The sequence below is a fragment of the Phodopus roborovskii genome, unplaced genomic scaffold (genome assembly GCF_943737965.1).
Source record: "Phodopus roborovskii unplaced genomic scaffold, PHOROB, whole genome shotgun sequence".
Taxonomy (NCBI): domain Eukaryota; kingdom Metazoa; phylum Chordata; class Mammalia; order Rodentia; family Cricetidae; genus Phodopus; species Phodopus roborovskii.
In genome coordinates this window covers 41,440,169-41,584,347 of record NW_026125281.1, presented here as the reverse complement: position 1 = coordinate 41,584,347, position 144,179 = coordinate 41,440,169, and the positions used below count along the sequence as shown (strand labels likewise).

Below are 144,179 nucleotides of genomic sequence, written 5' to 3'. Positions count from 1 at the left end.
CACACACACACACACACACACACACACACACACACACACGCTCCAGCGAGCCTTCCACCCTTGGCGGTCACCAGTGCCGAGCAGTAGATCAAATGACAGACAGGAGCCTGGACCAGATCCACAGCTCATCCTGTGTGTGTGAAATTGGCTGTTGGGATCGGGAGGTCAACCAGCAGGACTGGCTTCTCTCTCCAGTCTTCACAACCATGAGATGAGATGACCAGAAAAAAACTGAGTAATTAACAGAAGTCACTGCATTGTCTTGCAGATCATGGAGACAACTTCCCATTTGATGGCCCAGGAAACACTCTGGGTCATGCCTTTGCGCCTGGGCCAGGCCTAGGAGGAGATGCTCACTTTGACAAGGACGAATACTGGACTGACGGTACTGGTACAGGTAGAGCAGTCTCATGACTTTTTAGAAACCCCAGGCATACACCAACTTTTATTTTGATCATTGCTTTAATTATAATTAGAGACACCTTAAGTGCCAACTACTGTGGTGTATGCTGTAAAGTTTTATCTCATTTAATATCTTCCTTTTTAAGAATTGTGTGTGTGGTATAAGTGGGAACCCACAAGGTATGAGAGAAATGACTCTCACAAGTTGTCCTTCGATCACCATACATGTGCTGTGGTGCACACGCACGCGCGCGCGCGCGCACACACACACACACACACACACACACACACACACACACTAAAAATAAATAAGATAAGACAATGAAAAGTTTGGCCACCAAACTGGTCACAAACCTAAAGGGTAAACTGAGGGCGCTTAGACCACCTAGCTGCACCTTCCTGGCCCAAAGCTAACAAGAGCTAAAAGACAAACTCCTGATAACAATGAAGTTCGCTACCTCAGAGTTTGAGGCTGCACAGAACAGCTTCTAACTGACCACAAAACTAAAAGCAACAGTAATCATATGCAGCAGATTAATTATTTACTCTTGGTAACCCAAGGAGGTAGACACAGACCCCACACCCAAGGCACCCAAGAATGTACTTGTCAAGCCTTCTCCTCAAAAGCTTCAACACACAGGGATTTGAAGGGACTGGATCTTTTCCCAGTTCCCCCAACATTGTTTTCCAGCAGAGTATTTTTCTTTCCCTGAATTGTAATTTCCTTAATAAACTGCTCTGAGTGTGTGTGTGTGTGTGTGTGTGTGTGTGTGTGTGTGTGTGTGTGTGAGAGAGAGAGAGAGAGAGAGAGAGAGAGAGAGAGAGAGAATGTGTGTCTCCTTCCTGTGTGTTCATGAAATCCGATCTGCAGATTCCTCTTCCTATCACCTGCTGTTTCCATTACTTTCCCGACATTATTGACTCTATCCTTCTGGGACCAAAAGCCAAAATAAACCCTTTCTTCCTTAAGTTGCTTTTGGACATGATGTTTCACCACAGCAACAGAAACGTCAGTGACACATTCTCCTTCTAGCCCACCTCGCGCCTGAAGGAGAAACAAGTAATAAGGAAGGCTGTTTTTGTATGGCGTGATATAGCACAGGGCTTTTACAGTCCTTTTGATACTTACGTACACCCTTCCCTAGCTGTAGGAGTGAGCTTCCTGCATGCTGCCACCCATGAGTTTGGCCACTCTCTGGGTCTGGGTCACTCTTCTGTTCCTGGTGCCGTGATGTACCCTACCTATGAAAAGGGGAACCCGGAAGACTTCAGACTCACAGAGGATGACATTGAAGGCATTCAGATGTTATATGGTAAGATTAGGGCTTTCAAGACGAGAGTGTCAGGCTTGACAGAAAGAACTAGGAAGTGGAGAGTGGCCTGGAGATGCACGGTGGGGCTTAACCCTGAAAACCCACGGAGTAGGACAGTGGAGGGGGGGGGCCTAGCCTCAACACGTCAAATACATATAAAGGCCTTCTGAGGTGAAGCAACAGCCTTACATCCATGAAGATGATGTTCTATACTATGCATATGAAGAGATACTCGTTTTATTTTTAATTTCTACACAAATATGTGAGTGTGCATGTGCATGCCTGCATGTGTAAGCTCACAAAATACAAGACATATGTAGAATTCAGAGAACTTGCTCTCCTTCTGGTATGGGGATCCCAAGGACTGACCTTGTTCATCAGGCTAGGCATGCAGCCTTTATTTTCTGAAGCCACCCTCCACAGTTCATATTTCACCCTCTCAAGCTTCGGAAGTCCACTGTGGGATGGAAATGTTAGCATCCTTATCTGCGCACCTCAGTGCACTAAGAGAGCGAGCCATCGCCCCAAGCATCATTCATAACTGCCCCCTCCCAAGGAGTTGCCCTACATGGTCAAAAGTGACCTGGGCTCCCCTGTTTGCATAAGCTTGTAGGGAAAGTGATCGTCGTCCACAGACGCTAACAGCTATGGAAACCACTGCCCGTGAAACCTCTGACTGCTGTGGATCCCAGTCTCTCCTGGGATCAAATTCCAAAATCAAATTATCAAACCGCAAAAGTCAGTATTTGCTTGATGATGCTCATTAGAATTAGTGTTTGGGGGACAGATGGGAGGTGTGGCAAAAGCCCATGTCTCTGGATAAAGATGAGGAAGGAAGGTCAAGGAGAGGTGACTTGTGCTGAGGGCTGTGGCTTCCAGGTGCCAAATCAGCTTCTCCTGACTGCAGCTGTTGCCATGTGTTTCTACACCTTCACCTTCTTAACGCAACATGGACCCAGGAATGCAGAACTGCATAAGCTACTTCACACATAAATGAAGAATGAGAATACACTGCACAGTCTTTAAATGATCCAAAGAGAGACCTGCACTCAGGGAAAGTTATTTCTACAGGAAAAGAAATGGATGCAAGCATCTGCCGATCCTAGAATTCACCGTAGGTCAACATTTCCCAAAATGCGTTCCTAGGACAGCAGGTCGCAAAGGAAGCTATTACAGCAGAGTAACGTTGGTAGTAGTACCTGCCATCCTAAAGAGTGCTGAGCACGCATTGTAGTACTTTTTGCGATAAGTGCTGTCTGTGCTGTTCTTGCCGTCCTGACCTTGCTGTGTGGACCAGGTTGGCGTTGCATATGCAGTGATCCCACACCTTCTGCTTCTCTGTTGCTGGAATTAGACGCATGTGCCCCACACACCTCTCCCAGCTAAGACACAGAGAGGGCTGTGGGGGTTTGGCTTGGTTTGGTTTGGTGCTGGGAATTGAACCTGGGACATTGCCTGTGACTGCAGATGTAGAATTTCCCTGTGTGATTTATGACACATCTTAATGGTCTTATTTTCTTCCTTAACAGGAAAGAGGAATGATTTGTGGAAGATATAGACACTTCAGAGAGACTATCTGTGCATTCGTTGGGTTCTGTATTGCATCACCCAATCAGAATGAGCAAGCACCCTTCCTGAACTGCATGTGACATTTGCTTTATTCTTGCACGCACTGTGGGTGGGTTTTGCATATCCCCCTGAGGATCACCTATCCCGGGTGACACCAAGTTGACAGACACCAATAAATGTTACGGGCACACATAATCCCATTCTGTTCCATGGTGAAATTACTCACCCTTGAGAAGACTTTTCAGGGACAAAGGAAGACGAATTAAAGATGAGGTCAAAAACTCATTCAGCCATATTATTTGAGGTTCTTCAGGTACATCTTCACCAAATGGAGCAGGCAGACATGACCCCTCTTGTTAGTCATTGGTCTAGCCCCAAGTTATGATGCTCCCTTATCCTGGTGGCTCACTCCGAGTCCGCTGTGAAGGCAAGTTCTTCCCACAGAAAGCCCGAGCTCTTGAGGCATGTAGTAACAGCCTCAGGCTTACTGTGAGCTCTAAGTTCCTGCCCCCATACCCCTCCTGGTGCAGCTGCATCCTGGGTTCCCTCTGCATGGCCCTCTAACAATCCAAATGTCAGTATCACCTTCTTTTTTTCCAGCTACAACCCATGAGAAGAGCAAGTGTTGGTAAGGGAGGATGGCTGGGGCTTGTTGATTGCTTCCCTAGCTCTAGATTCAGTGAGAGACTGGGTCGTAAGATGTAAGTGGAGAGTGACAGAGTGAGACATTGAATATCCTCCTCTGGCCTCTGTGGATGCACACCAATGTATACGCCACACACACACACACGCACATGCACGCACGCACACATACACTCACACACTCACACACACGGACACTGAATATCCTCCTCTGGCCTCTGTGGATGCACACCAATGCATACGCCACACACACACACACACACACACGGACACACACGGACACTGAATATCCTCCTCTGGCCTCTGTGGATGCACACCAATGCATACGCCACACACACACACGCACGCACGCACGCACACACACACACTCACACACACACAGACACTGAATACCCTCCTCTGGCCTCTGTGGATGCACACCAATGCATACGCCACACACACACACGTGCGTGCGCACGCACACACACATGCACGCACACACGCACACACACACTCACACACACACACACACAGACACTGAATACCCTCCTCTGGCCTCTGTGGATGCACACCAATGCATACACCACACACACACACACACACGCACACACGCACGCACTCACACACACACACACACACACGGACACTGAATACCCTCCTCTGGCCTCTGTGGATGCACACCAATGCATACGCCACACACACACACACACACACACACACACACACACACACTGTGGGGGGATCAGATAATAATAATGGGTATATCTGCTGCCTTTGAATCCTTCACTTAACCTTTTCTCTAGCCCTGTGTGTGACCTTAAGACCCTTGTAGAGCTAGGCTTCTGCTGAAACTTGGTTTCCTGCTGTCCTGTGCTTTATTTCATGCCTTAGGACTACTTAACAAGCTTCTCTGGGAAGCAGTGCCTGCGGGATCAGGACGCCACTGCCAAAGACATGGCCGTTCCCTCCTCCTTCCTCCTCCTAATGAATGCACAGCCCCCACCCCCCGTGGAATAGAAAACAGAAATATATTTAGTTTTGCTGATATAGATGCCCCCATCATATACTCTAAAGAGGTACATTCTTCTTTTCAATTTCCCTTAGAGACATTTTTTCATTGCTCTACAACTAAGAAATACCAGCATAGCCATTAGAAATGCATTATAGAGGCGAAGCCATAATCCTCACTAAAGTATATACAGACCGCAGATCAAAGACACTGAAACAGAACGCATCTGTAGCAGTGAATGGGAAGTTACAAGCTGGTGAACTCAAGACCATATGATTTGCCATGAGCAAATGCAGTCATGCACCAAGCATCCTTTTTGCTGGCTTAACACGCGTTCTATCTTGAGCAAGAGGAGGCCGCTTTTCTCTTGCAGCTGGCATGGCTGCCTGTTCTCTCCTTATCCAGTCTTTCCTCCACATGTCCTAATGCCAGGGATGCTAAACTGTCCCAGCTGGGAGGGGAATGCTGGACTGGAGGGACCTACAAGACACTCCTTCCTGGAAACACTGCAGGTGTGAAATCTGGCTCTGGGGCTCTGAGAAGGCCACCACTGTGTCCCTGAAGTTGCCTGTGTACTGCCCTCCCCGTCATGTAGGTGAAGGCTCCTCTTCAAATTTTTCATGACATGGCTCATGTCTTCCAATGGGTTGGTCTTTTGCTCTTTGGTTTGCAAACCCTGCAGCTTGACTGGTTTTCCTGGTGCTTGCAGTATATTTCATCCCTTGTTTCAATACTAATGATAAAGGCACCCTTGACTGAGCATAGAGAATCTTACTTCAGTGAAAATGGCACAAAGACCACTTGTAAATAGAGCATCCCTTAATAAATGGAGACCTGGATTCTGTTTTAATTGTGATTAAAGGGACATCACATGACAGCTTCTGTGTTAACTGTAAGTACACAGTTTAGTACTATTGGATATATTTACATTGTTAACTTAAAAAATATCTTTTGAGACAGGGTTTCTGTATATCAGGCTAGCCTGGAGCTCTCTATGTAGCCAAGACTGACTTATAAGCTCTGCTCCTCCTGCACGCAGTGAGGGACAGGTGTATGCCACCATGCCTGATCATACGGCGCTGGTGCCAGAACCCAGGGATGTCTGCCTGCTAGGCAAACATCCTGGTAACTGAGCCACATTCCCAGCAGTAACAAGCTTCCTGGCCTCGGCACTGTTGACATTTCCTAAAGATTTAAATATGTTTATTTTATGTGTGGTTTGCCTGCATGGATCTAAAGTGCATGCAGTGTCCCCAGAGGTTTGGAAAGGACATCAGGTCCCATAAAACTGAACTGAGGCTATAGTCAGTTATGAGCCACCGGGTGGGTACTAAGAACTGAACCCCAGTCTCCTGTGAGGGCAACAATTCTCTCAACCTCTGAGCCGCCCCTCCAGTCCCTCTGTGGGCATCTTTGACTATGTGTTGTGGTTTGTTTAGCAATAATCTCCACCCTCCCACTACATGTCACTAGAGCCCTGTGTCAGCTGAGGCAGTCAGGAATGCGCTGGCATTGCCAATGTCTCCCAACGGGAGAAGTAACCCCCATTTAAGAACCACTGATTCTTAAATCACTAAAAGAAACCACCAAAAACCACTAAAGAAATCTGATTCTTATCGCCTTATATGTTGTGTCCCCTGCATCTCTTTTCCTCAAGGGCTGTGCTGGCTAGTCTATGACAACTTGACACAATTAAGAAAATGCCTCCATCAGGAGGGAGGGCCTAGACCCCTACTCCAAATGACCTGACAGATTTTATTGATCCTACGTGGAAAGCATCACCCTCCCTGTGGACTGGGGGGGGGGGGTGGAGGAGGGCGTGGGAGGAAGAAAGGGAGGGAAGAAAAGAGAGGGAACTGGGATCGATATGTAAAATAAGAAAAAATTTAAAAAAAGAAAATGCCTCCATAAGATCCAGCTGTAGGCATATTCTTAATCAGTGGTTGGTGGGCAGGGCCATCCCTGGGCTGGAGGTCCTGGGTTCTATTAGAAAGCAGGCTGAGCAAGCCATGAGGAACAAACCACAGTAAGCAGTTCCCTCCATGGCCTCTGCATCAGCCCCTGCCTCCGGGCTCCTGCCTCGCTGCTTTAATGATGAACTGTTACACAGAACTACAAGTGAAATAAACCCTTTCCTCCTCAATTGCTTTTGGTCATGGTGTTTCATCACAGCAAGGACAAGGACCATCCCATGGGAAAGGAACATCAGGATACAACTAATGTAACATTGGCCATTTTTTGAAACTCATTTGAGAAAGATGTCCCATTTAGGGAATAAAGTAACCTGTATTCCAATGCCAAGATATTGTGTTTATATGTATTGTTTTTTGTAACTTGTGTGTGTGTGTGTGTGTGTGTGTGTGTGTGTGTGTGTGTGTGTGTGTGTATGCGCATGCACAGTCTTGTCCTCTTTCTCCTCATCCTCCGCTGCTGGCACTACTTCTGCAAGTAAGCAGACTGTGATTTAAGAAGATTTCTGAGAATCTGGTGCTATCCTGCATCCCCTGAAGTACTCCAGGGGCCCGATGCCCTCTCTGATCTCCACAGGAACTGCATGTGTGCACATACCCCCACACAGAGACAGACACAGGAGGCGATGACTAATAAACTGCATCTTTTAAAAAACAGAAAATAACCCCTCCCTCAGTAGATGGCTTCCCAGCTCACTCGTGAATGCTGATCAGAGCACTAGACACACACAGCACAGAGGAGACCTAGGGTGACTGTCCAGGTGGCTTGCTGTTTCTGGCCTCGCTGCACTTTTTGGAAGTTGCCCATCCACACTTCCTGTCTACCCTAGTATCGTTATTTTCCTTCTCAGGTCTTGATGAGGTTGAAGATTAAACTATCACAACTATTATTCTCTCTTCCTAGTTAGATATATTAGGTACTAGACTTAAGTTTTCCAGCTTAGGACAACTCTATTGTAAACTCCGTTATGCCTTCACCCTAGGACTAGATATGTAGGTGTTTTGTTCTCGATTTTCCTTTTCTTAGAGCACACTTGTTATTCACAGTTTTGTATATAGTTTTGTATCAAGCCTAAATCTTTTCTTTAGACTAAAAGGGGAATTGTAGTGAGATATTCACTTTGTCTCCTTCTGTGGCACTGACCACGCCCATTGGGGGGTGGAGCCAGGGGCGGAAGTGACCTGTGGAAGGAGGTCTGAGGAGGAGCCGGGGACCTCTCTTGCTGGTGGGGGGTCGTGGAGAGGAGAGCATCCGGTGGAACTTGCTGGTGTTCATCTGTCTAGGTTGTAAATTACTTCTCCCTGAATAAACATCTATTCGGCCTATTTGTTTTTACTGATCCTTATTTAACCGCAATAGACTTCCCTGCCCAAAGCCACCTTGCTGAGTTCCATTTGGACACCCTAAGATACGACAGTGTCTCTCCAAAAATTCCCTTTGGGCTACTCGAGGACATGATTTCTCCTATAAAAAAAGACCACATTGGACAGGGTTCTCTGGAGCAGGAGAACCGATTAAGCCTGGGTAGTCGAACAGTGGCCGTCTGCACTCCTGGGCCTCTGAAGCTGGATGACTGTGCTGGCCCAGTTCAATGCTGGAGGCTTGATGGATTGCTAAAGAGTCATCACTGTCTAGTCTAAGCTGGAAGGCAAAAGAGAGTATGCTTTCAGCGGGGGGGGGGGGCGCGGGGGGCATGCTCACTCAGGGGGAGTGGCCCTTTACTCAGAACTGTTGTGTCCAAGCTGCCCACTGGAAGATGCCACCATTTAAGGTGGGTCTTCCCATTTAGTTAAAGCTCTCTAGAGATGGCCAGAGGTGTGTGTCCCTTCAGGATTGTCACTGACATCTTCATCTCCTCATTAGCTTCGTGTTCCATTCTTGTCTTGAAACCTTCCCAAAGATACAGAACAAGGACCGATCAAGTGATTGATGTGATGCATAGAGGGTCCATCGCTTGCTCTGTGCCCAGTGTGACGCTGACCACCACTGCCCCATGGTGCTGTTATTAATGCAAAAGGAGCACATGGACCAGAAAGAAAACAATCGTGCTTAACTACTGTTTGAATACTGCCGGGCTCTACTCTCTAAGGAAGCCCTGGAAATCTCCAGTCTTCTCTGCTATTGGAGCACCCTGTTTAGTTTTGTTACTTGTTTTATGTTATTGTTTGAGACAAGGTCTTGCTATGTATTCCAGACTCATCTCAAACTCATTAGGCAGCCCACGCTGGCTTCAAACTCATCGTCCTCCTGCCTCCTTGCTGAAGTTTCAGATTTGCACCATCATGGCCTGCTTGCCTCCCCCACGGTCCCCACCACCACCACCGCCACCATGGCCACCACCACCACCACCACGGCCCCCACCGTCGTTGCTAGGGGTTAACCCAGGGCCTGAAGCATGCTAGACAAGCAGAGTACCACAGAGCTGCAACCCCAGCCTCTGGCCTTTGTTATAGTTCCCTCATTTTATAAAATAAAACTTATGGTCCCTCCACTTCCAAACTTTGATGACCAATTATTAATGATTAACATGGTCTGGCAGTTAGAAAAACCTGTCACCAAGTGTGACCCCCCCCCAGGACCTTTCTGGTAGAAGGAAAGAACTGACTGAAAACTGTTCTTTGACCACCACAGGCATACCATGTCATGTGTGCATGGGAGCGTGCACACACACGTGCACGCACATGCACGCACACACTTTGGGGAGATTTGGAGCCAGATGCCTCAGAAAGGAGAAAGGCAGAGTGAGCGGAGAGTCCTGGCCATCAGGCTTGGCACAAGAGTCGCTACTTCTGCACCATCTCGCCAGCCTCCCCTAGATCTCCGGCATGTCTAACCGCATCTTGGCATCTGTGTTAGAACACCAGAGCTGACACCAGAAGTGTCCAGTTTTCTGTCATTGGATAAAAATGACCCTCAAGAGTAGCTCCTGAGAACAGCCATGCATTGTGTCCCAAGATGGTGAGGCTTGGGAGCTCAGGCACGTGGGTGGTCCTGCTGGTCAGGAAAGCAGATGGCTTGCTTTGGAAGGTTCCTGAGCCTCACTCACGTGTCTGCTCTGCCAGTGGGAAATTGCAAACGCTGGGCTCAACCACAGCACCTGTGTGTGGCATCTCTGACACGCAAGCACTCTTTAAAGTATTTATTTATTTGCTTGTTTGCTTATTTATTTATTTAATATGTATGAACAGGTGCCCTGCAATGAGTTCCTGATATCTATGGACGCAGGGAGGATCAGATTACCTGGAATTGGAGTTAGAAATGATTGTGAGCCAGCATGTGAGTCCTAGGAATTGAACCTAGGTCCTCTGCAAGAGCAACTTGTGCTCTAACCACTAAACCGTCTCTCCAGCCCCAGCATCTAGGATTTAATTTTAATCTCTCTTTGGATGAGCCTTTGCCTTCACACATCACCACCCCCGCTGTACTCTGATGGTAAAAGAAACAGCAGATATGTCCAGAATTAAAGGGAGGTGGTCCACACTCACATTTGAAGCAGGAAAGGCCAAGGAATTCACAGTGATGCTTTGAACAGCCACAAGGGGTCACCCTCCCACAGATGAAAACCTGCCATTTAAACCAAGAGAGCAATTCTAACTCAAAGCATACTGGCTACAGCAGACTTGCTGGGCAAATCCCCACCTGCTGCATTTGTAGCATCATTTGCCATCGTGATCCAGCTGTCAATGCCAGAAAAAGACAGGGCCTTGGTGTTGATGACAATGGCCTGCTAGGTCCCCAGGCCACAACCCTGAAGAAGGGAGAGAGTAAGCGTGGTTTTGTCGTTGGTACATTTCTTATTTTTCTGCAACTGCAGAAGGCTGTCATGAGACATGATCCCTGGCTGCGGATTTGCTGATCATTCGGAGTGTGTGAAACAGCAACTCCTCTGGGTCCCAGCAAGCGCGGGGAAGAAGGAGACCACACTCTGGCCTGGCCTCCATCTAAGGGTCAGCAGTAATCTGCTGGCGCCTTCTGAAACTTCAGTTGGTGAGAAAGAGACCGGGAGTTAGGAGCTGGTATGGTAGGAGTATTCTCTCAGCAGAACTGATGCTGCCTACAGCCTTCAGGAGTTCAGCTGTGCCTCCTCTACTGAGCCATCCTGGCCCGGTTAACAATTCCCTCATAGAAGGAGGCCGAGAGGCTCGTGGGATGCTCACCTGAGTTTCCAGCCGCCCCTACCCACCAGCTGTGTGCAATTCTGCTCCCAGGGAGGAGCTGAAATATGTCAGAGAGGCAGCGCAGTGGGTCTCCCTCAGTGTGGGGGTCATCTGCTGGGTGCAGATCTCCCGCCAGAGCTGCTGTTAGGCCACCCATGTTCCTGTGCCTGTTCACGCTCTCTCTCGTGGCTCTGTGAGGTTTCCCCAGGGTGAACTCAGCCTGTTGGCCCTCCAGAGAAGAAGTAGACATTGTTCACATCTCCCACTGTAGCTTGATGGTAAAGTATTTACCTATAGTATGAGGCCGTGGGTTTGACTCCCAGCATGAAAAGGGGCTAATAATTATTACCTAATGTGTTAAATGCTAAAGGAACAGCACACCTAGGCATGTGGCTTACTAACAGACTGCCTACCACACTCAAGTCACCGAGTTTGACCTTCCCACAAGAGAAAAGTCGTGTCTGTTCGAGACAGGGTCTCACTGTATAGCCTTGGCTGGCCTCCAACTGACTCTGTAGATAAGGGTGGTCTCAAATTCAGATGTCTGCCTGCCTCTACCTTCCAAGTGCTGGGATTAAAGGCTTAAGCCATCACACTTGATTTGTAATAGTCTTTTAAAATCTGTTGTCCTTTGAGGAGTCACCATCACAAGGATTACTCAGTTTCAATTTGGTAAAGAAGGAAGATTCACCATCCCAGGCATTGATGGCAGAGAACACCAAGTTTGGGGTGTGGTGTGTTTCTGCCCTGCATTGACACAGCATCTCACGTGGCCCAGGCTGGCCTGGGACTCACTATGAAATCAGGACCTTGAGTCCCTGGTCCTCTTCCCCCCCTCCAGGGTTCTAGTGACTAGCATGCACCTGGTCGATGAGGTGTTGGAGAGGGGACCCAGGGTCTGTCCACATTAAACAAACATTCCCCCAACTGAGTTACTTTCCCAGTTCTCTCCCAGTTTGATTTGTAACCTAATAAAGAAGGGAAGTTTCTTAGAAAATGTACCAGAGGATGCCCAGAATCAGACCAGAAAACAGGTTCAGAATGTGAGGTCCCAAGGGGGACCTGAGCAGAACCGAGCTAGGCTGCCGGGCAGACATCCAGATTGGCATCCTGTTGGGACAACTGTGGGGACAACACTGTCCTGTAGGGAATTCTTCCAAACTGTCCACACAGAGTCCCACACAGCCGAATTTTATGTCTGGGTTAAGATTACACGTGAACTTGGGAAATGATTCAGGGTGTAAAGGCCATGCCTTGTAACCCTGACAGGCTGAGTCCCAGCCCTGGAATCCACGTAAGAAGCCAGACTCGGGGTACATGTCTATAATCCCAGGCTGAGACTTGAGGGGTAAATGGGAGGAATGTTAGTCAAGTATGGGAAGGTGTCCTCTCCTCCACATGCCTGCCCACACTCACATACATAATATACACAATATAATAAACACACACAAAATAATAATTTTTTAAAAAGAGATCACATTTGTCTCTTCCTTATCCTCTTGAGACAGTTGGAACTACACATAGCACTAAACCCTAAGTACTGTGTTTTTACACACACACACACACACACACACACACACACACACACACACAGTAAGATATTAATACGTTGAGGGTGAGCCAGAGGAAAACTGGCTGCCACCAGTCTGGGGCCCTGGATTTTTTAAAGCAGAAAAAGTTTGGGCTAAAGTGAGAATGTGGCAGTTAAGAATACACATAGTTCTTGTACACAGGCAAGTTGGATCCTGAGCACTCACACTAGGAGCTCACAGTTGCCTGTAACTCCAGCTCCAGGGGATCTAAGTCTTCTGGTATCAATGGATTTCTACACACACACACACACACACACACACACACACACACACATTCTCTCTCTCAGAGAAACACTCATGCACATCATTAAAAATAATCCTTTTTTTTAAAAAAGAACAGTAAGTCTTAAAATAGAATGACTGTGACAAAATGCTATAATAAAAGTCATTTAACTTAGTCTTTCTTTCCAGAATTTTCCACTTAATATATTTAAACCACATTTAACCACAAGAAAGCAAAACCACAGAGTAGTGTTTTTCCACTACTTTCCCTTTCAGAGGGTCAGGAGCATCCAGCCCCTCTCCCATATCCACAGAGGGAGGCAGGGTACTGCCTTCTACCAAACTCACTCAAGGTCAGACTCGTTTAGACCTTCCCAGTTCTGTAGTTAGAGCTGCATTGACCTGGGGGGGGGATGTCCAGAGAGGCAGCTCAGCAAGAAAAGATGCTTACCGCCAAGCCTGACTGCCTGAGTTCAATCCCTGGACTGATGCAGTGTAGAAGAAAACAAACTTCAAAAGTTTTCTGACCTCTGCGAGCACGCACACACACACACACACACACACACACACACACACACACACACACACACACACACCAAATTTTAAGTAGATAGTAAGTTAAGGGAGAATGATTTTAATGTTTGTTTGTATGTTTCACTTATGTGTATCTTATGTGTATGCCACGTGTATGCAGGTGTCCATGGAGTCACAGCGGTTGGGGACAGGAGAAGTTCTACTCCCTCGATGATGGAGGAAACGTATCCATTCTTACCGACCAGCTTTCTCTCTGTGCCCTTAGGAAGACTTTCAGAGTGTCTGTGATGCTCTCGGGATTCTCTCTCTGTGCCCTTGGGTAGACTTTCAGAGTGTCTGTGATGCTCTCGGGATTCTCTCTCTGTGCCCTTGGGAAGACTTTCAGAGTGTCTGTGATGCTCTCGGGATTCTCTCTCTGTGCCCTTGGGAAGACTTTCAGAGTGTCTGTGATGCTTGCTCTCGGGATTCTCTCTCTGTGCCCTTGGGAAGACTTTCAGAGTGTCTGTGATGCTCGCTCTTGGGATTCCCTGTGTCACATCCTCACCATCTTGCAGCTTTGGGTTGTTCTTTTGGGTACCATCTTTCAGCTTCCTGATCGCCCCCACCTCGATCTCATTCTCTCTCTCTCTCTCTCTCTCTCTCTCTCTCTCTCTCTCTCTCTCTCTCTCTCTCTCTCTCTCTCTCTCTCTCTTCCTTTGTCAACATTTTCAGCACTATATAAGCATTATAAGCCAAAGAAGTCTCTTTGTGACCCAGGTTTGTGATAGAACTATCAATTATAAAACAGCGACGGACCTTTGTCTATTTGCTTTTCAATCTCTAGCTGTCCCTGTTCTTTCCTTGATTATTTCGTAATCTAGTCTAACCCCTAGGGAATAATGACAACCTCAGTATTCTGAGATTTAAGAGACGACCCAAGAGTAAAGAAGCCAAGCTCTGAGGTGCCTCCAACACCAGTGGCTCCTGCCCTTTGGTAGAGCTCCTTCTCCTGCCCCAGGCTGAGAAAACAAGCACAAGGAGATGGATGGTAAACAAGGCTGTGACCACCCCTAGCCACATGCAGCCTCAGGACTTCTCAGTTCCCCTAGCCACAGCTGAACAGTATGAAGGACACCACAGAGGTCAAAGACATGACCAGCCCACACAGGGTAAACACTGGAAAGCAATCACAAAGTTGGTGACATTTGCTCTTGGGAAAGAGAGGTAGAGCCTGATGGCAGCTGGAAGGTGAAGGGCAGTCCCTTCTCAGGAGTGGTTGTGGTCAGGCTTGAAGGAACCATTACCGAGCATGCCCCCATACTGGGCCTGCTTCTCAGTCAGCCTTCAGACACCGCCTCCTCTAGCTTCTTAGGCAGGAAGTATCTGTGTGGGTCCACAACTCAATCTGTGCCATCACCTAGTTAGTGAAGGAGTTTCTCATCACGAAGCTAGGGTGGCCCATGGCACAGCCCAGGTTGACCAGCTGGCCCTCAGTCAGTAGAATGAGGCGACACCCATTCTTCAGCCAGTAGTGGTTCACCTGCGTCTCGATGTTCACCTTCTCCACAACATTCTCATTGAGCTACTTCACATCGAAGTTATATACAATAACATTGTCCTTCTGTTCAAAGTGTTGGCCAAGGATGATATCAATGCAGCCTGTGGTCCTGACAAAGATGTTTCCCTTCCTACTGGGCTTGTCCCAGGTGGTCACCCATAACCCTCCATGGCAGCTTGAAGTGCATTGATGGGTTCAGTCTCAGTGGTGATGATTCAGGTCCCGAAACCCCTCAGGGGCTGGGCACAGCCATTGCCCATTTCACCATAGCCTGCCAACACCACCAAATTATCACATTTTTGGCCTAATCGATGCCATCTGTGGGAGACTCCCAGCAGCCACAGAAGTTGTCAAAGTTGTTCTTGGTGCCAGAATCATTGACACTGATGGCTTGATGAGAGGCACCTTCAGTATCCCATTGGCCATCATCTCGTAGAGGTTTGTGGACCCCAGTGATGCTCACCTCAGAGGCTCCTTGGATATCTGACAGAGTCTGTGGGTGTTTGGTGTGGATGAGGTTAGTAGGGTCACACCATCCTCCAGAATCATGCTGAGGGTGCGCCTTTGGAATGGAACATCTGCTCAACATCTGCTCACTGCACCACAGGTGCTTGTCATACACTGGGATGCCAGCCTTGACAATGGCAGCACTGGTCCTAAGGAGAGAAGATGTTGCAGCTGGACCCCTGCACCTCAGCACCCAGGGCCACCAGAGTCTCAATGAGGACAGCGGTCTCCACAGTCATGTGCAGGCAGCCAGCAAATCAAGTACACTTCAGTGGCTTGGAGACAAGTGCATCTCCTAAATGCACATCAAACCTAGTGTCTTATTCTTAGCAACACCCATGGCCTTTCACCCACAGGCAGCCGGTCCAGTGTACTTTCTGTTGGCAAGGCAACTGGAGGTATTCTGGACTCCATGCTCTAAAGGGAACTCTGGGAAGCCCAAGTCCAGTGATGCCACCTTCAGCCACTGCTCATGTCCATTGCCTATCCCGTGACTACACCCCGGTTCCTCCACCCTCTTACTAATTAATACCCTCCCTCTCCAGCACTATGGAGCAGGGCACAAACGCTCACTCCATTTCAGTACGTAATCAAAACTTTCCATTTCACTTCCTTTCTGTGAAGAGCTAGGAAATGAAATGCAAATGTCTTCCCTCCTCTTGGAAGACTTTTTCCTCCCTTCCCTGGAGCAAAGAGGAACGTGTTTTTCAGGTTATGAATCTGAGGAACCCCGTAAATCATGGGGTGAAAGTGCAAGATGGGGAAATGCTTGCCCAGACTAGAGGCACTTTGCAGGTGTTGGGGACAAGATCTGAGAGTCTAGAAAGGGGTGGGAGCCAGACTCTGCTGCCCGCATTTCTCTGGCAATCAGTAAGACTTCAGACAGAGGTACTTGGTCATCTAAGCTGCAGGGCCCCGGGCACCATGTGTATACTAAATAGGTCATGGAAACTGACTGCTATGAGCTGCCGAACTGGCCGGATGGTGCAGATTCGAGCATTGGGAAGATGGGCAGTCACACTGGGTGGGGAGATGACTAAGAATGTGATAAGGGCAGAATCCTGGTGCAGGCAGAGCTTGTGACTGGGGTGGGGCTTCAGAGCTGTCAAAATGTTTGCAGTCATGTGTCTCCCAGCCCAGTAGATCAGCAAGTGGGAGTCAGAATGGGGTGAATCATGGTAAAGAAAAGTGATGTCTCTGCAAGCAAGCCATGGGGAGCAAGCCCTTACGCAGCACCTGTCCATGGCCTCTGTGGCAGCTCCCGCCTCCAGGTTCCTCCCCGTCTGTGTACATTCGATAATGGACTACTGTGTAGAAGTGTAAGCCAAGTGGACCCTTTCCTCCACAAGCTGCTCTTGGCCATGGTGTTCCATCACAGCAATAGAAACCCTGACTAAGACATGTGGGATTTAGATCTAGTAGGCAGTAAGTGCTAGAGAAAAGACCTGGGCAGGTTACCAGGGCTAGACTCCAGAGCCGTCTTTCCTGCCCCATCTTACTGTAGTCACGCTCAGAACAAAGCTGCTAGGAGGGTGCAAGGCTTTCTTGTCCTTGATTTGTCCTTCAAATGACACAGTGTGCTAATTAATTTTGTCTCTCAACTTGACACCATCCAGAATCACCTGGGAAGACAGTATCATACGTACAGTGCTCTGTACAGATGCAGGCTGGGAAGGCAGTCTCAATGAGAGGCTATCTCGCTCAGGATGGTCTGTGGGAGATGGTCCTGACCCTGTTCATTGATGCGGACTTAAAAGCAGGCAGCGTCCTTCCCCTGGTTTGGCTCCTGCACCACAGAGGGGCCTGTGGGATGATCACAGGAACCTGCGCTTCAGCTCTCTGTGCTCTTGACTGTGGATGTGACAAGCTGCTTCGAGTCCCCACCTTGCCTTCTCTGCAGTGATGGATTGTGACCTAGAGCTGTGGGCCCACTAAGCCTTTCTCCCTTACGGCTGCTTTTGTGCGTGCGCGTATTACATCAGAGCTGCAGAAAGCAAACCCCTCCCAGAGAAGCCATCAGCTATCTGCCACGCTCTCAGGATACATTAGCAGCTCACACTTACAACAGTCTACTAAACATGCTTTTGCATGACCTATGCACAAGTTCTAGGTGCCAAAAAACATAGGCCCAGTGTGCTGCCTTCCAATGACTCGGTGTCAAAGGTCACCAGTTCCTCTAAAATAGTCTTCTGGACCGCCAGTCTCCTTGCTTGATTCAGCTTCCTCAAACAGCCTCTGAGCTTGTTCAGTTCCCTAGACCACAATGATCTTTATAAACACGAAGTGACTGTCACTGACCCTGAGCGCTCTTCAGAGACTGCCTCATCTCTCCTCGCTCATTATAAAGATGTGCAAAGCCGCCGCTGCCCCATCTGGCCTACAGCCTAATTTTATATCACCCTGGAACTAAGAATAGACTTTATTTGAATTTTTAAAGGGTACAAGAAAACAAAGAGGACCACTCATAGCTCACCTTCAGAATCTAAATTATTTATTGACTTATAGAAAAAGTTGCTACAGTTTAGAGGGCGTGAGAGTGTCCCTCTCCCTTTTAGGGCCAGGAGTCCGCTTCAGCCAAAGGGCTGTCCCACTTCGAGATAAGCTTCTAGCAATCCTGAACCCAAAGGGCCCGAATCTTTCCCCACTAGTCATCTGTCATTCACAATCTGACACCAGCAGGGAGAAACTTATTTGCCCGGAAGTGACCTCACACCCTTCTCATGGGTCAGCCCACCTTGCAGGGCAGACAGGAAGTGACCTCACACCCTTCTCACGGGTCAGCCCACCTTGCAGGGCAGACAGGAAGTGACCTCACACCCTTCTGACGGGTCAGCTCACCTTGCAGGGCAGACAGGAAGTGACCTCACACCCTTCTCACGGGTCAGCTCACCTTGCAGGACAGACAGGAAGTGACCTCACACCCTTCTCACGGGTCAGCCCACCTTGCAGGACAGACAGGAAGTGACCTCACACCCTTCTGACGGGTCAGCCCACCTTGCAGGACAGACAGGAAGTGGCCCCCAACTTGGATAGAGAACTCCTGATCAACCACAGGCCACACAAGCATGAGAGCAAACAGAAATCAAGGAACAAACCCACTCAACAAAAACAAACTCAGAAATTGTCACCCAGACCTATAATCATCCCAAACCCAGATGCCTGGATGTCAGAATGAGAATACAATCAACTGAGCCAGGGCAATATATCACCACCAGAGCCCACTTACCCTAATTCAACAAGACCTGAATATTCCACTGAAGCCACAGCACACGAAAAAGACCTTAAAATCAACTTTATGAATATGACAGAGGTCCTTTAAGAAAAAGTGAATAAATCCCTTAAAGAAAGTGAGAAAACCGGGTGTTGGTGGTGCACGCTTTTGATCCCAGCACTCAGGAGGCAGAGGCAGGTGGATCTTCAAGAATTCGAGGCCAGCCTGATCTACAGAGCTATTTCTAGGACAGGCTCCAAAGCAATACAGAGAAACCCTGCCTCAAAAACCAAATCCAAATTAAAAAAAAAAAAAAGTGAGAAAAAACAAACAAAAAATGGGGAAAATAATAAATCCCTTCAAAAAAAGTCAAGGAGAAAAAAAACAGATGAAGATGAAGAAAACCAATAAAACAGTTCAAGATCTGAAAATGGAAATACAATCAATAATGAAAACACAAATTGAGGGAATTCTGGAAATGTAAAATCTAGGTAAGTGAACAGGATCTACAGACACAAACATCACCAACAGAATGCAAGAGTTGGAAGAGACAATCTCAGGCACTGAAGATATAATAAAAGAAATAGATACATTGGTCAAAGAAAATATTAAATATAAAAAATTCCTGACACAAAACATCCAGGAAATCTAGGACATTATTAAAAAGACCAAACCGAAGAATAATAGAAATAGATGAAGGAGAAGAACTCTATCTCAAAGGTCCAGAAAATATTTTCAACAAAATCATAAAAGAAAATTTTCCTAACCTAAAGAAGGAGCTATAATACCTATAATAATACAAGAAGCTTGCAGAACATCAAATACATTGGATCAGAAAAGAAAGGCCCCTTGTCATATAATAACCAAAATATTAAGGATGCAGAACAGAGAAAGAATATTAAAAAGCTGCAAAGGAAAAAGGCCAAGTAACATATAAAGGCAGACCTATCAGAAGTATACCCAGCTTCTCAATGAAAACTCTAAGCCAGAAGGGACTTATCAGATGATCTGCAGACTCTAAGAGAACACAGATGCCAGCCCAGATTACCATACCCAACAAAATATGGAGAAAACAAGATATTCCATGATAAAGTAAAATTCAAACAATATCTATATATAAATCCAGCCCTACAGAGATACTAGAAAGAAAACTCAACTCAAGGAGTTTAACTACACCTATGAAAAGACAAGAAATAAGTAATTTAATTCCAGCAAAATCAAAAGAAGGGAAGTACACATACATACCATTACTACCAACAACAACGACAACAAAATAGTGAGAATTAATCATCATTGGTTATTGATATCTCTCAATATCAATGGACTCAATTCCCCAATAAAAAGTACAGACTAATATAATGGATTCAAAAACAGGATACATCCTTTGCTACATTCAAGAAACACACCTCAACATCAAAGACAGACATTACTCAGAGTAAAGGGTTGGAAAAAGGTTTTCCAAGCAAATGAAACTAAGATGCAAGCTGGGCTAGTCATTCCAGTATTTGACAAAATAGACTTCAAACCAAAATTAATCAAAAGAGATAGGGAAGGACACTACATACTCATCAATGGAAAAGTCCACCAAAATGACATTCAATTCTTAATACATATGCTCCAAGTACAAGGGCACGCACATTTGTAAAAGAAGCATTACTAAAGTTTAAACACATACTAACCCTAACACATTGATAGCAGGAGACTTCAACACCACACTGTCACCAATGGACAAGTTATCCAGCAAACACTAAACTAAGAAATAGTGGAGCTACCAGACATTATAAACCAAATGGCCCTAATAGATACCTATAGAATATTTCACCCAAACACCAAAGATACAAGGAAATTGAAATAACTCACTGCATTCTATCAGACCACCATGGATTGAAGCTGGATTTCAGCAACAGAAACAACACAAAACCAACAAACTCATGGAAACTGAATAACTCTCCACTGAATCGCCACTGAGTCAAGCAAGAAACAAAGAAAAGAATTAAAGACTTCCTAAAATTCAATGAAAATGAATGCACAGCACACACAAATTTATAGGACACAACGAAATCGGTGCTAAGAGGAAACTTCCTAGCACTAGCTGTCTACATAAAGAAGTTGGAGAAATCCCATATTAGCAACTTAATAGCACACCTGAAAGCTCTAGAACAAAAAGAAGCACACCCAGGTGGAATAGAAAACCGGAAATAAACAGAGAGCTGAAATCAATAAAATAGAAACAAGAGAATGATAAAAAGAATCAATGACACAAAGAGCTGGTTCTTTGAATGAAAAAAAAAAAAAAAAAAAAAAACCCTTACTCAAACAAACCAAAAGGCAGAGAGATAATATCCAAATTAACAAAGTCAGAAACAAAAATGGGGACATAACAATAGACTCCAAGGAAATACAGAGACTCAATAGATCATACTTCAAAAACCTGTACTACACAAAACTGAAAAATCTAAATAAAACGGATAATTTTCTTGTTAGATCCCACTTATTAAGTAACATCAAGATCAGATAAACAATTTAAACAGACCTATAGCTGCTGAGGAAATTGAAACAGTCATTAAAAGTCTCCCAGCAGGAAAAAAAGCCACAAGCCAGATAGTTTTAGTGAAGAATTCAAACAGACTTTCAAAGAAGAGCTAATACCAATACTCTAAATTATTCCACAAAATAGAAACAGAAGGAACATTGCCAGATGCTTCTTATGAGGCTACAGTCACCCTGCTACCTAAACCACACAAAAACTCAACAAAGAAAGAGAATTACAGGTGAACATAAATGCAAAAAAATGAAGTTATTCTCAAGCTAAATTCAAGAACACATCAAAAAGATCATCCACTATGATCAAGTGGGCTTCCTACCAGAGATGCAGGGATGGTTTAACATATGAAATCAGTCAATATAATCCATCACATAAATAAACTGAAAGAAAAATGGCCATCTCATTTGATGGTGATGATGAAAAACTTCTGACAAAATCCAACATTCCTTCATGATAAAAGTATTGGAGAGATCAGGTATACAAGGGGGACACCTAAACATAATAAAGGCAATATACAGCAAGCCTATAGCCAACATCAAAACAAATGAATAAAAATGCAATACAGTTCCACTAAAATCAGAAATAAGACAAGGCTGTCCACTTTCTCCATATCTATTCAGTACAGTACTTGAAGTTCTAGTTAGAACAATACTAAAAGAGATCAAGGGGATATAAATTGGGAAGGAAGAAATCAAAGTATCACTATATGCAGAAGATAGGATAGTATACATAAATGACCCCAAAAATTCTAGCAGGGAACTCCTAGAGCTGATAAACGCTTTCATCAAAGTGGGAACTCCTACAGCTGATAAATGCTTTCATCAAAGTGGCAGAATACAAGATTAACTCAAAAATAACCAGTAACCCTCCTATATACAAACGACAAATAGGCTGAGAAAGGGAAACAGCACCCTTCACAATAGCCACAAATAATATAAAACGTCGTGGTGTAGCTCTAACCAAGCAAGTGAAAGACCTTTACCACAAGAACTTCAAGTCTTTGAAGAAAGGTTGAGGAAGATATCAGAAAATGGAAAGATCTCCCATGGTCTTGGATAAGTAGGATCAACGTAGTAAAAATCGACATCTTACCAAAAGCAATCAACAGATTCGATGCAATCCCCATCAAAATTCCAACACAATTCTTTACAGAAATTGAAAAAAAAACAATACTCAACTTTATATGGAAAAATAAAATGCCAGGATAGCTAAAACAAACCTGTACAATAAAACAACTTCTGGGGGTATCACCATCCCTTATTTCATGCTGTACTGCAGAGAAGTAGTAAAAATTCTGCATGGTATTGACATAAAACAAACAGGTTAATCAGAAGAATTGAGTCAAAGACTCAGACATAAATCCACACACCGATAGACATCTCATTTTTTTTTAAAATAAGGAAGCCAAAATTATACAATGAAAAAAAAAAAAAAAACATCATCAACAAATGCTGCTGGTATAACTGGAAGTCATCACATAGAATAATGCTAATAGATCTACATCTATCACCCTACACAAAACTCAAGGCCATGAGGATCAAAGGCTTCACCATAAAACTACACACACTGAACCTGATGGAATAGAAAGTAGGAATAGCCTTGAACACAGAATTGGCACTGAAGACAACTTCCAGAGTAGAATACCAATAGCACAGGCACTAAGATCAACAACTAATGAACTAATGGGACCTAATGAAACAGAGAAGCTTCTGTAAGGCAAAGGACACTGTCAATAGGATAAAAACAGAATGGGAAAGAAAGGATGTTTTTCACCAACCCCACATCTGACAGAGGGCTAATAATATATATATATATAATTTCAAGAAACATCAACAAACCAAACAATTCAATTTTAAAATGGGGTACAGATCTAAACAGAGAATTCTCAATAGAGGAATCTCAACTGGCCAAGAAACACTTAAAGGAGTGTTCAACATCCCTAGTCATCATGGAAATGCAAATCAAAACTACTTTGAGATTCCATCTTAACAACTTTCAGAATTGCTAGAATAAAAAACACAAATAACAGCTCATGCTGGCAAGAATGTGCAGCAAGGGGAACACTCCTCCACTGCTGGCGGGAGTGCAAACTTCTACAACTACTTCGGAAATCACTATGGCAGTTTCTCAGAAAATTGGGACTCGATCTACCTGAAGACCCATCTATACCACTCTTGGGCATATCATATACCCAAAGGACATTCTATCCTACCACTTATGTTCATAGCAGCTTTATTCATAATAGCCAGGAGATGGAAACAACCCAGTTGCCCCTCGGTTGAGGAATGGATAAAGAAACTGTGGTACATTTATACAATGGAGTATTACTCAGATGTTTAAAAAAAATTGACATCATGAAATTTGCAGGCAAATGGATGGACTAGAAAAAAAAATCATCCTGACTGGAGTAACCCAGACCCAGAAATACAAACATGGCATGTATTCACTTATATGTAGATATTAACTGTAAAAACAACAGATAAGCATGCTACAATCCACAGACCCAGAGAGGCTAAGTAACAAGGAAGCTCCAAGGGTGGATGTGTGGATCTCCTGGGAAGGGGAAATAGAATAGATTTCAAGGGTGGGCTGAGGGCAGCTAGCGATGGAAACAGGAGGGATAAAGCAAGGTTGTGGGGTGGAGGCAGAGCATACTGGGAGAGATGATCAGAACTGGGGGCATTTGGAGGTTGGTGTGGAAACCTAGTGCAGTGGTAACTCCATGAAATGTATGAGGTTGACTCTGGTAATGGGGAATAGGGAGCCAGCCAGCTTCCACAACCAGGCAAGGCTTTCCATGATGGGACGGGGACACCAACCCAGCCACAAAACCTTCAACCTACAATTCATCCTGCCTGCAAGATATATTAGGGCAATGGTGGCTCGGAGCTTGTGGAAGTGTCCAACCAATGACTGGTCTAACCTGAGGCCCATGCCACAAGAGGGAGCCCATGCCAGACACTGCTTGGATGGCCAGGAACCAGGGGTTAGAACCAAATATGTGGTGAAGAAGAGGAAAAGGAAAAGGAAGATCAATGAAATGATTCCTAATGATGCTCTGCTATACTCACAGGCTGGAGCCTGGTCCAGTCGTCATTGAGCTTCACCCACCGACTGATGGGAGCAGATGCAGAGACCTATAGCCAAACATTAGGCGGAACTTCCGGAACCACGGAGGGAGACAGGGAGAAAGGACTGTAGGAGCCAGGGGGCTCAAGGACACCACAAGAACACAGCCCACAGAATCAATTAAGCAGGGTTCATAGAGACTCACGGAGACGGAAGCAACAGTCACAGAGCCTGCATGGGTCTGACCTAGGCCATGTATGCTGTCTGTGTGGCTTGCTGTTACATGTATGCTGTCTGTGTGGCTTGCTGTCCTTGTGTGGCCCCTAACAGTGGGAGTGGGGTTGTCTCTGACTCTGGCTCATAATGTATGAGAGAAGAATAAATAAAAATAAAAAAGAATGACAATTTAAAAATAAACAAAATGTCTCTTGGTTAGGGTCCAACAAGTAAGACATTTCAATAACTTTTTTCAAATGACAGATACGTATCTCAAGAAAAGAAATTTAAACTCATCCTTGGCATCATATCAAGTTTAAGGCCAGCCTGGGCCACCCAAAACTCTCAGAAAAGCAAACATGCTACAAACCAAGACTATGAAAGCCAAAGGCTCACTTGTCATCAAATATCCCCACGGAGAAAGTAAACTTTACTGACATTTTTTGTTTCTGCTTTCACTTAGCTCTGAAAAATCCCAACTTCCTGACCAGTTTTCTGGACGTCTTATTACCCAGTGACCTTCTGCTCTTCCATGAGCATTGCAGAACTTTACTGCTCACCAAGGCCGGGGCTGCCGGCAGCATGTCAGCGGCTGGCCGCTCTACCTGTCCCTTTTCAAGGTGATTTTTAAACTGTTTTCTTTATTTAATGTTTTCTCTCTATTGTTATTTGTGTGGATTGGGGTTACAAGACTGCTGGGAATTGAACCCAGGATCTCATGCTTGCTAGACAAATGCTCTACCATCCATCCTTTGTAAAATATTTAGATGTATTGGTTTATCTGATTTTTCTTAAGTCTTGTGGTTACTTTTCTAAAGTTTCCAAGGTCTTCAAATGCTCAAAGCTCTGGTTAAGTACTCACTCAGAAATATATGCAAGTCTTACAAGTGCTTAGTAACGCCAGGGGACAGGCAGGGGCTAAAATGCGTGCTACAGAAATGTGAGGACCTAAGTTAGTATCCCCAGAACCCAAGAAAAAAGTTGGGTTGTGTGCCAGAGACTCCAGCCTTGAGCATTGAGATAGGTGTAGAGACGGCCGGGTCCCTGAAGCTCATTGGCCAACAGCCTCGTCCACTGGCTGAGCGGCAGGTTCTGTGAGAGACCTTAAAAACTAACGGTGGAGGAACACTCAAGGAAAGACACTAGATGTGATTTTTGAAATTCATATGTGGGTGCACACATCTGCACTGACATCCTTACAAATGTACACACCACACACCCACATCCACAAACCAAATGAAAACGCTGATTAATAAGGTAGAAGAGTTGGGAGCACAAAGTTGGGCTCCACGCTGCCTGGGTTCAACCACTGATGGCCAATTGCTATCTATGTACCTATGCCTTGACCGTCCTCATCTATATTGCTACTCCTTAGCAATAAATATATAATACTCTGAAAATATGCCTCTCCAAGGTAAGAGGTATATAGAGTTCATATAATTAAAGGTATAATGAAAATGAAGTTGCTAAAATCTTAGTTTCTACCTGCCACTCCTGATTGGTATAACAAGCCCTTGCTTTTCAAACCGTCACAGAGCTTTGTTCCTTTACACCTGGGGAAACTGTGAAAGCCATGAAAACTAAACCTAGGAAGTGGGTTTAAAGAACACATATTAAGCCCTTAAGGCGTGGCGGCTCATACTTGCAAACCATTCCCAACACTTGGAGGCTAAGGTGGGACAATGGCTGTGATTTCAGGAAGAGCCTCAGACAAGTGAGATCTTACCCCCACAAACAAAACCAAAGGAGCCCGTGTTTACCTGATGCTGGCTGTACCAGCCAGGAGTCCCTGCAACCTAGGAGCCATTATTGCCTTCACCTTCCAGTTGGTGAAATGGAATTTCTAAGAAGTGGCTTACTTAGACTTACAGATCCAGCCAGCAGCAGAGAGAGCATTTATAGGACGGTGTGTGCCATGGGTCTCTGGGGTGCACACTGTCTCCTGAGCTGGCTCTGGGGTTGCTGCTACTATTTGGGGAAGTTTCGTGGGCCGTGAACCACTCTCTCTTTGAGTGAAGCCTCCCATGTTGCTCAGAGCACTGGAGCTCTTACATGTGTGGCGTGTGCTTCACAGATACACGTGAAGAAAGAGACCGGACCCCCTTCCTTTCAACCCTAGCAACAGTGCATAACCACTGGACTTTCCAGCTTCCTTCATCCCGAAGTCAGGTGGCTTTTGGTTTGGAAATTTTTAGCATTTTATTTACTAGTGGCTTGTGTGTGAGTCATACCTCTGTGTGTGTGTGTGTGTGTGTGTGTGTGTGTGTGTGACGTGCCACAGCATACATGTGGCAGTCAGAGAAGAACCCTGTACAGTTGGTTCCCACCTCCCACCTTTGACGTGGGTCCCTGGGACAGATCTCGTCATGAAGCTTGCATGGAAATGCTTTCCCCTCCTCAGCTGTCTTGCTTGGTAAATATTTGTTTGGGATTTGCCTTTTTTTTTTTTTCTGGGGATTGAACCCTGCACAGATACAGGCAGGGTTCCCATTGTACTTCCAAGCCCTAACGTTATATGTCTGGTCTGTACTTTCTAAGAAAACTCAGTTCACTGACATGGGTAAGCTATTGTCTTATTCACAGAAATCCAGCAAGTTGAAAAGTATTATCTCCAAGGGCAGTTTATTATTATTACATTTACAGCCTGTAAGAAAGAGAAAAACAAGATAACACAAAAGAAAGCTGTACTGGCTGGTTTTATGTCAACTTGACACAAGCTAGAGTCATCAGAGAGGAAGGGCCTCAACTGAGGAAATGCCTCCATGAGATCCAGCCCAGCTGTAGGGCATTTTCTCAATTAGTGACTGATAGCGAGGGCCCAGCCCAGGGCGGGTGGTGCCATCCCTGGGCGGGTGGTCCTGCATTCTATAAGGAAGCAGGCAGGCTGAATAAGCCAGTAAACAGCATCCTCCATGGCCATGTAAAAATTCCTGTCCTGACTTCCTTCAGTGATGAACAGAGATGAGGAAGCATTAGCCAAAAAAAAAAAAAAAAAACAAAAAACAGAAAAACAAAACCCCTCTTCTTCCCAAGTTGCTTTGGTCACAGTGTTTCAGCACAGTGATCATAACCCTAAGACAACAGCCAGCTAAATGAAGTGTCTCACTAGGACTCAGTGCAATGCCACCACCAGCAGATCCACACCTCTCTATCATGCTTGGGATGCGGCGAGCACTAGGTCCAAGCCCAGCACATAGAACCATGATGTGGTAGCACATGCCTGTATTCTCAGGCTCAGGAGGTGGCTCAGAAGCAGAAAGATCAGAAATTGAAGAGCCTCCTCAGCTACACTGCAAGGGAGAGGCTAGCATGGACCACTTGAGAGCCGGCAACTGTAGGCGTGAGCTGGCAACCAGCCTACTCAGCACACCGCGCTTCTGAATAAGAACGACGGCACCGTGCTGATGGCACACCTGGCGGATGGCTGTTCCCAAAGTCAGACCCCTGAATTCTCAGGTAGTGTGAGGAGCTGGCCTGCTCCGTTTCCCACACTTCTTCCACACAGATTCCTGCTGGTGTGGGCGCTCACTGTCCTGTCCGAGGGATTGCTAATCAGTCATGGTCCATGGGCTTCTGCTGTGTAAACAGTCGTTCAGGTACAATAATGCAGACTATTTCCTGAAACCTTCCCCAGGGAGGTTCACCCCTGGGCCCTCTACCAACCCACAGCATTGTGAGCTTGTGGGGGGACACCTGGCAGCGAAGACCCCCAAATCCTGGCCTTTAAAGTTGTCTGTCAATAAGGCAAAACGGCACATATTCGCACAGCTCTGCTGGGGCTCTCGGGCTCAGTCCTCTCTTGGTTTGGGATTTTCTTTGGAGAGAGGCCCTGGATGTCTATTACTTACTATACCACTCTGGCTGGCCTTGAATTGGCATCAACCCCGCAAATCAGCCCTGAGAGTACTGGGATCCCAGGCATGTGCCCAAACTTGCTTTTCCTCAAGTGTGCCCCAATTTTTCATAATAAACTCAACTTGTGTCCCTCTCATTAATGCCACAGTTCTTGTCTGTGGCATCGTTGCTGGTGACAATCAGATGATTAGGATGTCTATGAGCCACAACAGAGGAAACTTACAGGGGCTGGAAGTGTAGCTCAGTCGGATAGTGCCTTCCTAGCTTGGACGAAGCCTGAGTTCCAGCACCCCACGGTAATGCATGCCCCAAATCCCAGAACTCACGGAGGAGAGCACATAGGAAGCTTAAGTCCATCCACCGTTGTTACACAGTGAGTCTGAGCCCAGGCTGAGCTGAAGAAGAGGAAACTTTTACAGGAGGGGGAAAACCGTGCCCTCCAACACAGGAGGCAGATCCGAAGGGTCCCTTAGCCTGAAGACACACAGCTCTCCTGACCGCATACCGTCGTGTCCAGGGCTAAGTGTGGGAGTTAAAACAACTGAGAATATAAACAGGTGACTCCTGGAAGAGGAGACACAGACGGCCAAGGGACACAGGCAGAGCATGGCATCGTAGTTAACAGAAGGGAGATGCCGCTAAACAAGATAACACAGTCACCATGGCAAGTGCAAAGGCAGAGGCTGGTCGTGCTCAGCAAGAGGAGGGGATGAATTTTTACAGACACTTTGTTACATGGGTCCAAATCCCTTTTTTGAGATAGGGTCTCATTCTGTAGCCCAGGCTATCCTGTAACTCACTATATAGCCCAGGCTAACCTGAGCTAATGCCAGTCTGCCTGTTTCAGCCTCTCAGGCATGAGCCATCACACCTAGATGAGGAATCAAATGTTAAGGCATATGCTCCCGGAGTGGACTGCCCCTTAGCAATCTCCCCTTCAGCAATATGCCGGAGATGCCAGCTTGAGCACTGACTGATAATAGGCTACAGTGCTGTTAAATTTATATTTGTTGGGCTGGAGGGATAGCTCAGTCGTTAAAGGCTAGGCTCACAGCCATAAATAAATTTATATTTGTAGAAATCAGACAGAGATAACATAAATAGTTGTCAAAAGTAGGAGTTCTAAGTCCATTACATCTACGCTGTGAATGCTGGATAAGCATAACAATGAAAAACATCCATCTGTAAAACACAGAAAATGTCTGTGATATATTTCCCCATAAGAGTTTTAAGGTGTAGGTGTGCACACAGGTGCAGCTGAGGCATAACAGTATAGGGGTGACCAACTGCTTTTGCCGTGGGTTTGAAGCCTGCTCCACGGGATGGCTCAAAATCCACAGCTGAGAAGCTGTCTTTGTTTTGCTAAGTCACATGTTGCCAAGTATTTATGCTTACCCCCACAGAGGAGTGCTGGCCTCAATCTTGGTCAAAGATGCTTCTCTCCACAGTGGTCAGCAGTTAAAGCCAGAGACTAGGAGCTGGTCAAAGTGCTAAAAATAAATGTCTATTGAGTGCTCAGCCCCAAATGGGACATCGATATCCACTCTGCCCTTCCCCGAGGTTCAGAGGTCATCTTGGGAGAGTGGCAGAAAGATGCAAAAGGCAGAAGATTGGGAGGGTTGCTGTGAACTTCTGTCTTTGGGATATGACACGGCCACTAACTGTAGCCTGAGGACAAGTCGGCATTCCAACAGGCAGCACTAACTGAATTCAGTGGGTTATTAACTGAAAAGGGAGAGTATGTGATTAAAGGGGATTAGGAGTGCCTGGGCACATTAGGAGGGAAGAGTCAGGGTCCCTGGGGAATTGGGGTACCTATGATCAAGACGCACCACTTACATGTGTGAAATTGTCAAAGAATAGATAAAACGATACCCTTATTTCTCCTTCTCCTCTTCCTCCTCTTCATCTTCCCCTTCTTCCTCCTTCTTCTCCTCCTTCTTTTCCTTTTTGGTTTTTCTGAGACATGGTTTCTACGTGGCTTTGGAGTCTGTCCTGGAACTCTCTCTGTATACCAGGCTGGCCTTGAACTCACAGAGATCCACCTGCCTCTGCTTCCCAAGTGCTGGGATTAAAGGCGTGTGCCACCATTGCCTGGCAGTACCCTCATTTCTAATATTCTATGTGTATATGCATTTTCCCTCCATATATGCCTGTGTCCCACATGTGTATATTGCCCACAGAGGGTGTCAGATCCCCTAGAACTGGAGTTACAAATGTTTGTAAGCTGCCCTGTGGGTGCTGAGACTTGATCCTGGGTTCTTTGGAAGAGAAACCAGTGCTCTTAACCACTGAGCCATCTCTCCAGCCCAAGATACTCTGTTTTTTAGAATTTGCCAGGCAGTAAGGGTAGGCAATTTCTGTATTGGAAAGGAAGACATGTGTATATGATCCTATATGCACAATCATTTCAAAGAAAATTCTGGGGTTGCGCTGACGCCTTATGCTAACCCACACAAGCATCTGTGGGCTTTAGTGTCAAATCCTGTGAGACTGTACACACAGGAACACAGAGCAGAAAGATCTACAAAGAAAAGCATCTAAGTGCTAACCGTGATGAAGACAAACAAAGCACCTTTTAAATTTTAATTTTACAATGCAGAGTTTTCTCTGTCCTGCCCGCCTGCCTGTTTTCTACTTCCCAGCAGCTGCTTCCCAGATTACCACATAGGCCTATATTAATTTTAAGTATTTGGCTGATAACTCAGACCCATTACTAACTTACTCTTACATTTACATTAGCCCGTTTCTATTCATCTATGTATTGCCACATGGCTGTGGCTTTACTGATCTTGCTTCTTGGATGACTGGCTCGTGTCTCTCCCTCCTCATCTAAGTCCTCAGTTTACCTAATCTTTTCCTGCCTGACTATTGGTCAAACAGTCTTTACTATTAACCAGTCAATGAGAGGAATACATATTCACAGTGTGCAGAAGGATCATCCCACAACACTGCATATTTCTGTATCATACTTAAATTTTTAACAGTAACTTAGTAGTTTTGACTCCCTTGGAATGGAAAAAAAAAAAAACAGAAGTAGGTATAGATGTTTACAGAGGTCAGGAAATGGGGAGCAGTCTTCAGGAACTGCATGCATGAAGGGTCTTTAAGTTTTCCTTAGAACATCAGGCTCACAAAATTGCTCACACGTGTCCATTCCAGTTACACGGAAATCTCAGGCCCCCGGTGCAGCAACTGCTATTTTCACCTTACAGATGAGGCAAGAAAGGGACTGGCGGAGTGCTAGGCACGGCAAAGCGACTGAGAAGCCAGGAGTAGCGCTCTCAGAAGCGAGGTACCTGGTCGTGGTTCTATACAGGGCTCACAAACTCAAACACAGCTTCCAGAAATCAGTGAGGTAGCTCAGAGTGAGTCCATTGACAGCTGCTAAGGGAAGGGAAGTCAGTTTTCCTTAGAGGTGTGGTCCATGAGAGCTGCCCGCGCTCCACGAAAGACATATGTGGAGGGTGGGGAATGGATATGATTGCAATGCACTGTGCATATGTATAACATTCTCAAGGAATAAACATTAAGTACTACATATTCAAAAAGTAAAAGATGCTGGGCAGTGCCGCTGCACACCTTTAATCCCAGCACTCAGGAGACAGAACAGGAGGACCTCTGTGAGTTTGAGGCCAACCTGGTCTACAGAGTGAGTTCCAGGACAGCCAAGGCTACACAATAAAAGTCTGTCTCAGAAACAAAAAAGAAAGAAAGAGAACACTTCCATCCCCAGTACTACATAAGACACACACATGCACACACATGCACACACACTCACACACATAGACACACACACACAGACACACAGAGACGCACACACACAGACACATACACACATATGCGCACTGCGCACACACAATCAGATACACACACACATAGACACACACACTCAAACACACAGACACACACAGACACACACACACATGCACACACAGACACACAGACACATACACTCACACACATACAGTCAGTCACACACATGCACACACACACATACAAACAGACACACACAGTCAGACACACACACACACAGTCAGACACACACACACACACACATGCACACACACTCACACACATAGACACACACAGAGACAGACACACAGAGACGCACACACAGACACATACACACATATGCGCACGTGCGCACACACAATCAGATACACACAAACATAGATACACACACTCAAACACACAGACACACACACACATGCACACACACAGACACATACACTCACACACATACAGTCAGTCACACACATGCACACACACATGCATAGACACACACATGCACACACACTCACACACATAGACACACACAGAGACAGACACACAGAGACGCACACACACAGACACATACACACATATGCGCACTGCGCACACACAATCAGATACACACACACATAGACACACACACTCAAACACACAGACACACACACACATGCACACACAGACACACAGACACATACACTCACACACATACAGTCAGTCACACACATGCACAGACACACACATACAAACAGACACACACAGTCAGACACACACACACACACAGAGCCTTGTGCCAAAGTCCCATTACCATCTGATCTTTTAATATTTCAAAAGAAACTGACATTTGGATTTCTGAATTAATATTCCAACTAGCTTTTCAATATCCTAACAGCTCTACTTATGAGTGGTACAAAGCCAAACGTAGCAAGCATATCACTGGATCCTCGCAGAGTCTGAGTAGAAATACTAACACATGCTTCAAGACCTGAACTAGTTCCCATGCATCCCATTAGCCTTTAGTCAACATGACATTGCACACTCTAAACAAAAGAATTGGTCTCCTAAACAAAAGAATTTTTTGGTTTTGTTATGTTTAGACAGGATCTCATGAAGCCCAGACTGGCTTCGAACTTACTAAGGAGCACAAACTGGCCTCGAACCACTGATCCTTCCATCTCAGCCTTCCGCGTGCTAAGGTTATAGGCACACGACATCATAGCGAGTACTACAGATAAAACTGTGAAAACAGACACGTGGCGTGGGGACGCATCTCAGTTGGTACGATGCCTGCCTAAAAACAGACAAAAGACGGACTTCAAACCAGGAACGGTGGCTCACACTTGCAATCCCAGCTCTTGGGAGGGAAGTGGGAGGGATTCCTCAGCTATGAGGCCAATTCTGAGCCCTAACGCTAAAGGCCACATAAAGAAGAATACACGGGCAGGGTGAGCAGTAAAGGGAAGGGCGCTGAGCGTGCGTGTGCGCGCATGTCTCATGGGGGCAGCTCTGCCTCCACTTCCTTATTCTCTGTTCAGGTGCGCACCGCCTATTTTTCACTGTGGGTTCTATGCTTATTCGGTTGTAAAGCAGGACTTCCTCTCTCTGTGAGCAGAGGATGGCTCACAGGAGACCCCCAGTCTGGCCCGATGTAGAACCAATTTCTCATCTTGACCACTGACTGTGCGGCCTGTAAAGGGTGTGACCAATCACCACCCATGCCGGCTACATGGAGCACTGCTGGCTCTTTATGCTGTGCGTGCTGAACATGTTCCAGCTGGCGTCTGGGAGATAGACATGTGCACACGGTCTGGCAGCCTACTTCCTCACTAACGTTCATGCTCCGTCTCCCCAGGGTATTTGAGAGTATCTTAGTACCCTAATTAAACCTGTTCAATCTATTGTTTTTAAATGTTAGAAATTATACTTTGCCATTTTAGCCAAATGTTAAGTTAAATTCCGTGAATTAATTACAGTCACAGTGTGTTTGACCATCACCAGTAGCGATACTCCCAAAAACTTTCATGGCTCCAACAAAGGCTTTAACATGCAAACCCCATTCCCACCACAAGTCCTTGTCATTTTGTTCTGTACAGTCTAGAAGGAGCTGCCATAGCTGTAGGTTCAGCTTATTAAATATGTAGCAAGCAGAAGTAAAAAACAAATGGCAGGTAGCAGACAGATGCAGCAGAGAGACAAAAACATCATCAAATCGGGCGCTTAAAACAACAAGCAGGGACCAGAGGAGTAGCCCACCTAGTGTGGCGACATCAAACTGGATCCTTACAACCGGCCTGCAGAAATCAGCTGGAGAAGAGACTGCCAAGCTGGAATGCCTTCAACAAGTATCCCACTGCAGGTGGTTTTTAATTCAGTGTGTGTGTGTGTGTGTGTGTGTGTGTGTGTGTGTGTCTGACTGTGTGAGTAGTATGTCTGTGTGTATCTATATCTGTGTGTGTGTCTTGATATGTGTGTGTGTCTGACTCTCTTGTGAGTAGTGTGTGTGTGTGTATCTGTGTGTGTATCTATATCTCTGTGTGAGTGTGTGTATGTCTACCTCTGTGTATCTGTGTCTATCTCTGTGTGTCTGTGTGTGCATGCGTGTGTGTCTCGCATGTGTGTGAAGGGCAGAGAACAACTCTATGGAGTCGGTTCTCAGTTCTCTCCTCCAATGGGATATGGAGACCAAACTCAGGTCAACACGCTTTCGTGGCAAGTGTTTTATAGCCACTGAGCACTCCCCTGGCACCCCACCACAGACATTTTTAGGTCATGAAATAAACAATCGTAACAGCTGTTGGTGATGGTTTGCCTTCTTCCTGCTCTTGAGGACACGCTATTTTAATACCTTCAACTATTGGTTATTTTCCTTTCCTCCTGGCACAGTTAGACTGGCCTGCCCAGGAAAAGGACCTTTGGGGGACACTTGAAGTAAACACACCTGGAGACCACTTCCAGTGAGCTCAAACAGCATGCAAGCATCTCCAATACAATGAAGGCTACAACCATCTAATGCTGGTTGTCTCTGGCCTGTGCACTTCCGACACCTTCCGTGAGAGTGGTTTAACCTGTTTCTTTTTGTGTGTGGCGTATTTCACGTAGATAATACTTTCGAGTTTGTTCTTGTTGAGTGTATATAAGAGTTCCCCTTCTTTTTTACAACTAACTATTCCATGTGTGTGACTAGTACTTTGTATGCATTCACTTGATGGACACTTGGATTTTCTCCACCATTTGGATGTTGCAAGTGATGCTGGGGACACTTGCATTTTAGTCATTTTAAGTCTCTGGTCCTTGATTTTTATTCTTTTGAGTATATATCTAGAAGTGGAATTATTGGGCAACATGGTAATTGTGTACTTAACAACCAAACCAGGTTCCATAGTGAGTACATTATTTCATTCTTTTTAGTTTTGTGTCTTATTTGTTGTTCCCTTAAGACAGGGCCTCACATGGTTACTGGTGAAGAATAAGGCCATGACCACAATTTAATGCCAAATTTGAAGCAAGCTTTAATTGAATATTGGCTAGGTTGTTGGACTCTGCCCAGGTCCATACCCAGGATCCCTGGGGTAGAGGGAGGGGAGCTTAAAAAAGCAAAACCCACACTTCACTGCATCTCCCATCAGGTCCAGTCAGGGGCAAGAGTACATCCTGACATATTCCCCACCTACGCACCTCCTGCCCACATGTGACCAAGAACATCTGGTGTAGTTAAAAGTGAAAACATGCGGCTTGGTATTTCCCATAAACACTAGCCACCAGAATTTCAGGAAGCATTTGTCCTTGGGCAAGGGGCTTTTATGTCAGAGGTATTTTTGTTTCATGGATCTCTGTTACAGTTTTCCTGCCGGCCTTGTCCCACAGCCACATCAGCCCCAAATAACACACAGAGACGCTGTATTGGATATAAAGCTGCTGGCCAGTTACTAGCGTTTCATATTGGCTAGCTCTGCCTTAAATATTAACCCATTTTTATCAATCTAAGTGTTTCCACATGGTCTTATCTTACCAGAGAGAGGGCCCGGACCTCTTCCTCTCAAGTCTTTACATCTTGAATCTGCTACTACATCTCCCAGAATCCTCCTTGTCTCCTAGTCCCACCTATCTTGATTTTCTATTGGCCAACAGGGCTTTATTCATTAACCAATAATAGAAACATATTTACAGAATGACATCTCCCATCAGATCTCTTAGGCATAGCAATGAAAACTGAAAACATAACTTTGGCTCTCACAATGTATGGAGGCTGGATTTAGACTTCTGATTCTCCAGTCCCATCACCTAGGGACTGGGATGTAGGCATGAGCCACCACACCTGGCAATTCCTTATTTTTTAAATGAATAAACCAAGAGTAAATCCAGTTACATAGTTGGACTTTGTCTTCAGATGGTCAATGATGCAGCAGACAACAGACACCAAGTACCTTTGTCGAAAGACTGGGTCAAATGCTGCCTGTGGTGCCTGTGGACATACTAAGCAGACAAGCAACGCGCTCACTAGCCACCAGCCTTACTCACTCAGTACCTATGGCTCCCCTCAGTTCTCAGCCTGCCCCCTACCCTAAACCTCTCCAACCCAGAGGCTTCACTCCCCCCCCCACTTCCCGTCCCCCTCCCTCTGCAGCTCTCCTACTCTGTCTCCTTTCATGGCCTGGTTCAGTCTGGACTCTCCCAGATGCCTGCCTCATGCCTCCTCGCCTCCTCAACCGTACCTGAGTGTGGTCAAGTCCTCCTGTCAATCACCTTGATGCCAAGGACGAGTCCTAGAAAGCACCAGTCACATTCTACTGTCCTTGCTGACTGCTTGGAGGCCTTGTCCTGTGACCATGCTTTGTGATGCTGTTTCACCCCGTTTGTGTGGGAAATGCATCGTCTATCTAGATGTGAGAGCTTCAAGGACACGCTACTCATTCTGTCCTGTGTCCTCTCCCGTGCTTCATGTGGTGCTGCAGGGCCCTAGTTTGCTTTCTGATGGTGACAGAAAGTGACTCAGGAGGACAGAGTTCCCCTGGCTTCCAGCCTATAAAGCAAAGCCCAGGGAACAACTCTGGGCAGGAACCTGGAGGCCAGAGCTAAAGCAGAGCAGTGGATGAACGCTGCTCACTGGCTTTCTCAGCTTCCTTCTTGGTTGTAAGTCTTGTTTTGTCTTTTTGTTGTTGTTTTGTTTTGTTTGGGGGGGGGTGTTTGTTTGTTTGCTTGTTTGTTTTTTGAGGCAGGGTTTCTCTGTGGCTTTGGAGCCTGTCCTAGAACTAGCTCTTGTAGATCAGGCTGGTCTTGAACTCACAGAGATCCACCTGCCTCTGCCTCCGCCTCCAGAGTGCTGGGATTAAAGGCTTGCACCACCTCCACCACCTGGCTGTTTTTTGTTTTTTAACACAGGGCTTCTGTGTGTAATAGTCTGGCTGTCCTGAAACTCACCAGGCTGGCCTGGAACCTTCAGAGTTCCGCCTGCCAGAGCTGGGATTAAAGGTGTTCTCTACCACTATGGGCCTACTCTAACAGCTGAGCCATCGTCAGCCTGCTTCCTTATACAGGCCAGGCCCACCTGCCCAGGCACAACCCACTGTGGGCTGGGCCCTACCATATGAATCACTAATCAAACACCCCCCAACCCCCCCACCACACCCCACCACCACCCCTGACTATAGGCCAGCTGACTAAAGGCCAGTCTGATGGAGATATTTTCTCAGTGACATCCCCTCTTCCCTGGTGAGTCTAGTTTGTGTCGCATTGACAGACAGGAAGAGCTCAGCAAAGAACTGTTTCTACCCAGCTATCTCACTTCCAGTCTGTCTGTACAGCCCCCCTCACCCCCCCCCCACTCCACCAGACCTCTATGGCTAGCTAGTGTCAAGCTCCATCCTCTGACCTTCAGAGAGACTTTATTTGTACTGTAAGGATGGAAAAATTTAGCCTAATTCTCCCTAGACTCTGCCCCCTAGCAGTGAGTAGGCAAAAGGTCAGCACCTGTGAGTGAATGAGAACAGGAAATGAGCCGTGCCATACTACCCAGAAGCCCTAGCGAAAGCAGACTTCCTGGGCAAAGCGCGGGCTTGGATAGTTCAAATTGATTGGTCCACACTGGATGCTGTGAGATGATTGGTTTGTAATGCGCGGGCTTTGCTGTAACCCTATAAAAGCTGTACTGAGGGTTCCCAGTCCTGTACCCCACATGGAGTATGGCTGCAGACCCCAGTGCACTGGAATATAACAGACCTCATGCTTTTGCATCAGGACCATTTCTCGTGAGTGATTTGGGGGGGGCGCCTTTCCTGAGTCGGGGCGTGAGGGTCTATGCCCTCCGCGGGTCTTTCAGGACAAGCAGTCTATCACCACAGGTAGGGGAGGGAAGGGGGGAGGGGGGAGAGGGAGACTGGGCCTAGCACGGCTTTTGAAACCTCAAAGCCCTCTTCCAATAACACACCCCCTCCAGCGAGGACTCCAGTAATTCACCCTTCCCTGACAGCTCATCAACTGGAGACCAAGCATGTAACTATACTGGGGCCTATGAAGGCTATTCCTATTCAGAGCACCACACTGGCTCTCACAGAAATCAGGACTACTTGGCAATTTGTAGCCAATGAAATGGACATAGCTTATGAATTTATTGCAATACAAAAAATTCTGACATTGCAAAAATAAATATACACAGGAGACTAGAGAGATGGCTCAGTGGTTAAGTGCACTGGCTGCTTTTCCAGAGGACCCGAGTTCAATTCCCAGCACCTACATGGCAGCTCACAACAGTCTGTAACTGCAGTTCCAGGGAACCTGACATCTTCACATAAACATAAATGCAGGCAAAACATAAATGCACATAAAAAATTAATGAATCATTAATTTAAAAAGAGAGAAAAACACGAACATGTTTGTAGTGAGATAGTTCTGTGGCACTGACCACGCCCATTGGGGGGTGGAGCCATGGGCAGAGTGACCTGTGGAAGAAGGTCGGAGGGGGCCAGGAAAGGCTCTCTTTCTGGCGTGACTCGGACACGAGAGGATCGGGTGGAATTTCCTGGTGTTCATCTGTCTAGGTTGTAAGTTATTTCTCCCTGAATGAACATTTATTCGGCCTATTTGTTTATCCTGATCCTTATTTACCGAGATACATGTCTACTTTTTCTGATGTGTCTTCATGACACTCTTAGAAATAGAGATTTGAGCTGTGACCTACTGGACCTGCTGCTCCACTGTGCTGGTTGAGCACGGGGCCAGAGTGCAAGTCTAACAACCCCTCCACCTCCAGGGAGCTTCCTGGATCTGTTCTGAGCACCCTGGACCCGCCTATCCATGCAGGACCACCCTGAGTCCCTGCCTGCCTGACCCCCATCTCCGGGCTTCTGCCAGAGTAGAGATCTCCTAAAGAGCTTGGACCATCCATAGGTACAGATATCGAACTCCTGACCCACCTACACCCACCAGAAGAGTAGAGTAGAGAGAGAGGGAGAGGGAGAGAGAGAGACTTTACTTGCACCCACTGGAAGAAGCGATGGAAAAGCGGCAATACAAGAAAACACCTAACAATAGAAAGACAAGCATTAACGCCATCAGAATACAGGGACTCTACACCAACTAGACCTGAACACCCCAAAGCAGATGAAGCAGAAGAGAACGACTTAAAAAATAACTTCATAAAAATGATAGAGTCACTCAAAGACAATATGAGAAAGTTCCTTAAACGAACAGAAGAAAAAATGAACAAAAAATTGAAAGAAATGAACAAATCTCTTAAAGAAAGTAAGGAAAGCCAAGAAAAAACAAACAGTTCAAGACTTGAACTAAAAAAGAGACAATAAAACACAAACTGAGGGAATGCTAGAAATAGAAAAACTGGCAAACTATCCGGAACTACAGATGCAAACATAACCTACAGAATACAAGAGATGGAAGAGAGAATCTCAGGTGCTGAAGATAAACTAGAGGAAATAGATTCATCGACCAAAGAAAATCTTAAATCCAACAAATCCTTAACACAAAACATCCATGAAATATGGGACATCGTGAAAAGGCCAAACCTAAGAATAACAGGCATAGAAGAAGTCGAAGAAGCCCAGCTCAAAGGTTCAGAAATATATTCAACAAAATCATTGAGGAAAACTTTCCCAATCTGAAGAAGGACATGCCCATGAAAGTACAAGAAGCATACCGAACACCAAACAGACTGGACAAAAGGAAAAAGACCCCTCAACACATAATAATCAAAACACCTAACATACAGAAAAAAGAAAGAATATTAAGAGCAACAAAAGAAAAAGCCAGGTAACATATAAAGTCAGACTTATCAAAATTACACCTGACTTCTCCATGGAAACTCTCAAGACCAGAAGGTCCTGGATAGATGTTCTACAAATACTAAGAGTCCACAGATGCCAGCCTAGGCTGCTATACCCAGCAAAACTCTCAATCATTATAGATGGAGACAACAAGATATTCAATGACAACGCCAGATTTTCACAATACGTATCTACAAATCCAGCCATACAAAAAGTTCTGGAAGGAAAATTCCAACCCAAGGAAGTTAACTAAACTCACAAAGACATAAGCAATAGATAATCCCACTTCACCAGAACCCAAAGGATAAAGCAGGGCAAACATATTCATAATACCACTGCCAACAACAAATCTAAAACAAACAAGAATTAACAATCAATGTTCCTTACTTTCCCTCAACATTAACGGTCTTAACTTGCCCATAAAAAGACACAGGCTAACAGAATGGATAGGAAGACACAATCCATCCTTCTGCTACATACAAGAAACACATCTAAGCTTCAAAGACAGACATTACCACAAGGTACAGAGTTGGGAAATTATCTTCCAAACAAATGGACCCAAGAAGCAAGCAGGTGTGGCTATACTAACATCTAACAAGTTAGGCTTCTAACCAAAATCAATCAAAAATATGAAGACAGTTATTTCATATTCATCACAGGAGAAATCCATTAGCACAAAGTCTCAGTTCTGAACATCTATGCCCCAAATACACAGGCACCCACATTCGTAAAAGAAATGCTATTAAAACTCAAAGCTCATATAAAACCTCACACACTTATAGTGGGAGACTTCAACACCCCACTCTCACCACTAGACAAGACTACCAGATAGAAACTTAACAAAGAAAAAAAAGACCTTATCACGGTAAATAAGGATCAGGATAAACAAATAGGCCGAATAGATGTTTATTCAGGGAGAAATAACTTACAACCTAGACAGATGAACACCAGGAAATTCAACCCGATCCTCTCCTGTCCGAGTCACGCCAGAGAGAGAGCGCCTTTCCTGGCCCCCTCCGACCTCCTTCCTCAGGTCACCTCCGCCCATCGCTCCACCCCCCAATGGGCGTGGTCAGTGCCACAGAACTATCTCCCTACAATTCCCCTTTTAGTCTAAAGAAAAGATTTAGGCTTAATACAAAACTATATACAAAACAGTGAATAACAAGTGTGCTCTAAAAAAAGGAAAATCGAGAACAAAATGACCTACATATCTAGTCCTAGGGTGAGGGCATAATGGAGTTTACAATAGAGTTGTCCTAAACTGTAAAACGTAAGTCTAGTACCTAATATATCTAACTAGGAAGAGAGAATAATAGTTGTGATAGTTTAATCTTCAACCTCATCAAGACCTGAGAAGGAAATTAACAATACTAGAGTAAACAGGAAATGCGGATGGACAACTTCCAAAAGGTGCAGCAAGGACAGAAACAGCAAGCCACCTGAACAGTCACCTTAGGTCTCACAGCCACGTTGGTACACCCAGTTTTGGCTAAGGCCAAGAGAACTTGACAGACCACAACAACAGCAGGGAGGTAGAATGGCTGTCTTACCCTGACTTGGCAAGGTCAAGCAGTCTTCTATATTTGTCTCCTACAAGCACATAGGACTGCATGTCCAAATCAGTGGTCAAGGTGGGGGCAATTCTATGCCCAACAGGCCATTAGCTGAGGCGAGATTGAACTCCAGCAGGAGCAACAACAGTGTCCAACATATTTTCGGGAAAGTGCACGGTGCTGTCAGGAGCAACAGTGTCTCATGTCAATGGAGTACTAATATTAAAACATTTAAATGCCATGTTCTGCATGTTTATGAAGTGATTGAAGATTAAGCATCTATATCTGACTAATCTCATAGGTACAGGAAATGTGAGTGAAGATAATCTGTAATACTCGGGAACTTAGCTAAAAAGACTGATTAAAACTTCCCTGAGTAAAGCAGGAACAAATACTTAAACAATATAACTATTACATATACATACATGTAAATCCCTAAAATAGAGGTAGAGTATAAGTGTCAAGACAAGAGGTAGAACTATAAAGGGCAGCAAGATAAATATCCCAAATTGTATCAATATACAAAATGTCTTGAATACAGGAAAAGTATACATACATAGAATATGGTAAAAAATAATGTGCATAAAACATTGTAAGTGGAAAGATTTAACACAATATAACAAAATATAAACTTAATTTTACATAGCTTACCACATAAGAATACACAACAATGTAAGCTGTAAAATACTATCTCAGTCTTACTCAAATTCTCAAGAAAATAGGCTAATCTACCTATATCCCATCTAAACCATACCTTTCCCAACCATTCCCTATTCCTGTCTAAAAGATAAACCCGAGTGTAAGCATCACCCAATCCCAAATAACTAAAACCAACCCAAAGACGATGACTATTATCCCAAAATTCCAAGGGTAGGGAAAGGGGGCGTCGTTATCTTAAGATTACTTCCTACTGAAATGGGACGATGATTGCTCCAATGGATCCTGTAGGAAGAAAATTTTTAGCAACCAAATTTCTCAACAGAACTGGCTGTGACATATGTAGCTAGTCACTGTGTGGCAGAAAATTCTTGACTGTAGTTCTATTTGAAACTCTGGCCAGGGTGTAATAAAAAGGTGCACCATTACAGCTAGCTAGTCATGAGTTGTCTCGAGCAAAACAGTCTCAAACCAGTTTTAGGGTGATGTTTGTAGTTCAGATGCATCAGGTTGAGTCAAGTGGAAACGATGATGTGGGGCCCCATCTTCTTTCCGGAAAGTTGAAAGACTGCTGTTAGGAATTGTTATTTTTCCTTGTGGAAAAGTTACACACCAATATTAAAGTAAAATTTTTAAGTTTTAAGGTATGCATTAGGGAAAGACAACAATAAGCATTAAAAGTATGTGAGAAAATTAGGATTTCAGAGAGAAAATTGCATATAAGATATGAGTCCCCAGATTTTGTTTTCTTCTGCCTTACACCAATTGGCTTCTTGATTTAAGGCAGAAACCATGAATTTAATCTTAACAACATGCTTGAATTTAGAGAAGGAAAGCCAAATCCAACTCCAAAGCCAGCATTGGTTTACAAAAATTGGGACTTCAGGAATACTAGATAGTAGAGAGAAATAGATTTCTATATAGAAATAGTGTACTACAATTAAATATTTTCTTTTTACCATATATCAGATTCTGCTTCCTTAAGTGATTGTTTCTGAAGAGCTGTCTTCTCTTCTGTAGGCACCTACATGTTCAGTGTCTTTTGGCTGTTTGATGATAGGTTTTCTCTGTTTTCCTGTAAAAACAAGAACAGAACACTTCCCCTACCTTTGAGAGGCCTCCGCATACCTCATAGTAATATACAGCAAACCAACAGCCAACATCAAACTGAATGGAGAGAAGCTTAAGGCGATTCCTCTAAAATCAGGAACAAGACAAGGCTGCCCTCTCTCTCCATATCTGTTCAATATTGTACTTGACATTCTAGCTAAAGCAATAAAACAACAAAAGGAGATCAAGGGGATAGAAATTGGAAAGGAAGAAGTCAAACTGTCTCTATTTGCAGATGATATGATAGTTTACATAAGCGACCAGAAAAATTTCACCAGGGAACTCTTACAGCTGATAAACACCTTCAGCAAATTAGCAGGATACAAGATAAACTCAAAAAATCAGTAGCCCTACTATACACAGAAGACAAAGGGGCTGAGAAAGAAATCAGAGAAACATCACCCTTTACAATAGCCACAAGCAACATAAAGTATCTTGGGGTAATGCTTATAAAACAAGTGAAAGACCTATATAGCAAGAACTTTGTGTCTTTAAAGAAAGAGATTAAAGGAGATACCAGAAAGTGAAAAGATCTCCCATGCTCTTACATAGGTAGGATAGACATAGTAAAAATGGCAATCTTGGCAAAAGCAATCTACAGATTCAACGCAATCCTCATCAAAATCCCAGCACAATTCTTTACTGACCTTGAAAGAATAATCTTCAACTTTATATGGAAAAACAAAACACCCTGGAAAACAAAAAACAAAACAAAACAAAAAACCCTGTACAATAAAGGAACTTCAGGAGGCATCACCATCTCTGACTTCAAACTCTACTACAGAGTTATAGTCCTGAAAACAGCTTGGTATTGGTACAAAAATAGACAGATAGACCAATGGAATGGAATCGAAAATCCTGATATTAACGCACGCACCTATGAACACCTGATTTTTGACAAAACAGCTAAGAGTATACAATGGAAGGAGGAAAGCATCTTCAACAAATGGGGCTGGCACAATTGGATGATGGTATGTAGAAGACTGCAGATAGACCCATGTCTATCACCATGCACAAAACTCAAGTCCAAAGGATCAAAGACCTCAGCATAAATGCAGCCACACTGAACCTCTTAGAAGAGAAAGTAGGAGGTACCCTTGAACAACTTGGTACAGGAGACCACTTCCTGAACATAACTCCAGTAGCACAGACACTGAGATCAACAATTAATAAATGGGACCTCCTCAAACTGAGAAGCTTCTGTAAGGCAAAGGAACAGTTGACAAGACCAAACGGCAGCCCACAGACTGGGAAAAGATCTTCACCAATTCTACATCTGACAGAGGGCTGATCTCCAAAATATACAAATAACTCAAGACTATAGTCACCAAAACACTGGTTCTGGGGTACAGAACTGAATAGAGAATTCTCAATAGAGGAAATCAAAAAGGCTGAAAGACACTTAAGAAAGTGCTCAACATCCTTAGCTATCAGGGAAATGCAAATAAAAACAACCCTGAGATACCATCTTACTCCTGCCAAAATAGCTAAAATTAGAAACACCAATGACAACTCATGCTGGAGAGGATGTGCAGGTAGGGGAACACTCCTCCACTGCTGGTGGGAGTGCAAACTTGTACAGCCATTTTGAAGATTAGTATGGCATTTTCTCAGGAAAATAGAAATCAGTCTATCACAGGACCCGACAATCCCACTCTTAGGCATATACCCAAAAGATTCACATCCATGCAACAAAGACATGTGTTTAACTTTTTTCATAGCAGCATTATTTGTAAAGCAAGAACCTGGAAGCCACCTAGATGCCCCTCAACTGAAGAATGGATAAAGAAGTTGTGGCATATTTACACAATGGAATACTGCTCAGCAGGAAAAAAAATAACAACAGAATGTTGAAATTTGCAGGCAAGTGGATGGAACATCCTGAGTGAGGTAACCCAGTCACAAAAAAGATGAACATGGTATGTACTCACTCCCATATGGATTTTAGACATAGAGCAAAGGATCACCAGCCTATAATTCATATGGCCAGAGAAACTAGGACACAAGGAGAAACCTAAGAGATTCATATAAGGTCCCTCACAGAAGGGGAAAGGAACAAGATCTCCTGAGCATATTGGGATTGGGGGGAGGGCAGAGAGTGGAGAAGGAGCTAGGAGAAAGAGAAGGGGAGGAGAGGAAAGCATATGGAACTAGGAAGATTAAATCAGAGAGAAAAATAAGAAAGAGAGAGAGAGATACCAAAAAAAGAGGGAGCCATTATAGGTTTAAAGAGAAAACTGAACCTAGAGAAACGTCCAGAAACCTACAAGATGACCGCAACTAACAATCTGAGCAACAGTGGAAAGGCTACCTTAAATGCCCTTCCCTGATAATGAGATTGATGTCTAACTTATCTACCATCTATTAGCTGATGGAAACAGAAGCAGACACTCACAGCTAAATACTGAGCCGAACTGGAATCCAGATGCAGAGAGGGAGGACAAGACCAGGCTACAGAAACCCACAGAGACAGCTGACCTGAACAAGGAGGAGCTAATGGACCCCAGACTGATAGCTGGGAATCCAGCATTGGACTGACTCAGACCCCCTGAACATGGGTCTTAGCTAGAAGGCCTGGGCAGTCTAAGGGACCTCTGACAGTGGAACCAGGATGTACCCTGGTGCACAAAAGGACTTTGGGAGCACATTCCCACATGGAGGGATACTCCCTTAGCCTAGAGGCAGGAGGGAGGGCCTAGTCCCTACTCCAAATGACTTGACAGATTTTGCTGACCCCTCCTGAAAGGCATCACCCTCCCTGTGGAGTTGGGGGGGGTGGAATGGGAGGGTGGTCAGGGGGAATAGGAGAGAGGAGGGAGGGAGAGAGAGAAGGAGAGGAAACTGGGACCAATATGTAAAATAAGAAAAAGAAAAAAAAGAAAGGAAGGAAGGACAGAAGGAAGGAAGGACGGACGGAAGGAATTGAGATTTTAAGGGAATCTCAACAGGCTAGATTGTGCCATTCATGTCCAGTAAGCTAATGAAAGAGATAACTACTGGTAAAAAGTGTAGAGAACAGATGTGATCAGTGTGGCCACAATGGGAAGAACAGACAGTGTCCCCCAAGACTGTCTTCAGCGTGCTGAATGAGCTGTCGGTCTGTATATTAACCATTCCTGCTGAAGATGTTGCCCATCTGTCATCAACTCATCTGCTAGAGTCCAATACATTACTAGTATTAATATGTTAACCACTGTTACATTCCAAAGGCGCCAGTCTGCCCCCATGCCAGATGGTGACTTCTGATCTTGTGAAGTGTCACAGTGTCACCCTCTAGATAAGTTCTCACCTGAGAAAGGGCTCCGTCTCAAAGGCTTTGCCCTCCCTGGAGTCCAGGGGCCTGCAGACTCGGGACAATGGCTCTATGTTTGTGTTTTCAGCCTTCAAAGGGAAAGGCTAGGTAAACAGACACTCTTGAGTGGTTCACATGCCCATGCAGAGTTAAGGCATCTGAGCCAAAGTCAAGAAGACAGATTCAGAGTCAAAATGGAGATGCCAGACATTGGTCCTCCTTAATGCCATTGTGGGCCTGAGGAGCAAAAGTGGCCTCAAAAGCCCGTGTCACTGGTATGACCCTCCAAACCCAGCTTCTTTTTCTCATTATTTCTTTTTCCCTTCTCTCTGTTCAAGCAGTGCCCACACTGTACTGCTGGCTCATAGTAGACTTGGGGCACAGCTGCTATTCCTTACTCTCCCTTGATGCATGAAGATGCGGATAGTGATTACATCTCAGGAGGCAGTGCTGTCACAGTAGCTTTCTGCACAACCCAGTAGCACTTTAAGAGACTCCCGTTCGAGGCAGTGCTGTCACAGTAGCTTTCTGCACAACACAGTAGCACTTTAAGAGACTCCCGTTCGAGGCAGTGCTGTCACAGTAGCTTTCTGCACAACACAGTAGCACTTTAAGAGACTCCCGCTCCTGGGACACTATTTCCTGGGGAAGTGAGTGGAAGCTGCCTCTGGCCTTGGGTGCAGACATCACCTATGACCTGCTCCAAGTGAGAACATTCCATGCTATGTTTTGTTCCTGTAAGTGTCACTCTATCTGAGCCCCAATAATCTCTTCAACAGAAGACTATTATCAGAGCAGAGCAGAGCAGGGTTACGACACTTTGACTGCAGAAACCTTGGCGAGAGCTGTTACACTCCTGAGGACCAGAGCAGAACTGTAACAACTAGTTCTAGTTGTTACAGCTCTTCCCTGGGAGCAAACTGTTACCCTGGGGAAGCCTTTCCCTGGAGCAGGGCTGTAAGCTGCTACTCTTACTGTGACTGTGGTATTCCTTGGCTCCCGATTGCTAGAATACTTTTCCATCAGGGCTGTAACACTCAGTGTTCTTTGGCTCCTAAGTACCAGAATCCCTCTCCATCTGAGCCATAAGGCTTACCACCCTGACTTCCCTGCTGTGATTGTGAAATCCTCACACTGTGAGCCATAAGTCCTTCCTTCATGAAGTTGCTTCTGTCGATGATTTTGTCACAACAATGAGAAAAGCCGTCCGCCTCTTAGTCTGCGCAGGCTGGACATGGTGGTGCACGCCTACAATCCCATGCCTCTGCTTCCTGACTAAAGGTGTGTGCCACCACCACCCAGCACCATCCTTCTTTTTAAATGTTTGCAGTGGCCTGGGTCTGGTCCACAAGCTCCACCGATGCTGAGCAGGCACCAACCACTAAGCCACAGTCCCAGCCCCCATATTATTTTTCTAAATGTTTCAGTTCCTCATGTGAAAACTCCCGGGACCTAAGCCCCTTGCCACCCTTGCTCAGTAAGCTCCAGGCACGCAGGCTGGCACCCTGTAGTGACCCAGGCAGAAGGCCCTAACCATTTATTCTAAAGTGCCTAACACTTCTCCAGCACATCATGCTTGCTATTTCCAGTGTGTGTGTGTGTGTGTGTGTGTGTGTGTGTGTGTGTGTGTGTGTGTGCGCGCTCATTTCCAGCTGCTCAAACTTCTGTTGAGCAAATACTCACTGCCTATGGCCCACTTGAGAGCACGAGAGATGAGAGACTGAGCAGGAATGAAGTCTCTGGAAGCTTCATTTCCTCTTTTAAATCTTCCACAATAGCTATTGCATCTTTTTCTGTCACCCGAAACATCTGATTCTGAAACCCTGGCTGTGAAAAATGTCCATGCAATGAATAATTAGGACATGTCTTGTGAAACGAGAAGGAAAGCAGGCCCTGACCCAGGAAACCAAGTAAAGCTTCTGAGGGGCAGAGAAACAAGAACTCCAGCAGAACTAAGAGGCTGCCCAAGGCCTGGGACTCTCACCAGAAACTCCTGTCACAGGCCCTCAAACTTAGCACAACTGACTCCATGCCAATCACACTGTAAAACTCAGCACGTAGACAGCACTGCCTGCCAAAACAAAGACAAAGGCCTAATCCATCAAAATCCATCGATCTGGGAAAGCCTCTTCCTGTACTACCCTCCATAGCTCCACTTCCGCTAACTGTTCTTGTTAACTGAAGCGCGTCGATCAAGAACTTGGTCTTGTGCTTAAAAGATGACCCTGAGAAACCGAGGCTACACTGGTCCCAAACACAAAGTGTAGTTGCTGACCAGTTATGCTTTCTGTTGGATTAAACCTGTGTCCAAGTTCTCTGCTAGGAACCCAACGCTCCACGGTGAGAAAGGACGCTGTCCGGGCCTTTATGTAACACCGGTGGACCCGGCTTCACTTTGTTGGCTCGTACGGCTACCCAAGGCACCTCTGGAGCCACTCACTTAGCTCACTTATCAAAAGAGGTGTAAAAGGACATTTGCCACAAACCTGATGGCTCCCCTGGACCTACACGGTGGAAGGAAAGAAATGACTCCCTCACGCTCTCTATCTCTGACCTCCGCGCTTGAACTGTGGCATGTTTGTGTCCACATACACCACACACACATAACTAAACGAAGCACAAGTCTGATGGGAGATGTCATTCTGTAAATATGTTTCTCATACTGGTTAATGAATAAAGCACTGTTGGCCAATAGGAAAGCCAGATAGGCGGGACTAGGAGACGAGGAGGAAAGAGGAAGTAGGAAGGAGGAGTCAACATGGAGAGTCTGGAGAGACTAGAACCACCAGCCGCCACTCACTGGTAAGACCACACGGAAATACATAGAAATGGGTTAATAATTAACACAGAGCTAGCTGATAAGAAACTAGTAACTGGCCAACAGAATTATATCAAATACAGAGTCTCTGTGTGTTATTTGGGGCTGGCGCGGCGGCAGGACAAGACTCGGCGGCAGGCAGAAAAACCTTACTCCTTACACAAGTCAGGGTTTCTCTGTGTGGCCTTGGCTGTCCTGGAACTCACTTTGTACAGCAGGCTGGCCTCGAACTCACAGAGATCCTGTCTCTGCCTCCCGAGTGCTGGGATTAAAGGCATGCAACACTGCCTCCCAGCTAATAAAGTATTTTAAAAGAGAAAACATGGGGAAAGGGTTTCATAGCAACCTTTGGCGATGCAATTTGGGAGCCACTAAAATGGATAGTGCCGAAACAACTCATTGTGACTGTCCCTTGAGGAGCCTGCGCACATCTTGCTCTTTTCCTACGTGCCTCTCCTCCTCTGAACCTCCATAAGATCTCCAGCATCTTATATCTCACTGGCTAAGTCCTGGTTTGGTCTAAGATGAGGCGGTGCAGGCCACGGGGGAGTGGAGGGTACTGGCAACATGAAGCTACCTCTGCATTCCTCACTGACAGAATAATGCAAGGACCTTTAGTTAACTCCACACATGGAGTTGAAGAAACAAGAATCTCTAAGGACAGACTAGATAGTTAGATAGAAAACTGGGCTGGTCCCTTTTGCCTCCTGCAAACAAGAAAGCGGGCAGGAATAGCCAGGGGCTTAACAGCAGAAAGTCCCAGGGGCTTTTCCCACCAACCACCCAAACCTTGGAAGTCTCTTCCTCTCCTAAGACAACTTCATTCTGACTGGGACACACCCTGAAAACGCCCCAGAGTAATCTTCCAGGCAGTAAATTCTCCGCATTCACAGATTCACCACATTTTTCTGTTCCAGTGCCAGAGACCAAATCCAATGGCTAATGTCCATGACAAGGTGACAATCTAAACTCACCTAGAACATGGATCTATGGGCATGCCTGTGGCAGATTATAAATGGTGGTGAGAAGACCTGTAACATTTTCAACATTTATTTTATGCGTGCTTTGTCTGCATGTATGCCTGACGCTCCCTGAGGCACCAGATCCCCTGGGACAGACAGTTGTGCAATGATATGTGGGTGCTGGGGATTGAACCCATGTCCCCTGGAGGAGCAGTCAGTGCCCTTAACCATTGAACAATCTCTCCAGTCCCGGGAAGACAATTCCCTGGGCAGGGATCCTGGATTGTATAATCATATCACATGGAGAATGTGAACGGACTACAAGAATTCACTACATTTGTCTCTCTCCTCTTGTTCTACAGATGCAATGTGACCAGGCATGTCACATTCCTGCTTCTGTGACTTCCTCTGCCAGTGTAGAGTGTAACCTGAGACCATGAGCAGAAGTGAGGAGCCACATTCACAGCCACAGGAATGGGGACCACACTAGGTGAACACTGCAGCTGCCTTTTCAGGGACACTTGAATCATGCAGTTGTCTGTCAGGCTGAAAGTATGGGCTCCAGAGAATGGAAACATCCTCCAGAGGGCCATGCTGGAGCAAGGGAAAGAGGGGAGCCTTGGTGACAGCAAAGGAGGAGCTTGCCTCCCCCAAAGAGATTTCACACAGTTCTGATTACTCAAGGGAGCATATGTCTTTTTCCTGGCTTTTATTTCATCTTTTCTAGAAAGTTCTAATAGTGCTACAGAGAAAGCAGATGGACACCAGGACTCTCCTTTGCTGTGACTTGGCCAAAGTGTAAATAAATCCATCCTCATTTTTAATCCTCTCTCTCTCTCTCTCTCTCTCTCTCTCTCTCTCTCTCTCTCTCTCTCTCTCGTGTGTGTGTGTGTGTGTGTGTGTGTGCGTGTGTGCGCATGCGTGCGTGCGCCTGTCGGTGCAGTCCAGGATCCCAACTCCAGTCTTCATGATTGCACAGAAGTCCCTAACGGTCGAGCCTCTTGAGAGCCCTCACATTTTCCTTTACCCATTTGCTTTCTAGCTTCTTTTAAGTGGTGGATTAGTGGATCTACGAGTCCTGTAACACTACCCATGAGCAGAGATCCATAGTTCCTCCCTCTTTAAGAGGCCATTCCTTTAGAACTTCAGTCCACTTGGAACTTTTTATTTGTCTATTTTTGTGTTTTTGAAACAGGGTCTTGCCAAGTATCCCTGGATGGCCTGGGACTTGCTGTGTGATCCAACTGGCCTCAAACTTGCATCTGTCTTCTTGCAACTGCCTTTATGGCCTGGATTTGCAGTCAGCACCACAATGTGCGGCTCCCAGAATTCTTCCTGACCTCTGTATTAGAGGTGGAAAGTGGAAAGTCCAACTGAGTAGGCTTTTTTTTTTTTTTTTTTTTGGGGGGATTTTTTTTGTTTTGTTTTTAGCTTATTTTTACTTCCCTTTTATTCCTTCTCTCTAAAATCTTATACAATGTCAAACACAAATGATATGCAGTTTTTTTGCTTAATTAACTATATGCACATTGGCTGCCATTTTTACTCTGAGGAAGACTGAACTAAAAGATGAGAGGAGAAGGTGTAACGAAAACTGGAATTTTAGAATGCAGAGGGAAGGAATGGGCGGGTGAGCTTTCTTTGTAAGGCTGACTAATAGTTTATCAAAGCCGTCAGTCAGTCTGCTAAACTGGAAGCTGCCAGGCACTTGGCAAGATCTACAATCTTTTGTTACATCTTTCCACAGCTTTTCCTAATTACTAGCCATCACAGTCTCACAGCCAGGCCATCTGATTCTTTCATCATGCAAATACTAGTTTATCAAAAAGTGCTATTTGCTCATAGCTGTGAGATAGCACCTGCTCCTCTCTCTCTCTCTCTCTCTCTCTCCCTCTCTCTCTCTCTCTCTCTCTAGGCTGGATATCCCTTTGCTTTCTCCTTTTATACCTCCCTGGTGCCGGGATTAAAGGTGTGAGCTCTGTTATCCTTTTAGATTGATTTACTCTTGTGTAGCCCTAGGTGGTCTTGAACTCACAGAGATCTAACTGCCTGTCTTCTGAGTCCTGGGATTAAAGGTGTGTGCCACCACTGCCCGGCTTCTATGGCTGTGGCTAGCTTTGTATTTTGGTTCCCCAGTGGCTTTATTAGATCATAAACAATATATCACAATAGCCTACATTTCTACATTTACTGATTAGAACACTAGACTTTTATGGTTATAAAGCAAATCATAATGTATGTGTGAAGGAAATAAATTTACTAGGTTCCCTTTCCACCTTCTTTATAAATAGAAACTAAGTCACTTTGTATGTACATACAGTGTACATGTGCAAATGTGTGTGCACATGTGTGGAGCCCAGATGTTCAGTATCTTCCTCTGTCCATCTCTACTGTCTAGTTACTTACCTATTTTGAGACAGTGCCCCCCTGAACTGAAACATACTGGTTGTCCAGCCAGTAAGCTGTGGGGAGAGTTATAGGCATCTGTCGCTATGCCCAGTTTTTCCATGAATGTTGAGCATTGAATTTGGATCCTCATGCTTGCACAGTAGACACGTCACTGACTGAGCCATCTTCCCAACCCCAACTCATTTTTAACCCCCTCATTGGGGTCCATCAGTATTTATTTATCTTGCCACTAAACACCATATGTTATATCCATCATATGCCAAACATTAAGTAGTTTGCAAGCCATCTCATGAAGCAAAAGATGCACAGCAAAAGTGGCCGGCTGTGAGGGGGAGGAGCTTAGTCAGCTGGTACTTGGAAAGAAGTCTCCGAGTTCCCAAAGAATAATGCTGACAATGGCTTTGCAATGGGAATGTGTGTCATAGCAAATGAAGAAAAGGTATAGAAGTTACAAGACGTTTTATGATTTATTTTGTTCATTTTGAAGTTTTTTGTTTGTTTAATTGGTTTATTAGGTTGGAATCTGATGTAGTCCAGTTCCCACTCACTTCCCAGTGACAGGATTACAGGACTGTCCTCCACACTTGGCTGGTTTGGTTGAGACCGGGTCTCTCTATATATCCAGCTCAGCCCAGCCTGGAACTCACTATAAAGCTCAGATTGGCCTTGAACTTGCAACAATCCTCCTGCCTCTGTCTCTAAGCGCTGAGATATCAGGCATGTGCTGCTCCTCCAGCTACAGGGACTGTGCAAAGACATAGAGGTAGATGGCACCAGTACTCCTCGGCCACCACAGTAGGAGTAAGTGGTGTCAGTCTGGAGTGGACAGACATGCTGTAGAAAGCACTTTGGATAAGATGTTGGTGGCTTCTGCGTAAGCTTGTGATCCTGGAAATCTTTTGTGATGGTTTCTATCAAGTAATTCCTTAGTATGGGTACTTTCCCTTTGTAACCTCTCAGATTTGTTTATTTATTTATTTATTATTTTTGGCAGGGTTAGCGTGACTCCATTTGAGTCTGACTGTTATAATATGGCTCAAGGGAAGTATGGCTGGAGATGGGGCCATGGCATGCCCTGCAGCCGGTGAGGGACAGACAGCAGGTAGGATATGGACAGAGATCTGCAGACGTGACTTGTGTGGAAGGTTTATTGGGGGAAGGCAAGGGAATAGGGGAAGGGAAGTTAGAGAGAAAAACAAGACTGAGAGACAGAGCTGCCTCCTCAGAGGACAGAGAAAAGGGGTGTTGTTTTCCCCTTAAAGGGCCAGGGTGCGTACTCCACGTGCAAATGGGTGACTCTGTGCCAGGCTCCCAAGGGGTGAGGCCAGGGTTGCCAGGCTACAACCCTGGCAGTCTTCACATTTCTATTATATGAAGATGAGCAAAGACAGAGCTGTAGATGCCCTGTGTCTAGAGAACATTTACTGATTTGGTCAGAGAGCTATCACCAAACAAAGCAGGCGCCTAGCACGGTGATGCAAGCCTATAACTTGGGGGACTGAGGCAGGAGAATTGTCGTGAGCTGGAAGACGTTGTGTGGTGCCTGAAAATGAAGCACATCATCCATATCATGGTATGAGGATCAGGCCAGCAGGCATTCTGGGGGAGCCTCCGTCAAGGTCAGTCCTGGGAAGAATTGTCAAGTAGACAGCTTGTCTTCATATTGTATCTATCCATTCTTGCTGCTGCTAAGCACCTTAGACTGATTACAAAGTAACAAAACTTTGGCTGGAAAGTCCAAGGAAACACCAGCAACTAATCTGGTGTCTGTTCAGGGCCCATGGTCTCAGAGACTGTTTTTTACTGTTTCCTCGTGGTTGTGAGGACAAAGATGGGGGGGAGGGGTGGAGGGATGGGAGGGTGGAAATTCCCTTAGGCCACTTTCATGAGGCACTAATTTCATAGTTGAGAGCTCTGCTCTCCTGACCTAGCCACCTCCTCCAATGCCCCACCCATTTTACCACCACCCTGGACCCTGGATTTCAACATCATGCAATAGAACACTCCTTCCTAGTCCATGTCTGGAAGCACTTATTATTCCCATGGCCAGAACCACCAAATCCTAAACACACAACTGCCTTTTTAAAGCCTATGGTAGATGCCGGTATTTTCAGGTTGGCTGATTGCACCATCCGATGTTTAGTCTTGTTTAAGTGTAAAGCAGAATCGACCAGTTAATCCATGGTCTATGACCGATAAGCTTTGCTGAAGGCCACCAAGTTTTTAGCTTATCTTCAAAGTGCCCTGGGTCAGGCCTGAGAGAGCTGTAACGACCTGGCTGACATTAGAGTTCTGAGTGGAATCAACATACAGTCTTCGGCAGCACTGGCTCCAAGAGCTTAAGAGGGGTTTTTGCCAGAAAAACCACATTACAACAGGCTGTCCTGAGCTAGGCCAGCGGACTCCATGCAGAGAGGGGCCTAGGTTATAGGTGCAAAGTTTCCAACGAGCTGCACCACATTTGGAAAAAAGGAGGCGCAAGTGCAGTATGAAAATCGTGATGCTTACTTTTGAACTTGAGTTTGTCGGCTCTTACGTAGAATCTGACCTTCCTACACTCCTGTGAGGGGCTCCCTCTGCAACCATCCAGACCGCGACTACCTTTCTCGCTACTCGCCTCACGCCCCCCAATCCGCACCCGAAAACTTCTCTACAATCCTGCCTTCCGGACGTGGGCAAAGCGAACCGCCAGCCCGTGGCGGAGGAAGCCACGCCCTCGCCCGCCCCAAGCACCCCGCCCCTTCTCGGCTCGGCCTTATTCAGTTGGAAGAGCCACGCCCCTCCCAGCCTAGGCCACACCCCTCTCCGCCTCCCTTGGCCACGCCCTCTCCCAGGCGCTCCCTTCTCGGAGCCACGCCCCCTCCGATTCGGCCGCTTTCCGGGCCCCGCCTCCTTGGGCCACGCCCCTCCTGACTTTGCGGACCACGCCCCGGCCCCGCCCAGCCCGGCCGGGCCCTCGCCCTATCTGGTCAGTGGGGGGACCGGCGGCGGCGGCGGCGGCGGCGGCTCCTGGGGAGCGGGACGCGGCGGAAGGGGACGGAACGGTCGCGTGCGCGGAGGGCAGCTCTGGGCGCGGTGCGGTGGCTGCGGGCGCTCAGGGGCCCTGGGAACAATGGCGCTGTGCGCGCGGGGCGCGCTGCTGCTGCTGCTGCTGCTGCTGGGCGCGCTGCAGGTGCTGGCGCTGCTAGGGACCGCGGCGCGCGGGGCAGACCCTCAGGGTAAGTCCGCCGGCCTGCGTCTCCACGGCCGGCGGAGACTCCGCGGCGGGCGCAGGGGAACTGAGGTTGGGCCGGGTTTCCCACTTGCCCCGGGGCCACCTGCCCCTCGAGACTCTGGCTCTTCCGGGCGTGGGGGCGGCCGGGCGGGTGACCTGTTGAGGTCCCCCGGGATGGCCCTTCTGCTGAGGACTCAGGTTGGTCCTGAGCCTTTCCCTGGAGTTCTGTGGCTGGTTAGAAAGACCTGTGGATTGAAATATGTCCGCTGCCTGAAGCAGAAGCAAGTCTGATTTTCGAACACCCACACAGCTTCCAGCTCCCGGACGCTACAAGTTGGATTCCAGGGCCAGTGAGGCTGGGTGGGAGCCTTGGGTGTGCGCGCCTCGTTCCCCCGCCCAGGAGAGGCTTTTGCCAGGGCCCAGGCCACTAGGGCCACCTGCGCAGCAACCTTCAGATCTCCGTGTCCGGAGCCCACGACGTCATTAGGTCGTAACAAAATGATGTTGGCAGCCTTCTGTGTAGGGGGTTTTGTTTCCCTTCGGAACCTTGACCTTTAGAACACTTTGAGAACTTTGAGTTTGTTAGAATTCTGTTTTCCCTTATCACCTACTAGAGTCTAATCGCTAGAGAAAGAGACCAAAGACTTTGGTTTTCAGTTCTGTCCATCTGAATGTGTGAATGTGTGTGTGCCTGTGTGTGTCCGTCCATCTGGGTGGCTGTGTGTGGGGGTGTGTGTTCTCATCTGTGGAGAGATAACCAGTCAGTTTACTTACGCAGATGGTTTGGATTGGGCCCAGCACCTGCTTTTGCTGGAATAATCCGGGTGAATTAAGCAAGCTAATTTGTTTGTTGGGCTGAATTTCATTCTGTTTTGTTGAGGCAGGATGTACTAACCTGAAAGCCCAAGCTGGCTTTGAACTCCCTATGTAGCTGAAGATGACTTTGAACTGCCAAACTTGTAACTCTACTTCCCAAATCTAGGGCTTACGCCTTTCATCACCTCAGTCACTAACATTTTATGTTGCACTTTTGACCTGTACCTGTGGCAAGCTAGAGTTGCAGACCTAATCAGAGGTCCCTTAAGGAAAGAGCGAACTGTAAAATTGTGTCGGCGTTCTGTCTTACAGCAAATATGCTAATGCATATGGAACGAAGCCTTCATTTTCCCTAACTGCTTGCTTTGTGTATACAAATAAATCTGTTCACTCTTGTGAGTTGCTGATTAGTCAGGAAAGCCCTTTTGTAGCTTTTGCTCTCATAACGAATTTTTGTTGTTCAACTTTCTCACTCTGTTTTGTTTATGAATGTCTCACTAGAGAGGTGACTTGAAATGCTCTGATGCCCTGTGTCATGAACAGGTAGACCAATGAGTTTAGTTATAGACTGTCACCTTCACCGAAAGGTTTTCTTACGTGAGTGAGCAATCAGCAGGACCAGGCCCCCTGGTCACCCCTGCACTTAAAAGGAATGAGCTAAGCAGGACAGTTTCGGTTAAGACCAGCACAGGCTACAAAGGGAGAGCATATCGCAAAAAAAAAAAACTATAAAACAAACCAAAAACAAAGCAGTTAACTGTCTTAGAAGTCTTTGTATGCAGCATGTAATTAGTGTAAGCATCATTACAATACATGGTGGTGTTTAGCAGTTGTACTGAAACATGGCTAATATTTGCTAGGCACATTTTCTTCACATACCATCTCCATTGTATAGCTGAGAAATCTGAGACTTGCAGGTAAGCTACCCTACCTCCATTAAAACAAGTAATACATGTCTGACTTCAGATCAGAGCCCAGATTCAGCCCGTTCATCATGCAGTCACATGAGCTGATGTCAGTTAGCACTCCACAGTGCTGTCCTGAATACTGTGGAAGACAGAAAATAATGTCACGGAGTTTCTGGTTTTCAAAGAGTATTCTTCCTGGCACGATGGCACACACCTTTAATCCCAGCTCTCAGAGACAAAAGCATGTTGAGCTCTGTGAGTTCCAGGCCAGCTTGGTCTACATAGTGAGTACCAGGAGAGCCAGGGCTATATAGAGCACCCTGTAGGAAAAAAACAAAATACTAGTGATAGTAATTTATCGTGATGCTGCTGCTGCTGGGTGTGGTGGCATACACCTGTAATCCCAGTACTCAGGACCAGGATGGGAAGCTGTTAGCATTTTTCGGATGGCAAGTGACAAGTGCACTTTTAACAACCATAGGGGAATGAAGTAACATATTAACTTACAACTAAGAAACTTGGACATGTCTGTTCAAACATCCAAACACTTCGCTGCCGTGAAAGCTGCCTCAGGAGTGAAAGTGACAGATGCTTCTGCAGCAGTCTGTGTACAGAGGTTGATCTCTGTGACAGAGATGAGCCCAGTGTCTTGGACAGTGGGACAGATCACTGGCTAATAGATTGGACCGTGAAGCAAGAAGAGGGAGGACCCAAAGGATGGCTTGGTTGAGGAAGGAGCAGCTGGTAACATCGGGAAGATGTGCAGAGGAGAGACAGATCTATGCAGGTTTGGGATTAAAATCAGCCCCATCCATGTCCAGACTCACTAAGCAGCTGAGTAGAGCTTTCTCTGGGCCTCAGTCCCTGTCACTGCAGAACAGTGCTCCAGCCATAGAGTGTCCAGGACGATGAGGTGAGGGGAGCCTACCCCCACCACCCCAGTATTGTAGACCTGCCACACACATCTGAGTTGATCTGGACCTATCTGAGTTCCATCTCATACAGGATAATAGCCCCATCCAGAGGAAGGTAATTGCATGAGAAATAGATTTAACAGTTGGTAAATATTTCAAAGTTGTTGTTGCTGGCTTTTCTTTGTGTTCTAAGGGTTTGTTTTGGATTTCTGTGTGGAGTGAGGGAGTGTGTTGGAAATGTTATGACAGAAACATAAATAACACCTTTGTCTCTCTTTACACTGGGAGTTGCATGGAGCAGGGATCAGCCTGACCCCACTAGGGCTGGTCTCCGGGACAGGAACAATAATCGTATTATTACCTGAGCTCCCATCCCTTGTGGATTGTAGTCTTTATACGGATTCCAAAAACATCACCAAAAATTGCTTACCTGGAGCACAGGATCCCCCTGCCCCATCCCCCCTTAATTGTACTAGCTTGAAAGAAGTCCCTACTGAGATTTTCACAAAACAATGGGAGACCTAATGAGTAAAACTAGGGGTGCTGGTGGTAAGAAGACCAGGAAGCATCCCCAAACAAAGAGCCTTTCCAGGATGGTCCATATCACCCAGAACACGGTGGACATGCGTCTGTCAGTCAGCTCCGCAGGCGCCCTGACAAAGCTGTTGTCACCAGAGTGTGTGGTAGACAGTGAGCACTGTGCAGGTGTTTGTTTCGGAAGCTTCCCGTGTGTCCCATGTGAAAAACCTAACCATGCAGCCTCAAAGTCCAGGGTGTTTCATAGCGACAGCGGTACAAGCAGAACTTCCTGTGGCATTGCCTCCCTTCCCCCATACCCCTGCCCTGCTCAGTCCTTGCTCATCTGCAGCTGTGAGTTTCCCTCCCCCTCATCTGCACACAGGCTCCAGGCTTAAAGACTCACAGTGTCCGCTAGACATGGAGTATATGCATGATGGATACACATGAAGCAAGTGGGCCTCTCGTTTTCTTCAAGCTCACAGTGCCTTCCTCAAATGGTAGACTCTCTCCTCTCCCCGCTGCAGCTCAAGAAGTAGACACAGCCTGACATGAGCGTGCACAACGGGCTGCTCTGGCTGCTTGTCAACCTGGTGGCATCTGTAAACCAGGCATCTGCAAGGGATACATTGTGCATTCTTCCTGGGGGCCCTGGCCGTGCTGACTTCCCATGGTGTGCCATTTCTCTGACTTCTCTGTTGGCTTCAGTGTGCACACCCCTTGGAGCCCCAGACCTCAGTGAGGGGCAGAAGCTCATGCTGTGTTCCAAGTTAAATCCTGGGGCGCTTTACTAATGCATCTCTTTATTTCTATAGGCTCTTCAAGGGGGAATGACTCTGTGCCCCTGCTGACCTCCAGTGCTAATATGACAGGTAAGTTAATTCCAGGGTTTCCTTCCATCTAGGCTAGCCTGCTAGCCTCCTAGGACCATGTATTCAAGCTGGCACAGGACCTGCCTGAAGCCCAAGCTCCTCTCCCGTAGCCTGCATAAAGGAGTGCATTAACAGGTGATCATGCTTCGCTTGACTGTTGCTGTTAGTCTAGCAAAGATCTGAACAATGGAGAAAAAAGTATGGGGAGCCGGGTGCCTGTAAATCCCAGCCCTTGAGAGGTGTATGTATGCAGGAAGATGAGGAGTTCAAGGTTGCCCTCAGCCACATGGGGACATCAAGGCAGCCCGGAATGCATGAGAACCCTGTTCTAATTTGCTTTCTGTTGCTGTGATAAAATTCCATGACCAAAAAGAACATGACGAGAAGACAAGAGTCTATTTCATCTTACAGCTCTCGGGTCACACTCCCGTTACTCAGGCAAGAGCTGGAAATCTAAGAACTAAAGCCCAGCCCATGGGGGAATGCTGTTGAGCGGCTTGCTCACCGTGGTTTGCTCACCCTGCTTTCTTATATAGCCCAGGGCCAACTGCCCTGGGGGGCGGGGCACTGCCACAGTGAGCTGCCCTCCACACCCACTAATCAGGAAAGCTCCCTACAGACTTGCCGATGGATGGATCTGCCAGTCTGATTGAGATGTCTTCTCACTTGAGGTCCCCGCCCCCCCATGGCTGCCGCTTGTGTCAAGCTGACAAAAAACTAACGAGCGAGCGCAGTGCATGTCTCAACCACAGCAAACATCTACTGGGATTTCCATCCTGAGGGAAAGCCTGTGGCTTGTGAAGTTTGGAGTCTGCAGGCCCACTAAGCTGTCCCTCTCGGCCGTCCTCCCGGCTCTGAATGGGACTGTTTGAGTCATCAGACCTCAACCTGCCACCTTGTTTCTCAGTGAGGCAATTAGTGAGGCCCTTCACTTACACTCTTAGTTTGGGCCAAGTGAGTCCTTCTTGGGGCTCTGCACTCCTAGCTGGAAGGCATTATTGTTACATCTTAGCATTACCTTCATTTCCAGTGCCGAGTCAGAGACTGGAAAAGGTCACACGCATTCTCTTACCGACATGCTGAGCACTCAGGGCACAGAGACCACATCTCGACTCCCTGAAGTGTTTTATGTTTACGGTTCTCATGGTTACTGCCATTACATGCACTCACATCATTGTGCTCCTTCATGGAGTCGTGTTGTTATTTATCTCCTTGTTTACCATGTCACAGAACGGAGCTTAGGTTTTTCTTGGGTTCACTGGGTGATCAGGCTGGTTTTGAACTTGCGATCCTTCTGCCTCAGCCTTGTGGGTACTGGAGTTAGAGATTTACATCACAGAGTCCTGTGTGGTTCATTTCATACGTTTGTGCTTTACTCTCATTAGCTCTGATTTCCTGCTGGTGTTTGGAGAAAATCAGCTATGCCTCTCCTGATCGCAGTGATGACTGCTGAATTTCAGTGTATGTAGCAAAATTATAGAAAATGTTTCATGGGGGAGAAAAAGGCCAGAAAGATGCCCCCAAGTATACTAGTTTTTATCAACTGAGTGATAAAGTATATCAATAAGTATAGTAGTATTTATCAACTAGGTGATCAATTATTATCAACAAGTATAGTAGTAATTACTACTGGGGAGTTCAGTGTTTTACATATGTTATTAGGCTATTAGGTGGATGTCTTTTCCTGTTCGCTTATTTTAGGGGGAAAGAGTGTGTGTGTGTGTGCGCATGTGTGCACGTGCATGTGCATGTGTGGGGGGGGGGATATTCACCATTGGCCCGTGTGTTGTCGCATGTGTTGTGTGGGGCCCAGTGGTTGACCTCAGGTCTCCATCTGTGTTATGTTTATGTTTATTGTATTTACAGGAGATGCCTTAGCAGTTAAGAGCTTTTGTTGCTCCTATCAAGGGAAAGCCTGAGTTCAGTTCCTAGTACCCACACCTGGTGACTCACACCTGCCTGCACACCAGGTCCAGGGAACACAGTGCCTTTGGCCTCAACAGGCACCTACACACACGCACACACATAACTAATTTTTTTTTTTTTTTTTTTTTTACGTTAAACAGCAGAACTTTAAAAGAGAAAGAGATTGGAGGGAATTATATAGTGATATGGGAAAGAGTTTCCCTAACTGCTATGAAAAGCCAGTTCAGACTTGACCCATTCAGCTCTTCATGCTGTTAATTACATTCAGGTTTGTGTGCTTGCATTTGAAGGTTGCTGGTAATGTGTAATGTCCCTGGGTTTTCCCTCACGGATTGTGGAGGGGAATAATCATACAGTGTGTGCCCACTTACTGAACCAGATGTATGTTTGGATTAGCCACTTGGTGCTATTTCAGGCACAAGGCGTTTAGTAAATAAAACAGATGTGAGTTTGCCCTCGTGGATTTCCATCACAAGACGGGGAGGGAGTGTACGGACGTGATGAACTGCAGGTCGTTTTGGATAAGAAGTCGCCAGGATTAAATCCATGCATAAGTAGGTGGTGTCATAGAGACTGACCACCGGGTCAGGTTCTTTGGTGTGGATAAACCTGTGGGCTGAATCAAGCTGTGATTGGTAGATGGGAGAGAGCCAGCCCTAGCCACACCAGAGAAGAAAACCTTCCAGGCGGGAGAAACAGCTAACATAGGAGCCATTCTGCAGGTTCTGTGAGGCAGGAGTGAGCCTTTCCTCCAAGGGTTACCGGCGTGATGTGGAGGGGTGTCTGCTCCTTAGTTATGTTCTCATAAACGGAACTAGGGAGCAAAACGACGACATATTAGCTGTCAGAACATAGGAGGCCAGAAACCAGGGTTCAGGCACCTCAGTTAACTTTTCAGGGCCTTTTTCCTCATAAAGTGAGGGCTGTGCTCCCTGTAGTGCCTTCCAGGGAGCCTTAACCCACTACAGTCTCTCATACTGGGCATCTAGGATGATGTAACCGCTCTAGCTTTCCTTCCCGCGGCTCTGTCCCCAGTACACTAGAGTTGTAATTAGGAGCCTGAATTGCACCTAGCGCATGTATGGTTTGACCAGGGTTGCTATATACAGCAACACTTTACACTTTTTGCTAAGTGAGTTTCTTTTTCTTCTTATGGCTGATTTACCCCTGTCCCTCCCCCTTTTCTGGTTGTAAAGGTAATTCATAGTTTATGTGGAAATTTTGTAAGATATAGCAGAGAGCTAACATCGTTACTTGAGGTATCTTATTTTGTGTGAGTGTGTCTGTGTCCACTGGTTGTGTGGAGATCAGAGGACACCTTATAGGAGTGAGTCCTCCCCATCCACTCTGTGGGTCCTAGGGGTGGAACTCAGGCTGTCCGGCTTGGCAGCAAGCTCCGTCGCCTGCTGAGCCATCTTGGCAGCCAAATAACAATACTTGAAAATTGTTAAAAGAGTAGATTGTGAAGGCTCACCATAAAATAATGTGTGAGGTGAGGCTTGATTTAACCATTCCTCAATGGGTCAAAGCACGTGGTACACCATAAAAGTATACACCGTTTTAACAGTACTCTATTTTTGGCCGAAATTTAGGAACACAGTATTTGAAAACTGGGAATTCAGACCCTCGTGGCCCTGTGCTTGTAACATAGTTGCTCACTCATGTGGCCATTGTCCCTTTTCTTTCTCTCTCTGTCTTTCGGTTTTGTTTTGTTTCTTTTTATAAGAGAAGCAAAATGGCTTTATCCAGAGCAGAAACATGGCGCTGGTCAGGGTGGGCTAGCCAGTCAGGGCTGCTGGTGGGCTACGTGAACAAGCGTGCTGAGGAGCCCCAGCTATTGTCCGGGGCTTCCTTCGATGGCGTTCAGGGAGCAGAATCGCTCACTAAGGGGGGTCATGGGGGCAGTTTGTTTTGTTTTTTCTTATTGTTGAAGAAAATTTTCATCCAATATATTCAGATCACACACACACACAAACAAAACTCGTACTGGACAATGCATTTTAGGTTGTTTGCTTTGAGTAGTTTCTTTGCTGCTTTCCCAAGAAGGGGAGAGAGGGAAGGAAGGGAGAAGGAAACAACTCAAAGGCTGTGCTGGGTGCTGGGTGCTCGGAGGCCGGCCAGAGGGTTCGGGAACTGGTTTGGTTACTTTAGTATGTGGTTCACGTTGTCTTCCAGAGAAAATACAAAGAGGAAAGAATCATCTTGTTGGTCGCTCTGAGTTTCAGGCTGCACAGGTCTCACAGGCAGGGTCAGTGAGGTGGTGTATATACCCCCTCACACACACACACACACACACACACACACTGGCAGAGCAAGATCTCGGACGGTTCTGTTTCTCCTCTTCCTCCTCTAGTCTCTCCAGGCTCCCGAGCCTCAGAGCCTTTGCTGCAGACTCTTGTGGTACCCAAAGCCCTGTCCCTCCTGCCTCTGCCTTTCCTGCCTGCCGTTCACCTCCTGAGTGCTGAACATGAACCTTCAGGCCTCACTCCTTAGTGAACGTCCCTGATCTTCTGGCATCAGAGGGCCAGGTGCTTCGCCATTCTGTGTCTACATGATGCGTTCTCCCTGTTACGCCAAATACAAAGCCAGTGCCTGAAGGGGCAGTGCCGATTTCAATTACCGCTACACCCCAGGGCCCCGTGCAGGATCCGGCACAGATTTCTGTGGAAGAGTAAGCAAAAACCGAGTGTTCTGCATGGGAGAAGAGTACAGGCTATCCTAGCCCTAGGTGACAGGAGTCATCAAGGCGCAGTCAGAGAGCACAGAGCTCTTGTTTATGGAGTTGCCATGATTAGATTCTGTGTAGAAGCAACCCTGAATCTTGCATCTTCCCAAGATCAGGCTGTGTCCTGCTGCACAGCATTCTGGGTAAGACCTCCACAGATGCCGCTTCTTGGCAGGACATCTCTGCCCTGTGCTGATCTGTAAGAAAGTAGAGAAGGTGAGAGGGAAAGGCTGGTCCTGAGGCTGTCCTGGGGGGACGACTCTCTGTGCTGGAGTATTGCTGAAGTCTCCCTGGAGTTTGAAATTGAGGATAACGCAGCCAGAATCCATTGAGACGGCTGGGCAGTCACATGATCTGATTGGCGTTTCAAAGAGTGAGGCTCGTGATTAGGAACCTGTTGAGTTCCAACGGCTGTGGGCAGCATGCACAGGCGGTGTGCTGATTGACAGGGACAGCCGGTGGGGACAGGGACAGGAGAGGCGGCGGTGCTCTGAGTGACTGCACGTGCTGTATTGTTTGGGTCAGTGATCAGACACACTTAGCCTCCACATTTGGAGATCGTTTGTTTCAAAGGGAGAACTGAAGATTGAACACTGGGAGTTCACAACATAAGAGAGGCCCACCAGGCAGACCTGTGTGAGATAAGAGAAAGAATTGGCCTAAAGGTGGGCGGGGGAGACTTCCCCCTTAGTGTGCTCCATCGTCTGAGAGGCAGAGGCAGTGGTTTTCACCAGTGAGCCACTTAATAAGAAGGGTTCGTGAGGGCCAGCAGCTCCTTGAACCCTGGAAATTATCTGGCTTTTCAACTTTGAACATAAACTCCGTAACTCGCTGCAGTCTGCCCTTACTTTTGTGTCTGCCACATGAATGCAATTGCCGTGGGAGGCCTCCCAATATTTGCCTTTGATGTTGGGGCGCTCCATTGTTGAGTGCATGTGTGTGGAAACTGCTACTTCCTCTGCTGGGCCGAATCTCCCGTCATTGTGTAATGGTCATATTTATTTGTACTGCTTTTGTTTTAACACATATTCTATGAGGTTACGCTCTCTTTTAGATTACATTTTCATGGGATGTAAACTTTCAGTTTACAGGTACCCAAACAGTTGAACTTAGTTTTTTTTTAGATCATTTAGTTTGATAGAGAGTTGGAGTTCTGCTCACATTTAGTCATAGTCTTTCAATTGGGGACTTAATGCATTTACATGCAGGGTCACTATTGATAGGTAGGGTCTGAGTCTAACTATTTTGCCACTGATTTTCTAGTTTTATTTCCTTCTTCTCTTACAATCATGATAGTATGTTCTGGGTCCTTGTTTACTATTTTTGAGTTTTACCTACTAGCCTTGATTGGGGGGGGTGGGGGTTCCCCCATAAAACTTGAAAGAAACAAGCCTTGATTATAATTAATGTTTCAATACTAGTCCCCTGACTTCCTTAGGGCTTGGGCGCAGGAATAGCTGTTTACTGTGGTGATGTAGCATCATTTATTAAAGTGTGCCTGAGGGTCCGAAAGCAGCCTCAAGCTATAGAGATCAGGCAGTGGTGGTACACACCTCTAATTGGGTCTCAAGATGAAGAGGTAGACAGATCTCTGTTAGTTCAAGACCACACTGAGATACATGAAATGTATCCAGTCCTAAAGAGAAACGGCTCACACATCTCAGCGCTTGGGATCACATGCCTTTAACCCCAGGACTCATGGGAGTTTATTGAAGAAAGGAACACGGTCTCAGAGCTGGCTCTCCAGCCACATTGAGGATAGGAAGACACTGAGTCTCCAGATTCTCCAGCCACGATGAGCAGAGCAGAGCAGAGCAGTGTGGGTTTTCAGTCTCAGGTTAAGTGGAGCCAGGATTGCCTTTCAGTATGAGGTAGAGGCGAGAGCTAGTGGCCGGCTGCTTTGCTTCGCTGACCTTCAGCTTGAGGCTCGAGCCCCTGGGCCTTGTATTTATCATGCTCCCGGAGACAGTCACCAGGGCTCTTACTCAGCTGCCATCTTACCAGGAAGAACATTTTTTTAAATCATTATGCAACAAGCTCTCCTTATCTTCCTCCACTGGGGTAGGGGGCTTTCAGTGCTGTATAGCAGCAAAAGCACAGCACCAGCATTTGCACGAGGAGCAGAAATGCAGTCAGTCCAATTTCAGGAGTCTGTCCGTGTCAACCCTGTTAAAGTCCAGTCTCTTCTGTGATGCATGGCAGCCTCTTAACTGTAACCCGGGGTGAAGTCGACATCAAAAAGCAGATCACATGGCACAGGAGAAATGTTACCATGGCAAAAGGGAGGGAAGGGAGCATAGTGAGGAAATACTGGACCGAAGCGAGTCCAAAACCCAGCCGGGCAAACTCCAAACTGCATCTCGTGTCTGATGTCAAAACGCTGCTCAGATCTCCAGCTCCTCAGCTTTGTGGACAGCAACTCCTCTCTCTTGGGCTGGTTCCAGTCCCTGTTAGCAGCTCTCCTCAGCAGGTGTCCCTCAGCTCTCCCATCTCCAACATCTCGGGGCTTCCAAGGCTTCCCTTCGCCACTTCACACGGTGGCCTTCCTGGGCCTCCATTCGGAACACCCCGACACGCGCCTGGCCTCGAGGCTTTCCTTAGTCTCGGAGTGAGGTTCCATAACCCTTTCTTGTTTCCTTGACTCTAAACTCAAAACCGTGTGACCGAAGCTGCCAAGTGCTGCTGCTTGCTGGGGCTGGACCATGGCCCCCTTGTCTAAATACACCTCCCTTGGCTTTCTTTTTTCAGTGCTTTGCTTCAGTGCCGAAGCTGTCCTTGAACTCACTCCGTAAACCAGACTGGTTTCAAACTCTGAAGTCTGCCTGCCTCTGGAGTGCTGGGGTTAAAGATGTGAGCCACCACACCGGGCTCTAAGCTTCTTCCATTCCTTTTCACAAGCTGGAATCTTGGCTGGGCGGGGTCTTCTTCTGAGGTCACTATTCTCTTCATTCCGTTTGGCCTTAGGTTTTTCTTTAAACTTTTTATCTTCGTTCTGTATTTTCCTGCTCAGCTTGTCCTTTCCATTGTAGATCTGCATCAGACTGGCCACTAGTAACCCTGCCACTCAGCCAGTATCGGGCTGCTTGAAAATTGCCTCAGCTAAGGCTATTAATCCAGAACGCTTCACTCTAGCCTCAGGCAGATTTTTAGACAGAACAGAAAGCAGCCACATTATTCCCCAGAATACCACAAGAACAGTGTCTAGGCCCCACACTAATATTATTCTCCTCTAAAACGTCTTGAGCCAGGCCCCCACAGTTCAAGTCATCTTCAGCACCGCCGCCTTCCATGACCACTTAAAAGAATTCAGCCGCTTTTCCAATCCAGAGTCCACATCCTGTAACAAGAGCATGGTCTGTCTGTCACAGCAATACCCCAGTTCCTGGGGCCAACTCTTAGTTAGGGTTCTGTTACTTGAAGAGACACCATGACAGTGCAGTCCTTGTAAAGGAAACGTTTAAGTGGAGTTATTCACAGTTCAGAAGTTTGGCCCATTAATGGTTATGACAGCACAGGCAGACACGGTGCTGGAGACGTAACTGGAGACTTCTGCATCTGGATCCACAGGCAGCAGGAAGAGACAGTGGGCCTCTGGGCCTGACTTGAGCTTCTGAAACCTCAAAGCCCACCCCCAGTGACGCGCATCCTCCTAGATCACGCCTCCTGGTGGCGCCTCTAATGGACTGTGGGGGGAGGGGTGCCAGGGACCCAGCCCAGATTCTCTGCCCCTGACTTTTGAACCCAGCCATTGTGTTTTTAAAATAACTTATTACTTATCCAGCCGTTAGCCGAAAAGCCTGAGACAGTGAGAGACAGTGCAGGAGGCCCGGAGGCTTTTGCTGGCATTGTTAGAGGTCACTAAAACTTGAAAGTTCAGGTAGTTGAAGCTGCTTGTGAGTGTTGTGTTAGTTCCTTTCAGTTGCTGTGATGCAATACCCTGTCAAGTTCGGCTAAGGGGAGAAAGGGTTTATTTTGGCCGACAGTTCCGGTGGGAGGGGGCATGCGCAGCTGCAGGAGCATGAAGCTAGCCCAGCAGTCAGGAAACAAACTGGTCATATTTTATCTGCACACAGGAAGCAGAAAGAGAGAGCAGAAAGTAGGACCAGGCGGTAAACCCTCAGAGCCTGACCTAGTGACAGACTTCCTTGAGCAAGGCTCTGACTCCTAAAGTGCTACACTGTTCCAGTACAAGGGCCTGTGAGGACATTTCTCACTCAGGGTACAACGGCTGTAAGCCTTGGAACCCTGAGGAATGAGCATCAGGATTCATGAGAATGGAGAGTAAAGTGTGAGTAGATTCTGACCCTGCGATTGTGTAGAGCTCAAGGAGGCAGAGCGTCTGGATGGCTGTAAACAGCAGGCAGCATTTCAAGGATTGATAGGTTCCCTTTGGCTCCTGTAGTTCTTAACCAGATACTGTCATTTACTAATGTGCCCCCCACACCTCCCTGGTGAGGAGGGAGGCCTAGCCTCACACTGCTAACCCAGGCGTCCACGGTAGAGCAGCACTTTTGTTTATTAGGAGCAGTTTCTGTCTCATGCTGCCTCATGGGTTCACAGGGAGTAGAGTTAGGGCAGGCAGGGTGCTTGGAGGAGCCTGCAGTAGCTGGCACTCTGTGCCTGTTCTAGCATTGACAACAGGACTGAGTGCCGTGTTCAGGAGTGGAGAAGCCAGGTCTGCTTAGGATACCATTGTCACTTAGACCCTTAAAGCTCATGGGCACTCAGCTTTTAAATGTTCATTCTGTATCGTGTGTGTCCCAAATGACGTAGGACAATGTGCCAGGGACCGGGAGGCACGGAGACTTAACTGGCCTAGGATAACGCCTGCTGGGATGTCTCAACTGAGGAAGGTTGTTAAGAACAAAAATCCATGACAAATATAAAGAGATGAGCGCCCAGAAGAGGAAGAGATGACTTTCAAGAAAAAAATCTTGGAGCTGGAAAGATGGCTCAGCACTTAAGGGTGCTTGTTTTTGCCAAAGCCCCAGGTTCGATTCCCAGCACCTCCTACGTAGTGGCTCACAACCGCTTGTCCTGACCGCTTGCCCTGCATCTTCTCTGGCCACTGTGGACATCATGCATGCACATGGTGCACCTGTGTATGTCCAAGCCAAACACATATTCATATAAGATAAACACATCTTTAAAATTTAAAAAAAAAAAAAAAAAAAAAAAAAAAAAAACCGGAAGATCTTAAAGGAAATGGCCCTTGAAGCCTTTTGGCAGGGTTGGAGGGATGAGAGCCCGGGTGAGAGGAGGAAGCCAGGCAGTGCTCCCAAGGTCCGAGCTGATCCTCCCGTGTTCCCTGTGCTGTGTGAGCAGTGATGGCAGCGGTGGTGACTGGCAAACCATGCTGCCAGGCATGGCCCGTGTATTACTGCTGTGTTTGTGCATTCAGTGTGTGAAGCACAGAGCTGAGGAAGAGGGAGGATGTGCCAGGACTGAGACTCGGTGTGGGTTTCATTATTCAACTGTGTATATTACATTCTGACCACAACACCCCCTGCCCTCCCCTTCCAGTCCTCCCCCACCCCAACCACCCCCTGCTCGCTCTCGTCTCCATCCAGGAAAGGGCAGGTCTCCTATGAGTGTCAGTAAAACGTGGCATATGAACTTGCAGGAAGCACCTCCCCGTGCACGGACACTGGGCACAGTGACCGTATGAGGAGTAGGACCCCAAAGCCCGGAAGAGTCAGGGACAGCCCCTGCTGCTGTTAGGAGTTGCACAAGAGGGCCAGGCCACACAACTGTCACGAATCTGCAGAGGGCCTAGGTCAGTCCCATGCAGGCTCCCCGGCTGTGAGCCCAGGTTAGTTGATCCTGTGAGCGTCCCCACGGGTCCTTGACCCGTCTGGTCCCAACCCTCCTTTCTCCTGCTCCTCATCTTTGGCTGTGGGTCTGTGCTCTGCCTCCATCAGTTGCTGGATGACACCTCTCTGATGACAATTGGGTCAGGCACCAATCTGGTTACAGGAGTCGGCCAGTTCTACTATTGCTAGGAGTCTTAAGCTGGGGTCTTCACCATAGACTCCTGGGAGATTCCCTTGCACCAGGCTTGCCTCCCCCGGCAGTTCCCCTCAGCACTCCCTGTCCATGCGACCCCAATCTGATCGCCATCCCCATCTGCCCTCAGGCCACTCACGAAATGTCTTCTGTCTCCCCTTCCCAGGAGATCTGAGCGTTCCCTCATGAACTCTCCTTGTTACCTAGTCTCTCAGGGTCTGTGGGTTAAAGCATAGTTATCCTGTAGCTACCCTTTATTTTACTGCTAATATCACTTCCGAGTGAATACAGGCCATGCCTGTCTGTCAGTCTGGCTTACCTCACTCAGGATGATTTTTTCCTAGTCCTGTCCATTTGAGGCTCAGTCTGTTTGTAATGTGCCTGGCCTTGGAGACTCACGTGGCTGGCTGATACCTAAGGACTGCCTGTGCTGCCATTCTGGAGCGTGAGAACTGATACAAAGCAGGTACAGTCTTACTTCCTCGTCTACGTTTTTACAAAGATGGCGGCTGTTCTAGGTGTTTCTCAGCACTAGATGAACATGACCTTTCCTTGAAGATTGTCTTTCTGAGAAAGCTGCCTGGTGAGCAGGCTGGATGATGAGGGGAGCCTCATTCTCATTCCTATCTTGGAGCCACGTCAAGCTTTGCTCTCCCCTGTACCGGGTCGGGAAACTGGTGACGTCTCCATAGATCAAGCTCGAACTCTCAAAGGAATCCAGTCTTTTGTACCCTGTTCACACTTTCCATGTTCACTGCCAATCTGTAGGATGTCAGTAGCAACCCTTCTCCAGGGTTACTGTGGATGAACTCTGCTTCCAGAGCAGTTATCTCCTTAAATGTGTTCTCACAGTCACAGCCCACGAGGCGGCTCCAGCCTCAGGCTTCCGGATCCTCAGGGCTCTTTGTTCCCACATTCTAGAAGCTTCAGGTAGGTTGTTAGCTTTGTCTCTGTTCGCTGACTGACTGTCATCTGTCCTGCATCAGCATTATGCCTACCTCTAATTGGCCACGCCACCGTTTGCCTCCTAATCAGTAGTCAGCCAGGAACTCGTTCACGGTGCGTCTAAAATGAATTTTGTTCTTCTCTTTTACAAGAGTTGAGAGTTGTTTTAGGAATACACAACCCCAGGAACACACAAGGGATATAAGCTACACCCCAGCTTTTGGAAGGGAACGTAGCAAAGACTCTGTAGGCACGTGATAGGGACATAGCACACACAGTGCATGCGCCGTAGGTCAAAGAACACGCTGAAGGACTCAGTTCTCACCGTACCCGGTGAGTTTCAGTGATGGAGGCCAGGCCAGCAGCCTTGACAGCAAGCGCCTGTGACCACTGAGCCATGCTGCTGGCTCTGGAAACATGATTTAAATAGTACATGCCCTATCATGTACTATTCCGTTGTGCACCATGGTAGAGTTTCAGGTCTCCGTAGCCATACCCCATTGGTGCATGTTCTATTCTCCTAAGCAGTTTTTCAGTGATCTTACATGTACATCATTAGCAGCTTGAGCTAGGATTTAGCTAGATTCCTAGATGTGGGATTTGGGAGTCAGTAGTTGTTAGATTCTAAGGACCTTAAGGACCAGATTTCATTTAAAAAAAAAAAAAAAAAAAATCCCAAATTTGTTCAAACCTGAGTGACAGTGCAGCTCTTAGAAAAAGGGTTTAAATATTTTAAGAAAGCCAATTATGCTGAATGCGAAGAGATGTTGGAAAACATATGCATGGAGTAGTTACATAAAAGACCACGGAGAGTAGCTGTGTGTGGTGTAGAAACCCTACCGAGTGAAATAGTGCTAAGAAGCCCTCAGTTTATGCCCTGGGGGAAGCAGGAAAGGGGACACCTGCACCTTGGGGACTTCTGTATTTATTGACAGACTGTCTTAGGGTTGCAGGTGCTGTGATAAAACTCCATGAACAAAGTAAGTTGGGGAGGAAAGGGTTTATGTGGCTTACACATCGGAGTTCATCACTGAAGGAAGTAAGGACAGGGACTCAAGCAGGACAGGGACCTGGACTCAGGAGCTGATGCAGAGGCCTTGGAGGGGAGCTGCTTACTGGTTTGGTCCTCATAGCTTCCTTGGCCTGCTTTCCTGTAGAACCCAGAGCCACCAGCCTGGGGATGGCCCTGCCCCCCTGGGCTGGGCCCTCCCCCATCAATCAATCACTGATTAAGGAAGTACCCTTTAGACTTGCCTACAACCCATCTTATGAAAGCAGTTTGGTAATCGAGGCTCCCTCCTCTCAGATGACTCTAGCTAGTGTCGAGTTGGCATAAAATGTCTGAACACAGACTGATGAGAACTCTGTGATCATAAGTGCTTTGACACTGAGCTTTTATACTTGTGGTGCTTGTGACGGGTGTCCCTGTGTGTTTACTGATGCTGCCTCTAGTGCCTTAAGACTGTTCAAAGGGGAATCAGTGCCTGAGTGAGCACTTCTCAGGGCTCTCCGGTGGGCTCCCCGTGCTAAACTGCATGTTTAAACGGCACCGCTGTGGTCTGGGCACTAGCCTTGCAGGAGTGAGCCTTGCTAGCCCTCTCCGGGTCTATGACACAGATCACACAAATTTGAAAACATGAAGACCACGCGGCATGGCGTCTGGCTCACATAGGCTGCTGCTGTCTGAAATCCATTAAACGTGTATATTTCCATGTCTTGGGGTTTCATTTTTCCTTTGTCTTTCAGGGAAAATATTGAGCACAAAGTATTAAAGTTTCTAATGCCAGAGTCAGCCTGGGTGGCTTATGCCTATAACTTAGCCTTCACAAGGCTGAGGCAGGAGGATTGCCAAGAGTCTGAGGCTACCCTTTACATAGTGCTACAAGTCAGCCCAGGCTACAAACTGAGGCTCTTGTCTTTAAAACAATTACTAGCATCAAAACTGGCCATGGGACCATGCCTGTAATCTGGGTACTCAGGAGAGTGGAGTAAGAGGATTCTAAATTCAGGGCCAGCCTGAGCTGGCAAGTTCCAGGCCAATCTTAGCAAGACCGTTTCAAAAAACCAAAACAAAAAAGAAAGGAAGGAAGGAAGAAGGGAAGAAGAAAGAAAAAGAGAGAGAAGAAAGAAAGAAAGAAGGAAGAATGGACGGACGGACGGCTAAAGAGAAATGTCCACAGTGAAAGGAAGCTGTTTGCCGGGATGCCCCAGGGTGCCTCCAGGAACAGCTTTGCTGACATTTGAGCAGACGCTGTTTTGCTGACCGACTCTCTCTTTGTTGTGCTCTGAGCTCGTTGATGACCACATTCTTTTGTGGCAGCCGCATATTGCACATGCCTATTCTGCGTTTAGGCCTTAATCTGCTGTGACCGAGTGGCAGCAGCATCTGCATAGCCTATGAAATTGCTAGGACAGTGGGAATAGTGTTGCCTCAGGCACGATGTCTCCCGCATCTTAGCCCTGCAGAGGCATGGATTTGAGAAAGGTCGCTGGCAGTGCCTGCGTGGACTCCCTGATGGAGACAGCCTGTAGTGTGTCTTATCTGCAGATTCAGGGAGCATCAGTGTCCTCGGTGACACCTGACGTAATTGAGCATGCTCGTGTTGTAATGTTTTATCTTATGTGAACTGGTCTTTTCCTGCATATATGTTTGTGTGAGAGTGTTGGACCCCCTGGAACTGGAATTACAGTTGTGAGCTGCCATGTGGGTGCTGGGACTTGAACCCAGGTCTTCTGGAAGAGCAGCCAGTGCTCTTAACCACTGAGCCATCTCTCCAGCCCCCTTAACCTAAATCCTATTCACAGGTTTCATCATTCTAGCCAGGAGCATGCTAAAGGTTAGCGCTGGACAATGGTATACCTCCTCGCTAGCACTGGACAATGGTATACCTCCTCGCTAGCACTGGACAATGGTATACCTCCTCGCTAGCACTGGACAATGGTATACCTCCTCGCCCGTTCCAGCCAAGGCTTTGTCTCTTTGGCACTGCTACCCCTTGTGACACTGGCTTCCACACTTGTGATACTGTATGCCTTTGCTCTGTCTGTAAGTGGGCTAACATCTGCCTCAGAAACTTACAAAAGTTACGTTGTTTATAAAATATGTGGAACGGTCTTTGACACAGAATGTGAACGAGGTGTCCACTAGGGAACACAGGGCCACAGTAGAAAATACAGAGGACATGGACTCAGCTTTGCCAGCTCCTGCCAGGCCAGAGCTCAGTAAACGATACAGGCCTTTCAGTTAAATCACTCGACATGCCACTGTAGGAGGAGGGACAGAACACACTGGCAGGGACACTTGGCTTGTGGTCAAATGAAGGAGCCTGAGGGCACATGGCAGTCCCAAGTGCCACTTCTCAGGGCCCAGAGCCACCGGTACAGGGCGGGTCTTGGGTCATATTTATATATAGTATGCCTATTTGTACCAGTATCTATATAAGAATCCTTCCCGTTGCCTTCTAGTATATTTTCTAATTTTCTACAGAAAGAATTTGGATTCAGCTTGTAAAATGGAAAGTAAAGACTGCTTAAAATGTCCTTCCGGCACTAGAATGCCACTGCCTAAAAAGGAGAAGCTGCTTCCTTTCTGTCTGATCTAGAAAAGCCATTGCCAGCATGGTAGAAACGTTTTTTTAGTCTCTCTCTCTCTCTCTCTCTGTGTGTGTGTTGGGTACATGCACCCTCAAACCCCAAGAAACAGTCATTTCTAAAATAATAATAATAGAAACAAAATTAAGAACTTTAAAAACTGAAAGCCAGGCATTTGATTAAGAGGGAGATAGAGATGCCCAAGGACTGAAAGCCTCGTCCCTAGCCTGGCTTGTATTGCTCCTGTCTAATCCACCGTGAGCCCTTGCAGGAAGGCCCTTCTGTGGCATCGTGTGTAGTGAGGAGGTGGCTGAGGATCGGTCTGCTGGGTGACTTGGGTGGGACGAGAGTAGGGTGGGTCTGGTGTGGTGGCACACATCTTTAATCCCAGCACTAGGGAGGCAGAGGCACTTGGGCAGATCTCTTGAGTTCACAGCCAGCCTGGGCTACAGACGGAGTTCCAGGGCAGCCTGGGCTACTCCGAAGGGATGCTGAGAGAGGTCTGGAGGGTCTTCTGCAAGGACTTAGGGCAATAAGGCCAATCGCGCTTCCTTCTTCTCGCTGACTTGGACCTTCTGGAGCCAGCTAGACTTTCTAACTGTGGGTGCAGGATGTGGTTGTGCAGTGGAATGGGCAGGCGCTTGATGACGGGACCTGGCTCAATGGGTCTTCTGGGCAGCCTCACCGCCCTGAGCAGCCAGGCCACTAATGTGCATTTCCTGTGCGGTGTGGGAGTGAGCTGCTCTCCTGCAGACTAAATGTCATCAGACTAGACAGCAAGCCAAGTTTGTCCTGGGGTCTTTACAACCTGTTTATACTAACCCATTAGTTAGTATAATCAATACGACATTTGATGTTCAGGAAATAGACACTCTTAAAAGGCCCACTTTTACCATTTTTGTATGGGTTTTTTTGTTTTGGTTTTTGGTTTGTTTGTTGTGTGTGTTTTGTGTTTTGGATTTTTTTAAAATCAGATTTTCAGTTCTGTGTTCTGTCAAATAATTTGAATTTAGAAGAATTTCTAAAGGGAGTCTGAACTCAGTAAGGCCTTTGGTTTTAAGGGGTGTCTCTGGGCTTGCGGATGTTTCTTGGCAGGGTAAGAGTAGGCTGCACCCTGAAGAGTGAGTCTCAGGGATTTCATTTTCTTTTAATTCCAGCAACTCAACATTTTAATTTTATTCAAGTTTTCAAGCCACAAACCATACTTAATCAGCTTCCTCAGACTCTCACAGGTACCAGAAGCTTCTGGCTGTGTTGGAAACAGCACCATGTTCTTAACAACTGTCATGGATAGAAAGCTACTACTACACATCAGAGTAATTGAGATTTTAAAAATTGGATGCAAGCGTTAGGTGTGCATTTGATGCCCTGGGAAAAACAAGCTGGTTCCTCCTCAGTCTTTTGGGGCTTGGCTACTGGTAAGAACGGTTTGTTGCTCATTGCAGCAGCTACCCTGGAGCTATCCAGGGTTGGGGTCAGCTGGGATGGCTGCTTCCCAGAGTAGCACTGGCCCTGCCAGACAATGGCTTCTGTAGCTGAAGCTTGCCATAGCTGCGAAGGGCTACCTTCGGAACTGGGAGACAGGCTCCATGGAGGGAACTTGGCAGTGCCGTCTGTCACAGGCTGGGTGAGCTAGCATTGCCTCAGCTAATGCTCTCAGCCTTGGCTCAGCACTACAGAGGCTCAGGATGGCGGCTCTGAGTTCTGCTCCCTGTGGCTGGAAGTAACTGGGATAGTCACTCCCAGTGACATCTGATCAGACCAGTGGAGGCGCCCAAACACAAGCTTGTGCACATGCGAGTCTGCCCTTTCCTGCCCACGCTGCAGCTGCTGGAAGGCTGTTACAGGAGAGCTCCCTTCTGTTTTTTCCTGTGATGATTGATGTTCAGTGATCTCACATTTGAACTAAATTCATCTCCCTGTGACTTTAGAGCTCTCTCGAAGCAGGGAGCCTCTGAGCATAGCCACTGGCAACATTTGCATAGCTGCAGGTACTCTTTCCCACCACTGAATGGGGCCTTGAGAGGGGAGGGGGTGAGCTTGTGAGCACCGGAGAGGAAGCTTCCCTGGACACTCTGGTGGTCTGCTGCTGGCTGGCAGCTTCTTGGCTGTTATAAGTGTAAGCAGTTTTAGGGTTAAAGTGCCATCTCTGGGAATCACAAAGGACAAGGGCCAGCCACCCATCATAACCTAATGTTTAAAGTGGTGTTGGGGTGAGGAGGGGCAGACAGATGTGGCGACCCAGCCTTGTCTTTAGAGTTCATGGCTTACTACCAAAGGGAGACGGGAAGAGAGGTGTATAATGAAGCAAGTCTCTGATCAAGGTTGCTCTAAGAAGTAGTTCCGACTGTCGTCCCCTGAGAGAGTCTGGTTCTCATGGGATGATGGCGGCTGCCTTGCCTGGAGAGGTAACCACCTCTGGGCACGGTCTGCCTGCTAGGCCAGGGTTGCTTTTGAGTAGTTTTAGTCCCTTGTCACAGTGTTTACAGATGAACCCTGTTCCTAGAGCCTGAGGTGAGAATATCAATGAGGTAAGGTAGGTTCAAGAGGTCAATGCCAAGACTGGGATTGACCCCATGGAGCGCTTGGGCCGCGGCTGGAGTCCCATCCTCCGAAGCACCCTTTCGGTCTCTGCCTTCATGCGTATGTGGCAGTCTTCCTTGTGCAGAAGAAACCAGAGTGGGCCATAGCCTACCCCGGCAACTTACCTGAATCTCACGACCTCTGTGAAGACCCTGAACATCAGGGCTGCATTCTGACACAGACTGGACCACATAGGAATTTCAGAACCGTAGCTGAAACCTTTACATTGAGTGTGGACAACCCTTTCCTGGTGCCACACCCACCCACCCCGGGCCTGTTTGGTGTCATAGGTAAGATGTGCAGATCACTGAATAAAAATAGTGGGTACAGTTTCCATAGAGCATGATTTCAAAACGTGAAACTCTACAGAGATTCCACACTGGCCCTTAGATTTGCCAGCACAGGCCTGCCCCTCAGTTAGACGTGTACCTGGAGAAATCTCTCCTCCCCCTTCTTGTTTCTGTTACTGGGCCAGGCCCAGAGGGCCTTAAGGGGCTTAAGCCGCTTAGCTGTTTAGTGGCTGGCACCTTCTGGAAGACCCTCCTGTTTGTCTGGGAGGTTCTGGCAGATTGTCCTGCTGAGGCCTCCCCTCCCTGAGTCCATGCAGCGGGGTTTCCCGTGCTGTGCTCACTGCATCCCCTCAGCACCCTGCAGGCCGCCCCTGGCGGGTTCTGTGAACCACTCTGCTAGTGGTAAAGGGAGCATCCTAAATTTTGCTGATCTAGAGAGTGGAAAACAAATAGACAAGCCTTTCCTGGAGCAGCCTCTCACCCCGGCACATCTCAGGGCCACAAGCTGTCTAACTCTTCAGATAGTTTCCTTTGGGCCTTCCTGAGTCCCTGTCTTGATGAAAAGTTATGCTCTCTTACTTCCTCTCCATGGGCTGAGGGTGGGAGCGAACACCTAACCCTAGCCTGCCGTTTCAAAACCTTGCCTTCTTAGAGCAGCAGTTCTCGGCCTGCGGGACGCGGGACACGACCCATTGGGTTATGAGCCCTTTCACAGGGGTCACATAGCAGATATGTGCATTACAATTAATAACAGTAGCAACATTACAGTTAGGAAGTAGCGGTGAAAGTAATTTCATGGCTGGGGGTCAGCACAACGTGAAGAATTAAAGGGTTAGGAGGGCTAATAACCACTGGCTTAGAGACTAGAGGAGAGCAAGGCACTAAGGACGGTGGACAGGGTTTCTCCCTAACAGTGCCAGCTGGCCGACTGACATTGCTGTCCCAGAACAACTTAGTTAACTGGCACATTTATGTACTCATCAGTCCTAACAGTGAAAAGAGGAAAACATCAGGCTTAATATTGTTATCATTTATATAAAATACTTCATTGAGTCTTATTCATTGTATTTGAACATGCGTGTGTGTGCGCATGCGCACGTGTGTGTGTGTGTGTGTGTGTGTGTGTGTGTGTGTGTGTGTGTGTGTGTGTACTATACATAGCACATGTGTGGAGGTTGGGAACAACTTAAGAGTGTTCTCATTTTTTTGTGAGGGTCCCAGGGATCAAACCTAGTTCCTCAGGCTTGGCAGCCGACTCTTGACCACTGAGCCCTCCCCCAGCCCAGTTACCCATTGTTTTTTTTTGTCCTTTGAAGCAGGATTTGCCTTGTGACCCTGCCTGGCCCCAGACTTGCAAGCCCTGAGGGCTGCTTTTGCTGACCTTGCCTAGGTGGACAGTCACTCATGGGGGGATCACGGGGGGCATGGACAGTCAGTCACTCATGGGGGGGTGGAGGTGAGGGGACAGTCACTCACAGGGGGATGGAGGTGGGGGGACAGTCACTCACGGGGGGATGGAGGTGGGGGGACAGTCACTCACGGGGGGGGGATGGAGGTGGGGGGGACAGTCACGGGGGGATGGAGATGGGGGGACAGTCACTGGGGGGGAAACACATAGCATTTAGCTGTGCTTCATAACAAGAGAGTTTAGTCACCGGCTTAAAGAGCGCATTCTTCCATCCCAGCTCTCCAGTCTGAACCTCAGCCGGTTTATCCTTTGGCATATTTACCGGTTTTTAGAAATTTCCAGCCACTTAGTTGTTTCTCTAGTAAGTTGATCTTCCGAGTAGGGAACTGCTATGCTCACCTGCCCTGTCTTCGCTCATGCGGCCCTGTAGGTCTGCATGCCTTACTGGGCAGTGGGCAGACAGCAGGCTGTTTATTGCTTTATTCCGCAGAGGCCGCTCTGTTGAGCGACAGGGATGAAGACCGCCGTTCACTGTATTTAGTCATCACAGTAGAATCCACGTAGCACTTTAAATGTGATTAGATGTTTTCGTATGCAGGATTGGATAATAAGAGGTTAGTTCAAGTGCAGCATGGGGGAACTCAGTGAGAAGTGAGCTCGGGAGGTCACGCGCCGGCAGGTCATCAGGACTTAAGAACTGGCTGTGGAGAAGCAGTGTCCGTAAAACCAGCCCGTACCGTAAAGCTTGAAATACTCAAGGCCTCTACGCATAGTTGTGGGAGACAGGATGGTGACGTACGGAGTCACAATTTCTCTATAACAGCAACGGTGCTGACGGGGCAAGAAGGTCCGCCCAGTGATGACTTTTCTCCAGCTTTACTGTCTATGAGGAGAAATGCAGCAAGGATGGAGAGCCGGCCAGAAATGAACTACACCGTCTTCTGAAGTCAGAGTGCCTCACAGGTCTAGACAAGCACACACACACACACACACGCACACACATACACATACACACAGACACATGCACACACACACGCACACATGCACAGACACACACGCACGCACACACAGGCACACACACGCACATACACACAGACACACACAGTCACACACACATAGACACAGACACACACGCACATACACACACAGACACACATGCACACACACACAGACACACACACAGACACACACATGCACATACACACAGACACACACACAGACACACGCAGTCACACACGCACACACAGACACACACACGCACATACACACAGATACACACACAGACACAGCCAGACAGACACACACACACCACACGCACACACACACACAGACACACACACATACACACAGACACACAGCCAGACAGACACAGACACACGCAGACACACACACCACACACAGACACACACACACACTGACACATACACACAGTCACACACACACAGACACACACAGCCAGACAGACACAGACACATACACAGACATACACACACAGACACACACACATGCACAGACACACACACGCAGACACACACACAGCCAGACAGACACAGACACACACACAGACATACACACACACCACACACACACCACACACAGACACACACACACCATACACAGACACACACACACACTGACACATACACACAGACATGCACAGACACACACACGCAGACACACACAGACACGCACACACAGCCTGACAGACACACACACAGACATACACACAGACATGCACACACACACAGCCAGACACAGACACACACACACGCACGCAGACACACACACAGTCTCACACAGACACACACACAAACCACCCACCCTCCTACCCTCAGATACCACACATACATACACACGCACACACAGAGACATACACACACGTGTGCACTGTAAGACCTGTGCATCTCAAGAACTTCAGTGATGGCATTTGGGTGTGAGTGTGGAAGGACTTGGTCCTGGCCTACTGAATAAGCCGCACAGGAGACCTTTGTTGTTGGGAGCTTTACTGTCTGTCTCTTTCTCATGCATGCCATATTTCACATCAGAGAATGCAAACCGGGCATGAGCGAGTTGTTGGCCCTGTAAACCACCTCTTCAGAACTGGCTTTGAGATGTGCAGCTCTCAGAAGCACATCCCTCTACCTGTGACCCTGTCACCTAACTGTGGTGGCCTGGCATTCCCAGAGTCACCACAGCAAGTTTCCCCTTGTAAAGAATAACCCTGCTTGTTCTTGTCCTACAGTGACTTGGACATCTGCAGCTACTCGCTGTCTTCAGCGGCCTTGAAACAATGTGGCAGAGAACCTTAAACTTAAAAACCTTTCCACTTTCACTCAGGGCTGCTTCTTCTAGACCAGAAATGGTTTGTCACAGGTTATAAGGGGACCTGTCATCCCAGCACTCAGGAAGGCTGCAGTGGATTGCCACAAAGCCCAAGGCTGGCCTGGGCTACATAGCAAGACCCTGGCTCCAAAACACAAACAAAAAAAGTGTCTTTTAAACACCTAAAATTTAGCCTTTCATCCCAGCACTCGGGAGGCAGATGCAGGCAGATCTCTGTGAGTTCAAGGCCAGCCTGGAGAAAAAAACAAAAACTTAAATTGTAATAGGAAGTGTGGTGCAGCATTCGTATTCAGACATGGCTCATTTATCTCTTTTATACCCTCACAAAACTTCCCGCTGTGTAAATGTGGGCCTGGCTTCCTTGACAGTTTGCGTTCCGTGGTTGGCACAACTGTCCTGCCTCCCTCGTCAGACAGGTATCAGTGTGTGAGGTCTTTTACTCTGGATCCTAACAATTTAATTCTTGGCATCTTTTTTTTTTTTTTTTTTTTTTCCAGAGAATACCACCGTGGCTTCCAACCAGACCAGTGAGGTTAACAGTAGTACCGTGACTTCAGGGGTGCCGAGAAGTGTCTCAGTGGTCACTGTGACGCCTGCAACTATTGCTAAAATATCAACACCAGGGGTCTCCCCACACATGACCCCCACTGCCTCAAACGCCACACCCAAAGCAAGTGCTTCTCCAAACTCAACCCACACGTCGACCGCCCTGATGACCACAGGCCACAGCAGCTTGAAGACATCGATAACCAGTGTGTACTAAAATGACTTCCTTTTTCTGTGTTGTAAAAATCAGTTGTTAAATGTTCAAGCCAGCATCCCATCCTGCAAAAACATGTGCCCAGATTTTCCCGCCTGCCCACTTCAGCATTCTTATGTAGACACTCAGACTTCAGGACATGCACTGTTTTAAAATACAGTCTGTTTTGTTTCCTTTTAGTAACAACAACTCTTCATCCTGACAAAAGCAAAGGATCAAAGTTTGACGCCGGCAGCTTTGTTGGAGGAATAGTGTTAACGCTGGGAGTTCTGTCTGTCCTCTACATTGGATGCAAAATGTATTATTCAAGGAGAGGCATTCGGTATCGAAGCATGTAAGTTTGGCCATTCTGCATAGCTTTAGCGTGACCAGTACCAGAGTCCTCCCAGGGACAGACTTCTGCTCTGCTCATGTGCAGACTTTTGCTCACAAATGAAAGCACACCTGTGGGCTTTCCCTGACATCAAACACTGTTCTGCCAACATTTAGCAAATGCCTTCTGAGTTTTTGCTTTCACCGTGCGTCATAAGAAATGACATACCAGGTCTTATCAGCCTAGTGACTTAGTTCACCTGCCCTGTGTATGTATGTCTGCAGTACCAAGGAGCACTTTTGATAAAAACATGGTTTTTACTTTTTTATGGTAGACACGGACACAAGAAAATCTTCCCTGCTAATAGAAGTTACTACTGTATGCACAGCTCTGTGTGCCATGTGTGGTGTTCTGGGACTTGATCCTAGCTTGAAAGTTGCTACAGTTGCCTAACCTCCTAATTATACCCTTTCCCTTGTATGTACGTGACCAGATAATGACATGTGACCTAGGAAAAGTCACAGGGACTTGACTATGGGCCTGTTTGGCAATGTTAACCACTGCAGCGTACTGGGTGTGCATAAAACTTAATGCTGAGCAGCAATAATTAATTTTGATTGTGAAAATGGAAATTGTTCTAGTGTTACCTTCCTTACAAACACAAATTTTACAGTAATTAAAACTTTATATATCTTACAGTGAGGAACATGATGCCATCATTTAAAGGAAGAAGAGACTGCAGCTCTATCAATTAGTTTGGTTTATATTAGTTTAAAATATTATTTTCTTGGAAATAGTATAAGCAAGCCATGCATAAAATGAACAGTGTGTTCCATGAATATCTGGAAATCCCTCATTACTAAAGGTAAAGGGTGTGGTCTGGGCGGTTCAGTGACTATTGGGAACTAATGGGTAATTTATCCGGTGATTACATTTGCTTTAGAAAGCCAGGGCAAGACAAGTCCTGCATTTGGGAGTGTGTGCGTGGCACTGATTGTCCCGGGGGCAGGGTCCTGTGGCGTACACAGCCTGCCACAACACTCCACCTTCTGTGTCTTTGTTGATGGCGTGAAGAACCTGAGCGCCATGCAGAGCTGGGTGTGCCCTAATTCACACCTGGGGCTCCACAGCTCGGCTAGCCAGTGCACGGTAAGGAAGAGTCAGCATTTGAGGGTTTAAAGTCAGGGTTGATGCAGAGAACTCGCGCCCCGACACAGCCCCCACAACACCATGCGCGTGTTAAAGGCCACCAGAGCGCTGTGGAGCGTGGCCTTTACTCACCTCCCCTTTTCAGCTGTCCTGGCTGATGTGCCTTCTGTTCTGTATGGTTGAGAAAAGCTGCAGCAGCCGGCCTGGCATTGCAGGAAAGCACGCAGTCTGCTGCCATGGAGACCTGTCACACCGCTCAAAACCGCTGTTCACAGGCACCTGCCAATTTGAGTTGTAGCGAATGTTTTTTCTTTTTTAATCAATTTAGAGCTGCTTCCCATATATAGAGACCTGTAATGGAATGTAAAACACCTTTTTAAAAGTCCCCATTATATGATTTCCAAATCAGTGTTAGAAGTCTGTATCGATGGCAAAATATTGTTTCTAAACCAGGGACTGGGAAGCCACCCCCAGGGCCACTAAACCAGGGACTGGGAAGCCACCCCCAGGGCCACTAAACCCCCGGGGTAGAGATGCTGTATTTTTATACTAAGCTATATTTTGGAGTAAATTCCCCTTGCTCATCCCCAGGCCACTCCTCAGCCCTGGAAAGGGAAGCTGCACCCTGGTGTTTGCAGGAAAAACCCTGTCTGGTCACCGCAGCAGCCCGTGTCTCTGTGGTCTTAAGTTCTATAGTTTATATCCCAGGTCAAACTCAGGGTCATGTTTAACAAAGGAGGGGTTTAGTCACAAAATACTAATATAATATTTCTACTGTAGAGGGCCAAAAGAAATTACAGCAGTTTCAGACAGTTTATAAATAAGCCAAAAATGTCCTAATGAGTGCACACCTGTTATAGTTACAAGTGTAAGTATAACTTTTGTAATCTGCTTCTGGTTTTTAAAAAGTGCAAACTACCAAGAATTTTTCATATAAGTGAGAATCATTCCCCCTTGCTGTGGATTAGGGCCATCATGGACCGCTCAGATCTACGCTAGCACAGAGAGGAGGGGGAGCACTAGGAATGGGACAAGGGTTAGGCCAGTCTCGAGGCTGGACCGAAAGGAGACCAGTCTTTGTCGTTGGCCGCTTGTCTGTCTTCGGGATGTAGGGGGTGGTGAGGGCCTTCAGGTCTAACGTCTTTGTTTGCTGCATCCCTGGCCCTTCAGTGCCAGCCGAAGATGTCCTTGACTGCCTGTCTCTAGCACTTTGAAGATGAGACCCACTTCCTTAAAGCACCGTCTTTATGTGCCTCTTAGTTTCCACTGATGAGGGGTTAAAAGTAATGTTATTATGGCTTTTCTAATTTGTTACTCTTAAATGCCAGGACCTTTGTTGAAGGGGTTTCTTTTTAACCTGCCCAAATTGGCCACTTGTCTTTCAAGACTGGCTTGAGCAAATGCTTGTCTCTGCTAGCTTTCCTACAGAATGTGCATGTTAAGATAACACATCCTAGATGTTCAGGTGGGCACCGGACTAAGCTCCTCTGGCTTTAAATTCTACTTCGGCAATTCCATAAAAGGAAATGAGAGAGTTGGTGACATATTTTATGGTGTAATAATTTTGTATCTTCAGGGAAAAGATTAGCAAACTCTTGTTACCCTTTTTTCTATAGTGACCAATTTTGGTATTTCATTGTTACTAAGATGTATTTTTAGAATAAAATCATCCTCCATTCAGAGTTTGTAGTGTTTTGTTGAATGTTCACAGAAGTTCCTGTTTTATTATATAACCCTCTTGCTTGTACAGTAAAGGCCTGCTTTTACACGTAGGCCAGACCCTGAATTGTTTAGTCTCACAACAAAAAGTGCCGCTTCTTGGCACAGGCTTTTCCCTTGGGGTCTCAATATTCTTGGGTGCAGTTTCTTTTGCAGCACATTAGCAGCCATCCGTTTCCACCAGAGGTGACACCCCCGCAGCCACTTAATTTACTCCAGGAACCAGATGCTGCTATCTCTCCCACACAAACTCACGGCACTCCTGGTGTAAGCTCTGAGGCTGCACCATGCCTACCTATGCTTCTGACACGGGAGACATCCCCGGAGCTTCTTTCCGCCATGGACCCTCAAGCCACGTGTACATTTAAAGTGCTAGCCCAGCTGTCTGTCAGTGGGACTGAGGCCTTGCTTCAAACCGTGCCTCCAGGCCTAGACATGCAACATTGGTGCTACTCTCTTAGGAGGCCACTGTGTACTGAGCCTCTTTACTAATGCTGGCCCATGCGGGTCCAGAGAGTACAGACTTCACCCTCACACTGCAGCCACTGCAGCCATGTGCGTGTCGCAGACCTTCTTCCCAGTCCTTGGCTGCTTCACGGGTCATAGCTAAATACTGTCCTGAGCTTGTCACAGGAGCCCCAGTCTGAGAGCCCTGCTTCAGTCTGTGGACCCAGAGCCTCTCCACAGGCACCTTTCACAAACTAGTGATGTCACCGCAAGCTGGACCCCGCACCTTGAAAAGCCTCAGTGATGACCTCTGGGGTACGAAATGACTCCAGAAGACATTCCAAGTGAAGACCTACAAACCCTGAGCTAATCACACGGTACAGAGCTCTGAGGACCTTACAATGTCTACCAAGACTACCTCAGCCGCCAGCTGTTCCCACTAGTACTGGGGCATTATACCTCTCACCAATGCCTGCCCTCCCTCTCTCCCTCCCTCCACCCCTCCCTCCTTACTTCCCAGGTAGCTAGAGAGCTCCAAACTATTAACATATGAAAGTTATTCAGAATAATAATTCGAAGGAAAATTAAACAGAAGATAACAGTGCAACAAAATTAAACAAGTGACAAAGTGAAAATTGGAATATTATGTTAAATATGCTTTACATTACTGTAATAAAATAGCTTGATACTCATCCTATAAAAAGTGTTTCTTGCCTAAGTTGGGGGGACTGTTTATCTATGATTGGTTGGCTGCTTGCTTTTGGGCAGAGCATCACAGGAACATGTAACAAGGAAACTGTTTTTGTGGTATCTGTGGGCAGCTGGATCCAAAAGATACCAAACTCCACTTAAAATCATCACAAGAGTACTTGCAATGCCCACCTAGTACAATGAAAACACTATATAACTAGTGGGCCAGGCCACAGATACAAAGTATAAAGTCACAGAGGGAAAAAAAAATCATGTGAGGAAAGGAAATCCTACACAGTTTATGAGCCAACGTCACAAGTGAAAATACAGAATACACTCTTAAAGGAAGAAAAAACACTTAAAGGAATAACAGCTAGACATGCCCCAATCCTGGGGGGGGGGGAATATTTTTAAAAATCCAGGTACAGAAAGATGCAAAGTCACAGATCATACTTGATTGGGATGGATTACACTGTAGCTGTCCAACTGCCAAACACTGGCAGGATCCTACACAAGAAAAAGGTGCGCAATACCACACAAAATGTTCCAATTTTACCATCAAGATTTCAGTGCTAGAAGAGTGGGCCGGTACGACCTAGTCACCATTCTGGGGGGGGGAACAAAAACCCAGCTAAATGGCAGAGCTGTCCGTCAGACACAACGCTGGTGTAGGTGGCGGTCCGTCATTACACTATGGGAATGCCGAGGAGCGAGCCTGGTGGAGTGGTCGTGGCAGCCATCTGGCTCTAGCATGGGCATCAGGAAGATGAGGCGTTTATAGTGACAGGTGCGGCACTACTGTTAGTGGGTACATGACATGAGAGGGTGAATTATGACGAGCAATAAAAATGGCAAGGGTATGGTAAAAGTCCAGAGTAGTTTACACAAAGTTGTTACTCCCTAAAAATAACCACTGGGCTATATACAGCCAGTGGGTACACAGAAGATAAAGAGTAAAGCAAATGACCACTGCTGGCAAAGAAGATGACCCAGTCACGGAAGACAGCCAATGGCTTTGCAGGACCCAAATAAGAGCACAACTCTTGCCTGTATACACAGGTTCAGATCTCTGACCTGAAATACTACAGAAGTGTCTCAGGGTCTGGACATTAGAGTATCTGCATATGCAAATGAGTGTCTTAGGGATGGAACCTGTCTAATTTGTGCAAATTAACCATTAGCTGAAAGGTAGCATATATTTTTATTATGCCTTTGTTTTGACTGAACATCACAGGAGGTTGGGTATGGAAGTCTCATGTATGAGCTCAAGGCCAGCCTGGTCTACACAGCGAGTTGCAGGATAGCCAATACTACACAGAAACCCAGTCTTTAAAAATAAAAATAGTGAGGATGCTCGACTTCCAATATGTTTACTAAATAAATGAACTAAAGCATCTAATCAAAATCATTGACTGACTGGGAGATGCTCAGTGGGTACCTAGATCTTTGTGTAAGCACCAAGGCCAGAGTTTGGATTCCCAGCCCCCACCTAAGAGCTGGGGTGGCAGTGCCCACCCATAACCCTAATGCTGGGGAACAGAGACCAGGAGACCTCTGGCCTTGTTGGACAGCCAGACTACCCAGAAAGGTGAGCTCTAGGTTCAGTGAGAGACCCTGCCTCAAAAAGAAGATGAAAAGTAGTAGAGGAAGATCATCCAAAAGTAGCTTCCCACCTTCACATACACAAGCACAGATGAATACACACCATTGAATAGATTTAAACAATACTCAGCTTCATGCCTGAGTATTGCAACTGAGTAAGCAACTGCTTTTAAAGACAAAGTTTACAAGTGGGGGGGGGGGGTGGAAACAGATACTTGTGTATGAAAAGAAAATCAACCCCAAAAAAGGCTACATTTAGATGAATTAAACTAAGTTAAAAACCGAAAAGAAGGTCAGTGTATGGTAGATGGGCCAGTTTGTCAAGGGGATCCATGTGTAAAACACATGTGTGCTGTAATACATAATGGCACACTCAACAATGGCATCAGACAGCAGAACTTAAAGTACTTAGCAGACCGAAAAGGCGTCAGTTATAGTAACAGAGCAGAACTAAAAGTCTACAGTAGTCCCTATATATTAAAAAAGAAAATCAAGATCTAAAATAATAGCACAGCAAAATAGGAAAAAAGGTGTGCAAATCATGCATGTGATAAATTTTAATATCCAAATTTATAAGGAACTCAACACTAAGAAAGTATTAAAAATGGGCAAAATACCTGGAGCAAACATTTTTAAAGGCTGCATACAAATGCCCAAACTGTTCATGGAAAAGCATGCTGCACAGTGAAATCCCACCTCAGCTGTCACATAGCCATCAGAGGAGGGAGGCAGAGGAGGGGCTGATACTGGCAAACTATGTCAGCACAGCTGCTGTCGTGGAAAACAGAAGTACCTCCGAAAACTGGAAACGAGAACCATGCCTGCTATCACCCTCAGGGTTAGCACCTGAAGAAATGACGTCTGTGTGGTAAGATCTGTGTTGCTACTGTGTCAAGGCACAGGCTGTAGCCACAGCTCCCTAAGTAGTCCTGCTGGGAAGGGTGTGCACATGTGGTTCAACGGGGGCGTGTGGGGACTCTGCACCCCACTCCCTTCTGCAGCACACGTAGAGCTGCTCTCGTGGTCAAGGTTCTCTCAAGGACCAGAACTGGCAGAATGAAAACGCGTAAGGGGGTTTCTTCGAGTGGTTTACAGGACGTGAGCTGCAGAAGCTAACAACGGCTGAGCCGGTAGCTGAAGGTCGACAGGGCCAGATGTCTCCGCAGTCCCAGTCTGATGCTGGAGGCCTGGAGGAGAGCTGCTGGTTTTCAGGGGGGGCGGTGCAGTTCTGAGGAAGTTGCTTTCAACATCAGTGAAGGGATGCCCAGCACCAGAACAAATGAACTTGGCAGCCAGAGTGAGGAGAAGCAGGCAAAAGGGTCCCTCCCTTGACCTGTTTGTAGCTAGCGCAGCTGGAACTTAGAGTAACCTTTGAGAAAATCCCTCTCAGGAGTGCCCAGTAGTTTGTGTTTCAGCTGTCAATGGACAACCAAGAGTGGCCACCACAGCTCTTTTAAAAGGTTTCTTGTGTCTATTAAAGGGCTATTGAGCAGGTTGGAAAGATGGCTCAGTGGTTATGAACAGATGAGCCAAGTTCAGTTCCCAGCCACAACAATGGAACCACAGCTGCCTGCAGCTCCGGCTGCAGGAGACCCAATGCCTCTGGCCTGCTAACGCCTCCGCACTGGTGTGCACATGCCCACACTCAAGTCACAAAGGGAGGCAATGCATCTTTCCTGGGAAAGTCATTGGCAGTTGCAGTGTAGACTGGAGTGGAGACTCCAGTGATGATAGAGCGTGGTCCTTTTACCGGTCCTCTAGCCAGGGTGTGCCAGGGCGATGCCAGGCAAGGCCTGCGTGGACTGGCCCAGAGGCTCCAGTGGCTGTGGTCTGTATGTGTGCGGTTAAATGTCCCAGACACCGAGAGTGAAATGCTTTGTTTGCAATCCCGGAATATAGCTTGCTGAAGGGGACTTGATGTTCTGAGCTCCCTGTAATCCGCCTTATCTTCTGCTTCCCCATTTGGGGGTATGAAAATAAAATTTGCCGTTGGTATACTCACTGGCCTAGGTTGTCAACCCTTGAAACCCTCCTGACCCCACTCTTGACCCTTTCCTTATCTCTTTATTAATTTTTCGTCCCCAGTGCTCCCCCTTGACACCCTGTCCAAGCCCCTGATACAGCTACAGCTGGTCTGGGGTGAGTGGCGGGTGATAAAGCACATGCCACACAGCCTACCTGCGTTTGACCCCTGGGGCCCCAGAGAAAAAGGGAGAGACAGCTCCACAGAACTGTCCTCTCTGATTGCTCCTCACATGCCCGTGACACATGCTCACCTAAACACACCGTACATTTTAAAAATTAGTTTTTACCCCACACTCCCACTACCCTTGAGAAACTGTCACTTATCAGAGGCCTGGGAGAACATAAAGCATGCACATGAATAACTGTCTTCCTTTTCCAAATACGTACTTCTGTGGCTCAGCTTTCTGTATGCTGCCACCAAAGCATGCCGTAAGCAGTGTTGTACAAGCACATAAGAATGCAGGAGTCTTTTAAGACACACATAAAGCTTTGTCATCTTATATTCTTAAAAGGCTGTTTTAATGTGCAATGGGTTGATACTTAAAATTTTTGTTTTACTTTCTAAGTGAACTTTGAAATAGTCAACCAATTGTTTTAACTATGTAAGTATGTGTGCCTCAGCACCCCTGGAGGGCAGAGGACGGCTTGCTTGTCGGTTCTCTGCTTCGACCATGTGGACTCCAGGGATTGAACTCAAGACACCAAGCTTAATGGCAAGTGCCCTTAACCATTGAGCTATCTTGTGGACCCTAAAGCGATTTTTTTTCTTTTGTTTTGTTTTTGCTATTTACTATTTGCTATTTGCTATTGGATTCTTCAATCAAGAGGCAGAGGCAGGCAGATTTCTGTGAGTTCAAGGCCAGCCTGGTGTACAGAGTGAGTTCCAGGACAGACATGGCTAGACAGAGAAACCCTGTCTCAAAGAACCAAAATACACAAATTTTAAAAAAGGGGGTTCTGAGACCAAAAGTTTTAAGAACTTCTTCATAAGTTTCTTGTATGTATCATATACATTAGCTATATAACATATTAATTATGTATTATACTATATATATTATGTATATGGCCGAGAGTAGTCAATAAAATGTTAAAACTTACAGAAGGAATTTAGATCTGGGGTTATCGGATCCAGAATATAAGGGTGATGCTCACAACCCACCAGCCTGTGGATCTGAGTTCAGTCCCAGAAACCGGGTCACTTTCTATCGCTATGGTAAAACACCACAGCCAAAGCAACTTACAGAAAGGTTTATTTGTACTTCGGGGTCCAGAGGCTGAAGAGTGTGCTGCCATCACTGTTGGGAAGCCTAGCAGCAGGCAGGATTGACAGCAGCCGCAACTGAGCACCAACATCTGGAACCACAGCAGGAAGTGCAGACGGCAAAGTGAGAACATGGGGCTTCGCAGTCTTAAAGCTTGTACCCAGCGTAGGTCCCTCCTGCAAGACCACGTCCCAACCCACGTACCTGCAAGACCACGTACCACCAGCTGGGGGCTGAGCAGCCAGCGGCCAGACTAGGAGACACATCTCACTCAAGCTGAGACCTGAGTCCAGGAAGCTGTCCTCTCATCTTTACCTGTGTACACGGGTGCGCACGCGCGCACGCACACACACACACACACAGGCGCACACATACACACACACAGGCGCGCGCGCACACACACAGACACACACAAAGGTGCATACACACACACAGGCACACATACACACAGACGCACACACACACAGGTGCACACACACGCACACGCGTGTGCACACACACACAGAGACGCACACACACACAGGCACACATACACACAGGCGCGTGCACACACACACACACATGAGTTCCCGTGTAGTGGCACCTTGTTCCACCAGTGCATGTGGAGTGGTGGTCACACCCTAGAGGTATGGCTTCAGGTGTGTGGATGTGACCCCTTATAAGGAAGAGGAGGGACCGGCTCGAGCTCTCTCTCGGGTTGTGGTTGGAGAACCCTGAAGGGCAGAGGCTGCATCTTCAGGAGCAGGAAGACAACAGCGGTTATTTACCATATTTACCATTCTTGTGTGAGTGCTCCCCTGATTAATACCTGTCAATCACTTAGCTGGGTTTTGTGGACTCCTTTAACCCCGCCTTCACACATGCATGCATGAACACATACACACACACACACACACACACACACACACACACACCACACACACGTTTTTGGTTCTGAGCATCTTGCTTTTTGTGTAGCCAGGCTGGCCTGGAAGTCACCATCCTGAGTATGAGGATCACAGACATGGACCACTATGCACAATGAACTTACGGGTTGGTTGTTCAGAAAGCAGCCACGGAGCCAGGTCATGGAGGTCCATGTTCAGTGCTTACTCTGTGGTTGCTGAGTGTCTGATGCTCATGCACCTGGGATGTGTGCCAGAGCTTCCCAGACTGTGTAACTTACGTGGCTACAAGTCCAAGCTTAAGGTGCTGGGGGCTTGTGTCCTCCCTACTTACCTTACAGGTGGTAGTTTTTCCACTGGCTGTCTTCACGGGGTTTAGGGGATACGGACTGTGGAAACCCTTTGAGGCAGAGTGGCCAGGCCCCTCCCCTGAGGTCCCCCAACTGTCAAGTTCCACCCACAGAACATTCTGTCTCTAATAGCGACACCCAGCCCCAACCCACTGAGTAAAAGCTCCAAGCTCTGGCCGTGAAATCCCACCAATGCCCACCCAGGAACGCTTCGCCCTAGAAAGGTCCACCACCACACCCTGCACTGAAGAAAACTCTCTGTGAGCCCCGCCTTCTGCCCAGTTCTCTGCTGCTTCTCACCATGCAGAGACCTCAGCCTCCTGGTTTTTCCCTCCCCACAAATCTCTTGGGTGAGGTTTATTGTGTGCTGTGAGTTTGTGGTAATCCTTTGCCCCTGGCTGCCTAGATCCTGTGCCTCTCAGAGCTGTAACACATCGCTTCTAGGACTTGGGTAGGCTCCCCTAGTGCCTGCCTCAGCTGCACCGGGACCCGACCCCTCCTGGCCAGCCCACCCACAACAGACTCACCTTCCTGCTCACTGACTGCTCAGCACCCACCCACCTGCAGCAACGAGGGAAGTTACCACTAAGTTTCCACTTTGGTGGGTGTAAACATTCCAGAGTCTGAGGAAGGGACCTCGCTCTGTCCTCTGGTGCCCTTGCAGGCAGAGGTTCCCACAGCCATGGTCTTTAAGGCTACAGCTGGCCCTCTCGCCTGACTCCATCCGCCAACCTTGGAGCTATAGTCCTGAATTTCCTTAGGCTCACCTGGGCTATTGTGACCTTCCGACCTCTTCCACCTTCCCTTCAGAGCCGTCTGTAACCCACAGCTCCTCTAGGCCCTGGTGGCTTTTGTAGTCTGTCTCCAACCCTTTCCTGTGGCTGAGACCCCTCTTAGAGCTTGGTTTTTGTGCTTGCCTTCCGGCCTCCGTGAAAGCCCTGGTACCAGGCTCCAAGTCTCTTTGGCTTAGGCAGGCTAAGGCCTGTCCCCTCCCGAGTGTGGTGATGGTCCTCCCTGAGTGCTGGAGATGCCTGTGGCTATGCGCTTCAGGGACATTTTTCTTCTCTCATCCACGGAACAGTGTCTTCCACACCCTCATTCCCCCTTGGGATGCCTCTTAGAAAACCCACAGCCTCTACACCTGGCGCCCCCACCTGAAGGGCCCTAAACTTAACTCACTTTGCAATAAACTTTGGCCTCAGTAACCCTTAGATAATCAACCCAAGTCTGCCTAATGGCACCCTAGATCCTATTATTATTCCTGGGCTTTTACAAACACGGAGAGCGATCTGGGAAACGGAAAGAGATTCCCTATTCCCTGTCTTCTCTCCTGTGCCCCATTTACACCTCCACACCAGTCTTTTCAGTTACTGTTGAAGGAGCTGTGAAAGTATTGCAAAGTGTGGAGTTAGGGGGAGGCCAAGCAGGAGGGGAGAAAGCAAAGGAAGAGGCCGCAGGAGAACATCACACACGCGCACGCGCACACACGCGCACGCACACACACGCGCACACACGCGCACACACACCACACACGCGCACACACCACACACACACCACACGCGCACACACACCCACACACACCACACACGTGCACACACACGCACACACCACGCACACGCACACACACCACACACGTGCGCACACACATGTGCACACACACGCACATGCACACACACGCACACACACCACACACATGCGCACACACACACGCACGCGCACACACACACACACACACCTTCCAGGGCGGGTGCATCTCTCAGCTCCCTCCCACAGGGCCCTCTCTCTATAGCCAGGACTCAAGAATGTTCTATGTTTGTCCTTTCTTTGTTCTCAGCTTACAAGATTCAGCTTTAAGGGGGAGGGGTGTTCAGGTGTCTTTTAGGTATGAGTGGCGCTTCAGTCAAAAGCTGGCTCTGGAGTTAGGGTATGGGGTACGGCTCCTCCTCCAGACCCAAGCAGCTTGTTTAAAGGTTTCCCCAACATCTCTGTCCCCTATCAGGGGACCTGAAAGGGACAACAGAAAGGAGAGAGCAAACCAAGGGGCAGAGTACCCCATATCGTGACCCACCTCATCATCTCAGACTCTTGGGTTTGGGCTTAACTGTAAAATTCTTGCTAAGGTATAAATCGTTTGTTTTGTTTTGTGAGACGGGAGACGCAGCATGCTGCCTGTTTCTGGGTGTTTGGGAAATTTTGTCTGTCTTATGTGTGCAGATGGGTCTGTCCTGGTGTACCTAAGTGTCACTGTAAGCGTGGGAGCGGAGATGGAATGGGCTAGCGTGCTCAGAGGATGAACGACGCTGGCCACTGCATGCTTTCTTACTGGTCCCCTCAGTGAGTGAGCTTTCTGTGCTGTGTTGATTGGTTTTGTTTTGCCTTCTCGGTGCTAACACTGCCTGCTGGAGCTGCTTTAATGGCCAGGGCTCAGAATTTATCTCTGGTCACTGGATTCAGTTTATGAAAGATAGGACTTAAAGACATGCTTGCTTAGTGACATATTAAGCTGAGCCTCCTTAACATACAAGAATGCATGTCTGGCACAGCCAAACTGCTTATATGTGAATCAAAACAGTTAACCCCGGGGTCTCTCCTCACCACCTGCCCCACCTCCTAACACACAAGGACCTCCAAACCCTGCTCCCTTCCCGAGTTCTCTCTTCAGGTAACGTTAGTAGAGGATGTCATACTTTCCAGCCATGCCCAAGTCTCAGTATTTCAAGCTGACTCAAGTTGTAGGTTTGTTATTTGAACCGGTACTCTCCTCCACTATTTCCTCCAAGGTAGCTCTCACATTTGGGTGTTTAATGTCCCAGAGGCCCTCACTCTAACCACCTCTAACTCTCTTCAGTGTCTCCTCGGGAGCACAGGATCCCTCTGACTGTAATAACACTTGACTCTGGGCACTGCCGCCCAGCCCTCGTGTCTGAATGCCCACAATGCCTCGGTCCTCTGCAGCACCTCCCCACAGGGTGCCCCGGTGTTCCCTGTGCCCTGGTGTTCCTTTTTTCCAGAAGGAGTGGTACCTGGTTCCACGGCAGGATGATGAGTGAGTGGCCCGGGTCCTACCCTTTAGGATACTGGCATTGCCGATGGAGCAGCAGTACTGACTACTTTCCTAGCCATTGCCCATCAGTTTTCATCTACGTTCATGCAGGAGCTCCAGTGGGTGGCTCAGACCATCCTTACCCTCCAGGGCCAAAGAGATTCACTGGCCGTCCAAAGTGCTATGAAATCAGCAAGGATTAGATTTACTGCCAGCAGAGAGAGGTGCCCTTTGTCTCATCCTTGAGGAGGAAAGTTGCTTCTATGTCAACCAGTCAGGTACAGTAATAGCCAAGACCTGACAACTACACATAGGTCTCCAAAACCATAAGAAACAGTTCAATGCCTCGGGCCAGTGGTCGCTGGCCAATATGGAATTGGATATTACCCTTCCTAACACCTTTTCTCCTCCTTTTCTTAGTCATACTAGTCAAACCCTGCCTTATAAACTTCTTGAATAGATTTCTTCAACAAGAGATTCAAAAGACCTCTAATCGGTTGCTATTATAGGATTACTAGCTACAGAGCCAGAGACCCCCAATTATTACACTGACGATGACAATGAAGTTCACCCAAAGGACTTGGACATCCTGATTCAGCAGGAAGTGGTCTACTGATAACATGGTCTCCCTTTGCCATAACCTGTTTATCAATAAAAAACAAAAAGGGGGAAATGTAAGCCTCTCAAGGCACACAAGTGGCCAGGCCCCTCCCCTGAGCACCTCCAACTGCCAGGTTCCATCCACAGAGCACTTATAACTTCCTAACAGCTGGATCCAGGCCCCTTCCAACCAGAGCAAAACACCCAAGCTCTGGACCTGAAATCCCAGCAATCCCCATCCCGGAAAGCTCCACCCACCCCTACCTCCCAAGACATACTCCATATAAGCCCAGCCTTCTGCTCGGTCCTCTGCTGCTTCTCTCCTGAGCAGAGGCCTCGCCCTCCTGGGGTTCTTTGCTCCCAGTCTCTTGTTACCTTTCCTCTCAGAGCTGGAACACACAATGGAGCTCACCTACACGGTATCATTTCCAAATACAACTGCATTCTCAGCTACTATATTATAAGCTCCACCATCAAAATGCAGCCCAGAGAACGGCTCAGCTGCTTGGCACACAGTGGATCCTCACGGCACACTAGCCAGAAGAAATAGTAAGTTCTAAAAGGACTGGCTACCATTTAGGAGAAGAGCATGGAGGGCTTGATTTTGTCTGATAATAGCAAAGTCTAAGATAAAATTCCAATGGCCTGGCACACACTGACTTCTCAACTTGGGGTAAACTCTAACTGGGTTGCTTGACTGACAAACTTCTGATTTTATTTCCTGAGAAAGATGAAAGCCTCATCAGAAATCATAACAGGTCCAGGAATGTCTGAGACCCACTATGGTTCAGGATGTAGAAGTTTCTTTACATTTCTCCCACGGTGTATGGACAGACTTTCTCTTGCTAACACAAGGGTTTGAACCTAGGCAGTGCCACTGACTTATCCTTATATACATGTATCCTGACAGAGCTGGAGAATGGCTCAGGAATTAAGTGTCTGCTGCTCTTACAACACAACATCCTCTGTAGACCAATTGCACAGCACACATGTAGAGAAGAAACAAACATAAATGGAAACAACTCTTTACAAAGTATCAGGACAGGATGGCAACATTTCCAAAAGAAAAATGGATGGTAAAGATTTTACCCATCTTCCTTCTGTCCAAACCCTAACCTTGTGGAGTAAGAAAAAAATGGAGGGTATGATGGCTATTCTTGTTGACTACATCTGGAATGAACTAAAACCCAAAAAAATAGAGGACACACCAGTGAGGGATTTTTGCTTATTTGAAGTAGGAAGATCCACTTGAGATGAGATGGGTGTGGCTGTGGCTGTCCTGGAAATCACAGATCCGCCTGCTTCTGCCTCCCACCTACATCCCGGTCAGGTGATGTGTGGTTTGGTCCACAAAGGCGGCACTACTCATCACTGCCTGCATCCTATTCCCCAATCCCATCAGCACCCACACCAGGCAAGCACACTGTTTCACGTAAATTCTTCGGTAGAGTTATCTGAGCTTTTGATAATGATGAATATGCTTTATCTGTAGAGCATACAAGTTTGTTAGCTAAAGAAATTCTCATGAATGACATTATTAGAAACACTTTAATAATTTGTTTCATGAATTCATTTTTTTTAGCCTAAGAGCAAATGAGTGCAACAAAGTCTTATGAAAATTGCTTTTAAATCAGGATAGGAAATACACTGTGATGATGTAAGCCTTTAAAAAAACACTTTATTAATATGTTTCTCACAAGAAGGGGGAATCTTATTTACCAAGTAACAGAAAAATCCTTATTTTCCAGAAGGTAAAAGCACCAAGATGCATGGGGCATCCTAACTGCTTAGTGCCAGGGCTACTGTTTCCAGAGTTTCTGAGCCCCACGTCACATGAACCCAGTAACTCCTGACTGACACAGCAAGCACAGACCTTCCCTTTCCACTAAACACATCAAGAGTAAACACACAATACTACCTTTCAGGGAGCAAGATCATTAACTCTGAAGGAGAACAGACATGCATGTCCTGGTTGAATCGGGAATCCACTCTTTGTTCAGATGGCTTCTGGTGCCCAGCAACACTTTAAAGCCGTTCTTCACTTATGAGAGAAATGTGCGCACAGTCCCCTTGATTGTACCCCGGCAGATGGGGCACTTTCTGAGGGACGGCGCACATTCCTGGCAGACGACCAGATGACCACAAGGGATAAACACAATAGAAACCTCTCTGTCCATACACACTTTGCAAGTTCGTTCTTCTTGCAATCTCCGCAACTGCTCTTCCAACGACAAGCCTAAGAACAGAAAAAGAGTTAGTAAAATGCAGCTTCTAAAAAGTAACAGAAATAATGTTACTTTACCCGAACTGTACTAACTGTACTTTACCCGAAACATCTTCTGTTGGAATATACTTCATATTCTTTTCCACTGAAAAAAGAAAGCACACAAAAATCATTATCAATACAATACTTTTTAAAATCTACTGTTTTATGTAGATTTTTGCTATATATATATATGTGTGTGTGTGTGTATATATATATATATATATACATATATATATATATATTCTTTGAGATATATATAAAAGAATACTACCTAGACAGTAAAATACACCACAATTTTTGGAACAGGTAAAATGTAAAGATTACAGTTTACTAGATTTATTCTGCTTGCTCAACAGAGAGATGACCAAAACCCTATGGGTATCCAAATAATTTTCCTAACAAACTCACCAAATAAGTTTTCATACAATGTGGAGTCGATTTCCTTCAGACAGTTTTTGAAGATGTTGGCTGCAGCATTTCCTTTGACTAAAACAGTGTCGATCAGCTCTCTTGCTTGTAAGGGTATCTGTGTTTTCTGTCTGATAATGTCATGTTCCTGTTTAGTAATTACACTGGCCTCAAGAAGGTTGTCCAGGATAGGAAGGACACACGTCAAGTGCTGAAAGAGAGCCATCCTATTCTTCCGTATTAATGACAGATCACCTTAGTTAAAAACAAGCAAGGAAAAGGTCCATTGAATTCCAAAGGCCTCCAAGGATACCCAACCAATCCTATGCACAAATCAGGCACTAAACTGGACTTGAAAGAGAAAACTGCACAAACACGTTCACGTCCAAACGCTGACGGACCCAGACCCACGCCTTCCGATTGTGGAGAACAAGCAGAGAACTTAGAGTAGGAAAACATGTGCCCTCTTATTCTTTCTCTTTCCCCACCACGGAGTTAAAGACTAATTCATTTTTATCTGCATCATATTTCTTTACCGGTTGTAAGTACAGGCATATAAACTGTCACATTCAAAATGCCGATTAAATAAGCCACCTATCTTCCAGAGAGGAGGCCAGAAGCATGAGCGGCTTCTCAAAGTCAACAAAATGAGCTGCCAAACCAGTCCTAAATGAGTTGACTTTTGAGGTTTGTTATTTACTCAGGCAGGACCTTATCCAGGCTCCATATGTAGCCAAGGATGGCCCTGATCCTCATGACTACGGCCCTTCCAAGTGCTGGGATTACAGGCATGAACCACCGCGCCTGGTTTACACAGTGCTGATGTCCTTTCTGAGACGCCACACCATCTATGGACTACAGCACTCAAAACCTTAAGCAACAAGTCAAGATGGAACTTTGCTGGCCTGAAGGCAAGTCTAGCCACTTCAGCATGTCCCCCAGCTAGACACCTCAGCTTCCCGATCTGAAATATGAATAACAGCACCTTCCTTAAAGAGTTCAATAAAACACACATGCAGTGCAATACCTGGTACATCTTATATATCTAAATGTATTGTGCAGCTTTAAAAACTGAATCAAGCTTCATAACAGCTTACTACCTCACTTTAGAGGTAAGAAATCTTAAGCATAGTTGAATGAGCTGCCTACTTACTAACCAAAAAAGGCCAGAACTGAAATGCAGATCTGTCTCAATCCAAAAGTTAGAATTTGAAACATTTTGATATATGGTTGGGGGTGGGGATGCTACCACATGGGTCCTGGGCATCAAACTCAGCTTGGTAGCAAGTGCCTCATTGGGCTGAACTATTTCTACCTTTATTAAAGGACAAGAGTGCTTTGTAACCTAATATCTCAATTTACATTACACACACAACCTTCACATCTCTGATAGCTCTTTTTTTTTGGAGTGTGAGTGTGTGTGTGTGTTGTGTGTGTGTGTTGTGTGTGTGTGAGTGTGTGTGTGAATGTGTGTGTTGTGTGTGTGAGTGTGCTGTGTGTGTGCTGTGTTTGTGTGTTGTGTGTGTGAGTGTGTTGTGTGTGAGTGTGTTGTGTGTGAGTGTGTTGTGTGTGTGAGTGTGTGTGTGTGAGTGTGCTGTGTGTGTGCTGTGTTTGTGTGTTGTGTGTGTGTTGTGTGTGTGTGCTGTGTGTGTGCTGTGTTTGTGTGTTGTGTGTGTGTGAGTGTGTTGTGTGTGTGTTGTGTGTGTTGTGTGCGTGTGTGAGTGTGCTGTGTGTGTGCTGTGTGTGTGTGAATGTGCTGTGTGTGTGCTGTGTTTGTGTGTTGTGTGTGAGTGTGCTGTGTGTGTTGTGTGCGTGTGTGAGTGTGTTGTGTGTGTTGTGTGCGTGTGTGAGTGTGTGAATGTGTGTGTTGTGTGCGTGTGAGTGTGCTGTGTGTGTGTTGTGTGTGAGTGTGCTGTGTGTGTGCTGTGTTTGTGTGTTGTGTGTGTGAGTGTGTGTGTGAATGTGTGTTGTGTGTGTGTTGTGTGTGTGTTGTGTGCTGTGTGTGTGCTGTTTGTGTGTGTTGTGTGTGAGTGTGTGTTGTGTGTGTGAGTGTGTGTTGTATGTGTGTGAGTGTTGTGTGCGTGTGTGAGTGTGCTGTGTGTGTGCTGTGTTTGTGTGTTGTGTGCGTGTGTGAGTGTTCTGTGTGTGTTGTGTGTGTTGTGTGCGTGCGTGTGCTGTGTGTGTGTGCTGTGTTTGTGTGTTGTGTGTGTTGTGTGTATGTGTGTGAGTGTTGTGTGCGTGTGTGAGTGTTCTGTGTGTGTGAGTGTGTGTGTGTGTGAGTGTGTGTGGTGTGTGGATGAGTGTGTGTGTGTTGTGTGTGTTTTGTGTGTGTGTGTGTGTGTGTGTGTGTGTGTGTGTGTGTGTGTACTATGGCATTCATAACAGCAGTCAGAGGACACCCTGTAGGAGCAGGTTCTGTCCTCCTATGTGTGTCTCAGGTACTGAACTGAGGTTGTCACCCTTTCCCACTACGTCATCCTGAAGGCCCTCTGCTAACTCTCTGATTCTGTCTTTTGAACCTAGTTTTCCCAGCTGGTCTACACGCTCCATGAGAAAACTCAGTACTTTTACATTATTTACGCCTGCTGTTAACATATGAAAGTATTTGTTGAAAATGTAATTACTCAGAAGAGGTGGGAGGTTAGGATGTGAAAAAAATTTCACAAATACAAAATCATTTATATATCGTCCTCAGGTTAGACAAAGGATCATAACCCAAGATATCATCTTAAGCTGACTTTTTGGTATAAGGATAACCTAACAAGTCAATACCTACTAATAAAATACCACGTTAGAAACCAGATTTGAAGGAACTTTATTTAAAAAGTAGAAATATCTCAATCTTTTAAAAAGAGATTCTTGCTATGTAGCCTAGGCTGACCCTGCACTCAGCATACTCCCGCCTCGTTCTCCTGAACACCACGACGGTAGGAACTCAGCACGCTCCCCTACAACCAGCTCTGAATCAGTTTTAAACCGTGTGTGTGTGTGTGTGTGTGTGTGTGTGTGTGTGTACCAGGTACATGCAAAGGTTGCAAGAGGGTATCAGATACCCTGGAACTGGAGTACAGGACACTGAACTCCACGTGGATGATGGGAACTAAACTCAGGCTCTTTGCAAGGACAGCAAAAGTCCCTAGCCACTGAGCCATCTCTCTAACCCTTAAATCATGCTTTTTAAAATTCAGCTATGTAAAAAGGAGAAATGCAGTATAGCTCAAGAAGAAAGTTTATTGTAAATTGAGGTATGCTAGCATATGTATGTAAGCCCAGCACTTTGGCCAAAGGCACCGGAAGCTCTGGAGTTCAAGGACAAGACTAGTTACAGACCGAATTTGAAGCCAGCCTGAGACTGACAGAGTCAAGGGTGCTGCTATGTAACATGTAACTGGCACACTGTGTAGCCACCAACACTGCAATACCTGAGGCCGTTTCTTCAGTCTGTCTGTCCTTCTCTTCATCTCTTCTTTCATCCTCAGCATTAAGAAGCGCTGAGACAATATCGCTGACGGTCCTGTAGTTCTCGCCAGTGGCCAGGATTTGACGCTGAACTGTCTGTCTTACCAGGCTCCGACTGAAGCCCATTTCCAAAGCTGCCTTAACCACAGGCGTGTTCATCATGACCACATCTTCTGAACTTTCGACAGGTCCAAAATGCACAACTGCTTGCAGACAAATTTACTAATATTAAACTCCACAAAGTTAAAACTATGGAAAATAATGACCGCAGCACCTCTAATCTCATATCCTAGTAAGGGAGATATACCATAGGTACCAATTAAATTAAATTAACAATGTACTATGAACTTAAGAAATTACTTCCTACAGTGCATACATCAGACGTACTTAATAAAAACAGTCTCTTGTCAATAGGCTCAGGAATCTACTAAAAATCTCACCAGTGTTGTGAGATGGCTGGGTGGTAAAGGCACTTGCCGTAAGTTCAATTCACAAGGGTAGGAGAAAGGAACCAACTCCCAAAAGTTTTCCTCTTTAAAAAAATAAAAAATGATTTATTTACTTTTATTTTATGTGTATTTGTGTTTTGCCTGCATGTGTCGGTGTGAGGGTATTAGATCCCCTGAAACTGGAGCCCCAAACAGTTGTGAGCTGCCATGTGGGTGCTGGGAATTGAGCCTGGGTCCTCTGGAAGAGCAGCCAGTGCTCTTAACCAGAGTTATCTCTGCAGTCCCCAAAGCTGTCCTTTTAACACATGTCATGCGTGGCATGTGTACCCATACATACACAGTAATATACATATTTTTTAAATTTTTCAAAAATCAAGCAGGCAAGATGGCTCACGGTATACATGTTTTCTGCACAAGCCTATCAAAATTCAATTCCTGAAACCCACAGGAGGGTGATTCCTGAAATAATTAACCCTCTGCTGGGTGTGTCTCTCTTACACACAATAAAAAGACAAAGTCGTGGGTCCTTTCATGACACTCACAAACAAGATTTAACAAGCTACCCCTCGAAACACAAAAATAATATTTAAACAGTGGGACATAGTGCTGACATGGGGGGACAGCTCCTCAGTACAATGCTTACCTAGCCTTTGGCTGATAGCGAAATAAAAAGAACATTAAAAAATATTAAGAAATGGGGTGTGGCCTCAGCAGAGGGCTTGTCTGGCATGCTTGAGAACTCCATTTCTAGCAACCATGCCTACATCTCCCTTCCCTTGTAAAGGGTTAGGTGTGGGGCTCGGGCCTTGCACAGTGTGGTGAGTCTTTGCCAAGCACACTTGAAACACTTGGGTTGAATTCCCAACACTAATGGGGAGGTGTATCAGAACTGCATGATGAATAATGTCTAAACAGGCACATAAGTGAGTCAGAGAAAACTACAAGGATGGGAAGCAGAAAGATATAATGAAAACACATAGTTAAATAAGCAAAAGTAATGACAGCCTGAACAGAGCTGAATAGAGTCCTGCCATCTGCTGGAGACAGCTACAATAAACACACAGATACCCAATGTCAAAATGTGGAAAGCAAACTTCCCAAAGGCATGTCCAAAGTGGCCAAACCAGCCTCAACCCCTGACACCTCCTCCAGAAAATAACATGAAGAATAAATAAACCCCGAAAGCTGAAATGATAAAGTAAGTGACGGGAGTATCGGAAAGATATTAAGCAGGATAAAAGTTTGGCATGGTCAAGAAATAAAGACGGGAGTAGATGGTGAGGGCAGCAGACAACGGCACCCAGCTTTGTAGGAATGTTGTCTACATCAGCCTAAGTTTGCTAGAACACACCAGGAGGCTATTGAGCAGAGGGCTATTCCCAGCGTGACTGGAAATGCTGCACAGACAGATCGGGTAGAATGCGCGAGGCAGGCAGTGGGTAGAGAGTGAGCAGCTGGACATTCTGAGATCTGGGCCGGATGCTATGAACTCAGAAGGGAAGGTGAGAGCATTGAGGAATCAAACACAGGAAGCTTGTGTGCTCTGTGCTCTGGCATATTTACTCAAACAGCTACGTTAGCCAAAAATGGAAGCACTTTGAAATTTAAGCAGGTAACAGCGTTGCAGCCTGGCACCCATCTGACCTGAGCATAAAGAACACGTCATATGTAGTCTGTCACTTAGAAATATGACAAAGTGGTGGTGGCCACACCTTTAATGCCAGCACTCGGGAAGCAGAGGCAAGCAGATCTCTGACAGTTTGTGGCTAGCCTGGTCTATAGAGCAAGTTTCAAGACAGCCTGGACTATTGTATAGAGAAACCTTATCTTAGAACCAAAAAAAAAAAGAGGAGCTAGCAAAGAAAACTGCTCAGAATCAACAGAAGAACAAGAAAAGCCCAAGAGAATGTCATTAGGAAAGTCAACCAAAAGGGTGTGCTGAGGACAAAAGTCATGTGCTGGAGTGACTTTGTTACCCCAGCACTGGGGAGTTAAAAGCCCTAGGGATCTCAAATTTAGGGCAGCTAAGAGTACTGCACAACACACCGCTAAAAGCAGCACTCAAGCGTAACAAATGCCAGCTGTCAGGTAAGCAAGAGATCGGCTAATACTGCAGGTTCTGGTGCCCATGACAATGTTTACAAATTAGCAGCAGGGGACATAATCCCGAGGATGAAGCCAGGTACGGTGGCACATCCTGTAATAGAGCACTCAGAGGCCAAGGTGAAAGGATCCAAAGTTCAAAGCCGGCTTGGGCCATATTATGAGACCCTGTATCAAAAGCAGATGAGTAAAGGGGAAATAATAAATAAAAGCAGAGGAAGGTGGTTTTAAAGAGAAAACACTTCTATTTTCTTCGTTGTATGTTTTTCACTTTTACTCTTTGGTTTTTTAGACTGGGGGGGAGGGAGACAGCCACCCAGCCAGCCACAGAGTAAAAGTAAGATATCCAGAAGTAAGAAAAGGAAAAGCCCAGAAGCAAGAAAAGCTGGCAAGAAACAAGCCAAGCCAAGGCCAGGCATTCCTAACTAAGAATAAGCCTCTGTGGGTTTATTTGGGAGTTGGTTGGTAGGCTCCTCAAAACAGCCAAAAGAGTAAAACATCACGCTGCATTCTCATTGAAATGCGTGAACCAGGAAAACTGTGGGGAGAGCGAGAGTTACTGAATGGCTGCGCTGCATTCTCAGTGAAATGCGTGAACCAGGAAAACTGTGGGGAGAGCGAGAGTTACTGAATGGCTGAGGGGAGAAGTACTTGCCAGGCAGGCCAGAACAACCCCACAACCCACGTAGGGCTCAGACAGAACGGACTCCTGAGAAATGTCTTCTGATCTCTACATGGGCACTGTGGCACATGCATATCCAAACATACATCACACACACATGCACACAATCTTTCACACATCCTTTTAAAAAGAATTTTGTAAATTAAAAACAGAAACCGGAAAAGAAAGAAAATGTACAACAGTCATTCTCAAGACTGGCAAAGTGATTTTATAAACAAAACATGTAAATCTTTTTTTTTGTGGGGGAGCAGGGTTCGAGACAGGGTTTCTCTGTATTGCTTTGGAGCCTGTTCTGGAACTTGCTCTGTAGAGCAGGCTGGCCTTGAACTCACAGAGATCCTCCTGCCTCTGCCTCCTAGATGCTGGGATTAAAGGCTGCACCACCAATGCCAGGCATAAGATGTAGATCTTAAGAGGCTGGAAATGTGGCACGGTGTAGCACAGCAGTGTGGTATAGTGTGGTGTGGTATGGCGTAGCATGGTATAGAAAGTGCCAGGCATACATAAGGCCCTGGATTCTAGCCTCAGCACCAATCTAAATAAACACTAAATAAGAACAGCTATTATCCATCACTTCACTTAGGTACTCCTTTCTTTCCTGACCAAGTCCCTTATGCACTATGTACAAAGTCGCAGTTTCCATGACCAAGAGCCTTATCTACTGCTGAGTCATGGTTTCTATGACTTTTCTATATCTGGTCCTCCTCCTCTGTTCCAGCCACAAAGCTGTCAATGCTTCCCTTGAAATAATGAGCCAAAACCAGTACTCCCCTTTGGATGTAATTAGCACATCTAGTGACAGTTATTTCAACTACCCTGGGGACCACAACACATGGAGACCACAACTACTGAGATGTGGTTAAAAGTCAGCTCCAATCCACAGCCCCTGCACTGTTACTGTCCCTGCCTTTATGCCTAGCATCCAGCCCCTTCACAACTCAACTGTAACCCGGTCTTTTCTAGCAGACTCAACAGCAGCCTCCTCCCTAAAGGTCTGTTCACACCTTTCCTGTGACATGGCTTCAGGGAGTTTGCTTTCTGTGTGTCTTGTTGCCTCATATGAAGTATCAGCACTTAAGGACCAATAAATGTCTCAGAATCTTTTAAACGTCACAAATCTTAATAGACACATATATTTTCTAGTTAACATCCCACAGTTTCCCATATGGCTTCCTCTAATATACTTTCATTCTTAACATTCTTACAAAAGCACAAGCTGTATTTGAAATGTTTCCCGACTTACTTGGGGGATCTCCATTTTCTTCTCCTGGGGTGTCTGAAGTAGACAAGAGCTATGAAATAAGAGAACATCACAGGAAAATCAGAAACCTCACACAGTTCAGACAGCACAGACAAGGATTTGCCTTGCTGTAGGATAGCGTCTCATTCTGTTGCGGAGGCTGGCCTAGAACTCATGGCAATCCTCCTGCCTCAACTTTCCAAGCACTGGGATGAAGGGGTGAGCCTCCACACCCAAGCAAACAACAACAGTTATTTTAAGTGAATGCACACACCCTTTTGGAAACTGGGTGACTCAGACACTTCACTTAAGGCAGGTGTGCTCACACAGGCCTGTAAGCTCAGCCCTCAGAAGGCTACGAAGAGAGATGAGTTTAAGACTTGCCTCAGCTGCATGTCCCAAACCTCTAAAATAAATAATACATAAGTATACTTGGTTTATTTCACCATAATTATCACACAACTATGCTTACACTTCATCGACATCCAAGTTAGAATTGAAGTGTATCTTCCATTTCAGAGGAAGAAAGATGAAGATACAACAGTGGCTCCTCATCCCATTCAAAAAGCAGTATTTCATTTGGGTAACTCCTAAAAAGGTTTTTGGCCTTTGTTTTGTTTTGTTTGTTTGTTTTTTCTGGAAAAGACTAGAGACAATGAAGATAGGTCTTCAACCCCACTGTTTATTATTATTATTATTTTTAAGAAAAAATTCTGTACACTGGTAGGATATAAGATTTTTCAAAGTAGTATAAGTAAATAACAATATTTATAAAGAAGCCTGAATAGCAAGCTAGCAAAAAAACTATCAAGGATGCCATTACCATGGCATGTAACTTGAACTTTGTAGTTCTTTTAAGCACACACATCCTCAGGTGTGTAAGCACACAACCCCAGGTGTGTAAGCACGCACATCCTCAGGTGTGTAAGCACGCACATCCTCAGGTGTGTAAGCACGCACATCCTCAGGTGTGTAAGCACACAACCCCAGGTGTGTAAGCACACACATCCTCAGGTGTGTAAGCACGCACATCCTCAGGTGTGTAAGCACACACAACCCCAGGTGTGTAAGCACGCACATCCTCAGGTGTGTAAGCACGCACATCCTCAGGTGTGTAAGCACACACAACCCCAGGTGTGTAAGCACGCACATCCTCAGGTGTGTAAGCACACACAACCCCAGGTGTGTAAGCACACACAACCCCAGGTGTGTAAGCAGACGCTCACAACCCAGGTGTATCTTTCTAAGCACATTTCTTTTCTTAACTACAGTGCTTAAAATCACTATGAGAATTTGTTAATAAACCCCAATTTTTGTCCCAAAAAATTGTAAACAGAACTAATAAAACAGATATCAATGTCACTCTAAGACTTCTGTAATCATCATTACATAGCATAGTCCAATGCTATAGTTCTGTTTATGTATAGCGTGTATGTACCTGTTAACATGGGTGTGCGCAACTACATGTGCATACATGTGGAGGACAATGGTACAGTTCTATACCTTGTTTTTAAGACAACCTGGGACTGAGTGAATGGTTACATTATCTGGCCCGAGAGCTCCAGGGACTGCCCTGTCTCCAACACCCTAGGTTTACTAATGCATGCTGCCACGCCCGGCTTTCTAACAGAGCTGGGATCCAAACTCAGGGCTTCATATTGCCCAGTAGACACTTTACCAAACCGTCACCTCCCCAGCTCTCGGGTTAATTTGAAGAATGAGTTTACCTGTTCAAGAAGATGAGGATATCTAGCTTGAATCTCATCAACAAACTCCTGCCCCTTCATCCGAATCAAGAACTCACACCTAAAATGTGAAACAAAAACGATTTTAAATTATTTCATATCAAAAATAAGCTGATTGTTCTAGAAAAGTGACTTTCAAATCTTCTTGATTATATCGCACAGCAAACGTGTCACATCACAACCTAGTAGACATACATATCTAAGAGAATATTTTTACTGTGTTCATGCATTCCATTATTTTTCTATCTCCTATTTACACACAACAAAGAAAAATTCTAGACTCAGAAAGGGCAAAAGTTGGCTTATGGAAAACAATGTTACAGACATTATCTTTTTTGTGCTTAACACTATTTCAAAACTATTACTCATTACCTATTAAAGTATATTGTTCACAATACAGTAACTGCCAACCCTGCTCCAGAGCTCACTCTCCTATCTTGAAATACAGCCCACCACACTCCCTCCAGGAAACACATACTCAGGTTCTTTATCTCCACAGACGCTTCTCAAATATGTAAACTACTAAAACTCCTCGAGAGAAGTTCATGTAACATTCATTGCCACCCCATTCCTTTTCGAACAAAGGCTAAACTAGATATCCATATAAAATTTTCTTTAAAAGCACAAAGACAAAAAATCTCAATCTATGCCCGTGCTACATGCAAAACTAAACTACAGATGACCCATCCCTCAATGTAAGGACAGTCACCCTGTCCTTCCCTCTGTCAGCACACTCTTACACAGGAAGCTTGGAAGGAAGGCTGGAGACAGCTCAGTGCTCAGCAGCACTGGCTGCTCCTACAGAAAACCCGAGTTCAGTCCCCAGCACCCCTGGCAGGAGGCTCACTTACAGACATAACTCTAGTTCCAGGGGACTCAATGCTTCTGGCCTTCTTGGGCACTGACACTCTGCACACAGCCACATGCAGTGGTCACACACTGTGCTGGACAAAAGTAAGTCATCTGAGAGGACGGAACCTCAGTTGAGAAGATGCCTCCCTGAGGTCCAGCTGTAAGGCACTTTTATAAACAGGGATTGATGGGGGAGGTGCAGTCCGTTGTGGGTGGGGCCTCCCTGGGCTCGTGGTCGTGGGGTCTATAAGAAAGCAGACTGAGCAAGCCATAAAGAGCAAGCCAGTAAGCAGCAGTCTGCCATGGCCTCTGCATCAGCTCCTGCCTCCAGGTTCCCGTCTTGTTTGAGTTCCTGTCCTGGCTGCTTTGATGAAGAACAGAAATATGGAAGCAGAAGCCAAATAACCCTTTTCCTCTCTAAGTTGCTTTGGTCATGGTGTTTCATCACAGAGATAGTAACCCTAACTAAGGCACACACATAAATATGGTAAAAATAAATTAAAACAAAATAAAGAAGCCTGACAGTATAGCTGTATCACATACAGAGCCTCTGCTTAGCATGCAGAAGCCCACAGGATTCAATATCCAAAAACAGAACTTTTAGATAAGGACCAGTCTGAGTCCATCTTAAGGATGGAAGCCATTTTGTTACAAGATCATTACTGTTTGCTACAAAGTCCAAGCTGACCTAAGCGCTTTAACCTGTTTCTGGAATTTGCCATGCTCCCACCCCATGGAGTTGACTCACACCTTGAATGTACCCTGATGAGATCAGATGCTCTGCCAAATAATTTAAAAATGGTAGCCATGTTACTACATAACCAAAATTCCCCTGGAAATCCTCCGACCCTTGAAAACCCCCTAGTCAGACAGTTGGGGACTATATAAACCAGACATTCTCCCGAGTCCAATGCTATTTTCTCAGACTCCACTTTAGGGAATAGCATGACTGACAGAAAATAAAGCTTGCTTAATTTGACCAAAGAATTTTGGTCATGGTCTTTATTGTCATTCAGTGGGATTAACAAATATAACTCAGATTAAAGGAGAGTGTGCAAGAATGTTATCAGCAAGATGGCAAAGTAAAAGGTTCTCGCCTGCTTATGTTTCCAACAAGCCAAAACTTAAAAAGACAGCTGTCCTAGGAACAAACAGCCCAGGGGAGGGCTCAATAACCCAACTAACATAAAATGAAAACAGACAAGTGTGTTTGAATAGTATGCTATGGCTAACACTGAGCTAAGTCAACCAACAGGATCACCAGAGATGAGAGAGAGGGAGGGAGAGGGAGAGGAGGAGGGGGGAGAGCATGGAGGGGGAAGGAGGGGGTGGGTGGGGAGAGGAGACAGAAGGCTCAATGGGGAGGAGCAGCTTAGCAAGGACACTGGCTCAGAGCTCAGGAGTGCCTGCATCAGCAGTCTGGCAGGCAGACACCATCATGGCACCTAGGAGCCTGCTTTAGGGAGAAACCCAGAGCCTTTGCCGCTGGTCGCCAAACCCTTGGGATAAGCACTGCCTTCCTGAGGTGCACAGCAACACTGTCGTGTGCACTGGCACTGAATGCAGGCTCTCCTCTCCCATGGAGCAGCCAGTTCCCACCACTACTGCTAAGGAACCCGGAGGCAGAAAGGAGGGTTGCTGCAATTGTAAGCAAGGAGCCCATGCTCTGCAGCACAGAGCTGCAGAGCAGCCTGCATGTCAGAGCCTGCCGTATGTCCTCTGCTCTTGTCCCCAAGCCCCAACCCTACAGCTGCCCTGCACACACCTGTGCCCCACATGTCCTCCAGATGCTCAACGTGTGCATCCTCATCTCAGACATCAGTACAGCAGCAGTCAGTGCTCTCCACACACAGGTGGTTCTGTGGCTGCTCTTCAGGCTCTCAGTCATCATGACAGACCCCTGTGCTACTGTCCCCACCATTGTGAGAACACTCACAGGGGTCCCATTGGCCAGGATGTTTCCCATGACTGAAGAGATCATAAGCACTGATGCTGCCCAGACACTGACAATCTCTAAAACCTTCCCTGACAAGGACTTCAGCTCACAGCTGCATGGAGACTATGACACTGCGCTTCCCAAGGAGTCAGAGCCTGCCATACCCCTGACAAGTCCAAGCCCTCACACCCACCCATAACTGAAGTCTTTGCTCAACACAGTCACAAAACCTAAGAAGCTGGGTTACAAGCCACTAAAACAAAATAAAACAAAACAAACAAACAAAAAGTAACAACAAAGGAACACAATAATTTTCCAAGAATCTACCAACTCAAAAGAAGAAGAGTAAGGTGTTTACAACCTGCTTTCAGATAAGCAAGTAATATTCATGTTCAGGGAGTGTGCTGTCAAGAGAACAAGGCAGATACAAGCTATAATGAAAGAATACAAAGAGCAATTCTCGAGAGCATAGGAAAGTACAAAGTTTACAGGTGAAGACAAATACATAATCATCTTCAGATGTCTCCACACTATAATGCAGAGTATAGATCATTCAACTCTAACAAAAAGGTTAAAAAAAAAAAAACAACAACAACAAAAACAAAGCCCAGAATCAATCTTCAGTACTACCCTAGCCCAGCACAGTGCTAAAAACAACTGTCCTACTAAAGTATTAGAAATAACTGTAGCTACGACTATGGTTACTACTGTCTATTAGAGGCAGTGTTAGAAATAACTGTAGCTACGACTATGGTTACTACTGTCTATTAGAGGCAGTGTTAGAAATAACTGTAGCTATGACTATGGTTACTACTGTCTATTAGAGGCAGTGTTAGAAATAACTGTAGCTATGACTATGGTTACTACTGTCTATTAGAGACGGTATTAGAAATAACTGTAGCTATGAGTAGGTTACTAGCTGTTTTTTAGAGGCAGTGTTAGAAATAACTGTAGCTATGACTATGGTTACTACTGTCTATTAGAGGCAGTGTTAGAAATAACTGTAGCTACAATTAACCATTTGAAAAATAATATGCAACTTAAAAGGATATAGTGCCACCGAAGCCATGGAATGCTGGGAGGGCAGAGGCGGTTTTGGAGCAGCTGAAATCAATCATCAGTTTACATAGCAGACTGCTTTAAGATGTGAGTGAGGCAATCCTCAACGGAGGGTGACCAGTGCGTCAATGACAGAAACCGACCAGCAGAATGGTTATAGCAAGTCCTGACTGCCCCCCATTTGCCCCTCCCCACTCTTCCCTCAGACCACAGCACACCTAAATATTTGACAAATAAGTGAACCTAGTAATAATGACCATCTGTTAGTCGTCTGTCTGTCTTTACTAACTTCAAACATTAGTCACAGCTGAAACCTGTTCTGAGCTACGTTGACAAAAACCATTCCTGACTTCTCCCTTGGCATTAAAACAGTGTGAAGAATTTTATCTTACAAAGTATAGCAATTCAAATGTTAGAATTTAGAATGTTTTTGCCTTTTGTATATTACAGTTAAATTTCAAATGATAATATTTAAGTCCGCAAATATGGTTGTCATTTAAAATTATGACATTTTTCAACAGTGAAGATTCAATTCAAACCAGCAATATTACAGAGAACATGTTGGTTTTTTTCAAACATTTTCTTAAAGACCAGCATCCAATGAGGCCTACAACATTTTGAAATCACTTGTCAAATTTGCTGCATTAACAGGACCCATAAAAGAAACTCTGGGGACCTTCACGATGGCGCCCCGTGTAAAAGTCCTGCCGCCACCAAGCCTGGCGCCCAGCATACTGTCCACAGAAGCCACATGGGGTGGAAGGGGAGTTGTCCTGTGGCCTCCACCAGCAAATTCTATTTTATTTACCTTGCACAATAATTTTTTTTGCTTACTGTTTTTTCCAGACAGGGTTTTGCCACCTAGCTGGGTTGGTCTGGGGTTCACTATGTGGCCCAAGCTAACCTTGACCTCAGACTCCTTCTACCTCAACCTGAGCTGACCTGAACTTGCTATGTAGACCAGACCAGACTCTGCTCACAGAGATTGCATGCCACTGCCACCCAAGTGCTGAGATTAAAGGCATATGGGCATGGGTGCACTACCTACCCCATCATATACAATGTATTGATCCACTATAGATATTGCTACTTCCAAATTCCTGTTCATCATATATCACACAAAAATGATCAAAGACCCTTGTAATTTCCTGAAGGAGGTCCAACAGATTCATCATTATGGAAGGCATGCACAAGTCCAAACTTTCTTCATTGTATGATTCCACTTACATGTAGTACCTAAAGTAAAAAATTCAGATACAGCAAGTAAAAGGCTGGTTGCTGGGGTGTGCTTGCAAGTGTACGGGATACAGGGTTTCAGTCTGAGAAGATGAAACAGCTCTAGACATGACTGTTGAACAGTACACATGTACTTTATGCTACACAAGAATACATTTTACAAGGCTAAATTGGTATATTTTATGTGTAATTTAGCCTAATTAAAAACTCCTAACAAAGCCCATTTATTTCAGAAATGATGTCCAAGTTCACATAGCTAATTGGTTACAAATACACAATTTCCAATTCTATTTCAGTAACAACTATGCCCCTAAATTTATTTTAAGCAGTAATAAAAATTAAGAGGTTAGGGATATACCTCAGCGGTAGAGCACTTGCCTACCAGATGTGAGGCCCTGGGTTCAATCCCCCACACAATAATCAGTTTCTAAGAACCAACTACCAAGCTGGGCAGTGGTGCCAATGCCTTCCATCTCAGGAGACAGAGGCAGGCAGATTGCTGTTGAGTTCAAGGCCAGCTTCATCTACAGAGTTAGTTTTAGGACAGCCAGGGCTACAAAGAAAAACCCTGTTTCAACCAAAAAAAAAAAAAACAAAGAACCAATTACCTTGGAAACCATTTGGCGTGTTCTACCCAGGGATCATCTCCAGATTCCCAACACCTCAAGCCACCATCACAACAAAAGCATTTGACATCATCGTTGCGATCTAAACAAGGAAGAAAGACAAGAAACTGACTCACGTATATTCCCATGAACAAAGTAAAAAGAACTCTAGCCTATGTTACATCTTACCCACATAGTAAAAGCCAGCACTTGCAAGCTGCTCAGGCTGAACAGGAACACTGGATGGCCAGTACAGGAACGTCCTCATCCGAGCAGTGTGTGTCTGCATACTCAGATTTGATATACTAAACCTCTGCATTTCCGAAGAATTTTCCAGAAATGGACAATTGGGAAAATGTCTCCGATGCTCTGACATAGCGTCATCCTTCGGTTCCCAGTTGCTAAGCTTCCCACCGCAGGCAAAGCAGGCCACCCTGTCTCCAGGGCCTATGTAATAGAAGCCAGCTCTGGCCAGCTCGGCCGGTGACAGAAAGCTTAATGGCCACATACTGTAAGTAAGAAATCTGGCCTCTTCAGTAATCATGGCATAGCTGCAGGGGCTTGTCCTTGACAAGTCTTCCACTGCTCCAGAACTAAGAGGATCTGAGGACAAGTTGGAGTGAGTGACAGCTCGTTCTGGAGGAGGTAAGGGATGTGCAAAGCCACTTCTCACAGGAGCTGTGTCCTTAGATGGGGACTGCAAACTGTCAGACAGCAGGGTGTGGACGAAGCTGCAGCTGGGGTACAGCTGTCTGTGCTTTTCCACAGGACTGTCGCCTCGCTTCCAGTTGTCCAGCATCAGGCCACAGCAGAAACACTTGACCTTATCGTTGACACCCGTGTAGTAAAAGCCAGCACGAGCCAGGCTCCTTTCCGAGACAGGAACTCCATCGGGAAAAGCGGAGTACGTGGACATTCTGTACAGCTCACACGAAAAGTCGTACTTCATTTTTTCTTTGCTCTCTCTTGTCCAGTTTGGCAGGGTTGTGCTATTCTCCATTATACTTGTGGGATTCGGGCATAAGGTACCTTGGGCAACTCTTTGAGTAGTGAGAATATTTCTGACAGCTTCTCACAACTTCACACTGAGTAAGATCTCTACCACAGACAGGAATGGAATAGCAGGCCCCTAATTGGGGGAATTCACTACACCTGACCAAATTTATATGAGATTCACCCTCACATAGGCCAAATCATTCTCATTTTCCAAGACACTACACTACTCAAGACTATCTTATGAGCTCTTCTGGGTAACCCAAGAGCTACTTAACCATAATTTACTTTCATTAAAAGTTATGAAGTCAAGATATAAAGTCCCTTATAAGGACTTTAATACAAGGTCCAAACTACTCTATTGTCTACCAAATACAAGTAAGTAAACTCCCCACATGGTCACGTTTCCTAAAAGCTAATTTCACACAGCTCATCATCACAGTATTTCCTAAAGTGGTTTATACTAATCTCTGGGGAAGTTAACTCACCTATTAAGACCACAGTAAGCAGTATGATATTTTCTTAAAGCTTAAACTGACACTAATCTCAACTGTTAAATCTTGTATGTCACTACCTTAGTTCTTCCTGGATCTATTATTTTAATGTATCTTGTCAACAGACAGTATTTTGTCCATAAACTTGAGTAGGCTGCATTTTTAAAAATCCATCTTAGCTTCACTACGTCTGTTATAATTAAGGATGAATCTCTTTATCAAGGCATAGCTCTCTTCTGTTACCACAAGTATCTAACAATCCTGTTTTACCACAGCATTCCTGTTGCACGAATGTACCATACTAACTAGCTTTCTCTTTTGAGAACTTAATAATTTATATAACTATTCATACACAAAAATACACTCCACATTATTCAAACTGGATTTTTTATAAAAAAAAAAATCAGATTTCCATGACTAGGTTTATTTCTAGGGAAACACAGGAATGGAGACTCTTAAGCGCTGTAAATCTAGAAGGGAAAAAAAAGATATTTTTAGAAAACTAATTGCATATCAATTATGACCTCTTTAATTTATCCAGTAATATCTAAAAATGACTCATTCTAGATAATACATCCTAACTACAGCAGTTTCTCACCCAACCAGTCTACTTAGAAAAGGTCTAAATCAAAATACATGCTTGCAAAAGACTTCCCAGAGCACTAAATATGCTTATTCTTTAAAACTCACAGCTCCGTACATTCTAAAAACTGAAACTTTGAAGGTGAACAGACATTTTCACCAAGGAAGAAAAACTGGTCCTCGATTTCACATTTGTGATTTACTTACTGCTTGTTTATTGTTACACAAAATGAACCATGCTTCATGGGCATCTGTTTTTGAGTTATTCTTTGCAGGGACAGGGCCTCATTCTGTAACCTATGTTGGCTAGACAGTTAATGTAACTCAAGTTGGTTTTAAAACGTGTTGGAATTCTCATGTCTTGACCTCCCAATGCTAGGACCACACTATTGCCAGGCTCCTTTCATTTTCTGATTTACAGACATTCTGATAGGGCACTTGGCTGGAGGCAACAGGCACCGGTGGGTAATGGAAGTCTGCAGGGATGCTGGTGCAGCTGTTAGGGCTTTTGCCTTGCAGATAAAGGACCCTGGGTTTAATCATCGCCATTGCTAAAGAAAGGAGGAAAAAAGGAGGAAGAAGCAGCTGAACAGAAAGATTCCCGAGGCCCGTTTGCAATCTCAATCTGAACACTTGGAAGATCATGAGGCAGGATGAGATGCTCTGCCAGCAGAGCAGTTGATCTGGTCTGGACTGAACTGGCCTAGATCAAGGTATCTGGGCGAGCTCATTAATGCATTCCACTAAGGACAACCACTCCCTAACAATGCCAAAGCAACCACCGCTAAAAAAAAAAAAAAAAAATCTCAAAAGCAAAAAGGACAATTGCTTGTAGAGCACTGGCCTGGTACAAGGTTTCCACCGCGCGCGTGGCTTAACCACACCAGGTGTCACCTCCCCAGCCGGCGCCTGCTCTCTGCGCATCAGGGCAGAAAGGCAAGGAGGCACGTTGCCCCATTAAACCACGAAGTTATTTCTCGCGTCACTAAAGAGCGCAATTAGTAACCCACAGGAGGACTGCGATCTCCCTGGCGCGCGGCTGTCTCCGCTGAAAGGCTGTAAATAAACGCGGCCGGTCAGCTTGACACCCGGTGAGATGGGCGTGGTGGTGCATGCTAACCAGCCCGGCACCTGGTGGGAGGCTGAGGCAGGAGGATTGCCGCAAGCTGGAGCCCAGCCTGGGCTGACTCAAAAAATAAACAAATAAAATAAACCGAAAGGGAAAGAAAGCCAAACTGGAAAGCAAGTTCAAGCCCGGGGGCTGGGAAGCGAGCGGTGGTTCGGCGGCCGTGAGAGCAGGGGCTCTTACAGCACCGGCCGGACCGGCTTGGCGCAGCCCAAGGCGGCCGCCAGGCCCGAGGGAGCCGCACTCACCGCGGAGCCGGAGGACACGCGAAGCCGCGACACCCGCCTGCTCACCCGCAGCCTTCCCGAGAGCCCCCGGGGCCAGCTGGACGTGGCGGGCGCGCCGTGACGTCACGCGGCGCGCACCCGCGCGGCGGGTGGGGCCGAGCGCGCCGCCCGAGACTGCGCCTGCGCCTGCGCTCGCGCTTGCGCCCTCGGGTTTTCGAAGCCACGCATCCCCGCTGCCCGGGACCCAAACGGGGCTGGGCCCGCGCGGGCGCCGCTGGGGCGAGCTGGCGGGCGCCGTCCGTCCGCTGGGGGTGTCGGGCTTCACGCCTGTGTTTGAACTTGCGGCTGCATCTTTGACGGTGGCGGCGGGCGCTTTCCCGCCTCGCCCCGCCAGGGACGCCCGAGGAAGACCGCCCGACCGCGCTCGCGCTCGCGTGCAACGCGGATTCTTCCTCTCCTTTCCTCTGTAGGACGGGCTGGTGTGGCGCAGCACAGATCCCAGGACCCCCGGGCGGGCGGGCGGGCACACCGACGGTGCGGGGAGACAGTTATACTTAAATGCATGCATGCATGCAGGCGGCGGGCCACTAACGTGCGGGAAAGGCCGGGAGCGGGCTGTGTGCAGAGTGAGCGTCAATAGAATTGCCGGGCAGGGTACGATCAAGGTGCGTTGTTTGTGCGTGATGAAACTGGGGGAGAGTAAGTTTAAAAAGCCGTCCCCCACCCCCACCCTCCAGCGCCAAGCACTAGCACACCGCAAAGGACTTCCCAGTGCTTTTCGCCACCTGCCCTGTTCGGATGTTGTGTTTGTTGTTTGGGGCTCGCTTTTGCAGGTTTTTCTGTTTTGTTTTGAGAAAGGATTTTACTACAGGACCCATAGGATTTAGCACCCTACTTCCGCCTCCTGCGTGCTGGGATTAGAAGTGCACGCCGCGATGAGGGGCGGGGGATTGCGATTTATTTCATCTTGGGCTAGACCAATGGGTTATTAACCAATGAAATCAAATCCCTCCGGGGAACTCCAGGGGCCAAACATTTCAACAATCTAGAAGTAGCCGGCCGCTAGATGAGGCAGCAGGGGAAATTCCAGGACCCAGAACCATTTCCCATCGCCTTTCCCCGAGTTCCTGCCTGCCAGCAGTGTTGATAGTAAAAAGAATCTGTCAGTCTGTGATCGAGAGGAAACACTGTCACACATGGATGCAAGTGTTTAGTTGAAGTCACGACTTCTCGGAAATTTACCAAAAAAAAAAAAAAAAAAAAAAAAAACTCCTAATACTTGTGGGACTCTAGCAAGAATTGGGCACATTGAATTCTAGAGAATGTCTCTTTCTCAGTTCTTGTCCTGACCAAAACACGAGATAGTGAGTCTACTTAAGTATGTGGGAAAATTACAATTACCGAAATCCAGACGCTTCAGAACTTACTATTTTTTAAATACTATATAATTTTGGAGTCCAATCATCTCTTTTGTTGACCGTTTATTCAACTAATACTTTTCCAATTATCCATAGAGCTGGTTATTTTGAGATTACATATAAATGTATATACACACACATATTGAGGTAGTTATCATGACATTTTATCTTTATATACAAAAAATATACGATTCAAGATAATTTTGAAGAAAAAATAAGACGGGAAAGACTTCTGAAACGTAAGTTGTATAATAAAACTAGGGGCTGGAGAAATAGTAAAAACCCTTGCAGAGGAGGACCCTGGTCATTTCCTAAATTCCACATCATGGCTCACAGCTCTGTAACTAGAGTTCCAAAGGATTCCACGCCCTCTTCTGGCCTCCGGGGGCATTGCATACAAGCGATGCAATGCACAATCAGGCAAATTATACATAAAATACAATACATAAATAAAGTAAAATTTCAAGTTCTTAGCAGTATGCCTTTCTCCACTTATAAAGTGCAGAGTCTACTCAGTATTAACACATGGAGGTGAATGTTACAGGTGCTGGTGATATACGGCTTAAGTACACCACAATATACTCAAAAAGCAATTAAGAGCCAGAGATAGTGGCTCTGGCCAAGTACTGCTGCGAGATCAAGGCCAGCCTGGACTACACAGTGAGTTCAAACTAGCCTTGTTACTTTTTGTCTCTGAGACTACAGTAGTAAGAATAGTAAGACAGGGTTTCTCTGTGTGACAGCTCTGCCTGTCCTGCAACTTACTTTGTAAACCAGGCTGTCCTTGAACTCACAAAGATTACCTATGCCTCCTGAGTTCTGGGAACATAGGTGTGTGCCACCACAGCCTGTGACCTTTTCTTTACAAAAAAAAAAAAGTCAGTTTCCTCTAGCCAAAGAGAAAAGATAGTATTACCATAGACCTGGCTCAAGGATCATGCAAATTTAAAAGATTGCCCATGTTAAAAATTGAACGGTTATTTCTAGGCTGAGGGTGTGTGGTATAGCATTTGAGACAATGAATTTCAAACTCCACATTACACATTAAATACTAAAATGAGTTTTCTTAAGGAAATAGTGTATATTCAGTTACTTTCCCACTGATAGGCATTAGGGTGGTCTCCAACCTTCCACAAACAATTGTAATGAACAGTTTTGGATAAATGTCTTATAATATTTTGCTAGGAATGGGTTGTTGTCAGCTTCTTGTGTTAATTATATATATTTTTTCTGGACAGATTTATCTGAGGGAATGTTGGCGATTACAACCCAAGACACGGGACAGGGTCAGTGTCTGAGCCGAGAGCATCCATGATCCTATCCTCTGCTCCACAACACTGGAGTTGCAGGCACAGCCATACTCAGCGGTTTACTTTGGTGCTAGGGATTTGAACTCAGGTCCTCCAAGCTTGTATAGCAAGCCCTCTTAGCCACGGAGCCATTCCTCCATCTTCCAAGAGAGTAGAGCTTGCACTGGGAGAGCAGGGAAGGGTGGGAAAGGGAAGTGCTTCAGAACAAAGCATACGCATGGAAAAGAAGGAGCCCTCCACCTTGGGAGAGCTTGTGTCTCTTGCTGGGACTTCCAAAGTGCCTGAACATAGACTAGAACACCTTTTCCAAGAAACGCATGGCAAGATTGTGAAGGGTGGCCCCCCTCTGTCGTTTCTCTCCTTGGGTAAACTGTCACCAAGTTTCCTTTTACATCCGTTTCAGATCCCTCTGTGGATGACAATATTGTGAAAACTTGGTCCTCTCCCCTTCCATGATAAACTCATGTATGACAGGGGAAAGAAACATCATTGCGAGAAATAATAGTGGCGAGGCTGGAGAGATGGCTCGGAGGTTAAGAACACTGACTGCTCTTCTAGAGGTTCTGCGTTCAAGTCCCAGAAACCACATGGTGGCTCACAACCATCCGTAACTAGATATGGATGTGGTGCCCTCTGCTGGCCTGCAGGGATATATGCAGGCAGAACACTGTATGTATAAATCAGAGAGAGGACAGTGGCAAACCCAAGACCAAAAGCATCTTCCCACTCTATATGCATTTCCAGACCAGGAAGCATTGAGCTAATTCCTGGAGACTGATGTCCTGCTGCCCTACCTGGCTTTACGGGGCTTTGGGGATTTGAACTCAGTTCTCATGCTTTGTGCCCAGTACTTCCCTGGTTGCACCATCTCCTTATCCCCATCATCTAAGAATTCTTAAACAGCATGGCAGAGGTCTGTTTTCGGCTAAACTGCCAGTATCATTCAATAAATAAATAACAAGAGTAATTTTGTTGCTTTATTAATTTTTCCTCACAAAATCTTTATTAAAAACCCCATATCCCTAACATGTCATTCAATAAATAAAACACTTAGAAAACAAGTAGAAAATCTGTGTTCCCAGTTCTTAACGCAATTTGAGAAGATTTCATATTCTGAACTACAAATGCCAGCATTGTAAGTCTCCTCTGAATACTTCAGGAATGTAGGCAGCCTGCTTTTCAGGGTCAAGAGCAGAGCCCCATCTCTCGGCATCTGAATGTGTACATAAATATGCTCCAGATACAGGTATTACATAAATACGTTTCCAGAAAGCAGCTGTCTGACTTGGAAATAAATAGCACTTTTAAAGACCCCAAATCCGCATAAGAGTTACACTGTTACATATTTCATCCATTCTTCCTTGGGTTTAGGCAACATTTTTCTTTTCCCCTCATTTTTCCCTTTGTCCATGTGTTCACTGGTTTATTCTGAGGTGGTATCTCATGTAGTCCAGGCTTGCCTTGAGTTCCACAGGGAGCTGAGGGTGATGCTGAACCGGGGTCTCGGCCGTGGACCATTCAGTCCCAGTCCCGTCAGGAGAGAAACGTGCGCACTGTGCCCTTGATGGTTCCTCTGCAGATGGGGCACTTTCTCAGAGAGGGCGCACAGTCTTTGCACACGACCAGATGGCCACAGGGAATGAACACGATGGATACCTCTCTGTCCATGCACACTTTGCATGTCCTCTCTTCCTGTAGTTTCCGCAATTGCTCTTCCATTGGCGGAGCTGTGAAGAGGGGGGTTCTTATTTAAACACACGTCTCTCTGTGAAACCAAGTGACCTCACACTTTGGCTCTCCCACCTCCGATTTCCAAGTGCTGGCTAGTCCCATGATGCCATGTGAGGCAAGAAAAAGAATTTTTAGTGGAAAGCAATTTGCTTTTCCTCTAGTGAAACCCCCAAAAAATCAAACAATGATTTCCGCAGGTTTAAAGCTTTAGTGCTCTTACCTGTAATGTCATCTGTGGGAAGACACCTGACGTCCTGTCGCACTGGGCAAGGAAAGAGAACAGTATTACTATGGCAACCAAGGCTTGTATTTAGCTATACATTGGGCTTTGTTTATTTCTTTTTGTAATGCCGGTCTTCAAACCCAGGGCCTGATGCATGCATGCTAGGCCAACAGGCTCACTGAGCCAAATTCACAACCCACAATACATTCTACAAAAGTTTATTTACCTAGTACTAATGTTTATTTGAGACACAGAATTATTCTATAACCCAAGCTGGCATTGAACTCACAATCTTCCTGCTTCAGCCTCCTGAGTGCTGGGGTTACAGATGTGTATTACTATGTCCAGCAGTGAATTTGTTTAGTTACTTATGAGTGTCTGTGTGTGTGAGAGAGAGAGAGAATATACACCCAGGGTCCCACAATGGGCATGGCGAGGCCATAGGACCTCTTTTGGGAGTTCTCTCCTTCCTCTGTGAGATCAAACTCAGGTCATCAGATTTATGCTGGGATTATGGGGTGTGGTCCTTTGAAAGAAAATGGCCCCCCAGAGGGATATGTGGCCTTGTTGGAGGAAGTGTGTCACTGTGGAGAAGGGGTCTCGGGTTTCATATATGTTCAAGCCACTCCCTACGAGACAGACCACTTCCTGTTGCCTGTTCAAGATGCAGGGCTCTGAGCTTCAGCACCGTGTCTGCCCGCGTGCTGCTGTGTCCCACCACGATGACAATGGGCTATCCCATTCCAGTGCCCTTTGTAAGAGCAACAGAAACCCTAACTGAAACAAAGGGCAGGCACTTTTACCTGCTGGGCTGGCCGTCTCACCAGGCCCTCCCAGGAAAAGTCAAACATTTTACACTTTGAACGAAACCTCATAATATTAACAACAACAAAGGTAGAAGTTGGGCTGAGTTACTTTCAATAATCTCCGATTTTTCAACTGACCTGGAACATTCCCCCAAACTGCTTTCTAGCACTTACCAAATAAATCTTTGTATAACACGGGGTCACTCTCCTGAAGGGAGTTTCGGAATGAGGTTACTGCAATGTTCCCTTTGGCCAGCACAGTGTCAATTAGTGTTCTCGCTTGCAAGGCCAGTGGTTGCTGTTTAACAGCATCGTACTCCTGTCCAGTGATTGCCTTGGCACTCAGGAGACAATCCAGGACCGGCATCACGCACGTCAAATGTTGACAAAGCCCCATCTTGTTCTTCCGGATTAATGTCAGATCATCTTCATGGGGAGAAAGAGAGATTTAAGATTTAAACTCCGCTCACTTCTTTCTGTACCTACATAACACACGAAGGAAATCATATATGTATTCATTTAAAGATCCCCTGTATCTCAGCGTGGCCTCCAATTCACCATGGCATTAAACTTGTCATTTTTCTGCCATCACCTCCTGAGTGCCAGCTTTCCAGAAGTTCGGCCCCAAGCCCGGTTTATGAAATGCTAGGGGTCAAAGCCAGGGCTTGGGCATGCGAGGCAGGCCCTCTGCCAATAAAGCTATGTTGTAACTTTATTGTCTTCATCATTAATGTTCTATTTCCTACCATAAAGCTGTATCTATAAAATGATGAATGCTAATATTAGGGTCCTGAAAAGTTACTTCAGGAGAGGCAATTAGATTTTAGATGTTTTAGATGCGTTGAATTTGTCACTAGGACAGATGTGGAACCATGTTAAGAAGAGCAAAATTTGAGGGCCGGAGAAGTGGCTCAGAGGTTAAGAGCACTGGCTGCTCTTCCAGAGGACCTGGGTTCGATTCCCAGCAACTGCAACCACACCGTGGCTCGCAACCACCTTGAATGAGATCTGGTGCCCTCTCCTGGCCTGCAGTGCACATGCAGGCAGAACACTGAATCCATAGCAAATAAATAAAACCTTTTTTAAAAAAGGACAAGAGAAATGGTGCTTAGTTTAAAAACGATCAGTCACACATGGGCATTTGTTTCCTATTTGGTTTTGTCTTTTCATGGAACCCAGGCTAGCCTCAACCTCACTTCGTCTGGAAGGGTGACCTTAAATTTCCGCCTCCATTCAAAGGTGTTACAATTATAGGCGTGTGAACTACACCTGGGGTTAAACACAGGTGTCCCACATGCCTGGCAAGCACTCCACCAATTAACCTACACCACTAACCCTGTCTGAGACAAGGTCTTATTCTGCTCTAACCCAGGCTAGTCTGGTACGGGTATGCAGTCCAGCAATCGGGAGGCTAAGACAGAAGGTCATGAATTCAAGGCCAGCCTGGGCGACATAGGAAGACCCTGTCTCAAAAGTCAAAAGGGAAAAGAGAGAGAGTATGCTTTGTGGTCTGCTGTGGCTGTGGTCCATGCTCGGGAAAGAGAGCGGCATGGGTCAGCACGGCTTTGGTCTACACCCGAGTGAGGACAGCCATCAGAAACAGAGAGGAGCTGTGTATGCACAGAGGAAGGTGTTCTGCGCACAGGGTGACACGCCAGCTCTACGCAGAAGGACCTTGTGGATTGTACCTGAGTCTGCTTCCTGGGCAGCCTGCTCCTTCTGCTCCTCCCTTATCTCGTCTTCTGCATCAAGTAAGCCTATCACGAGGTCGCTGACGGTCCTGTAGTTCTCACCAGTGGCCAGGATTTGACGCTGAACTGTCTGTCTTACCAGGCTCCGACTGAAGCCCATTTCCAAAGCTGCCTTAACCACCGGCGTGTTCATCATGACCACATCCTCTGAACTTTCACCAGGTCCAAAATGCACAACTGAATGGAAAGGGAAGTTTAACAGACATTAGCAGTGCCCGTATACATTTTTGTTGTGGCTGTTGTTCTGAGACTTCTTCTAGCCCAGTAGAGCCTCAAGCTTATTACGTAGCCCTAGCTGATCTCAAATTCATGACAATTCTCCTGCCTCGGCCTCCCAGGTGCTAGGATTACAGGCACAAACCCACATAGACTTTTTAAATAGCAAGCTATTGCAATATCAAAGCCATAAAATTTGAAAAACATATAGGCACTACACTAAGAATTTGGAATACTACTGCCTTTAGATATAAGCCTATGACTACTGCCTCCAGGGCAGGAGAACCGAATGTCAGGGATCAATCCCACTAGAATCAAAGGGCTCTTTTTCTATATTGGACAATGGAGGAATAAATGAATAAGCTTTCCAAATCAAATATATATTCTACATATTTGTTTGCTTTATTGGCATCCATTAGTTGTTTACAATGTTTTTATCATAATATATTTATATACACATGGATTTGATATTTCTAGTTCTTTCCACTTCCTGCAAATGGCATGGTTTCACATTTAAGTTATGGTTGAATACTTTTCATGTCTTTTTTTTTTTTTTTTCTGTTTTCTTTGCAGGAGACAGAATCTTAGCATATAGCCAAGGTTCGTGCCTCAACCTCCCAAATGCTGAGGTAATAGGTATGCCTTTACCCAGCCCTCTGCCAGGGAAGACCCTCTGCTCAATCCATAACTTGACTATTACGTTTTCACAGTTTTGAAAGAAGCCATTGTTACCATGCAGTACAATCACCCCAGTGTCCTAGAATATTGACCCCTTTCAGCTTACTCAGCACTACAACCCAGCAACTTAAAACAAGCAGAGCTGGTGGGGTTGCACCCCTTAAACTCAGCGCCCTTAACCTCAGGGCAAAATCTCCCTGTGGGTTACACACAGCCTCGGCCCTTGCCATCCCCATGCCAGAAAGCAGCTTCACGCATTTGTCTTTGCATTCGGCCCTGAAGCTCACAAACTGAGAGCTGTCAGCTCAGACTCGGCTATCAGCGCCGCACAATTACTGCCTTGCTCCTTTTAGCCAGACAAAATTTACCCAGTTCTTGGAAAGTCCCTACTCCACGTCACTTAGGGCTCTTCACCCAGAGTGTGCTTTTCCTGACAGTTAGCAGGCTTCCGTTCTCTTGGGCTCTCTGCTGAGATAGCTGCTTCTCCAGATAGCCTTTTCTTTAATTTTTGTTTGTTTTATGGCTTTTGGAGGGGTGGGGGAGATTGCCATGGCATGTGGGTTGTCAGGGGACAACTTGCAGAATTCCTCTCTGTCCACCATGTGAGCCCAGGGCCTAGAACTCAGGCACTGAGCCATCTGCCAGCCCTGTTCTGCTGTTCTAAGACAAGGCCTCACAAGGCTACCAGGCTGGCCCAGAACTCCCCGTACAACCCTTGTGCCTTAGCCTTCCAAGTACTGAGATTGCAGGTACTGTACAGACTCACGCACCACACCTGGCTTCCAGAAAGTCTCCAGACTTACCTATCTGTCTCTTCATTCTCCTCCAGATCATGTTTTCCTATCTGAACTTTTATCTATGTCCCTAAAACCATTAGCTCATGACAATAGGAATCATGCTTATCTTGTGTCCTACTCTTTGTTTGGAACAAAAATCCAAGCAATTGTATTGCATTGGGGCTGGAGAGCTGGCTCAGCAGTTAGGAGCACCGGCTGCTCTCCCAGAGGACTGGGTTCAATTTCCAGCACCCACATGGCGGCTCACAACTCTGTAACCCAAGTTCTAGGAGACATGACATCCTCACACAGACATATATGCAAATAAAACACATAAAATAAAAATAAATAAATTATTAAAATGTATTATCTTGAACACTAAAAAGCAGAGTCAAGATCTGTTCAAATGTTTGCTGTACCCTCTTGGGTTTAAGTAATATGCAAGTCACACTGGCAAACTGAGCCTTGGGGTCCCAGTGAAAGGATGGAACGCTATGTTCCACCCTCTCTATAGATAGGAGGAGTATGCCAGCAACTGAAGACACCGTATATTTGTTCCCACAATGGCCCACCAACAGGGCAAGGCTGGATGTCTGCAGTTTGTATAGATGCCCAGGACTATGGGGTGGAGCTTAGTGAAAGAGGCTGGGATAGGCATGCCTGAGGCCATCAAAAACTAACAGCACACACAACTCTACGTAGGAACCCAAGCCACACACTCCAAACACTGATTCAGTCTATGAGGTCTGAAGCATCAACTAGACATCTACACTGTTAGCTTTCGAAGCAAGTCTGACGTCTGACAGACAGTAGTAACAGGGTGTATTAATTATAAACTGCAGATCGCCATGAATATGCACTTACCATTACAACCTTTCAACCCTTTGTTTATTTTTAGGACAACGCCCCAAGTAGTCCAACAGGGCCTTGAACACCCAATCCTCCCACCTCCACCTCCCCAGTACTGGATTACAGCCACACACATTACAGCCACCATCACTCTCAGAACAAGCTGGCTCGCTTCAACGCATTGGGTCATGACACGTACTTGGTGACTCTGCGCTCTCGTCTTCTGGGGTGTGTGAGGTAGACAATAGCTATGGGAAGAAAACACACGTTCAAATGTAAACCGCATCCCACCACTGCACTGGGAATGACCCTCAGAGCTGCTTCACTCAACCCACTACAAACCCACTTTGCCACACGGAAGACGTTTTTTCAGTCACCAGGGGTTTGAGTGAGGAAGGCTCAAGGCTAACAGCATCTGATGGGCGGTGTGCTGCAGTGAACAGAGCCTCCGCAGAGTAGGACAGGCTGGGTTCAGGAGAGGCCACACGATGGCCTTGCACCTGCAGCTGCTGTATCCACACATCTGTTGGGGTTCCTCTGGCCATGGCTGGCAAGTTCTTCAAGCTTAGACTATAAAATAAGCTTCCATTTGCTTTTTCCAAGGAGCAGGAACAAATGCTTTCTCAAATCATTTTTTAAGAAAGTATGGGGCTGGAGAGGTGGCTCAGAGGTTAAGAGCATTGTCTGCTCTTCCAGAGGTCCTGAGTTCAATTCCCAGCAACTACATGGTAGCTCACAACCATCTATAGTGATCTGGTGCCCTCTGCTGGCCTGCAGGTATGCATGCTGGCAGAACATCATATGCCTAAATAAATAAGTAAATCTTTTTAAAAAATTTACAGGGTAGACTTCTCCCCTCAAATTTAATTTTTTTTTTTTTGCTTCAGAGTTTAATTCATTGATGGTGGGTTAGACAAATGTTTAGAGAGGAATACAACAAGCCCTGTCTTTCACAAGAATGGCCCCCGACATGGCAATGCTGAGCTTTGAAGAAAAGACAAGGGCCTGCCTTAAGACACCTTTCACCTTTCCGCTAAAATGTTACTCAGTGATTTGTTTTACGAACAGATTCTTAAAGATAATTTGCTACACAGCTAACCCTTTAAAAATAAATACAAATGTCTCTGTTGGCTCGCAATAATTGAAAAGAACACAGAAGCCTTTCCTACCTGCTCAAGGAGGTGAGGGTAACCGGCTTGAACTTGGCCAACAAACTCTTGTCCTTTCATTCTTATCAAGTATTCACACCTAAAGTGCAGACAAAGAGGACATGGGCATTCATTCCTTAACAAGACAAGACAGGTTTCCCACGACCGGCTGCAGAATGGGCAGTGCCACGACAAGCAACTTGATAATGCTCTTTTTTATGACTAAGAACTCATTTTATCTTTAGAAAGTGACGTGAAACGTAATGACACACTCATGTCTAAGTGTCCACCTTGTGTGAAATCTGGGTACCCAGGCGACAGAATCCGCAAACATTGGGAGAATAAGCAAGCCCAGGCTACAAGGATGATGCTGTGTGTGCCTGTTTTCCTTTTGACGCTTTTAAAGGTTCATTTTGTTTGCTTGTGTATAAAGCCCGTGTCCATGCGTGTGTTTGTGCACGTGAATGCAGGGCCCATGGAGGTCAGAAGCATCCGGTCCTCAGGGAACTGAAATTGCAGGTGGTTGTGGGCTGCCTGATATGTGGGTGTTGAGAACCAAGAGTGGTAACCACTGAGCTCTAGGTGCTGCCCATTGAGGTGAGGATGGATTTGATTGACTACTGGTACTTTTCATATACTTCAGCTGCTTTATAAAATTAACTTTACCACTTTACGTTGTATAATTTTGTTACCAGGATATACCGCGCCTCTCCACATTTGGGAAATCCTGAAATGTTTATAGTACATTGGGCGGAGCCAATCTAGCTATGTGTAGGCTGGTAAACACTTCTCAGGGGCTTGAACGCACACGTGAGCGCCACACTATTGACTTGGCACAGGAGAAAGGGGCTGCAGCGACAGGCATGGTCATGGAGGAGAAGTAGCCTCTGTGCTGTCAAGTCTGGTCTTGAGGAACCCCCAGCCCTCAAGCCAAGACCACCCAGCAGCCTCCGCTCAGGGCTCCTCCCACTCTTCGTTCTTCTCAGGCTCCTAAAAACACCCTTAAGCCAACATGGAAGAGAGCATTCTCTGCATAAGCCATGCTATCACACCCGTGACGACGCATGGTCTGAAAACATGCCAACAGCCTTGAGGGACAGAGTGGGGACATTCAGCACAACCCTCTATTGGTGAGCTTGCCAATCCCGAGATTACATGAGAATCGCCACAGCGCTGAGGCGGGCTCAGGGCTACTCTTGTGATTTCACAAACTCCTACAGTCGGCCTGTCGAGATGGCTCAGTGGATGCTTGCCACCAAATTTGGTAACATGAGTTCAATCCCACAGGATGAAAGGAAAGAACCAGCCCTCAAAAGTTGTTCTCTGATGTTCACAAAATATACACACATAAAACAAACAAAAAAAAGCATAAAAAAATTAACTAGAGTAATGGAAAGCATTTTTTAAAGAAAATCTATGTGAATAGTTTTTTTCTTTTTTTTTTTTTAAAGATGTATTTATTATGTACAGAGTGTTCTGCCTGCATTGTAGAAGAAGGCACCAGATCTCATTACAGATGGTTGTGAGCCACTATGTGGGTGCTGGGAATTGAACTCAGGTCCTCTGGAACAGCAGCCAGTGCTCTTAACCTCTGAGCCATCTCTCCAGCCTCCAGAGGAGAATATTCTTTATAATCTTCACAGTGTTTAAAATTGAAGTAATAGGGCTAGAGCGATGACTCAGAAGAAGTTAAGAGGGCTGCTCTTCCAGAGGATGGAGGTTTGACTCCCAACTCCCACAAATTGGCTCAGACCCTCTATAACTGCAGTCACAGGGGATGCAACACCTTCTTCTGGCCTCTGCAGATACTGCACACAAACAGTGCATAGGCGTAAGGTAGGCAAAGCACTCATACATACAAAAACAGATCAAGATCTGCAGTGCTTAAGACGAAAACGTACTTACTCTACAGGACAATGCATCCCATGAAAACCTTAGAACATGTAAAGTAGAATTTCAAAGCCGTTACCTTGGAAACCACTTGGCATGCTCCACCCAGGGGTCGTCTCCAGATTCCCAGCATCTCAGTCCGCCATCACAGCAAAAGCATTTGACATCATCACTGTGTCCTAAAATTCATTCGGAAGCACACTTATGAGTACGTAACATTTGCCTGCTCACGTGTATGACATAACACATGATGGATCTTTAAGAGATTGAGTTTCTCACCTGTGTAATAAAAGCCCGCACTTGCAAGTTGCTGAGGATGGACCAGAGCACTGGAAGGCCAGCTAGAGAACGTCCTGACGCGTGCTGCGTGTATCTGCATGCTCAGGTTAGAGACAGAGTACCTTGAAGCGGGCTGACTTGGGTCTTTTAAGAACGGACAGTTGGGAAAATGTCTCCGATGCTCTGACATAGCGTCATCCTTCGGTTCCCAGTTGCTCAGTTTCCCACCGCAGGCAAAGCAGGCCACCCTGTCTCCAGGGCCTACGTAGTAGAAGCCAGCTCTGGCCAGCTCGGCTGGTGACAGGAAGGACAACGGCCACGTTTGGTAGGTGAGTAATCTGGCCTTCTCCATATTCATTGCAAAGTGGTTGGGACTTGTCCTCAAAGCGGGACAATCTTGATTTGCTCTGAAGTTCACAGGTTCCGAGGGAAAGCTTGAATACGAGCCGCTGAAATAGCCAGTGTTCTCCAGACTTGCAAATAATGAAGGCACAGTGCTCGGTGCTGCCGACGGAAGAGATGGCTGAGGGCTGGCTTCCAGACTGCCGGCTGGATTCAGAGTTCGGACGAAGCTGCAGCTGGGGTACAGCTGCCTGTGCTTTTCCACAGGACTGTCGCCTCGCTTCCAGTTGTCCAGCATCAGGCCACAGCAGAAGCACTTGACCTTGTCGTTGACACCCGTGTAGTAAAAGCCAGCACGAGCCAGGCTCCTTTCTGAGACAGGAACTCCAGCGGGAAAAGCGGAGTACGTGGACAAGCGGTACAGCTCACACGAAAAGTCGTACTTCAACTCAAAAGTGTCAGCACCCTTCATCAGCTTGGATAGGAAGACGCCATCTGGAGCCATGTTCATGACGAATCGGCGGGGACGGGGAGGGACCAGCCTTCCTCTGGGGAGGTAGTTCTGTGCATGGCTTTTGGTCAGTTTTACTACTAGGCTGAACACCTAAAATAAGAACAAACTCATTTTTTTTTTCTTCTATGTATTTTAGGATTCAGTAGTATCAGAGTCTGAATCCTACCCTGACACATTTTAAGGCGCAATTGCACATAACCACACCTTGGCACAATCTTCACGCGTACAATAAAAACTAGATTCTGCCTAAAAGCCGATGTGTATCAGAAGTTGATTCCACTCTGGAAACAGTGTCTGGGCACTTTGGGCCGGCCCGGCATCTTGAGGGGCAAGTCTGTTTCTCATCGCCACCAGGGGGCACTAGTAGCGTTCACCCAACCTGCACAGGAAGTCTGTTTCATGAAGGTTTGTATGTATTCATATAGGATGAAACATGGATCAGACACAATTTTAAAATAATAAACCACTTCAAGACTTTTGTTTGGTTTTTGTTTCCTTTCAAAGGACCAAGATCAGACTTACTAATTGACCCTCTCTACTCAAACCTCTGTGTTCCTCTGTAGCACTGGGGTCTGAGCCCGGGGCCTTGGGATCACAAAACCTATGTCATACCACTGGGTTCTACCGCAAGTCTCAAGCTCCCTCCCTCCCTCCCTCCCTCTCTCTCTCTCCCTCCCTCCCTCCCTCCCTCTCTCTCCCTCCCTCCCTCCCTCCCTCCCTCTCTCTCCCTCCCTCCCTCTCTCTCTCTCCCTCCCTCCCTCCCTCCCTCTCTCTCTTTCTCTGTCTTTTTAAAGACAGGATTTCCTCTGTGTAGCCCTGGCTGTCTTAGAACTCACTCTGCAAACCAGCCTGGCCTCAAACTCAGAGATCAGTCTGCCTCTGCCTCCTAAGTGCTGGGGTTAAAGGTGTGTGCCACCAATGTAGGCTTGAGACTCAGACTTTTAGTTTTGGTCACAGAACTGCACAGTTCCCTGAGCACATATTTATCAAAACAAACAACACCGTCTATAACCATCTGAACGTGGAGAGTTTCTCAAATAAGGACTCACTAGCCATTAGCAAATCCAGCATGGGGGTTTGCTACCACTGGCTGGAGTGGCTTCCTGTAGTTCACAGATATGGCAGGTTCTCTACCAAGGACACCAACCCATCATCTCCAAATGGCAGGAGAAATCCCACAGCTGTCAACAAGAGTCTCTCTCAGGAGAAATCACTGTGTCTAACCTCTCTGTCCTCTCCAAGGGTCATGAAAACTTGGGCGTTCTGTGACATTTTCTTTCTGAATAAACTGGCTCATCTGTGAAAATGCTGTAGCTGCCTCTACTCTCGTGCTTGGAGTCTGTTTGAAAGTCATGCAGTGTGGGTCACTGGGCTTGTGGGTGGACAGTTTCTCAACTCTAGCTTACTGTCTGTCTTACTTCCTCTAACTCTGCTGTGCCTACCAGAACATTTTGTTCCTGTTTGTTCTCTGTCATTGTCGCAATCTCTGAACGTGTCAGCGACCTCATGAGTACACTTCTGTGCTCCTGCAGAAACCGGATTACTCATTTCCTCTGGATAATCAGCACTCATGTTTGGATCTCTCTTCAACTCGAGCACTTTTTTAAAAGTGCCAGCCCGTGGGAGATTGCCAGGGAGTGTTCTGAAGAGTGCTTCAACACTGCCCAGCCACAGAATGCCTTCCCTTCCAGGGGTCAAGTTCACCACCAGATCATAAAACCCTTGCCTCAGGCGATCAGACTACAGATCAAATGGTCATCTCTAGACAACTGTCCAGAAAGTCAGCTGAGGGAGGAATTTGTCTGTCCATGCACAGAACTACCTCCCGAGATTAGACTAAGTCCCTTTAAGGGTTTTAGGCCTCCATTTTGAGATGTTTTGGTTTACAGAAGAAACTGAGAAAGAAAAAGCTACAAGCAGTAGAAGGGTTTGTGTCCTTTGTAAACCTGTTTAAAATAGAGAAATTAAAGTCAAATAACTTAGGGTTACAATACCTCTTTTCTTTCTTCCCCCACTCCCTCTCTCTGGAGACTTCTCTAAGACAGGCTCAAACACATGACCTTCCTGTCTGTTTCCCAAACCCTAGGATTACAAGCAAGTGTCATCACGATCTTTCCCTCAAGATGCTTTGTCCAAATTAGGAACTGGTCTGTAGCAAGAAGCTATGCTAATTTGGGCTGGAGGCGGGGCTCAGTGGCAGTGCACTCAGATGCCACACTCAAGGCTCCTGCCTCAGTCCCCGACTCTGAGAAAACAAGGCTGCATGCCCTGGGTGTGGGCAGCCAAGAAATCTCACACAGAGCTCACAAGCTGCAGACCAAAGCTCACAGACAAAATAGAAATTAAGTTGTACTGTAAACAAGTTTGCAGAGTTCACACATGCTTTGCAACCAGTCCCCCAAAATTAACATCGGGTATAACAGTAATGCAATTTCAGAGCTAGAGGGGATCCCTTTTTATTTCTGACTGTAAGAGCAGTGGGTGCTCTTAACCACTGGGCCATCTCTCCAGCCCCAGGGCTCTTTGCAGTAATTTCAAGAGCCACAATACTTAACTCTTACTCCTGTGCCTTTTCTGTTTTGTCTCAGGCGGATACTCGTGCTACGGCTCGGGCTAGCTTGGTACTCAGCCTGTAGCCCAGGCTAGCCTCAAACAGTGATACATTGTGTGTGCCTCCTGAGTTCTGAAGTCACAGGCATGAGCCACCACTCAGCTTCTAATTGTCTTTTTTAGAATTACTGATACAGGGGCTGGCGACATGGCTCAGCCGTTAAGGGCACTGGCTGTTCTTCCAGAGGTCCTGAGTTCAATTCCCACCCACCACAAATTGGATCTGGTGCCCTCTTCTGGCACAACTGGCACATGCAGAGAGATCATTCATACAATAAATAAACGGTTTTTAAGAAGTTATTAATGCTGACTAAACAAATTAGTAGATGTGATTGTGACATTCACACATTTGCATACTCTGTACTTTGATCCTTTCTTCAAATCCTCCTCTGCCCCTCCCAACTCTCCATCGAGTGTTAGTAACAGTCCCTCTTCAGACAAAGGCACACCTCTGCCTTCTTCTATTTCTTCAAATTGTACCTTTCTCTTTACAGCTGAGTAGTACACAGTGTACACACACACACACAGACACATTTCCTTCGTCCAGGTATCTGTTAGCAGGCATCCGATCTGTCCCGTTGCGAACAGTGGCCCTATAAACAGTGTGATGGACCGAATGTCTGGTCCTGAGCTGGTGGACTGTTTAGGAAAGGTTAGGGGTATGTCCTTGTTGGAGGAGGTGCGTTGCTAGAGGTTGGCCCAGGCTTTCCCTCTGCTGCTGCCTGTGGGTCTGCATGTAGCTTCCAGAGGCTTCTCTAGCACCATGCCTTCCTGCTGCATACTGCCATGCTCCCTGTCACCTGTCACGATGACCATGGGCTGCACCTCTGACACTAAGCAAGCCCTGGCCAAAGCTCCCTCGGGTAAATTGTCTTGGCCACGTCTCCTCACAGTGACAGAACAGGATACTCAGGAATGTCTCCCAAACTGTGTTAAACTCTCCCATGTACCTATCAAGGAGCAGGAGAGCTGGGTCACATGGCAGTTCTGCATTTAGTTTCCTGACATGCTGCACTGATTTCCATAGCCACCGTCCCAGCAACAGAGGGTTTGTTTTCTTCACATGCTAACTAGGAATACCTCTAGCCTCGGTCCCTTCCTCCAGGTTCACTTTTTCCTGTTCACTCAATTAGCTGTGTTCTTCAGAAAAGAGGTGCAGCCCCCTGCCTCCGTTCCCCACGGAGGTGCCTGCCTGTATTCACAAGCCTTTCTGCAGCCTCAGACAGACCGTCCCTTCATGGAGCCACCCTCCCCCTGCCTTGACTAGACTCCTTCACCTCGCCTCAAACCAGCACCCTATCCCTCTAGACAGTGCTCATGCTGAGTCCCCTCAGCCTCCAGCCTCTCCAGGGCCAGGTCCGCCCTCCACCACCAAGCCCACGGAACAAGCTATCTATGACTCACATCTTCACACAAACAGCTACTCCGCGTGCCAGCAACCCCTTCAAACACGCTACAGCTTCATAACCTCAAATCCACGGGACGTGCTGGCATTTTCTCCCTCTTAGACATGTCTGGACCCCTGCCTCTGTCCACATCAGTGTGTAGATTTCCTCTTTCCTTCACGGCGGTTGCTTACGGAGCAGCTTGGGGCCCCCATCTCGTCTCTGCTCACTCTATTTCCAGTGTCCCCACCCTCCGACGTGGTCAGCCTGACCATCTCTGGGACACTGCAGGGTAAATGTGTCTTTTTTCCCTCAGCCTCGGACTGTATCTCCTCCAGAAGAGGAAGTATGCTTTCATTTCTGTAGTAGCCACAGTCACCGGTCTAGCAAAGACACTGAGCCTTGCAGCTGTTCTGTGACACATACCCGAGGATGGCCTTGAACTCCTGATCCGCCTGCCTCCTCCTCCCAAGTACTGCGATTACAGGCCTGCACTACTAATCCCAGCAAAACTTATGTTGAAGAATTTCTTAGCCCAGCTGACAGGGCTCATCATGTCCACGGCACCTTCATTTATTAAGTCACATATCATAGGTTTTCAAGGACCGTGTCAGCTTTGTAAAATCCCGACACTCCGGAGGCAGCGGCAGGTAGATATCAATGTTTGCTTGAGTTCAAAGCCAGCCAGTTCTACTTTAACAGTCTCAGGCCAGCCAGGGACACACAGTGAGGCCCGGGAAAACCGCATGTGCCTCAGTTTTGCGACTGCAGAATGGGGCTAATAATGGCGCCCACTTCTTACAACTGCCCGTTAGGTGTACACCTGGCGATGTAAGTCTGCAGGGCAGACGCTGGCGTGTGGTAGGCAGAGAAACGACCACAGCCATTTCCTGACTACATCAAGAGCTGAGAAACGGGGTGCCCAGCACTCAAGGGGTTACGGGAGGGGATATCCCAGATTTCCAAGCCAGCCTCAACTGTAGTGTGAGAGCGGTCTCCAACGGCGTCACTCCCCCAAAAGCAAGAGCCTAGTGTGCGTCCAGGCTGATCACTAGGGAAGCAACCGCTCTGGAGCTAAGGCTGCCCCAAGCCCAGTCTCCCCGATGCCCGAGGGCAGCCAGGGTCCGTGGGGACACCCTGCAAGTCAGGCTGATCACTAGGGAAGCAACCGCTCTGGAGCTAAGGCTGCCCCAAGCCCAGTCTCCCCGATGCCCGAGGGCAGCCAGGGTCCGTGGGGACACCCTGCAAGTCAGGCTGATCACTAGGGAAGCAACCGCTCTGGAGCTAAGGCTGCCCCAAGCCCAGTCTCCCCGATGCCCGAGGGCAGCCAGGGTCCGTGGGGACACCCTGCAAGTCAGGCTGATCACTAGGGAAGCAACCGCTCTGGAGCTAAGGCTGCCCCAAGCCCAGTCTCCCCGATGCCCCCAGGGTCCGTGGGGACACCCTGCAAGTCAGCTGGGGCAGGGGCAGGGCCAGAAGGTCCCAGCAGCCACCCCAGCGGCCCCGGAGCCACCCCGGGACCCTCGCGGCTCTCCGTGCGCGCGCGCGGGCGGGCGCGGGTACTCACCGCAGCCCGCTCCTGGGCTCCACACCTGGATCCCCGGGGCAGCACCTGTCGCCTGGTCTGTGGGGTGCGGCTGAGGGTCACCACGCCTTTAAATGGTGCAGCCTGCCGTGCCCGGGCGTGCGCGCCCGCCCGGTGCTTTCCTCTGGGGCGCGCGGGCTCGGGGAAGTCCAGGGTGAAAACCACACGCACTTCCTCCGCACCCGGTGACAACCCGCCGGGGATTTCCGTGACCCTGCGCTGCGTGACTTCCTGGGCTCGGCCCGTCCCGGCCCGGCCCAGCGGCGTTTCCTGAAAGCGCACTTCACGGTGGCCAGCTGGGTCGGCCTGCCTGGAAGACGCCCTGCCCCCCGCTTGCAGCCCCCAAGCCCTTCACAGTGAGGGGGGAAGAAAAAAAGCCACAACTTTCCAGTCTATAATTGTCCAAAAAAAAAAAAAGCAAATTTGACGTAGGGGAAAAAAACCCTGAAAAAGTCTCTGGTTATTTTCACTTTTTGTTTTGGTCGACTAAGGAGATGAAAGGGACATTTTTTTAAAAATCCGTGTAGATTGCCTCAGGTTTATGTTTATTGTTTTAAGGATCAGAACTAGAGCCGCAGGGGGATCTGTGACTCCTGGTCAGCCAGAACTGCGTACATAGTGAGACTTTATTGTAGAGAGGTTAGAGCCCCCGCAGTTCTGGTATTTGGAAGGTTTGTCTGAGGACCGGAAGACTGCTGAGCACCTAAGAGCACTCGCTGTTCTTGCAGAGGGCTGGGCTTCTGTTCCCAGCATCCACAAGGCGGCTCACAGCCACCCAAGACTCCAGTTCCAGGAGATCCAACCCCCCTTTCTGGTCTCCTCCAGCTCTGTGCACAAGCATGAAGCAAAACATGGGCACACAGATCATACATGCATGCATACATACATACATACATACATCACACACATACTTTGGAAGGGTGGTCTTTAGAGACAGGGTTTCTCTATGTAGTCCTGACTGTCCTGTAACTCGCTCTATAAACCAGGCTGGCCTTGAACTGAGGATGCACATTCCTCTGCCTCCCAAGTGCTAGCATTAAAGGCATGCACCACCACCCAGCCATAAATACTTTTTTTAAGTTTAAAAAAACAAAGCGGTTGCTTTGATTTTTGTATTGGGCATTTTTCTTGTATCTTTGTTTTGTTTTGATATTCTTTGTTTTATAAACAGGATGAATAGATGTAGAAAAACAAACTCCCTCCCTTTAACTTTTTCTCTTACAAGGAATGACAATAAGCTGTATCAGTGCTCTAGGAACAACTTGACTCTTTCAGTCTAACCCGTCTGTCTCCTTCCATTTTCAGTGGGTTAACAGCAGACTTCAGCAGCCTTACGGGAAGGGAATAGGATGAACTCTGTGCTGTGGGCTCAGCTGAGGCTGAGTGGCAGGCACTGGGTTTGGCTGGAAGCCTACCTGAGACCTAGGATTGTTGATCACTCAGAGATGTCAGCTTACCTTTGAGTCTCCTTTAGAGGACAGCCACTTACCCAGGCTCCCTTGCAACATTTGCACAATTTTATTACTGGATTTTTTTTTAAGCCTTTAAGCAAGGTGTGGCACCAGGCATATGACCCAGAACTTGAGAAGATGGATAGGAAGACAGCTGTGACCTCAAAGACTGAAAGACCTGTAGAGTGTGGACCTTCACGCTCCCACTCAGGAAAGACGACACCCCAAATCACTCACGAGAAGCGGTCTCCATGCAAATAGCATGAGGAGTTTTTATTCCAAGTGCACTGGGGTCCACAGTCATACGCCACGCAGGGGTAGAGGACTGAGGACCTGGAGGGCAGAATTGAGACAGCTTTTATAGGACTTACATCAAAGCTAACAAGGCCAGTTTCAGAGCTAGCCTGTTATTTTCACTAGGCCTAAAAGCAAGGTCGTGGGACAGATCAAAACTTGGATGGTTAGTAAGGTTTCCTAGGTTACAGAGATTTCATAGAGTACACAGTTTTTACAAAGCAGGATTGTTTAGCGCACCTGCAAGGTTAGGGGGGGTTTTCTTTCTCTAGGACCAGCGGGCTCAGTGGCCTGATCTTTAAGATACTGGGGGCAGGGAGAATGTGCTCTTCAGTCAGGGAGTTATCTATATCTATTGGCAGAGGCACTTGTTCTTTCTAGTTTTTTTTTTTCTTGCCATGAGTCCTGTCTCTTTTAGTTATTAATTTTTTTGTAGACAGGATGACCCATAACAGTTCCCAGGCTGTTGTTGTGGATAGCAACATTTTTCAGAAACTAGGTGGTTATGAATAATAATAATAATTTCAGAAACCTGTCATCATGACCATGCTATTTCATGTGTTTTTCTTTTTTCCTGAGCTTCACATGCAGCTAGGGTGATTTTTAAATACATGCTGATGGACTTTTTTAAATTTCTAACTTTTAGTGGTCATTAGAGAGTTAGGCTATATTTTCATTCTTTCAAGGCCACTGAGGTTACATAATGAATTCCAGGACAGTATGGACAAGAGTTAGACTATGCCTCAAAACTGATAAGAATTGAAATAAATTATTTTCTGGAAATCTCTAATTTGCATATGGGCTGGGACAGTATGTCTTCTACTCAATGATTTAGTCTACGTCAGCAGAGTGCTTGTGCATACTAGGTACTTAGTATCTGGATTAATAAATTGAGCCAACCAATCCTCTGGGTTTTCTCCATTATCAATCTGCATCCATATCTTTAGGAGCAAAAAGATACCCCCAAGTATGTTTGCTCACTAAATAACCATCTAAAGATATTATTAACTTATAGCCCAGCATTGGTGGTGCACAACTTTAAACCCAGCACTCGGAAGACAGAGGCAGGCAGATCTCTATGAGTTCAAGGCCAACCTGGTCTACAGAGCCAGTCCCAGGATAGGCTCCAAAGCAATGCAGAGAAACCCTGTCTCAAAACAAACAAACAAAAAAGATATTATTTTTGAATTGTGTGTACACATGGTAGTGCCATGCTTCCATAGGCCAGAAGGGTCAGCAGGAGATGAAGTTAAAGAAAGAGGACAGAATCTGGGTTTCCTGCAAGAGCTGAGCCTGAATGCTGAGCCGTCTTTCCAGCCTAACTAGGCATTTCAAGCAGGAATCACTAAGGAGACATTTGAAGAAAGAAGAAAGGTAGACATATAACCATTATTGTCTCTGCTCATCAGTACCAAGCCAGGTGACAGTGACAGGCTCTGCACCCAGACTCTGGCTGGCATTCATCCTCAGTAACCTATTAAATAATCAAAAGCGTTTCCCCTCAAAGGCCATCATGATTTCTTCCTAACCGAGAATTTCACATCATAAAATATCATTTAAAAAAATAACTTTGAAAAAACATTCAGAGGACAATACAGAGCTATTGACATAATAAATAACTTGAAAAATCACACAAACCGGAAGAACTGGAAATACACCAACATTAATCTTCAGGAGGAAGAAAAGAGATTCTACAGAAAATCCATCTGAAGCAAGACCCCAGTAAGAACTTGCCAAACAGGGTGTGTGTGTGTGTGTGTGTGTGTGTGTGTGTGTGTGTGTGTGTGTGTGAGTGGCCAGAAATGTAGCAATCACCTTCTGTCTTAGTGAGGGTTTCTATTGCTATAATGAAACACCATGAGCAAAAAGCAAGTTGGGGAGGAAAGGGATTAATTGACTTCCAAATCACTATTCATCACTGAAAGAAATCAGGACAGGAACTCGAACAGGGCAGGAACCTGGAAGCATGAGCTGATGCAGAGGCCATGGAGGGTGCTGCTCACTGGCTTGCTCCTCATGGCTTGTTCAGCTTGCTTTCTTATAGAATCCAGGACCTCCAGCCCAGGTGTGGCTCCACCCATTCCAGCCCTCCCCTATTGATCACTGTTCTGGTAGAAGCCTCACCCCAGCCCCTGGCATCCATATACCCAAAGAGTCTGGGATGTTATGGTGGAGGTTCCACCCAAGCCCCTCTCTCCTGTGTCCCCCAAAACCCAGCTGCATCTCAGAAAGCCCACCAAATGATGACCCCTCCCCCAGAGATGCTCAAGGCCACTCCCATAGGGTATTCAAACTGCCCCCAGAAAGTAGATGTGTGGTTTTCCAGTCTCTCTTTCCTGTCTCCTCTCTGAGGGGCTGGAAGGCCATCCCGGAGCACTGCATTTATTAAATGTGGGCTTTTTCTAATTGGGTTTGATTTGGTCTGATTTGGATTGCTGAATTGGTGGAGAGGCTTATCAGGGTACAGAAAATTTTCAATCACTAATTGAGAAGATGTCCTACAGGCTTACCTATAGCCCGATCTTATGGAGGCATTTTCTCGATTGAGGGTCCCTCCTCTCAGGCGACTTTACCTTGTGTCAAGTTGACATAGAACTAACCAGTATACCCTCTATCATACAGGGTATCCGCAGCAATGGGCGCAGACCTTCACCAGACCTCACAGCAATTGTCAGGTAGCATGGTAGCTGAGCTCAGGAGTCGGAAACCAGCCATTTGCTTCGCTATGGCATAAGCTAGGCCAAGACAGAAGTGTGCCGAGAAGTTGGCCTTGTGTTGACCTGTGGTAATACAGGTATGGAGGAAGCAGGGTGTGGAGAGTACTCAAGTCTCTGGAACTAGGATGTGTCAGCAGCAGGTCTGGTGACTGTGAACACCAGGTCCCTCCACCCCTGTGACTCCCCAGAGCAGAACCTGGGAGGCTCCTCTTTCTCCCAGTGAACAGTAAGAGTCACCTCAGTAGCCGGCACTAATGTGGCCAGCATTGCTGCCTTGCAGCCTCTGCGCTGTGGGTGGTCTCAGATTGCAGCCTCCACTCCTGTGGGTGGGCACAGGCCGCTGCCATTGTCCAGGTCCTACTACACCCCAGCACCTCCTCTGTACTGCTCTTAGTCAGCCCTCCACACTTAGAGACTGCTCGGTGCCCAAAGGGTCCGGTTCAGAACCGGCTTGCAAATATCAAAACTCTTCCTTGCACAAGGTTGGGCCTGTCAATGAGACTCAGAAGGTCTGACCCCTCCCGGGGGACCTACAGGCACTTTCTGGTCCCTGGGGGAAGGAGACAAGAGACACTCATTCTCAAGTGGGAATCCCTGGAGGTGCCCATGCTCACCTGTGCGCCTATTAGCATCCCTAATGAAACTCTCTCTCTCTCTCTCTCTCTCTCTTCCTCTCTCTCTCTCTCTCTCTCTCTCTCTCTCTCTCTCTCTCATACAGGCACACAGCCCTAGGACAAGTACTAGTTAAGAAGATGAAGGCATCCAGCAGGACTAGGAGGGGACAAAAGGGGGTAATAAAAGCGGGTAAATATGATTTAAATAATTAAACACATACGCAAGCATGAAAACGAAATAAGTAAGTTGCAATAAGAGTAAAAATGTTTATTAATTGCCGTTATGTAAGTGGGAGAGGGCTCTCGCATGCCACAGCGCAAGCGTGGAGGCTAGAGCGCCAGCCTTTGCGGTCGTTTGCCTCCTTCCTCTGTGTTGGCTTCAGAGATCGAACCCAGGAGCTCAGGCTCGGCAGCCAGTGCCTTCACACTCTGAGCCTGCCATAGAAAGCCTCTTAAAACCAGCTTTCTTACAAAGGAAGAATGTCCCTTCTCTAGACGACAGAAATGAAGGTTGGTTGCTGGAAGCTGATTTCACACCTGAGCTTCCACTCTCTCTGTAGTCTCCCGATGCTGACGTCAGAGACCTCGGGGCTCCGCTAGACATCGTGGGCCCCCATAGCTGAGAACATATATAACCATGATCCACATTCCCCTCTGAAATCTGCGGTTTTCCTTCTCAGTACATGCTATTCAAGCATATTTAGTGTAGTCCAAAGTGCTGCCTGGGTGGGGCACAGCTTTGGTTCATCTAGTCTTCACACTATCAGGAGAGAGGAGCTTGCATCCTTAGTACACAGAACCCAGATGTGGTGTTTGCTAGGTGGATGTACAGATACATTTTTTCATTAAGGAATCATCTTATTTCAGAATTTAAGACTGCCTATACTTCCTAGCACTCAGGAAATGCAGCAGAAGGATGGAGTTCGAAGCCAGGCTCTGGTACTTACTGACTTCACGGCCGGCTTGAGCCCTGTGACACCCTGTCTTTAAAAAGCACAAACACATGTCTAGAAAGTAGCATTTAAAAACTTCTTAAGAAAGGAAGGCCCTC

At 46.6% G+C, this 144,179-nt stretch overlaps 4 protein-coding genes and 1 pseudogene across 5 annotated transcripts in view; 2 read left to right on the top strand and 3 right to left on the bottom strand.

Moving 5' to 3' along the window:
- Window positions 1-4,922, top strand: part of Mmp7 (matrix metallopeptidase 7) — a 9,161-nt gene extending 4,239 nt beyond the window's left edge. Inside the window, exons 4-6 of the mRNA XM_051199592.1 lie at window positions 269-397; window positions 1,548-1,795; window positions 4,797-4,922. Of these exons, the coding sequence (XP_051055549.1) occupies window positions 269-397; window positions 1,548-1,795; window positions 4,797-4,922 (503 nt within the window). The remainder of the gene's footprint in view (window positions 1-268; window positions 398-1,547; window positions 1,796-4,796) is intronic.
- Window positions 4,923-14,635: 9,713 nt separating this feature from the next.
- On the bottom strand, window positions 14,636-33,315 carry LOC127233210 (adenosylhomocysteinase-like; annotated as a pseudogene).
- A 20,920-nt stretch (window positions 33,316-54,235) lies between these two features.
- Window positions 54,236-86,139, top strand: Tmem123 (transmembrane protein 123). Its single transcript, XM_051199565.1, has 6 exons — window positions 54,236-54,262; window positions 55,769-56,396; window positions 60,362-60,418; window positions 82,733-82,987; window positions 83,176-83,329; window positions 84,008-86,139. The coding sequence occupies exons 1-6, from the start codon at window positions 54,236-54,238 to the stop codon at window positions 84,030-84,032; spliced, it is 1,146 nt and encodes a 381-aa protein (XP_051055522.1). The 3' UTR covers window positions 84,033-86,139.
- Window positions 86,140-98,743: 12,604 nt separating this feature from the next.
- LOC127232873 (baculoviral IAP repeat-containing protein 2) lies at window positions 98,744-117,076 on the bottom strand. 2 transcript variants are annotated; one of them, XM_051199209.1, is made up of 8 exons: window positions 115,309-117,076; window positions 115,123-115,222; window positions 109,414-109,492; window positions 107,690-107,738; window positions 103,176-103,418; window positions 99,754-100,008; window positions 99,407-99,448; window positions 98,744-99,315 (listed from the first exon to the last, which is right to left on the bottom strand). In XM_051199209.1, the coding sequence occupies exons 1-8, from the start codon at window positions 116,117-116,119 to the stop codon at window positions 99,122-99,124; spliced, it is 1,773 nt and encodes a 590-aa protein (XP_051055166.1). In that variant the 5' UTR covers window positions 116,120-117,076; the 3' UTR covers window positions 98,744-99,121. The 2 variants fall into 2 exon arrangements, with proteins under 2 accessions (XP_051055166.1, XP_051055174.1); XM_051199217.1 differs by having other exon boundaries at window positions 103,176-103,415.
- A 5,144-nt stretch (window positions 117,077-122,220) lies between these two features.
- Window positions 122,221-134,067, bottom strand: LOC127232867 (baculoviral IAP repeat-containing protein 3). The gene is made up of 9 exons (XM_051199199.1): window positions 133,915-134,067; window positions 131,617-132,562; window positions 131,417-131,516; window positions 129,469-129,547; window positions 128,499-128,547; window positions 125,718-125,957; window positions 124,204-124,455; window positions 123,221-123,262; window positions 122,221-122,996 (listed from the first exon to the last, which is right to left on the bottom strand). Exons 1-9 carry the CDS (start codon window positions 133,978-133,980, stop codon window positions 122,803-122,805), a joined length of 1,968 nt encoding a protein of 655 aa, XP_051055156.1. The 5' UTR covers window positions 133,981-134,067; the 3' UTR covers window positions 122,221-122,802.
- Between the last annotated feature and the right edge of the window lie 10,112 nt (window positions 134,068-144,179).

Coding starts and splice junctions, on each gene's coding strand:
- Tmem123 (XM_051199565.1), top strand. CDS start 54,236: ATGGGGCCATGGCATGCCCTGCAGCCG. Junction 60,419..82,732: donor CTCCAGTGCTAATATGACAG/GTAAGTTAATTC, acceptor TTTTTTTTCCAG/AGAATACCACCGTGGCTTCC. Junction 83,330..84,007: donor GGCATTCGGTATCGAAGCAT/GTAAGTTTGGCC, acceptor TATATCTTACAG/TGAGGAACATGATGCCATCA.
- LOC127232873 (XM_051199209.1), bottom strand. CDS start 116,119: ATGGAGAATAGCACAACCCTGCCAAACTGGACAAGAGAGAGCAAAGAA. Junction 115,223..115,308: donor TGCTGGCTTTTACTATGTGG/GTAAGATGTAAC, acceptor TTCCTTGTTTAG/ATCGCAACGATGATGTCAAA. Junction 100,009..103,175: donor GACTGAAGAAACGGCCTCAG/GTATTGCAGTGT, acceptor TTTTTAACTAAG/GTGATCTGTCATTAATACGG.
- LOC127232867 (XM_051199199.1), bottom strand. CDS start 133,980: ATGAGGTCGCTGACACGTTCAGAGATTGCGACAATGACAGAGAACAAA. Junction 128,548..129,468: donor ACCCTCACCTCCTTGAGCAG/GTAGGAAAGGCT, acceptor TTCTTCCCATAG/CTATTGTCTACCTCACACAC. Junction 124,456..125,717: donor TGCCCAGGAAGCAGACTCAG/GTACAATCCACA, acceptor CTCCCCATGAAG/ATGATCTGACATTAATCCGG.